This window comes from Apodemus sylvaticus, chromosome 9, assembly GCF_947179515.1.
Source record: "Apodemus sylvaticus chromosome 9, mApoSyl1.1, whole genome shotgun sequence".
Taxonomy (NCBI): domain Eukaryota; kingdom Metazoa; phylum Chordata; class Mammalia; order Rodentia; family Muridae; genus Apodemus; species Apodemus sylvaticus.
The window spans coordinates 17,420,653-17,564,831 of NC_067480.1; the positions used below are offsets into that span (position 1 = coordinate 17,420,653).

At 38.7% G+C, this 144,179-nt stretch overlaps 1 protein-coding gene and 2 non-coding genes across 3 annotated transcripts; 2 read left to right on the forward strand and 1 right to left on the reverse strand.

Moving 5' to 3' along the window:
• Positions 1-889: 889 nt before the first annotated feature.
• Slco4c1 (solute carrier organic anion transporter family member 4C1) lies at positions 890-51,830 on the forward strand. Its single transcript, XM_052193406.1, has 13 exons — positions 890-1,325; positions 5,287-5,550; positions 26,947-27,126; positions 27,364-27,460; positions 28,885-29,006; positions 30,764-30,882; positions 32,654-32,798; positions 33,169-33,364; positions 38,618-38,771; positions 40,111-40,301; positions 44,720-44,784; positions 46,310-46,447; positions 49,008-51,830. The coding sequence occupies exons 1-13, from the start codon at positions 983-985 to the stop codon at positions 49,166-49,168; spliced, it is 2,175 nt and encodes a 724-aa protein (XP_052049366.1). The 5' UTR covers positions 890-982; the 3' UTR covers positions 49,169-51,830.
• Positions 51,831-87,553: 35,723 nt separating this feature from the next.
• LOC127693115 (U7 small nuclear RNA) lies at positions 87,554-87,612 on the forward strand. The gene has a single exon (XR_007979592.1). It is a non-coding gene; the product is annotated as a U7 small nuclear RNA (small nuclear RNA).
• A 19,963-nt stretch (positions 87,613-107,575) lies between these two features.
• LOC127693161 (small nucleolar RNA SNORA17) lies at positions 107,576-107,707 on the reverse strand. The gene has a single exon (XR_007979629.1). It is a non-coding gene; the product is annotated as a small nucleolar RNA SNORA17 (small nucleolar RNA).
• Positions 107,708-144,179: the final 36,472 nt, after the last annotated feature.

Here is a 144,179-nt window from a genome sequence, read left to right on the forward strand (position 1 = left end):
ATTGGGATGTGAGCAGTACAATATTCCAGATATTTGCCAGCTTGTCCTGGTGAGTGTACTCCTCCAGAATCCCAACAGTGTTTACCATACAGGAAATAAATACATTCTGATGATCAGCGACATTGTAAATAAAGAGATTGGAATTATTGTCAATCATGCAACTGTATCGATGTTTCCAATCAGTTTCCTTTTGTTCCATAGACACACATTATTTACATAATGATCATCATGTTTCTCCGTAGGCTTGCGCTACACTGCCAGAGAATGCCACCGATGTGTTTCCAAAGTTTTGTCATTCCTTTAGTTTAAAGAAACTAAACCCAAAGGAAGGCTATGTTGCCTTGTGAACGGAGAGGATGAGGAAAGATCTGTTTCTAGGAAGGTTGGCAGGTGAATGTACTATTATGGTCTTCATGGAATTCAAAGTAGTATATACCTGTCAGAACCTGATTCTGGAGCAAAGGATTCTTGCTTCAAATCAGCAGCAAACGTGAAAGCAGCAGCAGGTCTTCCTGGAAGGTCTCCTGACGCAACTGTGTTTGCAGCTTTCATACACCTACCCAGGGGGAACGCTGGCCCACAGACTCCCACAGTCTCTGCCACTTCCCGGTCCCTGGGCTCAGAAAAAAAAAAACCGCTGCTGCACAGAGATCCCTGAAAGTGCTGCCCTTGCATAGAGATAGTGTCGCCCTGTTCTCTCACCTGAAGGAGGCCGGGTCGCACTCCCACATAGAGCATTGGGATTGACTCTTGGGGCGATCGGTGTGGCGCAGAGCAGCGTTGACACCTGGAGGTGCCAAGGACCCGGAGGTCCGGGAGTGTCCCAGTAGCTGCGGAGACCGCAAAATGCCAGATGGGGAGGGCCGGGGGCGGAGACTAGTCCTTCAGGGCGCTGTCACCTGCCCAGGGGCGGAGCCAAGAAAGAAACCAGCCTTTCGCCGATCTCACGCACACTCAGGAGTCTAGAGAACCTTTTTTGACTATGCAGGGCTCCAAAGGAATCGAGAACCCGGCTTTCGTCCCTTCCAGCCCAGATACCCCACGCCGTGCGTCTGCTTCGCCCTCCCAGGTAGAGGTCTCTGCTGTGGCCTCCAGGAGTCAGAATGGGGGTTCGCAGCCTCGGGAATCTGAGGAGCCCCAAAAGTCAATTGAGCCATCTCAGCCTTCTTCGAATCCCCCAGCTTCTGATGAGCCGCCGGGTTCACAGCTAAGCGAGCTTGAGGAGGGACCTTGCGGGTGGAGGGACTTCCACCCCCAGTGTCTCCAGCGCTGCAACACCCCGCAAGGCTTTCTGCTTCACTACTGTCTCTTAGCCCTAACACAAGGTAAAGTCCTGCGCCAGCTTCTAGGGGCTTCGGATGAGCTGATGGTTGGGTGGGGTCGAGCTTGCAGAGAGGAAGAGGCAGGTGAAGGGGCACCCCACCGACTGGCCCTGTCTTTGACTCCGCTCTAGGTAACCCCCAACCCCACTTCCCCATGCCTGGGTTTGGAACTTGAAGACGCTCTTGCCTGCGGGTGCTCACCACATTCTGCGTGGTCCATATTTTAGTCCTCCCCCCCCCCCACCATAACATTTTTACTAATTTTGTCTTCTGCCTCATTTTAGCAGAGTGGATTCCTCTGGGGAAGATTGTGAGGATTTTACTTTGGGAAAAAACGATAAGTCATAGGGTTGTCTGGTCTGTTTTAAAACCGTACTACCTAACTGGGATCTAGGGAAGGGATTTGTTTATTTGTTTTTACAGAGGAGGGATTAAAAGCTTTGCAAATAGGAGTGGTCCGATTTTTTCCAGAAGGAGGAACAAGGATAGGTGTACTTAAATTATGTAGCATAGATTAAATGTAGGTAATCTTATTTTCTCGGTACTCGACAATGTGGAGACTGGTGCAGTCCTGTGAGGAAATGAAAGAAGGCTTCCAGCCGTGCAGCGTGAACCTTAATCAGCTCTTCAGTCTCCAGAGTTATCGAGTGTCTGTTTGTTCTAGGAGCCCGTTTCAATTCCTTTGGGACTAACAGATTAAGCCTAGGTTTATCCCCCCTGGAGTTTGCAATCTAAACGGAGTTTCCTTGAGGGTGGTGAAGGGAAGGAGGTGATTTTTGAAAAGGAAGCAGAAAGGAAAAAGTTGAAGTTGCTGGGTTGCTTTCAACTCAAAGGATCTAATAAAGGGGAAGTTCTTCTAAGGAGACAACCTTGAAGAGGGATGGGCAGAAGGCGGGGCAGTTTGAAGGACACATTGAAAGTTAAGGTGAATTTGGAATGCAGACATTTTTGGTACTAGTCGAGCCATAATCCCAAACCTTTTTGTAATAATCAAGGATAGGTCAAAAGAATGAAACCCAAGAGATAGTGGAGGGTTACTGGAAACTTTTTTCTGCTAAATTAATAGAAAACTAAACTGAAGTCTCTTGTCTCCTCTTCTTATTTTAGTCTGTTGCCCCTACTTTAAGACACCCAGTACTTCTTTTTTTTTTTCTTCACCCTCTGGGTGCTAAGCAAATATTTGTTGACCCTAAGTAGACCTTGGCTCCTTTCCTGAAGATTTTTGCTGTAGTTGGTTTCCTTTCCTTAATCCCAACATAGTTTTGTTCTGGTTATGCCTTGGTTGTAATTAATCCCAAACTAGTGATAGTAGAGGATAGTTGCAAAAGCAGTATAGAATTAAAAAGTAAAATATATCTTGTGTCTTACCTTGAATTTCACTGTGCAATTTTACTCCAAGAGATTTTATATTCAACACAAACTATTGTTTTAAGTTATTATCAAATGGAATTGGTACTCTCAGTGGGGAAAAGGTGTCTGCTTTTAGGTTAAAGCATCATTTACTCTAGTTTAAGAAAAATGATCTGAGAATATTCCAATATACTACGTTAGGTCCAAGTTGAGGCTTCAGTAGCTAATGTGTAGTGTGGATCTTACTACCCTTGGGAACTTGTGTTCTGCTATGTTAATAGATGTTTGATTAAGAAGAAAACTCACTTAAGGAATGAGTTTAACAGTTATTTCTCTAAGGCAATTGGTGTTTCTGTACTTCCCAGGAAGTTTTCTATCCTCAAACATTACAAAGGAGACATGTGGTCTGCATTCTTCCTCAGCTAATTCAAATGCAGTGCTATTGGAATGTGTGTGACATAGAATTGGAGATTCATAGGGTTAAATGCTATCTTCTTATAGATTTCTGCAGAATAAAGGTTTACTGTAAAAGTAGTTATATCTAGTGACTAGTTATTATTTATTTTTTAAATTTTTACTGGATTGATTGATGATTGATTGATTTTTCTGTTTAGTCTGGCTCTCCTGGAACTCCTTCTATAGGTCAGACTGGCCTCTAACTCAACAGAGATCTGCCTGCCTGCCTCTGTCTCCCCAGCCCTGGGATTAAAGGCCTGTGCCATCAGGCCTAACGTGACTAATTTTTAATTGGGGTTGTTAGGTATATTGGAAGGTTGAAGTTTGGGTGGGAAACTTTTCTTGTTATCAGAAAACTGTGTTGTTTGTAGGGGCTTTGTACTTTTCATTTTACAATCTCCAAATTGCTCATTGGGTTATAGTCTTTAAAAGGAGCAACAAACAAACACAATTTTAGGACCTTGAAAGGTATGATGTGAGCTGGGCGTTGGTGGTGCACTCCTTTAATCCCAACCCTTGGGAGGCAGAGGCATGCGAATTTCTGAGTTCAAGGTCAGTCAGGGCTATGAGAAACCCTGTCTTGGAAAAAACAAAACAACAAAAAAGAAAGGTATGATATGAATTTTGTCGAAATATATTTTAAGTCACAGTCTTGATAAAGCCACAGTATAGACTTTAAATATTATAAGAAATTTACATTCAGCCCAATAAATGATTAACTTAATATTAATACTTAGTAGCTCATAAGCACAATCAAGGAAAGCTTTTCACTGCTTTGGGCTTTTCACTTATTTTCACGTGTCTGCTCCTGTGGATTTAACCTACATGTGGACAGGACATCTGGATATCAGTCAACACTGGACATGCACTTAGCCTTCTTTATCTCATAATCCTTTCTTTCTCTTATTAGAGGCTGGTAGCCTGTGCATAGCCTTTTCCCCCATATTTTACTTTGAATATGATTTAGAACATTGGTAGTCAAAATGATGCTTAGTTTTTGTTTATTTTTAATCCTGAACCTTTGACATGATCCATTTGAAAAGGCCCTGGTGTGCCCACCGCTAATCCCAACACCGGAGTAGCCTAGCCTGTAGGATCATCATGGATTCTAGGTGAGCCAAGGGACTTCAAAGTACCACATCTCAGAGTGGGTGAAGGAAGCTTTAGTGTTTGTGAAAGCATTAGAAGAAATACACTTGAGAGCTCAACTTCCTCTTCTTGAACTTAGTTCAGGGTGAGTTGAAGTTACCTGTAAGTAGGGCAGGGACTAAGGAGGCGATTGAACCTGGCAGTAATGTCCATTTGTGTGATTCTAGTATTTGCTGTAGTCTTTCCTGAGAGGTTTGTGGAGGGGAGTGTCCTGAATGAACTTAAGAACTCTCTAGCAAACTGGTTTCATGGGACTTTACCAGTCTGGCTTTTATTGGTAATTTAGAGAAAAGTGAAATTACACAGATAGCTATGAGTTACTATTCAGTAAGCACTGCGTTTGCTGAACACCTGAAGATGTGCCATTTTACAGGCGAAATGACTTTGGAGGCAGCGTGGTTGGACTGCCTAACCTGCGTACTAGATAGACTTCTGAAGCTGAGCCTGACAAATACAGAGGCTGAAGCTCAGGGTCAACCATCGGGTCTCCAATGGAGCACAGGGTCTCCATTGGAGGAGTTAGAGAAAGGACTGAAGGAGCAGAAGGGGTTTGTAAGTCCATAGTAAGAACAACAATATCGACCATCCAGACCCCCTCTCCCCCCCCCTGAGCTCCCAAGGACTAAACTGCCAACCAAAGAGTACAACACATGGCTCTAGTTGCATATGTAGCAGAGGACAGCCTTGTGGGGTGTCAGTGGGAGGAGAGGCCCTTGGTCCTGTGAAGGCTCGATGCCTCAGTGAAGGGGAATGCCAGGTTGGGGGGTAGGGGTGGGAGTGCATAGATGTGTGGGGAAACATACTCATCAAAGCAGGGGGAGGGGGATGGAATAGGGGGTTCCCCGAGGGGGAAATGGGGTGAGGGGAGCGGGAAAGGGGATAACATGTGATATGTAAATAACGAAAATATCCCAAACAAAGCAGAAGAAACAAGGACGCAAAGCCCAGTGTTCTTCCTTGCTAATGGGATGTGTATTAAAGCTCTAACAAGGCTTGTGCTCCTTTTCAGGTATTGTGGTGAATGGCCTCATAAACATTAGCATTTCCACCATCGAGAAGCGCTATGAAATGAAAAGCTCACTGACAGGCCTGATATCATCGAGCTACGATATCTCCTTTTGCGTGTTGTCTCTGTTTGTGTCGTTCTTTGGTGAGAGAGGACACAAACCTCGCTGGCTCGCCTTCGCATCCTTCATGATAGGACTGGGAGCACTGGTGTTCTCCTTACCACACTTCTTCAGTGGAAGATATGAACTGGGATCCATTTTCGAAGGTAAAGCTTCTGTCCTGCTTCTGTTTGCATTGATCCCCAAGATTACAAAGAAACAGGTTTGTTGACACGCATACAGTAAGGTCGGGTCTAAAGTCTCTCCCGCTGCTTTGTGTGACTTGTGTAAGGTTGGCTAGCGGAGAGAGGCTGTATGCTATTTGCTACCTCAGTGGCTCTCCTGGTCTCTGCTTCTCTTATCCCATATTGTGCACGGCCCCCTTTCAAAGAAAGGAACTCATGCTATTGGCAGGTGTTGCGTTTCCTGAGATTCTGAAACTTGCAGGTTTTCCTTTGTACTCTTCTTATTTGCTGTGATTGCAGCTCTGTGTGCTGGGCTTGCACATTCCTGGCTTAAGACAAAGACAGGTGAGTGGGCCTGTCAGGGCATCTTCTCTCAGGACTGAAGTCCAGTTTTGCTTTTGGCTCTAGTTTGAGCTGACAGCTTCAGAGGGACCTGCAGACTGTTACCTCCAGTAAACAGGGCCCATTGTTCAAAGCCTTGGGAGGAAATTGAGTGAGTCTTTTGACTAAACAATCATTTCTAAATGGTAAAACAGTTACACTAGAGCTAGAGGAACCTGCTTATGAATTGTGGAAGTTCACCTGAACTATCTTATGTCCTTTCTGGGATTGGCAATAACAAATATTGAGAAGCCTTTGGGGATTAGGCAACTGAGAAAAGGCCTGGAGAGAGAAAGGAGAAATTGAGATATTGCAGTACAGGGATTTGTTTCTTAATTTTTGAAAAATTAGTTTCATGTTCATTGGTGTTTTGCTGCATGTTTGTATTTTGGATCCACTGGAACTGGAGATACAGATGCTTGTGAGATGACCTGTTGGCGCTAAGCATTAAAGTCTGGTCCTCTGGGAGAGTGGCCATTCCTCTTAACCACCTAGCCATATCACCAGCCTTGGCATTTCTTTTAAGGTTAATATTTTAATTTTTTCTGTGTCATAAACATAATAGGCAAGTGGATTCAGTGGTTTTCAGCATTTGCTGCTCTTATTGAAAACCTGTGTTTGGTTCCCAGAATCCACAAAGTATGTTATAATCATGCATAACTCCAATTTCAATGGATCTGATGACCTCTTCCAGTTTCCCTGGGCACAGGGCATGCATGCCATACACATACACACATATAGACAAAATATGCATACATATAATGCATATATAAACATTTAAAAATATTAGCATGTTAATGATTTCCAAGACTGACTTCCCAATTGCATGATACTAAGGAATAAGATGTCATTCCCAATAAAAAGGTTTGTGTTATGCACTTGGTTTTAAGAGTGTACTTATTACACAAGAATATTTCTCCAGGCAGTGGTGGCACATGCCTTTAATCCCAGTGCTTGGGAGGCAGAGGCAGGCAATTTTCTGAGTTCGAGGTCAGCCTGGTCTACAGAGTAAGTTCCAGGACAGCCAGGGCTATATGGAGAAACCCTGTCTTAAAAAAAAAAAAAAGAACATTTCATCTAGAACATTTCATCTAGACATAAAAATGGGAAACACAAGTATATAGAAAAAGAGATTTTTACATACAAAAATTGTAAAACAGGAGAAGACACTGTCAGTGGACTGAGTTCTTAGTCGGATTCTTTATCTGACATTGGGCAATGTTGCATAAGAAGGACTGCCTAATTTCACAGGGGGTAGTTTTAGGAACAAGGCACACATTGCAGCATAGACTGAGCTTTTACACCTTGAAATCTAAACAGTACAGAACATTCAAGCCAACTTGCCTCTGCAGAACACATCCTACTGACTCTGTGATAGGTTAAATGTATTTATTTGTGTTTGCAGTGTTCGGGGCCTTACTTCTGCAGTTATCCAGGTTCCTGTCTTTGTTGTGCTCTTAGCATGTGTGTGTGAATGTATGTTTTAATTTTTTATAATGGAATTATAATATTTTCCCCTTCTGTTACCTCCTTTCAGAACTTCCCACATGCACCTCTTTGTTCTCTTCTACGCTCATGGCATGTTAAAAATGTATATATAAATATACGTACATATCCCTAAATATAACCTCAGTCTATATAATGTTGCTTATACACGTTTTCAGAGCTGGTTACTAGATATAAGATTATTGGTACGCTCATCTCTGGAAAAGATTATTTTCGTTTTGTTTTGGTTTGTTTGGTTGTTGTTGTTATTGTTGTTGTTTGAGATGGGGTTTCTCTGAGTAGCCCTGGCTGTTTTAAAAATGCTTCTGTGCACCGGGAAGGATAACTCTCTTGAACTTAAAGAAACTTTGTTGGCCACCCTCAGATTTTTATCAGGTAAAATAAGCACCTTTTCTACAAAACCTTGACCTCTATCCCGTAGTCTTCAGAGTCTATCTCTCGTAGTACACATCCTAAGTTACACTCAATGTGAACTCTTGATATCCCAAAGGGGAATAGCTACTAATTAAGGTGTTTCTGGGGCCTGGAAAGACAAGGCTCACAGCTGAACCTGAGATATTACTGAAGTGAGAACGGACTCTTTTAGTAAATGTTGTGTAGTATGTAAGCTTGCCCAAAATTCTTATTGCTCTTGTCGATATTTTTCAACATTTTAGTAGATTACACTAAGTAGTCCACTGAAATAGGCAAATTTAACTTGCCTAATGTGGCTGTGTCATGTCTATAATAATACATATTATTGATGTGGAGAACAAAACACTGGGCATGGTGCCACTTGTACCTAATACCAGGATCTGAGAAAACAATGGTAAAACATTTTATTTAATTTGTTATTTGATTAAGGATGCATAATTAGCAAGTAAGCAAGATAACTGGAGGTTAAAAGTTGATTTACAAGTGGGTTTCAGGGAAGGCAACTGTGGTGATAGCTAGAAGGAACAATCTTAAGAGAGATTTTTCAAGTTAGAGACAAACTTGAGGGCCTGGTAGGTTTCAGGAATTGTCTGTTGTGGCCAACACAGTCACACCAAGAGAGAAAGGTGCTGTGAAAGCTCCGCACATGGGGAGCTGGAGGTCAATCGAGCTGATCCCTTTCTATTTCCTTAGGTCATCTGGGACAATGTCCTAGAATATGTAAGACTTAGTAGAACAGAGTCAGAAGTGGGAATCAAGACTTTGGTTTTTACCTTCAGTATGGAGGGTTTGTTATACCCAATGTTCAATACACACACACACACACACAAACACACACACACACATGCACCACACATACATATTAGGGTAAGTGTACAAGTCAGTGCTAGAAGTATAAAGTATAAACACTGTACCAGAAAGGCTTCCTAATTCTAAGTTTCAGTGATACCACATTGATTTTTGCAGAGCGTTTTGTTAATTTCTCTTCAACCTATAAGCCTTATAATATATATGTATATAACAATATACATATATATGTATTTGCATATTATATTAGCTAATAGTTACCTGTTATTTTGAATGTTATGGGTGTTTTTCCTCAAAAAGAAAAATGGTGGTACGCACAGAGCAGAGGCAGAGACAGAGAGCTTACACCTAATACGCATAGAATTCAGGACTGAAGTTGCATTACCCATCCGTAGAAGCCCTGCACTTAAACACAGAATGAATGTTGCATTCAAAACCCTTTCTTTGTTACTATCTACAACTTTACATCAAATGATGCAGTGGCATTAGAGTGACTTCATAATAATTACTAAAACAAATCCTATAGTTAATGTTTGGGTTTGTTTATTTGTTCTAAGACTTTATATTTATTATTCATAATTTATTAGATATTGGGTGATTTGAGGGCCCTTTTTTATTCTAAATTTAAACAATTTTTTTTCTTTCCAGACATTATCACGTGACTCAGCCTAGCCTTGAACAGTGTATAACCAAGGATGACCTTGGAATTCTGATTCACTTCCTTTTGCCCCCGGGAGTTATGGGATATAGGCCTATGCCACCATCTGGGAGAGACTCTGGGTTGGTTTTGAGAATAAGAGCTTCTTGCATGACTAGCTAGCACTCTACCAACTGGGCTCAATCCTCATCCCTTCTGCCTTAATTCAAGAAGGCAAGTTCCATTAAAAAATAAAAATAAAATCATAACTTCTCTGCTCAAGTAAGTTAATTCACTTTCACAAATATGGAGACATGGGACAAATATCTGAATTATTTCTCTAACTGTGAGAAATATAGAGAAAGAAAAAGAACTGGAGATTTAAGTGGTGAAGAAAAATAAATGTCTTGAAAGCACCAGTAAGTAAATTAGAAGCCTGAGCCCACAGCATGTTCATAAGTAAGAAAATATCTAAGTCAGGGCAGGGCACTGGGATGGAACTAACTACCGATCTAATGCTCCGACAGCTGGAGTTCAGTTCCCAGCAGAGCATAAACTGGGCATGGTGCCACACCTGTAATCTGAGCTCTGGGACATAGAGCTAGCAGATCAGAAGTTCAAGGTCGTCTTCTGGCTCCTGAGCAATTCTTGAAGCATCCTGGAATACTTGATGCTGTTTCTTAACAACAACAACAACAACAACAACAACACCCACCAAAAACCCTTAACGTAAAAGAACTTAGGAAGCACAAATCTCATTTTATCAACTGAAACTAGCCCTGTAGTTTCTTTTGAAATGAATTCAGGGAACCGAAAGGCTTGCATGCTTTGTTTTCCCGAGTTTTTTTTTTTTCTTTTCCACTTGAGGGAAATCACTTTGGATGAGTTAATCTCTAGGAGGAGATTAAAGTAAGGTAATATAGTTAGTAAGTAGAGAAAAACCCAATATGAAATAGGAGTAGCATGTAAAATGTCTATAGGTGTGAGAAATGGCACCAGAGGGGGTGAGGGCCAGCAGAAGTAGAAAGGGGGAATCTGGATTAGCACTGTTCCTATTGTCTTGTAAAAACCAAAGTAGGCTGAAGACAAAGGATATATTTCTTTTCATCTGGAGATTTTATAGAGACATAAAGATCGGAGGTAATTAGCTTTGCAAGGAGATGATGGAATTTATCACAGGGAAGTTTTGGCTGTTGTTACTTGATACAAAAAGGAGAAGGTTTTAAAGGTAAGAGAAATAATTATTTCTACAGGTTAAATTTTGAACTTATTGAGCCTAAATGGAAAAATGTCATAAAACCTTTCCAAGTAAGTCCATATTTGACAGTGCTTAAAACTTATCTTTTCATTTTTGGCTTTGACTGTTTTGATGTTGGATTCTGTGACAGGTCAAACCTAGGCTGGCTTTGAACTATTGCTGAGGATGCCTTAAATGTTAGTTCTTGCACCTTCTTGTACTACCGCTGGGCACCACCACTCACAGCAGGACACTTGTTTTTGATGTAGACCTGACTATCTGGAGCACTTTTGTATACCAAGTTGGCATGACACTCAACAGAGATCCCTCTGCCTCTTGACTCTTGAGTGCTGGAACTGAAGGTGTGCACAACTGTGCCTGGTCTTATGGTGTTTCTGAAACTAAACTGTAATATTAACCAGTCATTAATCAAACTATGATTTGATATATAACACATCTTTACTATATAATATTTTGGTTCTATTCAAGGTCATCTATATTCCTATTGCATGAGTACTATTTTAATGTTGCTGATCAAAATAACTTCTGTACTGAAGGTAACTGTCAGTGAGGAAAATAAAATTCAATTTATAGACAACTAGGTTTTACAGGTTTAAAATCAGTAGGTTATACAGAATCAACTCATCTGAGCACATAGGGTCTTAGAACAACTGAACTGGCAACCAGAAAGCTTGCATGGGACAGACCTGGGCACTCTGCACATATGTAAAAGTTCTTCAGTTAGGTCTTCATGTGTGACTCCTAATAATAGAAGCAGGGTCTTTCTCTGACTGCATTGCCTGCCTTTGGATCTCCTAACTGGTTTTCTCTTCTAGCCTCAGTAGAAGAAGATGAGCTTAGTCCAACTCTAAGCTGAATTGCCAAGACTAGTTGATATTCAAGGGAGGCCTCCCCTCTTCTGAGGAGAAGGGGAGATGAGGTGGATGGTGGGCTGAAAGTGGAGGTGAGGGGGAGAGACTGGAAAGAAAGGAGGAATGGCAAGCAGTGATTGGGATGTAAAGTAAATAACTTAAGTAAAAAAAAAAAAAAAGTAGATTAGATAGAAAGACCTTTGTACAAAGGTTGTTGGTTGTCGCAAGTAACTCTAAACTATTGCTTTAAGAAAGTGAGTATAATGAGAGTTAATTTCTAGTTTCTTTTTTTTATTAGATATTTTCTTTATTTACATTTCAAATGCTATCACCTTTCCTGGATTTTCCTACAAAAACCCCCTATCCAATCCCCTCCCCCTACTCCCTATCCCACCCACCCCTGCCTCCCTGTCCTGGCATTCCCCTACACTGGAAAATCGAACCTTCACAGGACCAAGGACCTCTCCTCTCATTGATGCCCAAAAAAGCCATCCTCTGCTACATATGCGGCTGGAGCCATGGGTCCCTCCATGTATACTCTTTGGTGGTTGTTGTTCCTCCTATGGGGCTAAATTTCTAGTTTCTATCTTATTTTTATCTTACATTTGGGTGGCGTTTTCTTGCTTGTTCACTTGAAATATGGAATATTTGTTCATCTATATTAAAGAAGGCATGACAACAATCCTAAGATATTTTAACTGTCAATTCTGTACAGGTGCTGTAATTTTGTTTGACCATGAGGATTCTTTCTTTGATACTTCTTCTTCTTCTTTTTTTTTTTTTAAATGGAACTAATCTTTATTTAGGCTTCTTCCTAATGTAATGTAACAAATCCTTTTAGTTTAAATGTAATATATGCAATAAAAGGACTGGGGCATGCTCAGGGCTAGTAAATGCCTGAGAAGAAACTATGGTTTGGGGTATCAGAAGTTGTCTTAGTTACATTTCTATTGTTGTAACAAAATGTCACAAACAAGGTAATGTAAAGAAGAGGAGGTTTCTTTGGGGTTTCCGTTTCAGAGGGTTTGCCTATAGTAGGAGCATGGCAGGAGTAGGCAGGCAGGCGCTGGGTGGTGGTGAGCTTGCATCTGCTCCACCAGCATGAGGCAGAGAGGAAGACATTGGGTTAGCCTAGGCCTTTGAAATCTCAAAATCCAGTTCAGAGACACACCTCATGTAACCAGGCCACACCTCCAAATTCTTACCAGATAGTTCCATCTAAATTTTCAAATATGAACCATTGGTGGCTATTCTCCTTGAAACCACCACAGGTGATTCAGTCTTCCCATAACATTTTAAATAGTAATCATTATCCTGGGGGATTGTTTTTATTTAATGTGTCCTGAATTATTGCCTAGTTCTGGTCTACCATAGAAGGACATGCCTTCTTAAGGTCTCTATAAGAAGTATCCATGACCTGAGTATTTGACCTGTCAGTGGTTGTTTGTTTAGTGAGAATTTTTCTATCTCACAAAGTACTGATGCCATACCCACATACTTAGACCTATGAGAGCATCAAGTCATTCTTTCAACATGTGCTTACTAATATAGTAACCTAGTATAGGGCATAAGTGAGATCGACAAAGACAAGTGTGCCAATGGTGTTCTTTGGTCAATGAGTTCAGAGTGACTCATTGGGATTTTCAGATCATACTTGTGTGTGTGTGTGTAATGAATTAGAATTTTCTTTAGTAATTTGAGCTAAACTTCTTGTCCATGAATGGTTTTATTAGTAATGCTTCATATCTGATATTTTCCAGTGTGACAGAGGAAGCTAAAAAGAGAAGCATGTTTAGAAAGCCGTGGAACTGCTTTGAAAGTATTATTGATGTGTCATAGATACTTAATAAAATACTGCTTTCACTGGCGTGCTTGGGAGGGATGCTGAAGTACAGGATTCTTTTTAAGGGATGTCTAATGTGATTTTCAAGTGAGGTATAGCATAGTTGTGTGTAAGTAGATAAAATGCTTGTGAGGTAAAGATTAAGTAATTTTCTTTTTCTTCTTTAAGCTTCCTCAAAGATTGGTAAAAAATGTGGTTTGTGGCGAGGAAAAAAAAAAGAGGAAATTCTATTTTCGTAGTCATGTTCCTTAAAAGTGCACACATTGGTCAGTGTCAGGCTTAATGAGCTCTTTTATTTTTAATAGTATTGCCCATTAGATGCAATTGCATGCATGAGAGTCAAGGAGAAATTCTGTTTGTGCACTGTGAGACAGCTCTGTGATCCCATGTAGATTCCTTCAACTGGAAATTGTCATAAGTACTTCAGAGTTAAGGCTGTGCCTAGTGTGAGGTTCAGCCTTCCTTGAATAGTAGCATAGAATGATGACGAAGTCTGTGGTGATTTAAATGGCTGCCGGCTTTCTGTTTGTCACTGGAGATGGTGTTACAACACTACAGGAGTAAAAACTTTCCCATAGATTGTGTTTGCATTTCATTAGAGGCACCCTTGGTCTTGATGTCTTGCCAAAATGTGGCCAAATGTTTTGAAACTTCCACATTTAAAGCCTATGAGAAGAATTGCTAGTGTAGCTCAGATAATTGGATCTTCCTATCACACAATTAAACAAGGCCGTTTTAGTAGACACCTTTCCCTGATTTTGGATATCTTCATTCTCTAAATTCCAACATAGTAATGGGATGTTCTAAGACTTTCAGGAAAAGATAGACTAGTAAGAATAGCATGGAGAAGGAAGTACATCTTAGGATAGCCTCACCTAGGCCACCCACTATTAATTTAAGATTGTTGCATGTTTTAAAATATATGTGTGCATGCAAGCAACCCCGGCCTGGTATTGTCCTTGTTCCTGCTCCTGTACTCACATCCAGTATTCACTCACACTCATCCATCTGTCTACTACATTCATACACATATCCACAATACATATTTAAAATAGAGCTTAATAAAACAACTGGCTGAACCTACACATATAAATATGTCTGTGATATATATATATATATATACATATATATATATATATATGTATATATATATATATATGGTATCTTTGCTGTTAATAGAGATGGAGCTATAGAATCTATGTCTTGTATTACTTAATTTCATACATAATGTTTTTAATCAACCCTCCTTTGCTATGTTCTTCCTAATATATTTTATGATTCTGGTTCAAAAGGTTCTAGTTATTGCTTGTTTATGGCATGGCTGAATAAAACTCCACTATGGACCTGTGAGATTGTTCGGCAGGTAAAGGTCCTTGCCCTCAAGAGTGATGATCTGAACTCCATCCTTTTAACCCTCATGATCAACAGAAAGAACTGACTCACAGGTTGTTCTCTGACTTCTTTTTATGTACTGTGCCATATCTGTACCCCCCACATATATGCAAATGCAAATAAGTAACAAAAGATATAATAAAAATCTCTACTGAGCCTGTAAACCACAGTTTCTTTATCCATTCATCTGTTGACATACATTTGTGCAGATTTGATAATGTAGCTCTTACAAGCAAGACTGCAATATCAATGGATGGTTACATATATCACTGTGGTGCTTTGGTCTAGAATTGCAACTTATTGTAGAGCTGCTTTTAGTTTTATAAGGAACTCCATGTGGACTTTAGGATGACATTCATATCAGCAGTATGAAGTACAGGGTTACCTGTATCTTCCATTTTACTACTTATTTTGTTATTTCTTATCTTGATAGTTAAACATTGTATATGAGGAAAGATGGATTCTCAATGAATCTTTAGTTTGCATTTTCTTGGTGAATAATGTTGCTTTGAAACATTTAATGTGTTTTTTTGTCTTTTGAGCAGCAGTTGTTTCATTAGCTCACTTATTGACTTAGTTGCTAGAGTTTTGTATTTATTTTTTGAGAGCATTACATAATCTAGAAACTCATCATCTGTTAGATATGAAGCTGACAAGGATTTTCTCTCATTCTGAAGACTGTTTCCTGGCAGTGTTAATCATGTCCTCTGCCGTGCAGAAGATATTTTTTATTTTCTACATTTTTCAGGTGTCAATTCTTAGAGTCCTTTTCAAACAGCTCATGTCTATTTCTATACATAAAGGTATTTTCCTTGTTTTTTTCTGGTAATTTCAAAGTTGGAGTTTTCTCCATCCATCACTTGTACAGACCAAGAGGTGAAGGACCAGTTTCATTCCTTTGTGTGTGTTTACCCAATTTTGCCAGTGCATTTTGTTGAATAGTATTATTATATATTGTATGTTTTTGGCAGTTTGGTTGAAAATCAAGTGGCTATTTCTGTATGGGTTTATTTCCAGGTTCTGTGTTGCATTAATGTGTTTATTTTTGTGCCAGAACTTTGTTTCTTCCATTTTGGATGGTTGTCTCAAAACTTAAAATCAATAACTGTGATACCTCTGACCTTGAAATTTTTCTCAATTTGACTTTGAGGATCCAGAGTGTTTGGTGCTTCTATATAAATTTTGGAATTTGGTTTTCCTGTTTATTTTGAGGAGAAATAGATTGCATCTGGAGATTGGTTTTGGTAATGTAGACAGTTCCACAGTGTTAATTCTATCTATCTGTGACCATGGGAGGTATTTCTATCTTCTAGTGTACTCTTGAGCTTCCCTTTTTAATATTTAAAGTTTTCATTGTTGAGGTTTCTTATCTCCCTGGTTAGGTTCATACTATTTTTTGTTTGTTTGTTTGTTTGGTTTTTTTGGATTTGGTTTTTTTTTGAGACAGGGTTTCTCTGTATAGCCACTGCTGTCCTGGAACTCACTCTGTAAAACAGGCTAACCTCAGAAATCTGCCTGCCTCTGCCTCCCAGAGTGCTGGGATTACAGGTGTGCGCCACCACAGCCCAGCAGGTTTATGCTATTATACATACATTTTAATCTATTGTGAATCGGGGAGACGGCATTTCAGTTAAGAAAATACCTCTATTAGATAGACTTGTAAGCAAGTCTGTAGGGCCATTTTCTTGCTTAATGACTGATGTGGGAAGGCCTAGTCTATGGTATGTGGTGCTACTCCTCAGCAAGTGAGCCTGGGTGCCTCAAAGAAGCATATAGACAAGCAAGAGAGTGAAAAAGTCTTCCTCATGGCCTCTGCTTCAGTTCTTCCTTCTAGAGTCTTGCCTTTAGTTCCTACGCAGAACTGTTACTCTCTAAACTGTAAAGTGAAATGATTCATTTTTCTCCCTTACGGTGTTTTTTGCTGTGCTTTCTTTATCATAACCATAGAGAGCAAACTGGGGCAATCTCTAAAATAGCTTTCAATCAGTGTCTTATAGCTTCAGCATGAAAAAGATATATAAATTTTGTTGGATTCACATGGAATTTTTTTTTTTTGTCTTTTGATGCGACTATTTCACTGGCATTGTACTTTAAATTTCAATGTCTGTGTATATTTCTAAAAATAAAAGCATAATAAACTTTATATTTTATCTTGTACTTTGTAAGGTTACTGACATCATTTAGCACTGATTGAACTTGTCTAGATTCTTTGGTTTCTATGTAGGTGGTTGTGTTTTCTGTAAATACTGCCTGTATCTTTTTAAATATTCTTTTTGTCATTAATTTTCTTTTTCTGCTTGGCTTGAACTTCCTGTTTTATTTGAATAGAAGTTGCAGTTGGGATAGTGGTTCATATGTATATTGTCATCCAAAACAGGGAGTCAGGAGAATTGCCTCAAGTTTGAGGCTAATAGGAATTATATACTGAGTAGTAATTACCTAAGGCAATGTAGCAAGACCCTATTTAAATAAGTGATAAAAATTAATATTCTTATCTTAGGGGAATGTTTTTTTCAATCTTCTACCAATTCTGAATGTTTTTTGTAGTTGTTCGCCAAGGCTGGGATAGTTCCACATGATTCTTTGCTTGAGAACTCTTACTAAATGGTGATTATTGAATTTTGTGAAATATTACTTTGTTAAAGCCTTGATGTAGTTAGTAGATTACACTTTTTAAAATTCTCAAATACTGAGTCAACCTCACACACAGGACAAATTTTACGTGGTAATTACATGTAACTTCTGAGTTCTACTTAGTAATATGTGGTCAGGAAATTGTTCTATTCAAATGAGAAGGTATTTTTCCTTATTTTCCATCTGATTGGTTTACCTTAAGAGGACCATTGGGTTCATAAAACAAATTTGAAAGTGCTGTTACAATTTTTGGAAGAAGGTGTTTGGTGTAGGTGGAGTTCATACAGTGTCTCAATCTCTAGGCTTGGCAGGTCCCAAATTCAATGCCATCCACCTGCTTTCTGATTTCTAATTTAAACATTTTAGTGTATGCTTTGGAATGCTCTAAGCCAGACAATTTGATTATTCTGATTCTCAGCTTGACAATTTTTTGAATTTTTTTGGGGGGGGGGCAACTCTTCCCAAATAATTTCTCTAGTAGATACAGGGATATTCAAATACCAATCATCTTGTACTTTTCAGACTCGTGATATATTTCACCAATCATTTATGTTTAAACATAAACTCTTTAATTCTCTAAACTACAGTCTTTAGGATCTGTTGTGAAATCCTTTTATATGAGGTATTGAAAATTGTTCTGTCTCTCTCTCTCTCTCTCTCTCTCTCTCTCTCTTCTCTCTCTCTCTGTGTGTGTGTGTGTGTGTCTGTGTCTGTATGTCTATGTAACTGTGCATGTGAAGGTCTCTATTTAACCTTGACTAGCCTGGAGCTTTCTGTGTATATCAGGGTGGACTCAGAATTGTAGAGACTATCTTGCAAGCTCTGCTCTCAACTCTTCGCTATTTAAACTTGTTCTTGATTTAGCTTTTGGCTTTTGCAAGGCTTGGACAGGTCTGATGAGGGTGTAAGTTGTACTCTATTATCAGATAATAAACTGATAGGGATCCTGAAGTCCAGGATCCCTGTTGGCCTCTACTCTTTACCAAGGAAAGAGGCTCCTTGTCAAGTGGATGCTACAGACCTCTCTAGAACATTACTGATCCCATGCTCTCTGAGAGAAAGGAATGGCTATACAGTCACAAAAGTGGAGGGTGGTGGTTTGGTTGGACAATGCAGAGAGTCCTGACTTTCCTAAGTAGGCTTCCTCTTTTCCTCCCATAGAATAAACAAAGGAGGACTTGGGTGCTACTTTTCTGGATAAAGATAGAAATCTCAACCACCAATGTGGCACCAATCAACCCAGAGGTGGGACTCCTGACTTCTTATTAGAGGCCAGTGTCCTAGCTCCCTTTGTCCTCTGAGTTTTAGCCCTAAATGTTGGAAAAGAGAAGCAAAAATAAAACCCACAGATCACTATCATGTGATTTCTTGAATAATCAACATCATTAGCCATCAGTAACTCATCCTCAGAGTCTTCTTATAATTGCTTTTATTGATTAAACAGAATGATGACTATGGTATTAGAGGGGAAATGGTGAAGGCATGAGTGTACCACCTTTACTGAGAAATCCTCTCTCTGTCTGCTTTATCATTGCATCCCTAGTGTTTTGTATCACATCGGTGAAATGTAACTCCTTGAATTGATGCTGATGAGTAACAGACCTGTACAACCTACCATCTGGCTATACATTATTGCTTATATATATTAGCATCAGCTCTCAGATCATTGTGGCTTCATGGGTCAATCCAATTTTGTATTTACTCTTCATGGTTTTCATTAGTAAATGCCAGCTAATCCCTAGCCATTTTTATGTGACGATTGTGGCTGGTGAGTAATGTTTTATATTTACATTCTGTAAATTGACGAGTAAAATAAGTGACCAGTCACTTTCAAGTCTTCGAAGCAGTTGTTCAGAAGTGACTTAGCTCACCTCCCCCTTTTTATTGTGTAAAACAACTGACATGCTAAATGCTAAATATCCTCATCCTAATGTCAATGGGGAAATGAAATTTAGTCATTTTCCTAGGGGAAAAACAAATTACTTTTGGAAAACAATACAGCCAACCACATAAGGAAATACTAAGGCTGAATTATGTAATATTTTATTTATATCGTTTTTCAAAATCAACACACAGCAAGATTGAACCTAGACTGGTATTTGCTGAAGTTGACTTTGCTCCACAGAGATTAATCTTACGTCTGTGCATTCTGTTTCTTTTAATCTTTTAATAATAAATAGCAAAACAAAGTTTCTTTTCATACATACAGGAACACATACAGGCACTGCCCAGACAAAGAGACACAGTGTTTCAACAGCCGTCTCGTAGTATAAGAGGTGTCAGCCAATGTTGTCTATAAACGTCAAGGTAATAAATAGTTCCAGCCTTAGTTCTATTCAGTCAGTTACACTTGCTTAACATTGCTGTTGCCCCCAAAAGCAGACCTAGCAACACATTAAAGAAATGGGCGTGTTGTGTTTCCATCAACTCTTAGAAAAGCAGCTCAGTGGATGGGATAGGGTAATTGTTTGCATTCTCTGGCCTCTGTGGCTGCTGGTGTTTGGACTTTGGCAGGACTGAATTCCCGATGGAGAGAAGCTCCGGATTGTGCCCTTTGCTAAAGACTAACCTTGCCTTTGCTAGAAGGTGAGATAACTGGGCCCTAGAAGAGACTGTTCTTGTTTATTGCTACATTTGCCAAGTATTGGGATAGTTCATAATTACGGTTTTTGTCTCTGATCATTTTGACATTCTCACCTTTTTTCCATTTCTATCCATTCTTAGCACACTATTATAATATGCAGGTCATCCAAATTTATGAATCATAAGGCTTTTATTCTGTATTATTTCTATTATTTCTAGAACAGTCTTTCAGCCAAGTCATAATGGCTGTTTCTCATGGGTTAAAGTATATGTGACCTTACAAAGTCTAATTAATAGAACTAACACAAGGCCATTGCTATTAAGTCTCACTTCGGCACATATTTTTAGAGTAAATTTTGCTGTTTCAAAAATAAATTCAAAGAAGACCTAATGAATGCTCATTGCTCTAAATGCTCCCTGACTGCCCACTCTGATCTCAGATTCAACATAATGTCAACCTTCAGAAGTGAAGTGGGCCCACTTTCCCAAGTTGGTTTCAAGGGATACACTGAGTAACTAAGTAGAAAAAATTATAATTGTCCTGAAAAAGACAAATCTGAATCTTTACCTAACACAAATTCTTAACATTTTTATCAAGTTAAAACCCTATAGGGATTCATCGGCCCAGAGTCATTATCAATGGTGAAGGCAGACTAAGATTGTAGAATATGTGTAGTTTCCCAAATCCATGCTAGAGAGTTATGATACCAGTTCTTTTAGAAACTGCTAACAAGAGAATAGAAATATTAAGGATTTTTACATTTGGACTATATATCCTCTGGAGAATGAATAACTCAACAACAACATCAATAGTTTGAAGGACTTAGGAATTATTACTAAAATATTATTACACGTTGATACGTATTTGTCCAGTACAAACTGACTCAGGCCAAAGTAATTGAAAACAAGTGTCAATTATTTGCAAACACTAGCAGGTGATGGTACTTATTATAGTTCCAACTCCAGATTTGGTATCTTTTCTGGAACTCCTCGGTGCACTCGTATACATGAGATACAGTTCTTTGTTATTTACAAAGACAGGGTAGATTTGCTGTTCTGTAGGGGAATACACACCCACATTTATGTATACAGAAGCTGAATCCTAGAAATTTAACTGCTTTAGTAGACTTGGAGTTTGTAGTATATATATATATATATATATATATATATATATATATATATATATATACCATTACAACGTACTTAAAACAAAGTCTTTTGTTCCTAAAGACTTTTACTATATTTTATTATTTATTTATTTTGAGTGTGTGGTGGTGTGGGCATATGTGTGCGCATGACATTGCAAGCATGTGGAGGTCAGAGAACAGCTTGCTGGAGTCATTTCTCTCCTACTTCATTGCTCTTGTTCTTAAACTCAGCGCATCTTTAGGGAGCAGCCCATGAACATCATACTATCTCAGTATTGTGTAAATTCTCACGATCTTTGCCATAACCTTCTGTTGTAGACAATAAGCTATACATGCAAATATCTTTGATTACAGCTACCAGAGAATGGAAAGATGCTTCGGCCATCCATTTCGAGAGTAGGGTTGATGACATGTCCTAGCATAAGGCAATGCATAGGAGATCCCTCCACAGAGAACAATTATTTGTTATCTGATAACAATAGTTCCAAAGTGGTGATTATGTCATAGTGGAGAATGTCACACTGGCTTTCAATATTGATGGTATTAAACTAGATGGATATGATTCATTGAAAGTACCTAGTGAAGTATATGCATGTCAGAAGATAAAGGACAAACTACAAGTCTCCTAAAGCAGTTAAGTTTCTAGGATTCAGCTTCTGGGACTTTGTCATAGTATCCATTTTGTCCTTACAGACTATGCAATAACCACAACACTTAGCATGGCTTAGAGTTCAGAAACACCCTCTAAAGCATTAGGCATCTATTAGACTTTGTGTATAGCTCCCAGGTTTCAGTGGGAAGAAAAATAAGTCTTTACCAGATGCTGGCTGTGTTTGTTGCAGAGTGGGTGGAAATGGGCAACTTCTAGCAGGTTTTCCTAGGGAAATGAGGGAAAGTAATTTTGTTTGTCTTCATGGAATAGCAACCATTTGTTTCCTGTTTGCATTGCTGGTTGCCCTTGCCTATACTACCGTGTCTTGTAATTAAAATAAAAAGAATGTTTGTATGTAGTTACCTACATTCACACTTCATAATTTGGGGTGGAAATTCAAGGCATTTTTTTCATAAAGATTCAATCAAGAAAACATTTTTTTCCAATGCTAAAACTTGAACCATTGGCCTTGAAGGTGTTAAGCAAGCGTTCAATCATATAATATTCCTAGTCCTGTTGCTGATTGTTGAATAATAACAACAACCCTTGGCCTAGCCATTGGGGAAAAAAGGTGAATAGAGAAGATTAGGCAAGGGATCTAGGCAGTTGACTAGAAAGTAAGGAGACTTCCTACATAAACATGGGGACCATGTTCAAATCCCATCACTCCCATAAAAAGCAAGATGTGGTCATGCATTTGCTTTTAACCCTAGTGCCATGAGAGTTTGAAACAGGACAATGGCTAGGACTTGCTGACTGCCACTGTAGTTCCAGGTGCAAAGAGAAATCCTGAGAACAGTTTCTAGGAAATAAGGCAGAGAGCAATGTGATGTCTTCCTCGGTTCTTCTCATGCATCCCTGCTCTACATGCTCCCCAAGTGTGTATACACTACACGCACATGGTCACACGCAAAATGGGTATAAAAGGAAAACAAGTCTGTATTGTGCCCATAATGGATATAAACCAATACATGCAAAAAGTAAAATGTTAGATAATTCTGTGTAGAATCTTATGCAAAGAATTAAATGTATCTATAGACCAGCTCAATTGAAATACTTAAAATATTTTGGACTATTTCCTTTACTTATACCTGGGTCACACTTTTAACTTGTATTTTACCAAAGTGTGTCCTTTGATGCATTGAATATTAGTGAAGACAAAAAGAATAATTTGGATACATGAAGATCATATAGTGCGAACCTTTGTCGTACTATATTATTAACTCGCTGGTTACATCATTCTAAGAGTGGAGGCACAAAATACCCAACAACCTTTACCCACCTTTGTGTTCTGAAATTGTTTGATTCTTGTGACATGCAGTGTACAGGTATGCTTTGTAGCATTGCAATTATCCAAACACATGTGCATATATAGGAGTCAACCAGTACTGTGGTTTAGTGATACACCTATCCCAAACACCTACTTACAAAGAAGTTAAATCTACACATTTACATTCCTGCTGATAAATTTGAGTGTTTTTTTCTTTCATGTGTGTGAGTACACTTTAGCTGTCTACAGATGCACCAGAAGAGGGCATCAGATCCTGTTACAGATGGTTGTGAGTAACCATGTGATATTGAACTCAGGACCCCTGGAAAGGCAGTCAGTGCTCTTAGCCACTGAGACATCTCTCCAGTCGGGAGTGTCAGTTCCTTAAATTGTGTCTTTAGGTTTTTCGACTCATTGTTTCGGGTCACCATTTCTGGTCGTGTACATTTCCAGTACCTGTTTTCTTTTTTTTCCTTTTGTGATCCATTTCCTTGGGATTGAAATAAATATATATATCTTTCTTTAGACGCAGTGGCATCTCCCCCCCCCCTTTTAAAATTCCATTCCTGGACCAGATTAGGGTCAGGTTCTCAGAGGAAACAGCAGCCAGTTCGACATCGTAGACAGGTGGGCTGTGCGGGCAATGGTTCTCAGATTTTAGTTCGTTATAAAGGCAGACAAACATTTGGGATTCCTTGTGTAAGCTCTTCTTACTTGAGCTCTGTATTGTAGAAATTCTGCAGAACAGAAAGGTTCTGCGCGCACCCTGCACCTGGTTCCTATCCTGTTTCAGGCAGGGCCTGTAACTTGGATGTGGGCAGATGGGTGGCTCCTGAGTGCCAAGCAAAGGAACATTGTTCCCACATCTTTTCTAGGGCGCGATCACCAGCTACCCTTAGTGAAAAGGGCCTTTGGTTCTAGTCAGGTGCTGGGAGGGACCCACATGCCTAAGATCAGAGATTCTGTAGTTTTGTCTATCGCATTTTTAAAGGAGTGTTTGAAATACTTGAAATACTGGTAATAGGATAAGCAAAATGGGATTACAAGAGAGGAATGTGGGAGTGGGCTAGAAGATACTCTCTGATTTGGGAAGGTCAGATGTAAAGAAATTCAGCAGTGTGTCTCCGTCTTACCAGCTCTAGTTGGGAGGTGGGAAGTTGAGACAGCAGAAGAAAACACATTCACACAAATTCACACACTGCTAAGTTCAAACAAAAAAAAGGGAGGGCGGAAACGGGGCAGCTTTTGTTTAAACTTACTTACCTTGAAGTACCCGCTAAGGTAATTAAGGAGTCTTGGTTTCTTTTGAGAACTATCTTTTACAGTCTGTTCTCCAGCTGAGAGCTTTTCTCTCCAGCATTCTCACCGGAAGCTGGGCCTGAACATGCTGTCCCATTCACGCTGGGGAGCATCTTTTCTACTCTTGCTTTAGCGTGAACACGGGAGAAAGCAGAACCTAGCCTTCCTTCAGGGTGTTAGGGCAATTGCCTGGACTGAATGCATCTGAGTAGAGGTAGGGCCCTGGGGAGCTTATGGGGTTTTGTGGCAATGGTTGGGCTGAGCACTTGTGCAGAGTCTCTTGTGTCAATATCAACACTAAGTAACTGGATGTCCCATACTAACAGGCAGGACTGACCACTCATGGCTGGTCCATTACAGAAAAGTCTGATTCTTATTTCACCTACACTGCTTTTCTGAATTCATGAACGATATCATGACTCCCTCTTGTGGTTATTCTTGAATTGCATTCCATTTTCAGTTTAATTTTACTTAACTGTTTAATGCAGTGTCCTACAAATCAATGGAATGTAGTGTGATAGTTAAATGCATGTGTATAATATGTAATGACCATAATTAGCATTTAGCATCTGCCTTTCATACTTGAGTTACTTGCGGAAAATGGGTCCCATTTGCTGCTTCTCAGTCTTGTTGATAAAAAGCATTTGAAAATGGAGGCAGGTGGAAACTTGAAGAGCACTTATGGGAATAGGAGAGAAAAGCAACTAGGAAGTAACCTGTAAATTCCAGAGGCTTCCTGGAGGAGGAAGAGAGAAAAGACAGAGAGAGCCTAGGGTCTGGTAGAGGTCAGGGCTGTTTTAGCAATCAAAGTTTGTGTGGCGCTGATTGGTAGGGGTTGGTAAGGTGAATGAGAACCCCCAGGTGGCAAGTCTGGTAAGCGTCAGATTTTGACTCCTATCTGAAGAGGGGCACGTGAAACACATTGCTTCCTCGGTGAGAACTTGGAAAAAGGAATGGTCAGTCTGAGCAGTGGGGTCTGTAAGTAACTGCACAGACTCAGAGGCTTGGGGGTCTATACTTGTTGCCCTTCGTAAGGGGATGGTTGCCTGTCCCGTCTTTTTAATTTAGCTACACATGTATGACCTTTCCCCAAAGACGGTCTCTGGCCAAGTGATTGATGGGCTCAGGTAGATTAGCTCTTGCAGGAGGGGATGACTGTAGTCTTTATAAGCTTGTAATATTTGGGTCAGTTTGCAATGTCATCTTTGAACCCAGAATATGAGATATAATTTAGGAACTTAGGGCTCTCTCTCTCTCTCTCTCTCTCTCTCTCTCTCTCTCTCTCTCTGTCTCTGTCTCTCCTGGAATTATGGAACAGAGTAGATTACAGATATTTCAAGAAAAATTAAAAATAAAACTGTAGATCATGTGTCATAATGCATACCTTTAATCCCAGCCCTCATGAGGCCAGCATGGTCTACAGACTGAGTTCCAGGATAGACAAGGCTCTGCTGCACTGAGAAACCTGTCTCAAAAAACTAAAATGTAAACAAATCCAAAACTAAACTGTGTAAAATAACTGTGGGTTACAGAAGGAAAAGGCTTTCCATCAATGAGTGAATAAAGCCTTCCTACCTGCTGGTTTATAAGGTGCTTGGAATTTTTTTCCTTAGAAGGCTCATTCTATTTTAAATATATCAAAATTGGTTTATACCAGAAGAACATTTTGAGAATATAATGTGTAAATTAGATCATCTTTGGTTGATTAACTTGTGTTCTTTCTTTACTGCCTCTATGCAATTGGCTACACACCTATTTATTTTTCCCCTCTCTCTGCAAAAGTGATGGTTTATGTCCGTTCACTTACAAACCCATTAGGTTTTTACAATGGTCTTTCATGGTGGAAATCTTGCATCATAGTTTCCTCTAATGGTTGGCTCTATGTCCTTGAAATGATAAACCTATCTCCATTTACTTTGGAATATGTCTATATTTTCTTATGTGTTGATCATGCATTTGCTTGTTTGCTTTTATATGACTTTCCTATCTGTAGCTTGCTGTTCCGCCATTTGCATCTTTTGAAAAAGTATTTCTATTGTCCGTGCATGGGTGCCTGCCTGTATGTCTGTGCACTGCATAGTGCCTGCTGCCTGTGGAGATCAGAAGAAGCTCTTGTGAGCTTCCATGTGGTTGCTGTAAGTTGGACTTAGGTTCTCTGCATGACAAACAAGTGCTGGTTTACTGCTGTGCTGACTCCGGTTCTCATGGGTCTTAGGGTTTGACATTTTTCTCATTTATCCATATTTCTCAAGTACATTTTTTTGTCCTTGTAAGTCCTCCAGTCGTAAGTTCCCTTTCCCCCGTTCTGTTTCTAGTAGTTTGTTCTTTTATTTCTAGTTTGCTCTTTCTTTTACAACATTTCCATGAGCTCATAAATCTACATATTGACCTCTTAACTCAGAAGATAAATACATTTTGTGGCTCCTCATTGTGTTAAATTGGTTACCAACAAAACTTTTAGATCCTAACCTTAAGCAATATTTTTTATACTCTAAATTTTGGCATGATAGTAACTCCTAAATTATTTCAAGTATCTTAAATGCTTATTTTGTAGTTTTTATATACACCTTAAAGTGATTTAACTGCAATCAGAATGAAGTAATTGGAAAAAGGTATCTTAGGTTAATGTGATTTGTAAATAAATACTTATGTTAGCTAATCTCTAAATTCTCATTCCCCCCCCCCCCCCACACACACACAAAGATACCTGCTTAACGAGGAATAGCACCAGATGTGCATCTTCAACCTCTAAGCTTTCTAACTACTTCTATGTCTTTGTCCTCGGACAATTGTTGCTGGGGACTGGAGGAACTCCGCTCTACACTCTGGGAACAGCCTTTATTGATGACTCTGTGCCCACACACAAGTCTTCTCTATATATAGGTGAGTGAACTCTTGGTATTATTTTTGTAAAGAGTTGATGAACAGCTTACCTGATAGGGTTTCTCTTCCTATTGCTGAGAGAAAAAGACAAACAATACCAAGTTAATTGTAATGCTGCAGGCACTTCATTTAGATAAAGATGATTGTACTGTGTAGACTTATTTTTCTTCCCTGTTGCTACAATGTTGAGCAAAGCTGTTTATATGACTATTCTTAATGCCTTTGATCTTTCCTTAGGTATTGGATATTCTATGTCAATCCTAGGCCCTGCCATTGGGTATGTGTTGGGCGGACAGCTGTTGACAGTGTACATTGATGTTGCTATGGGACAAAGGCAAGGCACTATATGTTTTTCTTTTAATATTTTTATTCTATTGTAATAAAGTGAACCTTACTTCTCATTCAGAATGCCATGAAGGATTTCAGGAAGTGTAAATCAGTGTGCCCATAACGATACCCATTGTGTCTGCATTGCTTCCAAGCTCTTTTATCATGATAATGTATTTATTCATAAATAGGAATGTCCAATAGAATCACTACTGATTTATAAAAATGCTCTATATATCCTTTGTGTCATTCAAGAATAATAATTTAACAAATTAACTTCTCAGTAGATTTAGTTGCAGATATATATTATCTTATAAGTATCAGAATGGGAATTGATATATATTATACATATATAATCTAAATATATAGTCTATATATTTTATCTATATATAGATATATACATATCTACATATGTATATATCTACAAATATCTATACATATTGATAGATATAGATTATTTATAGATTATAGGGATAGATTATAGAGGTATAGATAGCTCTGATAATATAAAAACAAGTTAAAATTTAGGTTGCTTTTATAAGGAAGTCAAGATAATGATACTAAATATTATTTATCCAATATTTATATTTTATATCTCACATTTTGTGTTACCTTATGTATTATCCTGCTCAGTTCTGCAGATAATTATATTCAACAGGGCAGTCCATGGGAAAGGAGTTATCTTTTAAAATCATGCACTTTAACAGCAGAAAGATATATCTGAGGGAAACACTTATTGATATTAAATTATTAGAGTATCATAAAATTTAAAAAATAATAATTTAAAGAAGTACTCTTTAAGTATATGGCACTTTTAGCATAGATTAGTGATTTGCCGTGAGGTGTATTTAGTCTGCTACAATAAATGAAAAAAAGAAAACTAAACAATATGTTGAAATTCCCTTATGTTTTTAAGTATTTGTCATATTTATATTTACTGTTAAAAATTTTAAACCATGATTCTGCATTTTCTGCTTTAAAAAGATTTGTATATTTTTATTCTCTGTGTACAAACGTTTTGCCTGCATACATGGCTGTGTACCATCTGCATGCCTAGTGCCAGCAGTGACCAAAAGAGGGCATCAGATCTTGGGAACTAGAGCTACAGCCGGTTGTGAGCCACCATATTGGTACTGAGAATCAATCCCTGGTCCTTTGCAAGAACAGCAAATGTACTTCACCACTGAGTTATCTGTCTATTCTCCCATGGTTGCCATTTTATGATGCTTTCTGGACCATTATTCTTAAATCTTGTTATACTTGTGTGTCTGCATGCTATTTGACTCATTGTGATGGCTTCCTTAAAATTTTTGATACAGTCAGAGCCTACCCCTTTGCACCTGAATTACAAGACATGTGATTGTAATGACTTAGCTCTAATTAATATTGAATGAGTTGTAACTCTTTCTCCCTCCCACCCCATACTTATAGTTCTGATCTGACTGAGGATGACCCCCGGTGGTTGGGCGCTTGGTGGATTGGATTCCTTTTAGCTTGGCTCTTTGCATGGTCTTTGATAATGCCTTTCTCCTGTTTTCCAAAGCATTTACCAGGTAAATCCATCTCCTTTAACTTTAGAGAGCTTTACTGTATGTCTAGGTCAGTTGTTTTCAAGATGATTAATAAGAGTTCTAGAATCACCCTATTCCTGTTAGAGATGTTCATGCATGCTAGTGCAAAGTTTTGAAATCTAACTTCTTAGAAAAAGGTAAATTAATATTCATAATTTGCACATATAGTTAGTAATATGGACTATCCTTTACTAAAACCATCCTTGTGTTTTATTATAATTCTTGCCTTATGTATGTGCAAGACATAATCATGAACTATTACTACATATGCAATTTGACAGTAAATTTCAAGGAACAAACTGTATGAAATCATTCAAGCTAATTAATATTCACTGTACTACTTCTTACTCTTTCAATTATGCTGAAGTAATTCTGCCACATTAATTTGTAAATTGCTTTTCAATATTAGACAGTCTGAATAAGTCTCAGTAGAAATGAATTTTCATTTCTTATGAGATCTTGCTTCTAAAGCATTTTTCTCAAATTTGAATGCATTTAGTTCTTTTCATTGCCATTTGCAACAAAGATTTTGGAAGTGGATGGAAATATATGGAGGTGGACTGAGGTGTGTGAGACAGGTAGATGTGGATGAGGTAGAATCTGACAGAAGAACAGTTGACACAGGAGCCAAATGAACTCAATGGTGTCTTTCCATCCTAGGCTGTCCCATTATTTAGCCACATGAGGATGTTTCTCTCAGACCTATTTACAGAGTTGTGGTTTAAAACAAAGGGCCATGATGACAGACAGCAAATATTACTTCCTCTTCCAAGCACCTGCTTATTTATTGTTTTAGTGAACAATGAAGAACAGCCACACATGTGTTTTAATCTATAAAGACTGCCAACAAAAACCCCACAAAAACTTCCAAATAAACAAAGATTGTTAGGATACTTCAGATGAAAAATAATACATGTTTGGAATGAAACTGTGTCATTAAATTAAAATTCATTGACTACACATTAATGTTTAGACAGATAGGAATTTGACTTATTAGTGGGCATTTTTTTTCTTTTTAATTTTTAAACAAGGTTTTATCCCAGGCTAATTCTGGCCACAGATTCATGCCAGTCCTTTTGGCATATCCTGCCCAGTGCTAAGATTATCATAGCTGAGTATCCTTCATGCATGTTACTGAATACTAGCCCTTACACAGCTTGATTACAGGCATAGATACTGAGCTGTTTCCAGTGCAATCACATTAGGGTCTCGAGTTATATAGACTCAAGTTTGGGCTTACTCATCGCTGACCCACAGGACAGTTTGCTGAAACAGCACTGACCTCTCTGGCAAGGTTTTATTCAAAATGGAAGCAAGTGAGGAAGGACCTACCCTGGCAAGCACCAAATTGAAAGACTATTATAAGCTGGTGGGTGCTCTGAAGCAAGACTGTATACAACACCAAACAGTCTGAAAGTGCATATGAATTAATCAGACTAATCTGATTAAATGTTGTAAGGAAGTAGATAGGCAATAACTCTGGCCAAGGACAAGCCATGGGGTCCTTCCTGGTAGTTTTCAGGCCTTATTCTTTTGGTTGGTTGTTTTGCTTTGTTTTGTTTGTGGTGGAGGCTGGCCCAAGGTGGAGTAGGTTTTGGCCTCTCAATTTACAGGAAAAAACCACAACCTGAATTCTAGTGGGATTTACATACTCATAGAATGTATATCAATTAAAGAGTAAGCATGTTTAAAAACTGATTAAATAGTAAAACAAGCACGTTTACTCCCCCTCCCCTTAGGGACAGCAAAAATTCAAGCTGGCAAAATTTCCCAGACTCATCAAAATAATAGTACTTCTTTCCAACATACGGATGAAAATTTTGGAAAAAGTATTAAAGATTTTCCCACTGCTGTAAAGGTAAAATGGAAGTCTCTCTCTCTCTTTCTCTCTCTCTCTCTCTCTCTCTCTCTCTCTCTCTCTCTCTCTCTCTCTCTCTCTCCATCCCTCCATCCCTCCCTTCTTTTCCCTCTCTTTGTGTGTGTGTGTGTGTGTGTGTAAGTTTTAACCAGTGTCTCAAAGAAACACAGTACTTACACATGTGTATTTATTACATACACATATAAGTAAATAGTATGCACACTGGTATCATTTTATAACTTATTTTCTTATCTATTACTATTGAAGCTTTAATATGTAACTTTTCTGATTGAATTTCCTTGCCTTTTGAGCTCCACAATAGAATAATTGAAAGAGGATAATTTATTTAATTGACAGTGTAAATGTTCAGTGGCTCGTCATTAACATGTCTGTTATTCCATGCTAATTCTCCTGTGTCATCTATTGATCAGTTGTCACTAAATTCGACCTTCTTTTTTTTGTTGTTGTTGTTGTTTTTAAAGATTTATTTATTTATTATATGTGAGTACACTGTAGCTGTCTTCTGACAGTCCAGAAGAAGGCATCAGATCTCATTACGGATGGTTGTGAGCCACCATGTGGTTGCTGGGATTGAACTCAGGACCTTCAGAAGAGTAGTTGGTGCTCTTAACCACTGAGCCATCTCTCCAGCCCCCAAATTCAACCTTCTTTAAATCTCCTCTCTTTAGGGTCTTCTCTTCTTAGTCTCAGTAGTTTTGGGTTATTATTTCCTCTTTTTGTTGAAAGTTGAGAGGTCCTGTGTTAGTACTCCTCCCTTGGGTGGGTGTGTGAATGGTTTCATCAAACCTTAGCAGGCTCAGCACTATACAACCAATGCTCTCATCTCTCCTTGAGGTCTGGAAATTTGGTGTGTTAGGCTTATACACTAATATTATGAAAAAATTGTCAGTATAGATACCTATGTAAGGTTCCTTAACTTTGTATAAAAGGTGCTGTGATGGTTTGTATATGTATGGCCAAGGGAGTAGTACTATTTGGAGGTGTGGTCTTGTTGGAGTAGGTGTGTCACTGTGGGCATGTGCTTTAGGACCCTACTCCTAGCTGCTTGGAAGTCAGTATTCATTCTACTAGCAGCCTTCAGATGAATATGAGAGTTCAGATGAATATGAACTCTCAACCCTGCCTGCACCATGCCTGCCTGGATGCTGAAATGCTCCTACCTTGATAATAATGGACTGAACCTCTGAACCTGTAAACTAGCCCCAATTAAATGTTAAGACTTGCCTTGGTCATGGTGTCTATTGTTCACAGCAGTAAAATCCTAACTAAGACTTAATTTAATTATGAAACAATACTCCATGATCAGTTTCAGACTCCCCATTTAGTAGATTCAGGAATTTAAATATATTTTAAATTATCTTATAAGAGTTGGATTTATAGTATAGACATCTATAATAATCCATGAAAAATGGAGAATTTCCGAATGGGCTTTTACTTCCTCTGCTGGGCTTTTAGGGGCAATAAAGGCATAAAGACCCAAGGAGTAAGTCATTTGTCAAATCTCCAGGTGCTCCACATATGAATGATATCCTATCTCTCTCTCTTTCTCCCCCCCTCTCTCCCTCTCTCTCTCTCTCTCTCTCTCTCTCTCTCTCTCTCTCTCTCTGTGTGTGTGTGTGTGTGTGTGTATTCATTAACCATAATTATATTTTCCTGCCAGAGGGAACACTTTCGGTTTAATGTTTGTATTTCAATGCCTCACTTTGCACTGTAATCACAGGAATTCACTTGAACTATATTTTTTCCTTAGAATTTGATGAGGAATACAGTCTTTATATGTTTAGTTCTATCAACTACATCTGAAGCATTAATTACTACTGGATTTGCCACGTTTTTACCTAAATTTATAGAAAATCAATTTGGATTGACGTCCAGCTTTGCAGCTACGCTCGGAGGTAACCCCCACCCCCCCTTTTTTTCAAACTACTTAGTACACTGTTTCTTTATAAGCATGTTGTTTTTATTAGGAGAGTACATCATTTTGGATAGCCCACACTTTAAAACTTTTTGAGAGAAGTTTCTGATTCTCTGAAATCAGTGTTCTGAATCACGATAGACCAAACTGGATTAAGCATATATTAATTAACACTTACGTGGATTAGCCTTCCACTGTATCAGTGGCATTTTTGTGCATGTGTTTTTATGTCAGGTAAATGCTTTTATCTGCGGAGGCTGTGGTGGTGATGCTGGTTTTGATGTTTGCCAGCTGCCAGTATGAGTTTCTGAGCATAATTGTGTGTTTTTCATTATCTTACTTCTCATTAGGGGCCGTTTTAATTCCTGGAGCTGCTCTTGGTCAAATCTTAGGTGGTGTTCTTGTTTCAAAATTCAAAATGAAGTGTAAAAATACAATGAAGTTTGCATTGTGTACATCTGGAATAGCACTTGTGCTGAGTTTTGTATTTATTTATGCAAAATGTGAAAATGAGCCATTTGCTGGTGTGTCTGAATCATATAATGGGTAAATATATTTCATTGCTTTTTATATTCCTGTCAGAGATTATGTGTGCATTTGCGAGTATTTCCTTTCTCAATATACATAATTAGGAATTGCCATTTAAAAATATTTAAACACCCTTTGCTTCTTTGCTTCAGTATAACACTGTGGGACTTTGCCTTGTTTTTTGTTTGTTTTAACTTGAATATTTAGTGCTTTCTTGAAAGCTGTGGGTGTTCAGCAAGTAAGCAGATGAAGGGCAATGTGTTTGGCTCAGAGATTCAAAGAGAAATAGAACATTACAGAGTTTCTCTTGTAAGGATTCATATATGGTAGAGTTTGAATGTATTCCCCAAAAGCCTATCCGTTGGAAACAATCCTCAGTCTATGTGCAAATGGTACTTGGAGTAAAGGACTTTAGGAAATGATTAGGAGGCCCCAGATTTAAGGTTAATGTTTTTCTAAGAAGCATCTCAGCTAGCTTGTCTTCTTTAACCCATCCTTTGATAACCTCCTCTATCACCAGAGGTCAAGAAGGTCCTCATTCCTTTTGGTTGGACCTCCCTCCCTCTGGTACTCTTGCCTGTCTCAAGCAAACCTTTCGTCTTTTTAAGTTGTTTACCTTGGACATTTTGTTATAGCTACAACAAAGAACAGACTATGGCAACATCCTAGAGAGAATTTAACATTCTACTTCCCTACTGACTTAAACATTTAAGAATAGAAGTTATTCTTGATGATTAAATTCTCTTATTTGGGTTGAAACTATACCAGGAATGCATTCGAATAAACCTAGTCCTGCACCATATGGATTGTTCTATTTATTTTGAAATTTATGCTTATTTTAGAGAAACAAATACCTTCTTATTCTATCCTACAGACAAGTTTCTTTCTCTAATCAGTTTTCTTGGTCAGGATTGTTTTGCTATGAAGTCCTACACCAGCAGTGGTGGTAGATCAGGCAGGTGAGAGGTCGCAGCAGTGACTTTCACTGTATTTCCTTTCACTGTGTATGCATGTGGCTTTTGAGGGAGGTGTCACTCCAGGGATGAGATTCCACAGGTTTGTGTAATACTGCATTCACATGGCATTAAATTTGTGTAGGAAAGTTTGCCAATAACAATAATATTGATTTGTAGCTATATTCACGTGTCTATCATTTGTGTTACTATGATGCCAAGTGTTCTAAATCAGTGTTTGGTTAAGCTCCATTACATTTAGTCCAAACATCTTCATGCTTCCTTTTACAGAGACAAGAAACTCTAAAACAGACATTGGAAAACAAAACACCAAGTGAATAATGGGTTATATAACTAGAGCTCTAGAAAGTTTTGTAGTGGTCACTGAAGGAGGTCTTTTTAACTTTTTTTTTGTTTTTGTTTTTTGGATTTGGTTATTTCAACACAGGGTTTCTCTGTATAGCCCTGTCTGTCCTAGAACTCACTCTGTAGACCAAGCTGGCCTCGAACTCAGAAATCTGCCTGCCTCTGCCTCCCAGAGTGCTGGGATTACATGCATGCACCACGACTGCCCAGCAGTCTTTTCAATTTTATTTGACTGTTAGTAGGAAAGGCTTATGACCTAAAAGCAACTGGAGTTTAAAGGTTTTAAGGAGCTGAGAAGAAGGAAAGGGGGAAAGCCTGCACCAGCATGGGAAAGGAGCAAATGAGGCCCTGGGGGCGGTGGGGTGGGGGGTGGGGGTATATGGGAGGGAGAGGACACACTCTACTGAGGATATACATGATATCATAAATACAGGCCACTTTTATCCACCAGTTTGAGGGGAATTTGAATTATACTACTGGCACTAGGGAAAAGCAAAGTCTCAAAATGTGGAAAATATACAGAACAAGCTGGGTGTGGTGGCGCACACGCTTCATCCAGCACTAGGGAGGCCGAGACAGGTGAATCTGTGAGTGTTTGAGGCCAGCCTGGTACACTTAGCAAGTCCCAAGACAGTCAGGATTACATAATGAGGCCCTATGTTGGAAGAAAAGAAAAAGAAAAGAAAGAATAAAGAAAGTAAGGAAGGAAGTAAAATATACTTCACAAATATTTACGAGTTTTCTACTAAGAATTTCCTTTTCATCACTTGGCAAATTTTTACAAAATACAGAGAAATTGACTGATGATGGGCCATATGTTTTTTTCCCATTATTCCTGCTGGGTTTTGCATAATGCCATCTTACACTTCGAATATTTTCAATATGTGCTTGGAAGTAATATGACAATTAAGTATTGAAAATTTTAAATTAAAACAATAGTTTTCATTTTCTCTCTCTCTTTCTCTCTCTCTCTCTCTTTAGTACTAGCTTGAGTTGCAAGGACTGATTTTTCTCTGGTCTCCTTTCTGCTGACCACTGTAAGCCTCTTGTGGGCAGGGACTAGAATTCTTTCATAGTAAAACCATGCTTGACAAAGGCACATGGTAGCATTTTCTAGGGCATAGCTGTACAAGGAGGTACTCCACTCAGAAGGACAGGTTGCTTACCGTCTTTTGAAGTTACTAATTTGTTTGTGTGTATGTGGGAGGAAATCAAGACAGAGTGTGGGAATTGGTTATCTCCTAATATATAGACTCAGGTTGTCCTGCATGGGGACCTCCGTACCCCGCTGCAACCTTTCTAGTATATTGAAATCTAGTTTTTGATTTGCATTTCCTTTTACCTCCTGCTGACTAGTTTTCTACCTTCTACCTTGATCCACCTCCTTCACAAACTTCTTTGTCTACCTCTTAAGTACCATTATTTTCCAGTTTGATATATTATTTTCAAATGCTTTGATGTGTCCACTAGTTTACATATTTTACCTTCCAAGGAAGTACTGATTTACAGTTGCAAGAATGATGTGTTCTCTCTTACCTCTGGTTTCCTTTTCCAACTATGTTTATGATAGCATATCTAAAATTCACTATGCAATCATGAAGTAAGCTACTTCCCAAGACTCCACTTATCACCTACTCTCAGGTATATCCAACCTCAATGCAGCTAATGACAGCCACAGAGACAGTCCATCATAAAAATGTAAACTTAGCTAAAACAGTATGAGATTGTGTGTATGTTATCTAGATTTTGCAATGCATGTCATAGTATCAGATAGTAGGATATGTTTATACTCTGTGTGGCAGATCTTATTACTATCATGATTTCTGTTAAATCTGGATGCAAATGGATATTAAGATTTCTAACCACTGATCAGTTGTCCACTAACTTGAGACTCTTAATATGTATAAAGCCATAGTGGATACCTCTTTCTCAGAATTGCGTTCTCCTCTGCTAGATAGCAGGAGTGTGTTTGAATTCCTTGAAATAGTGCTTCACCATCTATCAATCAACAAATATTACTGATTCTATGTTCAAAACGGTTTTTCTCCAATCTTCCTCATAATTAGGTTGTATTTCAGTTTCTCTTTATATTCTGCTCACTGGTTAGGACTGGTCTCCTTCCCTCAAGCTCATACTCCATGCAACTTTAGAGGAGAAATACTTGCTGAGCAAGTGTGAGAATTCATGGGTATGTTGAGTGAGCACAGTGGCCCACATATAATTCCATTGGAAGATGGAGACTCTGGATCCCTAGAGAGAGCTGGCCAGCTAGACGGGCCTGTATCAGAGATCTCTAGGGTTAGTGAAAGATCCTGTCTCAATTAAAAAAGTAATCAACACAGGTACTTGATTTGTCACATGTACACATGTGCACCTATAGAGATACAAATGTGTATACAGACATTCATAAATACCAAGTGCATAAGACAACATTTTTGATGGGCTTTTGGCAATATCATTGTTGTATGTAACCTATATTTGAATAATAAAAAGCAGTCATTAATTTCAACAAGGCCCTTGGGACAACTGTTAATCTGGACCCTGATTTCTTATAAGAATATACTTTTTCATTTTCTGTTTCAAATAGAATTTCCATTTTTCTTGTTCCATGGTTCCTTTTCTAATTACCCACTGTCTGGATAGATTTTGCTTATCTTTAAGACTCAGGACGTAGCTTCTCAGGTTTCCTTTCCTCAAACTTTCCCTCATGATAGTTGTCCTGCCTTGGAGTTTGTGAAATGCATCTGTCGATATCAGTAGACCATAGTCAGCAGAAAGGCTACAATGAACCTACCTCTATCTCTGGACTTAAGTTGTTGAAGTGTCATGCTATTCTATCTACATAACTTCATGCTCACTTTAGTCAACAAAGGCATACTTGTCACCTGCTTCAGATACATTGCAAAATGGGTGACTAGGGGAGGCAATGGGAATCATCTTTCTTTTTTTGTTTTGTTTTTGTTTTTTAAAGATTTTAGTTATTTATTATATATAAGTACACTGTAGCTGTCTTCAGACACACCAGAAGAGGGCATCAGATTTCATTACATATGGTCATGAGCCATGATGTGGTTGCTGGGATTTGAACTCAGGACCTCTGGAAGAGTAGTCAGTGCTCTTAATCTCTGAGCCATCTCTCTAGCTTTGGGGATCATCTTTCATTAAAGAAAGCCTTTATATTGCAACCTCTATGAAAACTTTTTATATTAAGACTTCAATACCCTGATATTAGAACTCACAGACAGGAAGAGAGAGCATACTCAAAATATTACCAAGTCTGAAATTAGGAAATTTACTTTTTGAAAAGTAAGAGATTTATAATGGCATTAATGGATTAAACAACATGATTTTATTCACCTTTCTTATTTAAAACATGTTGTCTGCCTTGTGAAGATGTTCGGAAATGTCTAAGCATATTTTCATTGCCATCATTAAAGAAAAAGCTGCTTGCAGCGGTTGTAACAGTAGGAGATACTGCTAACCATCTGATGGATAATCTGTAGAACCAAGAGCGGTTTGTTGCCAGAAAGCCGCCATATTTACTGAGACATTCACTCCAGGTTTTCCTTTTCCTTTTGTGAAAGCTATTAATACTTTTATTTGTCAACTTCCCCCTTAAAGGCTTACTCTAACCAAGTGTGCTCCCCAAAGCCTTGCTCATTCATTCTTTCAACAATGTGTCTGACACAGGTGATAATTAGGCTTTGTATTCAGTAATGGAAGCATGAAACTGGATAAGATAGCACCTTGCCTCAAAGATTTCAGTCTGTGGATAGAGGTAGGCTAGTTGTATACTAGGTCTCATGGAAAAGCAGACATTATGTTTTATGCATTTAGTACTTATGTGTTGTGTGGCTGACTAAAGTGATGCAATGGACAAGATACAACTGCTTCTGAATTGTTCTTAGGAGTTATGTTGCAGAAAATCTCACTTTATCTCTCTTATTTACAGAACAGGAGAAATGGGGAATTTGACTGCACCTTGTAATGCCAATTGCAACTGTTTGCGGTCCTATTATTACCCGCTCTGTGGAAGTGATGGAATCCAGTATTTTTCTCCCTGCTTTGCGGGTTGTTTAAACTCAGTTTCCAATAGGAAACCCAAGGTAGCCATGTTTCCTCTTTACCCCAATGAAATAATTTGAACCGTGTCTTGTGATTGTTGTCTTGACTCTCCTCGTGGGCTACTCTTGTCTTTTTCCGCTGCTTGCTTTCCTTTTCCAGTTACCCAGCCCTGGTCTCTTCAGACCCATTCCTTCATGTCTCAGGCAATTCTTGCTGAACTCAGCACGGCAATTATAGTACCATTTTATATTGTTTTGTTTTTTCTCCATTATAAGATGCATTAGCCGGGCAGTGGTGGCGCACACCTTTAATCCCAGCACTTGGGAGGCAGAAGCAGGCAGATTTCTGAGTTTGAGGCCAGCCTGACCTACAGAGTGAGTTCCAGGACAGACAGGGCTACCCAGAGAAACCCTGTCTCGAACCCCCTCCTCCCCTAAAAAATTATAAGATGCATTATGAGAGCATGGTTACTAATCAGGAATATAATGAAACTGACAAATTATGTTCAAATTCCACAAGTCCTGAATATACTGTAAAGCATACAAATGATTAATTCAGCCTCAAATATAAATGTCCTATTTGACTTCCCATCTCACAATGATTTTGTTGATGTTTTAAGTGTGTGAAAAGTTTATATTAAACATTGAGATATGCAATGCCTTTAGGATGTGATAACGTTTCTAAATAACTGATCATCTTTCTATTCAGATAAAACAACATAGTCTTTCTTGGTTGTAACCAATGTTATGATACTATACACATACATCTGTGCCTACATATAAGCATATGCGGAATAACCACTGTGCTATTTATATTAACTCCTTTTCCATTATTATAAACATGCTATAAAAAGGACAACTTGCCTTCTATAAGATAGATCTAAAGTTCAGAAAATTGTCTTTAAAATGTTATGGTTAAAAGCAGCATTTTCTTAAATATGTGCGTACAAGGTAATTTTACCATGGCACTTATCAAAATTATAGTGTTTGTTCTTTCAAACTAGCACACATAATGAGATTGTCAGCATGGATGCCTGTGTGCCCCCCTGTAATAGAAAAGAGTTAGAAGGAAGACATTATCTGGGCAATTATGGTCTACTGAAAGTAATGTATGCAGAGCAAGAGAAAGTGTGTGATCTTTTTATACTCTTGTCAAGTGGTTTTATGTAATGAGCCGATAATAGGCTATAAGTTGGAGTAACAGCCACAAAGTCAAATACAGGTATTTCACGTATGTGGTTTGTTACAATGTGCTTCATTCCTTACGAGGGTTAATGACTATGAGCACTCTTGGCTGTCTACGGACTAGGACACGACAAGGCGATACAAAAGTATTTTCAAAGTATACAATAACTTTGACATTTTTGCATTTAAATTCCAGGTATATTATAATTGTTCCTGTATAGAGAGGAAAGCAGAGATCACATCCATTGCAGAGAGTGCCAATTTGGAAACTAGAGCTGGGAAATGTAAAACTCGGTGTTCAAACTTGCCCATATTCCTTGGCATTTTCTTCATCACAGTTATCTTCACCTTTATGGCCGGAACTCCGATAACTGTGTCCATTCTAAGGTAAGGCCTGCACTCGAGAACTTGCATTTCCTAGAAAAGTGTGCTGTGAACCTAGAGGTTCACGTAGGCTTTTACTGATTTGAGCCATACCTGCCTGGTGCATCTTGAACCCTCAGACTCCATAGAAGCCCAGCTGCCTGTGCTTTAAGGAAACTAATGTAGGAACTGTCTCACTGTTTGCCCACGTGGCAAGTGCTTGGCATTGGTCCCTTTGTGGGTTTCACACGGTCAGTGTGAGCTGGAAATTTGAGAAGTGGTGTGTAAGTCTCCTGGCATTATCCCAATGTGTTTGCTAAATTGAAGAGTGGGCATTGGCAGATCAACTCCTTACAGAAAGTTAAGAAGCTTGTTGTCATCTCCTAATGTGGAGAGGTTTTGCTTATTGTTTTGTTTTTCCATTGAGTGCTGCTCTACAAGAGTCTCTACCTTCCATCTGAAGGTTTTCTGCCTGTTTTTGACCAAATACTAGGTTTTTTCTTTCTTAGTTGTAACTGCCTGCAGTTACATTGAACGGGTTACCTGAAAGGGAAGCTGGGCATGTATGGGAAGGCAGTAAAAAGAGACAGAGACCAAGATAACACCTGCTATTCAAGGTTTCAAAGTTTAATGAAGAACTCCCAATATATAGGCAAGGGAAAAGGCTGGAAGCTTCTCAGCAGAATCAGTTCAGTTGCTCCACAGGTGGCTGGCTAATGTTTCTCTGGAAACTTCAGGTCCTTGAAGAAAAATAGGCTTCACCTTGGTCTGAGCACTCCACCCTAGGTGGAGGGGATTATGGCTAACACAGGAGTTCCTGCTCAAAGGCTGGGAAAGGAACTTCACATTGGTCTATGTCAAGTTCCTGCCAGGTGGCATGGCACCTCAATAAGGCTCTCTACACTTAGTCCATTGATAATTTTAGTATTCGCCCACTATCGTTCATATTTTTATTTAATAAGTGGAAAGTATATGGTTTGTAAATGATATTAAATGTTAAGGTTGCTCTACCTGGGAATTAGAGGTGTTTAGCAAAGAGAAACATAATTTAATTCATACAACTGACTTTTTAACTCCCTAGTTGTTTGTGCTTGTAGTTTTTTGCTGTTTTTTAGTTTTATTAACATTTATAGAATGGAGCCCTGGATGGCCTTGAACCTGAATTTACTCTGCTTCTGTTGTAGGCTCGCTCCTAAGTGTTGGGATAGCAGGCTTGTGTGCCTCGGCCTGGCTTATGTACTTGCTTAGAAAGACGAGTCACTTTTTTTTTGTATCTCACATGACTTTTCTGAGTGGTGATGTCAGACATTATTGTCATTGACCAACCATTAAAGAAAAGACTATGACCGCTATTGACTCCAGCACCTGTTTTCTATCTCCTCACTTTATATGCCTATCCTGTCTGTGTGATTTCAGTCTCAATGTCAGATGTGATAGTATTTGACACTTATTTAATGGTGATACAAAAACAAATTTTTTTTAAATTTTAAACAGGAATACAGTGTTACATGCCTGAAATCCCTACCAAAAAAGTAGGGCTTTCGGTACAAATGCTAGCTCAATTTAATTGCCTTCCAGCTGCATTGCAATGACTAGTCAACTAAACTTATATGTGTTACTATTAAATATATTGAAATACGCACAAAATATGACATTATTACCACAGAATAATCCATCATCTCTCAGGTCACCTTTAATATGTGTGCATACGTGGAAAGAATGAGTAACATCCACAAATTTCAATAGTTAATGCAGGGGTCTCACATAGACCGGACTGGTCTTGAACTTGCTACTTAGCAAGTTATCAGTTGAGACTGTACTTCCTTTATGTATAATACACCCACTCCACTATGCATTCCATCACTAGAATTTAACTTGCATAATCAAGACTTTGCAACCTTTGCAAGAATTGAACCGTCCATTTGCCTTTAGCCTCCTGTAGTCATGCCTTTTCTCTCTACACCTCAAAAACACCTTAAATTCTTATATATTTGTGTGCATTTCTATGTGTGCACATAGACCATGGTATGTGGGTGGAAGTCATATGACATATTTCAGGACTACCTTTGTCCTTGGCTCCAGTTGTTCTGGAAATTGAACTTGGGTCACCCCTCTTGGCAGCAGGCTCTGTTACCCACTGAGCTTTCCTATCAGCCTGCCCTCTGTCCTTTACTTACTAATAAAGCTGATGCCTCAGGGCCCACTTATGAGTCCAAGCATGCAACTGACATGTAGAATTTGATTCAGTCTGTTTTATCTCAGCACAATGTAGTGCAAATTCATTCATGCTCTACAAAGGGCGAGACTTCCCTTTCCTAGTGCAGTATAATATCATATGCTACATTTTATTTTGTCCATCTGATGATTGACTTGATCGATAGTTTAACTCTTCTTTATAAGAGAACAAAAAGGGCAGCAGTCTCTTTGACATTCTGCCGAGTCACATTTTACTAATGATTTTAACTTCTCTGAGAAACTGCTGCTTGTCTGTCTGTATCAGCTCGCCTTTCTTCTAGTGGTTTACACTGGCTTGCTTTTCCTTGTCTCCCCAAGAACACTTTGTTTCACTTTATCATAAGAAATGAACTAAGTAGGGCATTGGTGGCACACGCCTGTAATCCCAGCACTCTGGGAGGCAGAGGCAGGCAGATTACTGAGTTTGAGGCCAGCCTGGTCTACAGAGTGAGTTCCAGGACATCCAGGGCTACACAGAGAAAACCTGTCTCGAAAAAAATCCCCCCCCCCCCAAAAAAAAGAGAAATGAACTAATAAGAGCAAGAAGACTTCAAGGCTTCAAGGCTTCAAGGCTTCAAGGCTTCAAGGCTTCTCGTGTGCTCTTGACTGGCGTTTCATGTTCATGACTACCGGCTTTGATATTGTTTCCCACACTTTCCAGCCATTGCTATGTCCTCTTTGGAGAACTGCCTATTCAGATCTTTGGTCTAGATTTGGAAGTCTTTTCTCATTATTATGTTACTTGTGTTTATGATTTCATCCAAATGAAGTGCTTCTGAGATGCCTCATTCAGCAGTGCTTTCTTGTACTCTGCCTCTTAACTTTGCTACCATTGCTGGGCAGAAGCATTGTGGGAAGGTCCTAATTGCCTCTATTTGCTTTGTTAGCTTATGTTTCTGGTACGATAACCAGAAATGTCACTGCTAAAATGAATATCAAGAACTTTATGTTTTTGTTTTTACAATGATAAGACACGGGGTTAGTATTTATGCGTAGTTTTTAGTTAATTTGAATGTGATTTGTATACAGTTTGAGATAAGGGTACAATTTCATTGTTTTGCATGTAAATATGAAGTATACAATTTTCCAAACATAATTTATTAAATGGGATCTTCTTACCCCTACTTATGTGTTCTTGACATCCTTGTCAAACATAGGTTGCATTTACATATATGTGTACTCTGTTCTGTTGATCTCTATGTACATTTTTATGATGTTAGACTCAGACTGTTTTTATTATTATAGCTTTGTTATTTTACTTTGAAATCTGGTAATATTATGCCTCTAACTTTTTTCTTATTGAACAAAATTGGTATAGCTATTCTAGGTCTTTTCCATATGAATTTTCTATTTTTATGAGGTTTCATTAGCATTTTGATGGAGATTTTATTTTAATTGCCTTGCATAGTATGGGCATGTTGACAACATTATTTTGATTCATGAACATTAAGATGTGTCTCTGTATGTATGTCATCTTCCAACATCAGTTTTACATTATTCTAATATCCAAGAGTTTTATTCCATTTCTTTAATCTTTAATCTTAATCTTTAATTACTTTTTGATGCTATTGTAAGCATGATTTTTTCTTAGTTTCCTTTATGAATATTTCATGAGTAGAAATGTAACTGATTGATAATATTTTGATATCTTCAAATTTATTACCTTTATTGATTCATGAGAATAGTTTTGTTTGTGGAGGGTTTTTTGTAGGTAGCATAAACATCTAAAAACAGAGACTGTTTCTTTTTTCCAATTTGTTTGTCTTTTCTATGTTTTTAATACCTAAGTCCTCAAGACAGAATACAGAGGGCATTGTTTCCTATTCCTAATCTCATAGTATCGACTATGTTATGCTATGACAAAATCTTGTCTTTTGTCACTTTTATTTCACTGAGGTTCATTACCCCATGCCTAAATTATTTATGGGTTTTATTAAAGATAAATATTGTAGTTGAATGCTTTCCCCCCTTTTTCTTTTTTGAAATTCACAGAAGCTAGTAACTTTTTGCTGACATATGTAATGCTTTACCACTGATAATATTTTTCTTTTGCAATCCCAGGAAAACTTACTTGTAAAGTTTTGAAAATATTTTAATTTGCACATTTGCTTGAGTAGAAATGCTAAACTGATGTCAATGTGGAAGTGGGGCTAGAATTAAAGTATAGCCTGATGTCTTTTTCTCACTTGTTTTTAATATGTTTGCAGGTGTGTCAATCAAAGTCAGCGGTCTCTAGCATTGGGAGTGCAGTTCATGCTTCTTCGATTGTTAGGTGTGTTGTTTAAAAACATTAGTATGTGCTGTTTTGGTTCATTCGTGTTACTTGCATGTTCTATATATGTTCCATATATGTTGCACACCAAGTAGATGATGACGAATAAAGGCATAATTGTCATTGGTAAAAAGCTTTCTAACATCCATGATATAGCACTGCCTACATGGATAATAATACAGGAACTTACTTCTCACCTGTCTGACTTATTTGTTGTTACCAATGCCACTACAGATATAACATCAGGGAATACCTGATTTATTTGAAATATAAATTGTGAATCTCAGTATATAGCTTCTCGCCACCTCTTATTTAATAACAGAGAATACCCAGTATGATTTTTTAAAAATACTTTCAGTCTTCATTTGTTTGAATTCACTAATGTGGGCCATATAAAGGTAGGGAGGATTACTTACATGTGGAAGTTATGTAATTCCTGGTATATCTATGTCTTTGTGTAAAAAATAATTTTATACATCTGTATGTAGACATAGTCATGCATACATGCATTCATATTACACTATACACACATGCCCATGTTAGTGTGTGCATGTGTGTGTGTGTGTGTGTGTGTGTGTGTGGGCACAAAATGTACAGACAATGCATATAGTAGGTTCTGTATCATAGCCAATGTCAAGATGTAGCCATTTGTTACCTTATGAAAGTAGTAAACTAAAATATTTATTAACCTAACATTTTTTAAAGATTTATCTATTTATTTTATGTATATGAGTATACTGTAACTGTCTCTTTACACACCAGATCCTATTACAGATGGTTGTGAGCTACCATGTAGGTGCTGGGAATTGAACTCAGGACCTCTGGAAGAGCAGTCAGTGCTCTTAACCACTGAGCCATCTCTCCAGCCACTAAACTAACATTTTTAAAAGCTAGGGGAACGGGTTTTGACAGGTAGTTTTACTACAAACCATGTATTTGTAGATATAACTGCATTTGTCTTAATGATTTTTGTAGATCATCAAACAGTACATGGTATCTTAGTACTCTTTATAGATTTTGTATCAATTAAAATAACATATTTTTCTAAACTCCTGACATCATAACACAAGAGTAAAGTTCTCTCCATTTTTTTTAAACCTTTATATAGTGTATGTTGGTCTGTGTGTCTGGGAGTGTACGTGTGCCACATATGGAGAACAGAGGACAATTTCCAAGAGTAGGGTCTCTCTACTACATGGTTTCCTGGATCTGATTCACATTACTGGACCTGAAAGCATATGTCCTTACCTGCTGAGCCATTTTACAGGCCCTAGTACTAAAGTATTTTTAGAAATTGATTAGTAATATATAATTAATTACATATAATTATTTAAAACATTTTCACTAAGGTCTTTCATATCCCGTTTGACAGATATGAATTTGCTAATGTATGTTGATAAAGTCTATTTGTATTATATAAATGTGTGTGTGTGTGTTTTGAAACCTATATGATAAGCTTCACTAGTTTTATTTTACTAGTTGACTAGTTTCTTTACTAGTTTCATTTTGCCTTTACTTCCTCTAGGCACAATACCTGGACCAATTATATTTGGCGCCATAATAGACAGCACATGTGTTCTGTGGGATGTCAATGAATGTGGGATACAAGGAGCATGTTGGATTTATGAGAACATCAGGATGGCACACATGCTGGTAGCTATAAGTGAGTCGGCATCTCATTAATGACTTATGGTCTAGTTGTGGTGCAGTATTCAGGTCGCCCCGCAGGGTCATCCAGAAGGTTTGAACTAAAAGAATCTACCCAAAATGATGTCAGAGGCTGCAGTGGTCTCTGCAGCTTTCAGTCTCATTTGGTAGAGGAAGAATAAGATTTCCATTTTCTGTATACCTTGCCATGTGCTTTTTTTTTTTTAAATTAAAAATTTCTCTCAAATTTTTCGAAAGTGTATGAAAAAAAGATAAAAGAGAATTTGAAAAGCTGGAATAATTTTCATCTAAGTGTTTGGGCTCTGGAAACTATTTAAGTTGTAGTGGGGGAATGTCATGCACCTGCAAGAAGTGTTTCACAGTTCAGAGGTTTTGTCATGATATAATTAATTTCATTGATGCTAGTCTATACATTCTTGGTTAAGGGATAAATTAAAGATAAGATTAAGGAAGAATAGTATATAGGTAAGTATGTTACAATTTGTCAGTTAAACATTTCATATCAGTGTATGACATTACAATGTTTGAATATAGAGAACCCTTAGTGAGACATACTAGTTCACTGCTGTTATCCCAGAACATGGGAAACTAAGCCCAGACAGGTATGAGCTTGAGTCTAAGCTAGGCTGTATAGTGAATTTAAGGCCAGATTGGACTAAGAATGATTCTCTCTCTCTCTCTCCCTCCCACAAACACACACACACATGCACACACACACAATATATATATATATATATATATATATATATATATATATATATATATATATATATATATGTACATATAGAGAGAAATACAAAATGCATAAATGTCATTTGATTTTCATTGCTATTATTTTAACAGTACATTCAAGGTACATTTTTTTACTCTTTATATAAATCAGTGTGCTATATGAATTCATGATTATAGAAACATAGTATCTACTGAATAAATAATAAATATGTAGACTCACAAGGAGAGCAAATATGAACTGATCTAGATAGAATCAATCTTATTATTTTTACCTATTGCCTAATTTATTTTATTCAACTTGTTTATAATGTTTCCTTGAAGAGGGTTGAAGACTCTACTTAACTGGGTGTAAGGGCAAATATTTAGATTGTTGTTAGGCTTCACGCCTACACAGAGAACTACAGGCAACTAAAGAATGTTAAGAGCGGAGAATATTCCCCAGGGAACAGCCATCAGCTGGTTGCCCAAAATCAAGTGGTCAGCTGTGAAAGACATGCATACAAAAACATTATACAGCCCAGGCAGTTTGTATTTAAGAATATTTATTCCTATACACATATACATGTACTAACAATTAATAAAAAAGCCATGGATTTGAAAGAGAACATGAAAAGGGGTGTGTGGGAGGATTTGGGGGGAATAAAAAGAAAGAAATACTGTAATTGCATTGTAATCTGAAAAATGTTAAAAGAGATGTGTAACTTTAAAACACAAATCTTTCAAACACAAATCAACAGCAAGCACTGAGACTGTTGTCCAGGTGAACTTCAGATGAATTAAGTAAGAATAGGTTCAGGAGAATTCCTGCTAATTCCTGCCATTCAGATGTTCTTAATAAAGTTGGATGACAAACATACAGGACGTTAGCCATTGAAATATGACATCGTGGGACCAGTTTCATTGCTGACACTTGCAAAGCAGAATACTATGATGGAAATCAATTTATCTTTATGTAGTTGGGTTAAGAAGAATTGCTTGAAATCAAATCAAAACTTACCCGGTAGATCTGAACAGATCATGTTTTTAGCTGATATGGCAGGGTACATTAGGCTAATGTAATGATTTATTTATACCCAATCCTTTGCCTAAGAACTTTGGTCCCTGTTTATTTTTCACATTGTTTTTTTTTTTTTTTTTTTTTTTTTTTTTTTTTTTTTTTTTTGGACGTGAAATTTCTTTATTTTATGTAATTTAAAAGATGGTAAGCTATTTTATTTCATTAGTGACTCTGGAATTTATTTACAAGTATATGTATGTATTTACATGCTTAGAAATATGATACAAAGCCTGAGTGTAGTGTTTGCATGTTATAATTGCAGCTCCCAAGAAGCTGAGATCACTTAATCTGGGCAACATAACAAAATAGTGTCTCAAAAAGAAAAACAAAAATGGGCAAAGAAGTATCAGTTAAGAATTATTGACTCCTAAATAACACACAGCAGTAATATTTTAGTTATCCTCGGGAATAGAATAATTGCTGCTGTTGTTGTTGTTGTTGTTATTATTATTAATTATTATTATTATTATTAATTTGAGTTAGGGTCTTGCTCTGTTTTGGGCTGCCTAGAAATTCCTTTTAATGCCCTGATTGGCCTCACATGAAGTTCCTGCTTCTGCCACTTTAATGCTCTGATTCACAGGTGTGTGCTATCATACTCAGCCTCTCTTGTGGTATAACATTTGAAAAAATAAAATTACTATTCCTTATACTCATTACTTTAAAAGAAGAAATTTTTTATTTGTAAAGAACTACTGGAAACTATTTTTATTGATCGGTAACGGACCAAATCATGATGTTTTTGTTTTGTTTTGTATCTATTTAGGTGTGACTTGTAAAGTTATCACCATATTCTTCAATGGACTTGCAATAGTTCTCTATAAACCACCGCCCCCAGGAACAGAAGTTTCATTTCAAAGTCAGAATGTAGTTGTGTCTACTATTTCAGTAGAAGAAGATCTCCACAAAGCAGAAAATGAAGGATGAAAAAGAAGAGGAGTTTGCATTGGAAAATTGGCTCCTGCCTGTAAGAACATACTGTGCCAAGGCACCATTGCCTAGTCTGTGTAGACCATGGCTTAAAAGCTGTGATCCAGAACAGAGGTGATTGTTGTTATGTACAGATCCCTATTCTTGTTAAAGCAAAAAACAAACTCAAAATATAACAGGTCCATGCCTTTAAAGTTCACCGGAAGCCTCAAACCACACAGATCCTTATTTATTTCCATTGTCTATGAATCACCAACGGGTAACAAGGATAATGGCCAACAACACACAGTTTAAAGTTTATGCTTTAAACACAGGTATGCACACACACACATTAAAACACCAGGCTTTATTTCTTTTCTCTTTTGTAAGATAGGGCCTCTCATACCCCAACAGCCCAGGAACTTGGATGGCTATAGATGACCTGTGATGCCCGATTCTCCTGGAGTTACATCTCGTGTGCTGAGGTTGCAAGTCTGTGTTACCCCCCATTGGCTCACACTGTCATATTTTTATTCTTTCTATAACTAGTTCCACATTAATTTTCATTGTTGATTGTTTGAGCTTATTTGGGACATTTACAGCACAAGAATTTAGGTTAATGAAATTTCTGTGATGATTTTGGGGGACTAGTTGTTTAAAACTCATGGAATTAAAGACAACTTTACAGTGTAGGTTTTATATTATATCTCCTCTCTAGCATATATTTTCACAGTAGTAAATTACTGAACTGATAGAATGTAGGGTAATTATCCTTTTTTGTTCCACTACCCTACAGCCTCAGAAATATCAGCATCAACTACACATTTTCAATTTAGAATAAGAATTCCAGTAGTCAATTTATTAATGTTTACTTTTAACACTAAAACTTATGACTGGGATAGTATTGTTCAATTACATATTTTCAGAGAAAAGAACCAGCTTCAATAAGGAAAAGTGCCAAATAAACATGACAAGATGTCATAATGTCCTGTTGACAGATGTTTATGTATCAAATACCTTAAATTTTATTTTACAAACTAATCACCTAGCCCATTAATTATAGTAATGTAAACAGAGTTTCACTTAATAGCTATCATGTATTTTTATTTAGTGAAAGTTTAAATTCAACGATGCCTTTACTGGAAGTTCAAGTATTTCACATACCATACATCACAGTAACTAAATTCCATCTGTGCAGGTTCCTGACAAATTTATTTAAATAAATACTGAAGGCGTTGGCCATCAAACATCAACAAAAGTAATTTACTATTGTGAAAACTATTTCTAATTAATAAAAGTATTACATGGCTAAGGATGTCTCTGAGTGCAAATTCTAAATTTGACACTCTGTCCTGAAAAGATCTTTTCAAAACTAAGGTGATTATATTTGTGCTGTTTTTACAAATCAAATCTCCTATTTTCATTATTTTTTCCAAACAGACAGCCCACACTCATACTCCTATGTTCATTCTTTATAAGCTTCACAAATCATGTTCTCCATCAGGGCAAACAAGCCCAGGAAAAAGACCTGGAAGAAAATTAGAATTAGAGACACTAGAATTCACAGAATTTACATTGCTGTGTCTGGTGGTAATCCATACATAGTCCAAGTCTTCAGCACTTGGGAGCTCTTGTAAGCTGAAATTCAAGGAGGGATGAGTTAGGGGTTAGACTCAAAAGCCCTTTCTATATTCAATGAGAGAGGTTGTCTCAGGAAACCGAGGGCTAGGCCTACTTGTCTCAGGAATGTACATACCAAAATTCAATTTGAAAAAATACAGCCAACATTCAGGTATTTGGGAAGCCAAGGCATCCATCAAGCAAAGGGAGAATACAAGAAAGACAGGGAAATCCACACGATACCTCAGATGAGAGTATTCCTCCCCACCTTCTGGGCACATTTAAAATAGTGCCTCCATTGTGGCCAGGAGTAATGGGAGTCAAAGATAGTCTACAATCATATGGATACATTGCATCCCATGGAACAGGATGAGGTAATGCAATCCTGGGAAGCTTAGTGATAGAAACCTGAAATGAGCACAAGAAAGAAACACGACGTCTGCACAGGCAGAAGAGTATATGGTCCCTTAGGTCAGAAGAAACAAACAAACAAACAAAGAAATTCCAGACATATTGTCTGGTGAATAGGTCAGTAGAGAACTGGTATCCATAAAGATGGGTGCTCACCAAATGAACATTGTCTCTAGTTTACTCAGTTTCGACGTATTCCTTTCACACTTTTTGTTTTAAACAAACTTGCAAAAGAAAATTGCTAAAGGGAACAAATACATTTGGCACTTGGAGATACATATTTAGAAAAGATACCTCCATTTGGAATAAAGTGAACACACTACTGTAATCTTCATTATCTCTATTTGTAAATTCATGCAGATTATATGTGTTGGTATGCTGCTTTTAGAATATATTTTCATGATATGTATTTGCCATAGCTTATAATTATTTTAAAATAACTTTCAGGTGTACCTGCTGTAATTTTGTACATAATTGAATATATCTTAAAGTTTGTTATATTTTGATTTTCTTAACTGCAGAAAATAAAAATATAAAACCCTTTCTTAACCATGGAAAAATTGTATACATTTGACTTTGCTATGTAAATTGAAAGAAATATAAATAAAATGTAGACCTATTTTCTATGTTGCAAACAACCCTGTAAATAATTGACACATACAATTTTTATTAAATCAGAATATTTATTTTACACTGTTTTATTACTTTTTAATTTTATGCATCTGGGTCTTTTGCCTGTTTGTGTGTCTGCTCCACATGCATGCAGTACCTGTAGAGGCCAGAAGATGCTGAATCCCCCTTGAACTAGTTCCGAAGATGGTTGTGATCTGCTATGTGAGTGGGTTCTTGGCATTGAATCCTGGTCCTCTAGAGGATCAAGCAGAGAGTGATCTTAACCACTGAGCCATTTCTCTAGCCTCACATGGTATCTTCAGCTTATTATGAGATTGTACTCTAGCATGGTAGAGATGACATGGCAGGCAGCGGGCACATGACACTTCAGGTCACATGACATGCATGCCAGGAAGCAGAAAGAAATGAATGCTTATGCTTCAGTATGTTTTCTCCATTTTATTCAGTCCAGAACCACAGTCTATGAAATGGTCCCACACACATCTACCGTACAGCCTCCCATATCAATTACCCTGATCTGGAACAATCCTCATATTTGACATGAGAAGATATTTTGTTCTCTTGGTGATTCTAAATCCCATCAGGTTGACATTCAAGGTAATTTTTTTTATACTTACAAAGGTAAATTTTTTTATAATGCCTGATATCTTAGAAAAATGACTTTAAAAAAAAGACGTTTGATTTGTAGTTTTGAAGGTTTAGTCCATGGTCATTTGACTGTTGTTGCTGAGCTCTGGTGAGCTATAACATAATGTCCAGACAGCAGAGAGAGGAGCAGATGGGATTCCAGTGTGCCCGTCAAGGACATGCCCAGAGTGACTGACTTCCTCTAGTTTCTTAGTTCCAACCACATCCTAGTAATGATGCCAGCTGGCAACCAACCCTTTAAATGCATTCTGAATCTAAATGGTAAGGTGAGCCTGATAGACTTTGAGAGGTGGCGTGTCCTTATTTATGTATCCAAGTACATTCTATGAATGAGAAAGGAAAATCCATGTGCTTTTAAACTTGATGAATGCAATCCAGTGGCTTTGCATCTTAGTAGGCATATACAATTCCATAAAAATGGTATTCACTATTATACTAGGAATATGATTTTATAGTTTACTTGGGTGAGTCACATAAGAATAACAAGTTTTAATGCAGACATTCACTGATGTAAAATAATTGCTACTTACAAAGGTAATTTTTTTTTGAAATGTATTTATTGCTAAGCCTGAAAGTTGTGAGGAGAAAGAGCAAATCTATGGTTTGTCAATTAAAACAAGATTTATTAAATACTAGACAGTATGATAGACACTGGCCGAGTCCAGAAGATGGCACTGGGTTAGGTTTGTCAGGTGCTCTTTAAGGCAAAACCTACAAGGCTATGTATTTCCTACCTTCAACCAATCAGAGGAAAGAAAGGATATATTGTGATTTGTTATATTACATGGACAGCAGGCCTCAACATTTGAGGAAGATGTCTGTTTTGGGGCAAAGGGAACATACAGATTAACTTAAGCTCTCTTAATTATTTCACCTTGGGAATAAATCGTATTAGACACTCGTAGTCTTTACACCCTCTAGATCCTATCCATAGTTGAATGCTTATTTGTTTTGGATCTTTAGTCCTTTCCAATCATGAACAAAGAAAGTTTTTCTTTCTTTCCTTTTTTTGCCATGTCATCTTACCCATTGCCAACAATAGATTTCAAATTTTATTACTTTTGAAACAAATGTTAATAGGATCAGTTTTGTTGGCTGGTTTTAGTTGGAAGTTTAGCAAGAGGTTCGGATAAAGATGTTGACTTGGAATTTAATCATCTGAAGGCTTGCTGGAGATCAGACAACCTCTTGCAAAATGGTATTCATTTGCTCTTGAGGAAGAAAAACTTCATTCCTTAGTGCGTGAAAGAGTGTAATGGCTATAAAGAGCTTCAAAGAGAAACCACACTAAAGCCATGGTGTTTTTATGAAATGAATTTGAAAGTGGTCGTACAGACAAACTGGTCATGCTAATTGTACCTTCAAAGGACCTTTACCACAGGCTAAAGTCCATATTCTGTTTACTAAAGTAGTTGAGGGAGGAAAGTTGAGGGAGTTCTTCCTAAGTGGGAGGAAACCTCACAGGTATGTGCACAGACCAAGGCAGGCTCACTGAAGTAAGTAATCTTGACAATTGGCTCAATAAAGGACTTTATTGTTTGGGAAAGGGTAAGCCAATTATTTTCTAAAGTATTTCCCAATTTTGGCTTCTCAAATACATCCTATAATTTATAAGGATATTATATAATTTTGGAAACAATAACGTAAAATGGTGTCATGTTCTTCCAGGAGTATCAATCATATAAGCAAACATGTCTGTATGTGACGGTACATGTATAAGTTGGTTAAGATGCCTGCTTGGGTATTATTTGCATGTTTGTTATTAAGAAATACCTCTTAGTACTCAGAGATGATGCAACTATCTTATCTCCTAATGAACATTCACCTACTTATTTTGGCATCCATTTTTAATTCTTGCCTGCATTTAGATTTTCATCATCATTCGTGTTTTAATTTCTATTGCCTCTTGATTATATGTTAACAAGGATTTTGTACTACAAAAGAGCCTGTAATTGTATATTGGGATTTATTAATTTTTCCATTGTTTCATAGATGTGGGCAATCTCAGGTTAGTATCTGTGTTTTGTTTTGCTTCCTAATATTCATATAATTTGAGCATTTCCTGAGTCCTACAGAATCTTTCTGGCTCCTTTTGAACTTTCTAAAATGTTTCCTATTTTTGAAGTGTGGCATTTAAGAATTAAAACTTTCATCAAATCCTGCCTCAATCTATTGAAGCACATGGGTGTTTGAATAAGAATACTTCCAATGAGAGTGTCGTGGTCTTTATTGTGCTCTTCCTCTGGCTAACCTGTAGATCCTTTCTCTGTGAGAAACCTGGCTCTCATTCTTATCACATTTTTTCTATATTTAAGTATTAATTTTTCTATCATTGATATAACATTGAAATTCTACAATCCACTTATATCTTACAGGTGTGTGGTTGAGAAGTCCAGTAAGAAATAAGATATATGCTTTCTGCTCTCTTGCTGGCTACCATTATAACAAACAGAAAAGCAAGCTAAGATCTTTTGCTTGTATATTTTGCTTTCTAATTCTGTGTGTGTGTGTGTATGTGTGTTCTGTGTTTTGTTATTTATTTATTTTTTTAACTGAGAAAAAGAGAGAGGGTAGAATTGGGTAGGTAGAGAAGTGAGGAGGATCTGGGAAAAGTTGAGGAAAGGAAATGGAGTGAATAAAATCTATCTATGAAAATTCAATTAGAATAAAGGGTAGATATGACAAGCAATCCAATACATTGTTTCCAAAGTATACAAAAAAGAAAAGGAAAAGAAAGCTAAAACCAATTCCTTTCAGGACTAACTTTATTAGGATAGAAAAAAATCTTGGCCATAAGTGGTTGTACAGTTGAGACTTGAGGTGGGAGAGCCTTAGCAGGGACTCATCACCTCAGCGACAACAGCATGGAGCCCTAGAGGGAGAGGATCCTCTTTAGGAGACATGATTAAAGAAAAGGGATAAGAAAGATAGCCAGAAGGACAACACAAGAAGAAATTAAAAGAGACAGAGAAACACACACACATACACACACACACACACACACAGAGAGAGAGAGAGAGAGAGAGAGAGAGAGAGAGAGAGAGAGAGAGAGAATCTACAAAGAAATCACTTGATTAAAGGTAAAATCTGACTTTAGTATGTTTTACGCCTTGAGCAAAATTCCATACCATGTGCCTTAATGTGATACAGCCTGACTTAGTGGGGGTTACTAGGGCTGAGAGAAAACACAACACTATGGTCACAGCAATCGGGGGAGAAATTTTGTTTTCAGCTTATGATTCCATATCATAGTTTATCATCTAAGGAAGTCAGGGCAGGAACTTAGGCAGGGCAGGAACCTGGAGGTAAGAGTTGAAGCAGAGGCCATGAAGGAGTGCTGCTCACTGGCTAGCTCAGTCAGCTTTCTTATAGAAACCAGGAACACCGGCCCAGGGATGGCTCCACCCACCATGGGCTGGGATCTGCCCTGTCAATCATTCACTAAAAAAGTGCCTCGTTACAAAATATGTGATCATAGTGTAAAAACCCTGAGATTATGGTTTCTAAGAATATATATCTCTTTCTAGTTGTGTGTCTCAGCCCTTAGCACACACTTTTAATCTCAAATAATTAAGGTAAAGTTAGATTTTAGAAGGAAGCCTCCATGTTTAAAAGTGATGATTAATTGAATGGCAGACAAAGTGACCAGTCAGAGAAAGATTTGACAAAATCGCCTGTGCTCAACTCTTACTGGAAGAGAAGTTTCTTAGGAGAGCAGTGCAGAGAGGCAGGGGAGAGGAAGGAAGCAGTTTGACCTACAGAGTTTTGCAGGAAAGGGTTGAAAGGAGAACAAGCTAGGAATAGGTAAAGACAGAACGAGCTAGCGAATGCAAAAATTAGAGAATGCCACGATTAGTTTGAGGTCAAGCAGAGCAATTTAGCAGAAGCAGAGAGAAGGGGCAGGGGGGCAGATTTCGTCAGTCAGCTTGGATCCAGAGCAGCTGAGTTGAATCAGCCAGCCAGAAGTTGGAAAGAACTAGGAGAGGTGAGCTTACTCAGCAGCCAGTCTCATAGGCTGAAAACATTCTAGGCCTAGATAACATTGAACAGAGGCTAGAAGCTTCCAGGACTAGGTCTAGGTTAGCCGATGGGGGGGGGGGGGGGCAGTAAACCTCAGAGATGACACCTATATAGGGAGAATAAAAGATGCATTTACAATACCCTATAGAAAATTTATGGAGACATTTTTCTCAATTTTTGGCTCTCTTTCCTCTCAGATAGCTTTAGTTTGTGTCACAATGACATATAACTATTTAGCATATAGCCCACTGTTGCAAAGAACTAGATAGTGCCATACTTTTGTAGCTACATAGAGAAAGTCTAAGACACCCCCCACCCCATCCCTTGACCACTTGCACAGAGATCAGTGTGCTCTAATGTCCAGAACACAGTCTGCCCATTCTTTGTAGGGAATAGCCTTGTCTTAGTCAGGGTCTCTAATCCTGTACAAACATCACGACTAAGAAACAAGTTGGGGAGGAAAGGGTTTACACTTCCAAGTTGCTATTCATCACCAAGGGAAGTCAGGACTGTAACTCAGGCAGGTCAGGAAGCATGAGCTGATGCAGAGGCCATGGAGGGACATTTCTTTCTTTCTTTCTTTCTTTCTTTCTTTCTTTCTTTCTTTCTTTCTTTCTTTCTTTCTTTCTTTCTTTCTTCCTTTTTTTTTTCATTGTTTTTTTTTATTCGATATATTTTTTATTTACATTTCAAATGATTTCCCCTTTTCTGGCCCCCCACTCCCTGAAAGTCACATAAGCCCCTTTCCCTCCCCCTGTTCTCCCACCCACCCCTTCCCACTTCCCTGTTCTGGTTTTTGCCCTATACTGCTACACTGAGTCTTTCCAGAACCAGGTGCCACTCCTCCATTCTTCTTGTACCTCATTTGATGTGTGGATTATGTTTTGGGCATTACAGTTTTCCAGGCTAATATCCACTTGTTAGTGAGTGCATACCATGATTGATCTTTTGAGACTGGGTTACCTCACTTAGTATGATGTTCTTCAGCTCCATCCATTTGCCTAAGAATTTCATGAATTCATTGTTTCTAATGGCTGAATAGTACTCCATTGTGTATATATACCATATTTTTTGCATCCATTCTTCTGTTGAGGGATACCTGGGATCTTTCCAGCTTCTGGCTATTATAAATAGGGCTGCTATGAACATAGTGGAGCATATAACCTTATTACATGCTGGGGAATCCTCTGGGTATATGCCCAGGAGTGGTATAGCAGGATCTTCCGGAAGTAAGGTGCCCAGTTTTCTGAGGGACTGCCAGACTGATTTCCAGAGTGGTTGTACCACCAGCAGTGGAGGAGTGTTCCTCTTTCTCCACATGGAGGGACGTTTCTTATTGGCCTGCTTCCCCTGGCTTGCTCAACCTACTCTCTTATACAACCCAAGACCACCAGTCCAGGGATGGTACCACCCACAAGGGGCCCTCCCCCCTTGATCACTAATTGAGAAAATGCCCCACAGCTGGATCTCATGGAGCCACTTCCCCAACTGAAGCTCCTTTCTCTGTGATAACTCCAGCCCGTGCCAAGTTGACACACAAAACCAGCCAGTATAGGCCTATAGGTGGTAAGGGCTGATTTCTAAAAGAAAAAGACTGTTAAGGGATCTTTACTGTAAGGGCTATTATTCAAAGGTAGTATTCTTGTGTCCTGGAGACTATCTATACTTTTTGACTCATGCACCTCCCTCTAGTTCAAAACCAAGAGAATACCTGCTTAGTCCTGCCTCTGCTTCCTTATTGCTGAGATTACAGGTCTAGGAATTCACGCCCAATGATCCCCCTCAGTACTCAATATTTGATTATCCCCTTGTAACTGCTCTGGAAGTAATGAAAATGATGTTCCTGTCCTTGGTAATTAGACTAATTAAAAATGGACTCTAAAAGATTGGAATTTCTCCATGTATCCCCTTCTGGGAAGAGGAAGAGGAAAAAGGCTGAGGCTTCTAGGGCAGTCAATGGCCTCCTTATCTTCAGGAAAGATTTAGAACTGGTCACAGACCTTGCAGACTGGGGCTCAGGCAGTGGTGACAGGCTGTGTAGGACTGCACCTTCATTATTGATGTTTAAGTAAATTTAACTCTCTATTTCTCTACTTAAACAGAAAGCAACCTCAAGTTTACATGTGGGAGATTGGAGGTGATTTGTCCTGTTTTCTCTCGTTTTCAATCTAGCAACATAAAATAAATCTTCTTTTCCCACTTTCCACAATTACTTGTTTAATCAGTTGACTTATTGACCATGAGCGGGCAAACCTGCTTAGTAACAGACTGTTAGGGCTCAGGCTGTGAGCCCATTAACTCTAGCAATAGCTATTGTCTTCTCTAAGAGCATCTTTACGAGCTTGGCAGGCTGACATTTTCGGTTTTTTAAGGACTCTTGCAATTTGACAAACCTATACACTCCAGGATGGACTCTGTATTGTAATGTCCATGTATTGCATTTACCGACTCTCCTAAACACCCTATCTTTGGATGTTTCACAAAACAGTCCAGAGGATAAAAATTTTGTGGAATTCTGTCTACTATACTTAATAGGTAGGCAAGTTCACATCAGCGTTACAATCACATACTCTACAGAAATCTAATTTACTGAACCAAACATTCGAGATGGTACGATAACCTCATCAATCCCTCTCTTGACATGTAGTTATGTCACAAAACTCGCCAAAATGGAAGAGAGGAAATGCGTCAATGCCAGAAATAAAACAAAGTTGAACAATAGGTTAGATGCATTTTCGCTCTCTCTCTCTCTCTCTCTCTCTCTCTCTCTCTCTCTCTCTCTCTCAACTTTCCGTAGGGAAAATGTAACCTCTGTGTGATTACACTTGGCGTGCTACCATTCTTTTGGCCATCGTAGTCCTGTACGAGTGGGCAGAGAGTGAACAGCAGCAGTTTGGGTGAGGGAACTCTGACTTGATTTGGAGTAAATAAGTCACAACCAGAGACCGTGGGCTTTGTCCCAGTTACTCAGTGACCAATCTTAATGTTAGCTTGAGTTTGTAATACTGGTGGAAACAAGATACCAGCAGCCTAGCTGGAAATTTAACAGGGAAATGTGGACTCCACCAAGGGAGGAAATCAATTCAAGGTCCTCTACAATCTATTTGTGTTAACAAAATATCTACATCAACAGGAATTGCAGAAAATCATTACCCACTTAAACTTTGGAAAGGAATCAATAGAAATTGTTATACAGGAAGCCCTAACGCCCAAAGACTTCAACACAGCTCATATAAATGTGCTCAAGTAACTAAAAACATACCAGTTTTCAGAATTAGATGAAGGTATATATTCACAATGTTTTGTAAAAATTCGCTGATGAAGAAACACCGTTTGAGTTACAGAATTTAAAAGTGAACCAAGGAATTTTGGTATTAAGAAACGTAAGGAGAGTAGGGAAGAAAATTAAATAAGAAACAAGCCACTCAAATGACTCCAAGGGTACATTCTGGAAACACCTATGTTGCTGAAATGTCCAGGGTAAGAAATCAGAGCAACTTTTAGGCCAGAGTAATTAAAGGACAGAAGGGAGGAAGAGGAATGAACTTTCCTGGTTTTGATTCCTGGTTGGTTATTGCTAGCAGTAGTTAAGGAATTTGATCAGAGATTATCAGCTGCGGAATGAATAAGCACCACTCACAGCTTGGCCATTATCAAAGGTGATAGGGTTGGGGAGAAGAATCTAGAAAAACAAGTTAAGATTCCGGAATTGTCATTGTTTAATCAAACCAAGTGGGCACTAGACATAACATGGTTGGGGAGGGCAGGAGGAGCAAGTACCACTACAATGAGTGATGTATAAAAGTGTGATAGAAAGGTCGGAAAGGATAGGGCTGGAGAGATGGCTCAGCGGTTAAGAGCACTGACTGCTCTTCCGAAGGTCCTGAGTTCAAATCCCAGTGACTATATGGTGACTCACAACTATCTATAACAAGATCTGACTCTTCTGGTGGAGTGTTTGAAGACAGCTACAGTGTACTTTCATATAATGAATAAATATATCCTTTAAAAAGCTCAGAAAGGTAGACGAGCAGTTTTATGTGTGCAGTGAAGACAGGCAGAGCTGGAGATGCTCAACGGTGGAATTTGTCTTTGCCCAGTGGGGCTACGTGCTGCAGCCTGGAGCTTGCACAGAGACAGACTCAGCCCCCAGACGTGCCTATCAGTGAGCCAACTGAACTGACCTCTTCTCCCCATACCGAAATGCAGTTTCTTCCAGAAATTCTACAAAAGGTCCCACACTAGCAGCTTATTCCGGCACCCAAGGCACCCTCTCCTGCTTGCTGCTCGGGTACGCTGTTTTTATTTCAAAGTCCCACTTATGAACCTGTAATAAATTCCTTTCCGAAAGCTCACTCTTCAGATTCATGAGATAAGAAATCATTGGCGCACAATGTAAGTTGTATGTGACCATGGACTTCTTGGCGTCTCAACTCTCAATTTAAGGCAATCAGATGACAGAAAGCATCCATTGCATGTAAAAACCCTCTTTTCTACCCTTGTTTTAGAGGAGATCATTTTACCTCATGGTTGGATAATCGATGAATACATGAAGCAGTTGGTCACATTGGCAACCAAGTAATAGAATATGAGATGAATGCTGGTACCAAGTTCACCATCTTTTTGCTTTTTGTTTTCCTTTTGTTTGTTTTGTTTTGTTTTTATTTATTTTGTTTTGTTTTTGTTTTTGTTTCTTTAATCTAGCCTGGCCCCGGCTTAACAGGACACTGTTATCCACATTCAGGGTACGTCTTCCATGAAACCTCTCCATGAACTACCTCAGGGACACACTCAAAGGCATGACCCCAGAATGATAACCAGTCTAGTGCAGGCAACAATGTAAATGTGACAGCAAACAAAGAAGAATCTAAAACTGTATTTCCTATTTATTTTCACATATATATTGATAATTTTCTATACACAAGACAGTTTCAACCAATGCACTCATACCACATGGAAAATTTAAATTGTATTTTAAGTATAAAGCAAGTCAGAACAAGGATGTGTTTAAAGCACCAAGATAGAAATTAAAGCATAAAGCTTTATATTTTGTGATTACATAAGGGTGTTTAAACATAAGACCAAAATCCCAGTGACTTCATAAATGTGTATATGCGTGTGTATGTATACACATATACGTATCTCTTAAAGATCTCTTAAGATTTTCATATATATATGAAAGATTTATATATCTTTATGTATTTATAAATATATATAAGATTTATATATATACACAACATTAATATAGAAAGTATAAAAGAAAAAAATATCAAGCTTTCCTCCAGCCCCAGCTCCAGGAATGACGACTCTGAGACTAATTGATTATTACTAAAAGCCTAAGTCATGATCTTCGGCTCATTCCCGACTAGCTTGTAATTTATTTAACACATTCAAACTATTCTGTCTTCCACGTGGTTAGTTTCCTCTCCTCAGTTTCACGCGCTCGGTTCAGTCGGGCGAATCTCCTCTTTATGCTATGCTGAGCTCAGCCACCTGCCGGTTTATGTCATTTCCCCCCAGATCTTGGCTTTATTGTAGTTTCCCCATGTGGCTGGCTACCTCTGCTCAGCGCCCTACTTCTGACCTCCTCTTTGCTCCCCAGGCGAATCTTCACACCGCTGCTCACGATTTCCCAGAATCCTCTCTGTCCTTGCCCGTGTTCCACCTCCTATTTCCTGCCTTAGCTCATGGATCGCGGGCTTCTGCATTCACAGGTGATGCTTGTAAGAGCTCTGTCTACAAAGAAGTGTGTCCTCCTTTCTAAGCCAGGCTCTCAGGAGAAGTGGCCAGTGCTGTGTGATACGGTGCTGAACCTGCTAAGTGTGGCTCACGATAGTTACAAATGTGGACCAACACAAACCGTATTTGTTTTAAAGTTCTTTTTTTTTTTTTTTTAAATTTGTGTGTGTGTGTGTGTGTAAAACATTATTTTTTATTTCTAAGTTTTAAATTTAAGAAAATAAAAACACATTCTGGAAAGGAAAGGAGGAGAAAATATTGGTGCAATTTTCTGAAGTCTGTGGCTTTAACGGGGGCTTCATTTTAAAATGTAGACACCTTCCGGGTGAGACAGAGGGATGGGAAAAGAGGCCCCAGGAAGCAGGAAAGTAAAAAGAAGAAAAGGGGTCTTTGTTAAATGTCACCAGTCCTTTTATCGAAGTAGCAAAATCATTACAAGCTGCCACTTGGTAAATTCCTTTTGCTTTTTTTCATGCCTTTAATGATCTACTTCAATTATGGTATGAATATTAGACTACAGGATATTTCATGGAGAGCTATGCGAATGTGGGGAGGCTGAACATATGGAATCATATGTTGATGACACGAGAAATTCTAATATGGAGGCGGGCTAGATTCGGTGTGATCATGCTGTGGATGTTAAAGATGGCCACCAGTGCATTCGTCACATGCTGAGCATCTCTGTTTAGTCATGTTTTCATGATATATGCAGTCTTTCTATTCTTCTTCAGCTATTGCATATCTACAAAATATTAGGAATTATGATACATGTATTGATTTTTATAAGCCAATGACAGGAAAATTATATTGTCAGGGACCAAAGTTAGAACTTGTTGAGTCTAGGCCACAAATCCGGGCTTTTTTCAATAGTATAAACTAAGGGTAATTTTTTTTAGATTAAAATAAAAACAATTTTAAATATATGATTTTACAGCTCAGAATTATATTTTAGTAGGCAACTTCGAGGCACGAAACATGAAAAAGAGCAAAAACAAACAAACCAACAAACAAAAAACAAAAAATGGGACTAGGACTAGAGAGATGGCTCAGAGGTTAATAGCACTGACTGACTGACTGTTCTTGCAAGGGTCCTGAGTTCAATTCCCAGTAACTACATGGTGGCTCACAGCCATCTATAATAAGATCTCATGCCCTCTTCTGGTGTGTCTGAAGACAGATACAATGTATTCGTATAAATAAATAAATCTTTAAAAAAAAAAAAAAAGCAAAAAAAACCAAAAAAACAAAAGTTAAGATGTTTTACAAGATTGCAATCTTTTATCTGACCACCAGGTGGCGGAATTGTTCTTTCTGTGGTAACAGGTCTCCCTATCTAATTTTAGTAGGCTTATTTTCTCCTTGCAAATAATTGGAAACATTGGCAGTTCAAAAAGAAGACAGTAATTTGAAAAAGTATTTCATAAATTCAGTTTTATTATTTTGTCGTCTTTTCTGTTAAGAATAGAATGGCATTTTTCGTTTTAACTTTACAGGTTTTTGTCTAGAGGATTCCCCCAACAGTGGATACTAGTCTTTTTTAATTAATTAATTAATTAATTAATTAATTAATTAATATTTAATCTTTTATTGACTAATTATATGTTCACTTTACATCACCATCAGAGCTGCCTCTCCCACCTCTCCTCCCCTCCAGCCTTCCCCTTTTCTCCCCAGGAACCAGCTGGCTTATCAAGCCTCATCAAGTCTAGGAACTTCCTTTTCCACTAAGGCCAAACAAGGCAGCCAAGATAGGGGAAAGGGATCCAAAGGCAGACAGTGTAGTCAGAAACAGCCCCTGCTGCCGCTTTAGGAGTCCCACATAAAGACCCAGCTACACAACCACAACATATGTGCAGACGAACTGGCTCATACTATTGATGTCCTATCAATGGTAGTTCAGTCTCCTTGAGCTTCCATTGGCCCAAGGCTCTCTTTCTATTTTCTTGTGGTGTCCTTGACCCTCCTGACTCCCTCAATCCTCCCCCCCTCTTCTATAGGACTCCCCAAGCTCCGCCTAATATTTGGGTCTCTGCATTATCATTCATCAGTTGCTGGGTAAAGGCCCTCAGATGACATTTTATGCTAGGGTCTTGTCTGCCAGTCTAGAAGTATCTCATTAATAGTGTTAAGGGTGGCTTCCCAGTCATTGGATGGGACTCAGGCTGGGCTAGTCATTGGTTGCCCCTTCCCTTAAATTCTGCTCCATCTTCAATCCCTGAACATCCTGTAGGGGATAAGATTTTGTGGCTGGGTTTGAGTGTTAATCTCTCCATTGTAAGTCTTCTCTAGTTACTCTAGCCTGCTTCTGTCATCAGAATATCCTAGCTACACCCTTTAAGAAATCTGGAAGAATTTAAGATAGCCTAAAAAGGGGAAAGGTATATACGCTTGCTTCCCTCAGACTATTGAGACAATAGACCCCAAGGATTCAGAATTTCCCAAAGAGTCTTATGCTTGGAAGAAAGGGAAAAAGGAAAGACTGAAACAGGTTACCAGCCAGAGCAAGAACTTGTTACCAAAAAGAGACGACATGGCATCCAGACAACTGAGTAGAACACTTTGCAGGTCATCCCAGACCCAAGAGAGTAGAGTGCAGTTTGTGGGACCACATTTTGACCACCATTGTACAGTTAAACATTCCTTTTGCCTTGTTTAAATCTGACCTCATGACAGTATCTAAAAGACAAACTTGAGGGTCATTTCATTGTTTTGTTTGTTTCTTTGTGTAACACTGGTTGCTAATATTCTGTATATGTTAATTAATGCTGGAAATTAGCATGGTGACAGCTATTCCTTATCCAATTAGTTCCCCACACAGAGTCTTTTTAATATTTCGAAGCTTAGGCACTAGCTGGGGAGACCCTCAACCAGCTCACCTGAGTTAACCTGACCACCTAGCCCCATACAGCCATTCGGCTAGCTATACCTGCCAGGCCTGTGCTCATGTCCATCTCTTTCCATGTCTTTTGGCAAAAGGGCATTCCTTTTTCTTTTTTCCAGAGTTCCTTTCGCCCTCCTAGGAAGTCCCACCTTCCTCTCTCTTCTGCCCAATCACAGACTTTAGCCTTTTATTGACTAACTTGGGGAGCAAGGTTTACACAACAAAAGCTGGTGTACATAAAAATCTGATTATCTTGGGGCAACCAGTTTTAGAGTATAGATTTTTGAAGTTGTATATATAGTAGCACCAGACCAACCCCAACACCTTTGCTCAGTGTGGCATTGCAGAAATAAAAATGACTTTCTCTGTTTTTCACTACTGGTCTGTCTCTTCAGTTAGCCATGGATGGATGGGCCTAGCTTGTTAGTGATACCAGGACCCAGGCTTGTATATATGAACCCAGGAACAGCACTGTAGACATATTGAGATACAGAATACACATCGCCTCTCATCAGCCATTACTCATGAAGAGAACTAATACACAGTGTTCTAACTGTTATCAGAACATACATGGGAGAAGATTGATAGCTGTGCTGATGACATGAAGAGGGATGGTCTATCGTGATGCTACACAGCAGTGCTTATCACAAATGACCTGCACAGCCCTGCTCTCCAGCTACCTTAGGTGGAGCTATGGTCACTTCCCGGAAACATGAATCCATCTTCTCCCTACCTCTTGGCTAAAAGAGTTCAAGGTTCTAATTTCACTAGACGACTCTTCTGCTTGTCCTCACGCTTTCCACAGGATCACATGCAGAAACTGTCTGCCTCTCTCTTCCAGTCATCATCTCCCTTGGATAAAATTGTAGTCATTAGCTCGGTTGGCCAGTGCTGAGCTCCTCGTCGGCCCCTGTGGCTACCCTGCTAGTCTACATTTTTGACTTTCTCTATTTGGATCAGTGTCAGGACCAAGCTGACCCAGTTTCCCAACTTTGGATTCTAGCTCCCTAACAATGCAGTATTTAATTTATTTGTGTGGGGGAGGGGTTATAAGAGGACAACATGTAGGAGTTGATTCTTTCCCTCCGCCCTCTGGTATCTGGGGACCAAACGCAGGTCTTCAGGCGTGGTGGAAAGTGTCTTGACCTACTGGATCCATCTTAACAATGTATTCTGAATCCATCCAAAATCACTGGATAAACAATAGACTTTATAAATCAGCATCAAATATAACATCTAATGGCTGTAATTTAAAGAAACATAATAGATTAATTTGTTTTTTCAGTTTTTTTTTACTATGTTACAGTAGAACAAATTGAGTTTCATGTCTAAAGCATAGTGAACTTTCTCTATCAGCTTACATTTATTATCAAGGAACAATTTAAGAAAAAAAAGAATGACAGGACATTCATTTTAATCTCTTTCACTAAAACAAATATAACACATTCTAATGCCTGAATGGTTGAGTGAAGTTTTTATAGTTATAGAATGAATGAAAGTCATAAATTTTAAAATATACTGGTGGGTGCATAAAAGTAAGCGGGCTACAGGAAAGTGAGGGAACCTATGCTATAAGTTGCAAATGGAATCTGATAATATTAGCATTTGGGTTGGTGGAGGCTAGTGTCTATTAAGTTGATGAATTTCAAAGAGGCTTACCTGCTAGTCCCGGGGATGTCAGGTCAGAACAGAGATAGACGATGAAGAATTTGTTAGAGGAATAAAGTTCTGGAAAGACTCAGTGAAACAGTATTCAGCAAAACCAGAACAGGGAAGTGGGAAGGGGTGGGAGGGAGGACAGGGAAAGAGAAGGGGGCTTACAGGACTTTCGGGGAGTGGGGGGGATAGAAAAGGGGAAATCATTTGAAATGTAAATAAATTATATCGAATAAAAAAATTAAAAAAAAAAGATAGCACAAGGTAAGTTGGACCTAGATTTGCACATTTTAAACTCTCCCCAAACGTCCTAATAGAACTATCTTCACTAGGTGGTTGTTGCACCGGCTTTTAATTCCAGTACTCAGGCCAGTCTGGTCTACAGATGGAGTTCGCAAGGAGCTAGGGATACACAGAGAAATCATGTTTTGGAAAACAAAAATATCAAAACAGGAAACAAAACAGGATTTGTCTTCGTCTTCTTTTATGTTGCCATGGTATAACACCATAACAAGGACAATATCTACAAGGAAGGTCTTATTTGGGCTTAAGGTTCTAGGTGGGGCTGTAGACCATGAAGGAGAGGAAGCCTGCTAAGGTCGAGCTAAGGCTAGAAGCCCTGAAGAACCTGAAGGGACCGTAGGAGCTTTGCAGGATCCTGGCACCAGGCCTCTGTCACCTAGCCATAGTCCCCCCTCCCCCCCCAAGAGAGATGTGTGGTCATCACTCATGTAGGGGCAGCACCCCCAAGCCTCTGCACATGTAGATGAAGCATCCTTAACATCTCAGACCAAACCAACAGGAAGCACCTACTGTCAGACCCCAACCCACCACAAACCCCAACCCACCACAAAATTGTATGTAAGATCCTATCCAGAGGGAATCAAGGTGTGTGAGAATTACTCTGTTCTTGTCCTAAGAGTGTCTGTCATTAGAGCTGTCACACCGCCAGAGAAGAGAATTGATCTCCAGAAACTCCCCTACAACTCCTCACTGGCTAGCCAGCCCATCACCATCTCAGCCCCGCTGGGCTCAGTGCAGCCAGAGCCACATCTAGGAACAGCAGCAGCTACTGGGTAGGTGGCTCCAGCTGCTTGCAGCAGTAAGTGGCTGCAGGAACTCCCCCCCCCTCCACTTGTCACCTTTGCTTGAACCCTCCCACTGGACCAGGCCAGACATCTCTGCAGACAGCCTCTGGTACACAGGCCAACAGTTCCAGAGACATATAGTCCACTACCACCACTTGGGGGAAAGCATGGCAGCAGCAGGCAGGCACGGACGGAGGCAGGAGCAGCAAGGTGAGAGGTCACATCCTAAGCTGCAGTTAGGAAGCACAAAGTGAAATGGGGTTGGGCACAAAGCTTTTGACACCTCAAAGCTCCCTGCCAGTGATATCCTTCGTCCAACCATCAAGGCCATCCCCCTAAATGTGCCAGAACAGATCTCCTAACTGGGAGCTAAGTATTCAGACTTTTAAGCTGATGGGGACATTCTCATTCAAAGCATAATAGAATCTTTGACACTGGATGGATCTTTCTAATTCTTACTTGGCACAACATTTCTTTTCAAACAGTATTTACTTCATGAATATATGGTAATTCAATCATATAAAAACTAATCACTTGGTGATCTAAACTGAAAATAGAAGTGTTTATTTTCTTGAATTCTTATTCTCCAGCTGCACCACACCCTGCTGATACCCAGAGCCAGTCTTGAGAAAAGCTATGAAGCAAAACTGATGGTTTTCAATATGCTTTATAATTTTATCAGTCAGAGGATTACCAGAGCAGAAAACTATCAAAACTAAATGGGAAATGAAAACTGTATGCCAAGCCATTGCAATTGGGGAGGGAGGACAGAACATAGCCTGAACTCAGCTCAGATGAAAGAAAGGTGTGGCCGTTTGCAGAAAGAAGGTTTACATTGCGAAACATTTGTTTTGGCCTGATTTCAACAAATGGAAAAGTAATTCCTTATGTTCTCACGACAGAAGATAACTTTACAAGTTGCAGTGAGAGTTACTGAAGGTTTGCCACTGATGTCTCGTGGGGACTACCAACAGGGATGAGTACCTCCTTGATAGTTTCGCAGATGGATAACACTGGAGACTTGAAGAAGGGCATCTCTTCCTAGTCTACACTGAATCTACAGTTTTAAAGAGCAGAGTGTCAATGTGCAATGGCAAAATCTCTGAAGCAAGAAACAAAGCAGAGAGACTAGCGAGAAGGACCAGAAAGAAGCTCTTCTCCCTACCGCCCGCCGTGCTGATGGAAATATCAAATCCCCTATGGTGTAGGGACACACAAGTTCTTTAACTTGGATTAATTCATCTCCAAGTTTCTCTATGCAGGCTTTATTCAGTATAACCTGTGATCACTTGGTATTTGAGTTTGGATTCAGGGCCTCAGTGATATAAGAGCCCTTCTTAAATTTTAGTCTGGCTTATTGTATTATATTTTTAATTAAACAGTCCATCTGCCAATGGATTTGTGGCTTTAATCAGGCAAACCAAACAGAGCAATTAGTTACTAGTGGTTGAAAAAAAAATAAGCCACGGTGTTCTCAACAGACACTGATCCTGTTTTTACACTTTTAAATTCTGATACTCAGAATGGTAGTCATAAAGACCCGCTGTGAAAGGAGAAGACAGCGATAACAAGGCTCAAACACACTGAAGCTAATTACCTGCAGTAAATGGTTTGAATGTGGGCCAATACGAGATCAGGGAGTAAGCATTTAAAGCCACTATAATAGAAGACATGAAATGAGACAAAAGAAATGAGGGATGGAAATGTAATGCATGGAAGAAAATCATATGGGAGATTAAGAAAATTACTTTGCTATTGTGTTTTACTTCAGCACAGTGAATGACCTTCACTGACAATGGTTCATGAATTAAGCCAGAATGGCACACAGGTTAACTCCGTTTTGTTTCCCCCTGTTTCTTCCCTTATCTTTTTCCCTTTATGACTTGGATAATTAGCTACATTGCAGATACACAATCCATATACATGAAAACCCCAATGAACGGAGATGAAGCAGACTGTGATTATCTAGCTGAAGGCAGGAGTTTTCCAGCGACATATCTTCGTTGTCAGTCACCTCACAGCTAGACGTATGTATTAATATCTATTTAATGCTATTAATAGCTATTTAATTCATGACTACTCATGAATGCATGAGTTTTCAGAGTGGTCTCTTATGTTTCAGAGAATTGCCTCACATGCTATGTTCCTTTGTTGGATGGATGTTTCTATGTGGGTAGAAGGTCTTCCTTTGTAATTAAGCCAATGGCTACACCTATAAGGATCAATAATAAGCTTCTTAATTTCATGATAAGGCAGCACTGGACACAGGCAGTCATATAGGAAAGTGAAAAGTAATTTGGCACTGCTCTGAGTCTGTGTTTCTTTTTCTTAGAAAAAGATTCTTATCTTAGATTCATCCACATTCTCAGTTGACTCGGAGAAGCTGAGAGGGAACACTTGCCTTTCTATTCATGAAGTTATGAAGAAGTGAGGCACAACCTTAACGAGTTAGCTGTAACCCTGCACAGTAGACCATTGCTGCAGAGATTGGGCTCTGGCTCATGAGTTTAGTGATCAGCTCACCTAGACATACAAAAAGGATTGATATTTCTCTCTATTAATTAAATTAGTGAAAAATAAAGATATATTTACACCCCAGAGTTTAATAATTATTTTAGATGACACCACACACAGATTCGATTGATGTTAGATGTTCCCATACGTTTTTATTTGATGCATTGTGTATTGCTGAGCTATTTTACTGTACTTACTTAAATTCAAATGTAGGCACATTCCTTTTGTTTTTAAATGATCACAGCTCTTAATCTCTGCTCACGGTGGGTCATCTGCAGCTTCCCAAACTTTGGAATCATACTTGAGAAACCCATACTCTTTTCCTGTTTGATTTTCAGAACTCATTGCTATTTTTTTATTAATTGTTTTAACTTATTTATGAGATGGATTTTCCAGAGCGCTTAGAGCACTAACTACATAAGCTCAGCCTCTCACCCCCATCAGGCTAATTAAACAAAGTAATAACAGTGAAAACCAGAAAAACGTGATTCAACGTGGCCATGTTGGCAACAGGAACGAAGAAGCCCTGCAGCCACACCCTAAGTCTATCTTTACTGCCCTTGACATGAAGTTCACGGTTAAGTAGAGGGCCAGAGCTATCTATACCTCTTTCTCATTTTTTTTCTTAATAACTCCATCTTTGCTCTGCTCACTTTTTAATCCATATTTCTGTGTTCATGGCATTAGACAACCAATTTGGAATTCACTGGCTCATGGCAGTTTTGGTGCCTGTTGATGATCTGTTGCCATAACTTCCTGAGTTAAAGTCACCAATATCCAAGTAAGATTCTGTTGATCTTAAAAGAAAATCACTGTCAATAGAATGAAACTTATGGAGATGAGAACCATGTAGTCTCTTGGGGTTCGTTACCTCAATAGTCTAATACACAAAGGAGGAACACAGATATTTTTTCCTTAGGAATATCTTCGTTTCTTCTGGGATGGGTCTAACAGTGCCTTGCTGTGCAGCCCACACTAGCTTTTGGTGTTTGATGTAGGCCTCATTAGCTTTCTGTTTGCCATGTAGCTCAGACTGGTTGTAATCTTCTCACCTCAGCCTCTTGCCTGTTGGAATTACAGGTGTGTTCACCAAAGACAGTTCAAAAAATTGCTTTAAAACGAAAAGTAAGAGATTGTTTTGATTTGGGGTTAGCTTACAGTTTGAGAAGTTTAGTTTTTTATAGTCATGGACTAGTAGACTAATCCTGGTAGGAAGCATGGCAGTACACAGGCAGTGATGGCGGTGGAGGGGTAGTTGAGAGTTCTATATCTGATCCACAGGTAAGAGGAAGAGAGAGACATGGGGCCTGGCTTGAACATTTGAAAACCTTAAGCCTACCCCAAGTGACACACTTCCTCCAACAAGGTTATGCCTAATCATTGGCAAGTAGCCCCACTCTCTAATGACTAAATATTTAAATATATGAGCCAATGGAGGCCGCTCCTATTCAAATCATAGCATCATTGTACTTGTTCTTATGAAAAGCCTAAATTGGTCAGGGGCATGTTGGTCATAGTACCTCCAGTTGTAAAGATAAGAGTACATTTTGTGGAGCAGAGACTAAAGGAAAGTCCATACAGAGACTGTCCCACCTGGGGATCTATCCCATCTACAGACCCCAAACCCAGACACTATTGCGGATACCAAGAAGTGCTTGCTGACAGGAGCCTGATATAGCTGTCTCCTGAGAGGCTCTGCCAGTACCTGACAAATAAAGAGGCAGATGATGCTCTCAGCCAACCATTGGACTGAGCATGGAGTCCTCAATGGAGGAGTTAAAGAAAGGGCCCAAGGAGCTGAGGGGATTTGCAACCACAAATGAAGAACAACAATATCAACCAACCAGACCCCCCAGAGCTCCCAGAGACTAAACCACCAACCAAAGAGTACACATGGAGTATCCCATGGCTCCAGCTGCATATGTAGCAGAGAATGACCTTGTTGGGCATCAATGGGAGGAGAAGACGTTGGTCCTATGAAGGCTAAATGCCCCAGCGTAGGGGAATGCCAGGGTGGAGAGGCAGGAGTCGGTGAGTAGGTGGGTGGGTGGGAGACCACCTTCATAGAAGCAGGGAGAGGGGGATGCGATAGGGCTTTTCTGGAGGGGAAACCAGGAAAGGTGATCACATTTAAAATGTAAATAAATAAAATATCCAATAAAAGAAAAAAATTTAAAAAAAAAGAGTGTTCATTTTCCTGTGGATTTTCCTACTTTACTGACATGGATGAGCACTCTGGTTTAGGAAGAAAACTTCTCACTGTTTATGTGATGCTGCTTCCTTGGGAAGTAGTTATTATGCTGAGATCACAAAGGCAGTGGGCTCAATCTGCTTGGCTTCATAAAAGGCTAGGGATTCTTCCTGCTGCACATTGTCTTTAGGGGGCTGGGCTTTGATGCACATCACAATCTGGTTTCAGTGTTTAATAATAAAATGGTTTTTACTCTCTTCTCCCTTTGTAGAGAGTTTATTATTTAAGTTTATTTTATGTGAGTACTCTGTGACTGTCTTCAGACACACAAGAAGAGGGCATCAAATCCCATTTCAAATGGTTGTGAGTCACCATGTGTTTGCTGGGAATTGAACTAAGGACTTCTAGCAGAGCAGTCAGTGCTCTTAACCTCTGAGCCATCTCTCCAGACCCTTCTAGAGAGCTTTTGCTTGCTTGTTTGTTTTTTGTTTTTTGTTGGAAGGAGACTGGTTTTAAGAAAAATTTCCCAACCCATGCTTTTATGTTTACATTGAGGAAAAGGCGTTCTGGGTTAAAACAAACAAACAAACAATCAAACAGAAAAACGTGCCAATACAAGCAGGCCATAAAAGTATCACTTCAAAGGTTTACAGACAAAGAAACATAATTATATTTCATGGCTTTGTAACTTGATGATATAAATCATAAGGGGATGGAGATTAAGAAAAAAATTATGATGTGTGGGTGAGTATAGAGCAAATATTATAAGAGAATCATTTGCACTCACACAAATGAGTGTATATTGAATACATAATAGCTAGAACAGAAAAATAAAGATGTTATAAAGAGGCAATCATTAGTGCTAGAAACTATAATAGGAAATGGCTAATAGATGTGAGTGTGTGACTTCTGTTGCACAGATGGCGAGTGAGGATTAATATTAGAAGGACATGTGGGCATTGGCTGAAAAGTTTTGTCTTTATAACGATGCTTACATCAAAATCCTTGGATGTTTTATTTAGATAAATGATAAAGTCTAAAATTTCTAGATTCATAGAGGGAAACTGGAAATTTTAGGATAAAACCTTTGACTCACAAAGGAAGGGTTTTCGGATTTTCAGTGGGACGTTTTGAACACACTTTGAAACTTTGCGAACACGATGCTCCATCCTTTGCTCCTTTTTCATTCTACTTCTCCCAGGAACTCTGGGAAAGGATGCCCAGAAATTGACAGATCTCTATTGAAGCATGCATTTTTAAAGATGTAGGCCGAAGTGTCCATTTGTGAGATTTGTGACTTTCTGGATGTGTAATAGATACTGACACCACGTCTGCACTCTGCGTGGCGCTAAAATAATCAGCTCTGAAGGGACAGGTTCAGTCAGGTAGCAGCTTTTGCCAACTTGTCTTTTCCTTTATTTCTTTCTTGAGCACACACATTCAATGCCTTCTAGCACTAATACAAATGTTTTGAAGCTGAGTTGACTATGGATCAATTACATGTTGCAATTTAGCTTGGGTGCACACATATACACCACTTCCAGATGCATCTGTTTTCTCAGACTGCTGAGTTTGAGTGCCCTTCCTTAACTGCAGTAACAGAAATATGTAGGATCACTCTAATTCATTTTTAATTTTGAACTTTATCCATCTCTCATGTATTGAATTCTGAACACATTTCTTCCCCTCCTCTCTTCTCATCCTTTCCATTCCTCCTCTGTTTCCCTTCAGAAAAGGCAGGCCTCCTAGAGATGCCGACCACATATGGCATCTCAGGTTGCATAAGACTAGATGCCTCATTTCCTGTTAAGGCTGGATACTGGATGGGGGCACCAAATAGGAGAAAAAAGGGTCCCAAGAACAGATCAAAAGGTCAGAAACAGCCCCCAACTTCATCCAGCAAACACCAAGCTACAAAATCACAGCATATATGAAGAGGGTTAGATCAGACCTATTCAGGCTCCTTGATTGTCAGTTTGGTGTTTGTGAGCCCCTAGAAGACCAGGTTAATATATTATGTGGGTTATATTTTGCAGTTCCAACCATTTGCCTAAGAAGTTCATGAATTCATTGTTTTTAATTGCTGAGTAGTATTCCATTGTGTAAATATACCACATTTTCTGTATCCATTCCTCCATTGAGGAATATCTGGGTTCTTTCCAGCTTCTGGTATTACAAATAAGGATGCTATGAACATAGTGGAGCATGTGTCCTTATTGCATACCGGGGAATCCTCTGGGTATATGCCCAGGAGTGGTATAGTAGGGTCCTCCGAAAGTGTCATGCCCAGTTTTCTGAGGAACCGCCAGACTGATTTCCAGAGTGGTTGTACCAACTTGCATTCCCACCAGCAGTGGAGGAGTGTTCCTCTTTCTCTACATCCTCAGAAACACCTGCTGTCTCCTGAGTTTTTAATCTTAGACATTCTGACTGGTATGAAGTAAAATCTCAGGGTTGTTTTGATTTGCATTTCCCTAATCACTAATGATGCTGAATAATTCTTAAGGTGCTTCTCAGCCATTTGAAGTTCTTCAGGTGAAAATTCTTTGTTTAGCTTGTACCCCATTTTTAATAGGGTTATTTGGCTCTCTGGAGTCTAACTTCTTGAGTTCTTTGTATATATTGGATATTAGCCCTCTGTCAGATGTAAGGTTGGTGAAGATCCTTTTCCAATTTATTGGTTGTCATTTTGTCCTTTTGACAGTGTCCTTTGCCTTACAGAAACTTTGTAATTTATGAGGGCCCATTTGTCAATTCTTGATCTTAGAGCATAAGCTATTGGTGTTCTGTTCAGGAAATTCTCCCCTGTGCCCATGTCCTCAAGGGTCTTCCCCAGTTTCTTTTCTATTAGTTTCAGTGTGTCTGGTTTTATGTGGAGGTCTTTGATCCACTTGGAGTTGAGCTTAGTACAAGGAGATAAGAATGGATTAATTCGCATTATTCTGCATGCTGACCTCCAGTTGAACCAGCAGCATTTGTTGAAAAGGGTATATTTTTTCCACTGGATGGTTTTAGCTCCTTTGTCAAAGATCAAATGACCATAGGTGTGTGGGTTCATTTCTGGGTCTTCAATCCTATTCCATTGATCTACCTGCCTGTCACTGTACCAATACCATGCAGATTGTTTGTTTTAACACTATTGCTCTGTAGTATTGCTTGAGGTCTGGGATACTGATTCCCTCTGAAGTTCTTTTGCTGTTGAGAATAGTTTTAGCTATCCTGGGTTTTTTGTTATTCCAGATGAATTTGAGGATTGCTCTTCTTACTCTAAAAAGAACTGAGTTGGGATTTTGATGGGGATTGCAATGCTTGGAACTGGCAAATATCATCCTAAGTGAGGTAACCTGATCACAAAAGAACACACATGGAATGCAGTCACTCATAAGTGGATATTAGCCCACAAGCTCTGAATACCCAAGATACAATTCACATATCAAATGATTCCCAAGAAGAAGGAAAGGTCCCTGGTCTTGGAAAGGCTGGATCCAGCATAGTAGGGGAGTACCAGGACAGAGAAGAAGGGGGGGAGGTGCAGGGGGGTGATTGGAGAAGGGGCAGAGGGACGGGGGCATATGGGACTTATGGGGAGGGGGAAACCGGGAAAGGGAAAATCATTTGGAATATAAACAAAGAATATAGAAAATATAAATAAATAAATAAATAAATAAATAAATAAATAAAATATATATTCCGTGGGCTTTCTTGTGTTGTCCTTGACTGCTATCTCCTACAGTCTTTCCTCTCCGTCTTCCTTGGGATTCCCCAAACTCCTTACTCTTAGATGCAAAATTCAAACAGAAGTTTGGATGAAAACTAAATAGTGGAATTTTTTGTCATGAAAAGACTCAGGAGTTCTCAATATCAGAACAAGAACAATAACAAGACAAAGTCTACAGTGAGTTGCATGAGAGAAATTTTAGCTCTGTGTATGACTGAAGAATTATTTGCTTAATTTGATTTCCCAATCAAAACTATTTCTCCATTGCTAAGTAACCTTAAGCTAAAAATGACTGAAAAAATGAGAATTGATCTACTCAAATCATCATGAGATCATCAGTTGATTTTCTGTTTGGATAGCAGAAGCTTTGACATTAAACCAGTAGAGGGAGAGGAGTTTATTAACATCCTTAGGTTCTAAGGTGAGAGGTAACAAACTCCAATATGCAAGACTCAGAGTCCTTCGCCCATTTGTCCTATGACAAATGGCTTCCTTCTACTGACTCATCTTTTGAGTCTCAGGGTTTTTGATGGCAGAGATCTGAGGATGGCACTGATGAGGGAGAACATCCTCAATCCCTGTAGAGATGTCATCCTGCTGCAGAGGTGTCATTTCAGATTATAGCTGAATTAGGAAAAATGGATATGTGTATATATGTGTATGTATATGTGTTTATGCATATGTATATGTGTCTATGTCTATGTGTGTATATGTATATGCATATGTATAATATATATATGCATATACACTAACTCTCTCTATATATCAATGAATACAATAATAAAAACAACCTTCAAAAAACACCTTGTCATTTAATGTTTTTAAGTTTTACTCTCCATGCATTCATTTTATATACACTATAACAATGTAAGATTTACTGTCTCTGAAAGTTCCATGTATGCACAAAATATTGTCAATTATTTTTCTGTTGCTATACATGAGGGCTGCAGAATAAATTCACCTTTTGGAAACAAAACTTTAGACCCTTTCAGCATCTTCCCAATTTTTCCTTTTACCAGTGCCTTGTAAATACCAATGTTCCTTTTGTTTCTGAGTCTACTTCTGTTTAAAATTTCACACATGACAGTGGTCATGTATTTGCCTTTCTCTGGCTCATTGCTTAGCACATAATACTATGGAATCCTCCATATTGTTGAAAAATATCAGAATTTATTTCCTTTTTAAGAACAAAGAAGATGCCAGTGTGTGCATTTATATGTGGTCATGTGCATGTAAATCTATCTGTTAATGGATATAACCCCATGTCTTGGCTGCCATGGTTAGTGTTAGTAGGGGTGAGTGTGAGATCGTTCCTCCTTGCTACCTTCTGTAGATGCCAGAGTAATTCCTCTTTAGAGACTTTAATGCAGGTAAGCCTGGATTCTTGGTTTTGCTAGGAAAACCATTTCAGGATGAGATAGAATGAAAGGAGACTGAGTTTCTGCACTAAAAATTTCATATACACTGTGTGTGTATGCATGGATGTTATAAAAATATTAACAATATCTAAATGTGTAGGTCAGAGGACAGTTCACAGGAGTCAACTTTCTCCTTCTGCCATACAAATCTTGGACACCCAAGTCAGGTTATGTGGTTGGAGGGCAAGAGCATTTAACCACTGAGCCACCCAACTTAGTAAAGACCTTTGACACAGTTCTTAAGTCCAGTGGCTAATACAAGGAGAAGTTTCCTAGGAAAGAACAAAATTTACTTACTCGTGCGTATGGGGTTCTCAAGGAAGAATTGTGCATATTGTCCTTGCAATTGTTTTATTTGATCCCTGGATTCTTATGCCAAATTGTTTGAAGAGTAATTTGTGATATTTTAAAAATTAAACATACAGAGATAAATTAAAAGCCGAACTATCAGATAATATTATATTATCTGATATAATAAAAACAAATATGAATGAATAAAAATAAAATAAAAACAAATCTGATGGAGAAAAAAGGGAAAACTGAAAGATTAAACAAAGGTTAAAATTCAGTAAAATGCCCAGGCTGCTGTGCTTTTTTTGTTATCATACATAAGTTCCCCTTTTAAAAGAAACCACGTGGTGGTATTATGAGGCATGGTGTTTACATTTAGAGAGGAGATCAACTGTTATTGTAGTAAAATCCAAGGCCCTATAGTCAGGTCAACAAGCTTGGTATGTATTTCACATCGTCATATGAGATTATTGGAAACTATTTTGACTTTATCAGTGGTGCTGAAGTTTCCTAACTCCCTCTTCAGAAGGGTGAATTAGTTTCTAAGGGGATGGATCTTGTTCCCACCTCCTATCTCCTTAACTTTCTATCCTGCCTCAAATAATATTGCAGTGAACTGACACACACACACACACACACACACACACACACACACACACACACACACATTCCTGGCATAGTGAGATTATTAGATCATATAGTAACATATATATATTTAACTTTTAAAGAATCCCCATATTATTTTCTACCATGATTGTAACAATTCACATTTCTATCAGTTTTGTGCATTGGTGTGATCAAAGAGTCCTTCCTCCCTTTAGTATTGTGGCCAGCATCCATTATCTTTTTTTCTGGCAGTGATCATTCTAAATGATGTGAAATCAGATATTTTTGTGGTTTGGATGGGCATTTCCAGGTGACTGGTTACTGATCATCTTTTCACAAACATCTTGGACATTTTTTTTATATTATTTAGAAAATTATGCATTTTAATAAGCTTTGTCTTTTTTAAAATCATGTTATTCTTCTGTTATTGAATTGTGTTTATTCTATTTTTTTGGTTTTTTTTTGGATTTGATTTTTGAGGCAGGGTTTCTCTGTGTAGCCCTGGTTATCCTGGAACTCACTCTGTAGACCAGGCTGGCCTTGAAGTCAGAAATTCGCCTGCCTCTGCCTCCCAGAGTGCTGGGATTACAGGTGTGCGCCACCACCATCTGGCTTGTGTTTATTCTTGATGTATGTTTTTATGTGAGAGCTTGTATGATGATAGCTGTTTCTTTTACAATCAGAGCGAAATTACCAGAAAAATATGGACTTATGTGATAAAACGTGGCTTCAATTATTTAAATGTATCTATTAGCTTGTTTTAGAAATACGACTCTACTGTTTCTGTATAGCATAGTTACATGTAACCATGGGATTTATTTTTCCATTTTCCATAATACTCTGATTTAAAAAGTGAGGCAGAACCTCTGTCCTCTGAATGAGGCTTTTCTTTCTTTTAAAAAATTCTTTCTTTTTTACAATTAATTAATTAATTACATCTCAAATATTTCCCCCCTCACAGAGTTCTTTCCTTAATCCTCCCTCCCCTTTGCCTCTGAGAGGCCACCTCCACTCTGGTATTCTCAAGAACCCCTTATCAAGTCTCTGCAGGATTAGGTGCATCCTTTCCCACTGAGGCCAGATATGGCAGGCTTCTGCTACATATGAGGAGGAGGGCTTGGACCAGCCTGCATATGCTTATTGTTTGGTGTTTAGTCTCTGGAGGCTCCCAGGCATCCAGGTTAGTTGATACTTTTGGTCTACCTGTAGGGTTGCAATCTCTTTGAGGGCCTTCAATCCTTTTCCTATCTTTTCCACAGGGTTCCCTGACCTCTGTCCAATGCTTGTCTGTGGGTATCTTTATCTGTCTCAGTCGGCTGCTGCATCAACCCTCTTAGATGACTCCTATGCTAGACTCTCTCTGTAAGCACATCATACCATCTTTAATAGTATGAGGGATTGGTACCTACCCATAGGCTGGCTCTCAAAATGAACCAGTCACTGGTCAACTGGTCAACCATTCCTTCTGTCTTTGCTCCATCTTTGTTCCCACATTTTCTATTTTAAGACAGGATCAATTTTTTATGGAAATATTATGAACTATATCAGGGACTTTGCAAAAGTTTGGTTGTGGACAGAGTAATTAGGCTTCTGGAAAAGTTATCATATCATTGACTAAGAATTCATGAAATTCTTAGGCAAATGGATGGAGCTAGAGAACATCATACTAAGTGAGGTAACCCAGACTCAAAAGGTGAATCATGGTATGCACTCACTAATAAGTGGTTATTAACCTAGAAAACTGGAATACCCAAAACATAATCCACACATCAAATGAGATACAAGAAGAAAGCAGGAGTGGTCCCTGGTTCTGGAAAGACTCAGTGAAACAGTATTTGGCAAAACCAGAACGGGGAACTGGGAAGGGGTGGGAGGGAGGACAGGGGAAGAGAAGGGGGTTTACGGGACTTTCGGGGAGTGGGGGGGGGCTAGAAAAGGGGAAATCATTTGAAATGTAAATAAATTATATCAAATAAAAAAAAATCAAAAAAAAAAAAAAAAAGAATTTTCAAAACTAAGAATCAAAGACATTTCTAGCTCAAAAGTTCTTCAATATTTACAAGCTTTGTAGAAGTTTCCCCCATCAGTGGTACGTTGCAGGAGTCAGCTGGGAATATGGAACTTCGTTACTAAACTTTACTTGTAGCATTTTAGAAACTGACACATCACTTCAGTGAGCGCTTGAGAAAAGTTGCTTTTAGAATTACATGGATTGGCTTTCGGGTTTCTTTCATACACTTCTGTGGTACAAAGTCAGCATGAGGTAACATCAGGACATCTTATTTTAAATCCAGAGCAAGGCTACTTATCTTAGGGTTTCTATTACTGTGATAAAACACCATGCCCGAGGGAAACATGAGAAGGAAAGGATTTATTTCAACTTACAGTTCCCTATCACTGTCAATCACTGAGTGAAGTCCGGGCTGGAACTTGGAGGCAGAGATGAGAGCAGAATTCATGCAGGACAAGTGTCTTACTTGCCTTCTCTCTCCCCTAGCTTGCTTAGTGGACTTTGCAGTAGAACTCAGGACTATCTGCATGTGGTGACACAGATCACAGTGGGATCAGCATTCCCTATCAATTATTAAGGAATAAAATGGCACACAAGCTTCTCCACAGGACAATCTGGACGGCTGTCTTTTCAACCAATGTTCCTTCTTCACTAATGACTCCAGCTTTTGGCAAGTTGGCAAGGATCTAGCCAGAACATTACCACAGTGGAAAAAGTTTCTTCACACAAATCACATTTTTTGACTGTCCATTTCTAGTGTTCTCAGCTTTCATTTTATCATTAAATTTTACAGGTGGAAAAAGTAAAGAAAGGGAGTGGATTCCTATGTTTATAAATAAGCTATTATATAAATCATTTTCTCTTTTTGAAGACATTTGCATTTTTCAGTTTTCTCATTTCTTATGAAGTTATCAACCTTAACCTCTGAATTATTATTAGGTATAAATGAAGGAAATTGCCTTGGGAGGGTTTTTTACATCTTAGCTCTAAGGAGGTTGTAGACTAATTAGGTTGGGTGTTGATTTGTCTAATACCTTTACTTCATGACATACTATTTTTGAGTAGTGTAAAGTACCTTATGTAAAATCATATAGAAGTGTATTTTTGGTAAAGCCAGCTCTTCCTATCTTCCTGTAATTTATCTCATCTATCTCTTAATGCCTTGAGTATGTGGGATAAAACAGAGTCTCTATTATCCCCAATTAACATACCGTAGTATGTTAATTAACAATTCAGCGATCTTACTTATAGATATTTGTGTGGGGTCTCAGTAATGATTCTCTTGGGAAAAGTTGCTGTTACCGGAGGGGTTTTCTTTGGCAACAGCTCTTTGTCAGTGGCTTCTAGGGGTGGAATGAAGTGTTTGCAAACTTGTGGTGCTATTTGGACCAAGCTTGTGGAATCAAGTGACTATGCTATGGAGTGACTGGTTCTGTCTCTTCCACTAGTGTTGACCTCAACAGGATCAACAGCTGTTAGAGACCGTGCTAAAACTCACTATTCCATACTTGGTTTCTGCCTCTTGTTACCTATTGTACAGTTCCTACACACAGCATTCTTTTATAGCCAAGCTACTTTTGCTTCTTATATTTGACAGAATTTTACTTACAAGACTATAAGAATGTGTTGAATCCCTTCCACAGTTTCTATAGTGGGAGAAGAGAAATAAAATGTCACCAGAAAAAATCCAAACCTGGAAGTAATTTTAGACTTAACTCAGAACAGAAGACAGTGGAAGACAGTTTACAAGATAACAGAATTTTTAAAAGTTTAATTTTTTTGTTGAAAGAGTGTACTTGGAATTGTAACAATGGTAGTATACAACCTTTGAGGGAATAGCACCGTTTATTAATGTGTAAGCTTCTGATGTTGCAATAAAACAATCTGAGATGGAAAGTGTGTGACTTGACTAACTTGATATTTTAATGTTTATGTTGTGGTGGAGTACCATGTCAAAGGGCAGCGTGTATTTAAGATGAAAACTTCCATGCAATGAGGAATTTCACATTTTAAGTGATTTCATTTACAATATAGCATTGTAAAGAGGACAGAATACCTCTTGTATACTATCTTGTATAGCATTCAGGAAGGCAAGCTCCTGAGCTGTGCCAAGGAAGATGCGATGGTGCAGAAAGACTGCAACATTCATCCAATTTACACACAATCAACATGTTTAGTAAGTACCTTTACCAGAATAGTAATTTTATTCTGTATATTTAAACAGTAAATGAACAATGCATTTATTTTATTAATCTAATAATATTAATGTTTATATATTTTGGGGGATACCATTCATGTTAAATATTATACTCAGTGTACTATCTCACATCATGAAAACATTCAACAAACCACGTTTCTTTTCATTGACAACAGTAGTTCAAATCATTTCTCTTTACATGTTCACACCTTCACACCCACCAATTTCACACCTTCCAATTCACCTCTGCCTGAGCCTCAGAAGCCAGTCCAGGTGGTAAGAGGCACTGAACTCCCTTCCTCAGACCTTGATGAGATTTTCTATTGCTGAGGTGAATTCCTCTGAAGCCTGGCCTCCAGCCATGCTGTAGAAATTGATGCAGGAAAGAGTTTTGAAATGCAAGGACTGCTCTCTGCTCCTCTCAGGCAAATGTGTGGCAGAAAAGTGATGTACTAGTTATCTGGTTCTCCTTACAAACTTTATTACCTCCTATCATCGTAAATAATGTGTGTCAACTTAAACTAATTTGCTTCTTATATACTTTGCCATAATTTCCTAAAACCAGAGAGTGAGGCACCAAGAGCCTTGAAAGAAGCGAATGATGCAGTACAAACTAGCATTTCAGGAGGCCTGGAAGATGGTTTCTTTGGTAAAGAGCTTGCCACAGAAGGGCAATGACTGGACTTCAGAGCTCCAGAATTCACATAAAAAGGTGGTGACTTGGATATAATCTCAGAGAATGGGGGAAGTCCCCAAATCCCAGGATCAAGCTGTCTTGTCAGAGTAGCCCAAAGCATGAACTCCTGGTTCAGAGACAAAGCTTCTGCAGTGTATAGGGTGATCAGAGAGATCAGAGAAGACTTCCATGTCTTCCTAGGCCTTCACACATGACCACATCTGCACACATGACCACATCTGCACATGCACCCCTGCCTGGCAATGCATACTTGTCTCCACACACACAGAAAACAAACCAACAAGCAAACTCCATAATTCATGTAACAAAACAGTATCTCTAACATTGGGTAAAACCACAACATTGTTTGCCTTAAAGTCATCTCAATATTATTTCACCTTACAAAATTGTGTATATTCATTCTGCATATAACAAAACAGGTATATACAGTTTACAGTAAATAAGTTGCTTTGTCTTGCACCACTCAGAACATATGAAAATCTTTTGTGAAATAATCGGGTAATTCCTTTTTTCGGTATGAAGATGCCTTAAAAATATTATGAGCTGTTTGGTAAATCCAGATTTTACTCTTTAGAGATTAACAGAGCAGTAAGGCCGTGAAAGGGTAATCAGTCCTTACACCATGCAGACAATGACTGAGCAGAATTTGGCCTTTTTATTTATTTATTTATTTATTTATTTATTTATTTATTTATTTATTTGCTTATGTAGCCGGTTATGGACACAGTCTTTAGGATAGTTAACATGTGTCAGGGACAATGACTGAGCAGAATTTGGCCTTTTTATTTATTTATTTATTTATTTATTTATTTATTTATTTATTTATTTATTTATTTGCTTATGTAGCCGGTTATGGACACAGTCTTTAGGATAGTTAACAGTATGTGTCAGGGCTTGGTGCCTAGTTGGATAACCAAACAGGATTCTATCAATAACATTGAAGGCAGTATTAATTTAGGATTAGGATTTTCCCTCAGTAGAACGTGGATGAAGCCAACCGTCTCTACTATGGGATTCTTTCAGTTTTCCCAAGGCCTTGAGAACAATGACTGAAGTTTCTCAAAGATGCAAAAATTAATCCTTCTCTTGGCTACATAGGAATGGCTGGATTTTCTATTTGTTGCTCCTAAAGGGTTCTGAGTCCCAGGCCATCACAATCCTAGGCTCCAGTCCCCTTACATGAATCTTTCTCAGCTTGTGGACTGCTGGTCTGCCTATTTTTCTGAAGTGCCCCATTATAGCACTGCTTGCTTTTATTCCTATTTATTTATTTATTCACTTTACATCTCAGCATTTGCCCTGTAGGCTTCTCCCAGGCTTCTCCCCCCAACTGCTCTCCCTCCAAAATCCCTTAAACTACCAGAATACATTTGTTAAGGTAGTTTTTAAATCAGTTTTTAAAAATGACATTTGCAAACACAATATGTGCTCAAACCAGAAGGCATGGAACATGAATGGGACACAGGCAGGTCACATGGCACAAGGATTAGGAAGCACAAAATGCAAGCAGGAAGTGGGGATGGATCTGTAAAAGCCCAAGTCCTACCCCAGTGACATCGCACCTAAGGCTCCTCACGTAAAACATCCCTCAAAGTTCCCAAACAACCCCACCAGCAGAGACCTAGTGTTGAAAGACAGAAACCTGTTCAAACCACCAGTCAGCCTTCCAAAAGGCCTCTCTCTTCCAGCGTTTGTAACCATGAAGACTGATGCTTATTTCTTGGAGAAGAGTTGGAATCATACCTAAAAAGAAATGTCGGTAAATCTCCCCGCACCCCGTTTTCCCCCCTTCTTCCCTCCCTCCAGCCTCTTTCCAGCCTCTTTTAGGAGTTGTTTGTTTTCCTGTGTACTTTCCTTCTGCTCCCAAACTGAGATGTCATTTAAGCTGGAAATTCCTGTGATCCTTTCCAGTCACATTTTCCCCTAAGTCATCTAAATAAATGACCAAGACTGTCATTTGTGTTATGAACCTGTCCCTTTTCACTTAAATTTGTACCTCTCTGTGAAACACAAATACTCAGCAGGCAGCAAAGTTATTTCTCACTCCTGGTAGGGGCATGTTTCTCTTCCCGTGTGTATCTTTTGAGCCAGAATGCCTGTCTGTGAAGTACTCACAAAGGGTTCTTAAACAAAGGATTATTTTCTATGACTTTTTTAAAAAATAAAGCTCTATTATATTTAAAACTAATTGATGATACATGAGGTATATAGCACCATCCTTAAAACAAACAAGCAAGTTAGCAAACAATCATAAAACCTCACACCATCCAAAAGCTCTCACTCCTCTGCCTTTAAAACATCTAGTTTCTTACACAGAGAAACAATCGCTATGCCCTGTAAGTTCAGAAGCATTTTGTGTGTGCTTGTCAGCTGTGAGTAATCATAAATATTTACTATACATTTAATCTTCTGGATACCATAGAGCTCTGAAATTAGAATATGTTTAAGTGGTGATAATGATTTTGCTTGCTGTTCTTATAGTTGTTGGTTATGCTTTACTTTTTTAAGATTTATATTTATTGAATGTGTGTGTGTGCAATATTGAATGTATAAGTGGTGTGTGGTATGTGTCTGTGTGTGTGTGCAGACACAGGCGCATGATATGTATGTGTGTGCACATATCCCACAGCACATACACAGAAGTCAGAAGACAACTTAGAGTTTGTTCTTTTCTCCCACGACCATGCTGGTCCCAGGATATCAAGTCCCAGAATTGTTCCCAAGAGGTCAAGTCTTGGCGGTAAGCATGTTTAACGTGCTGAAATATCTCTATAGCTGTTTTGCTTCATTTTTGGTGATATGATTTGATGTGGAAAAGTCTGGTTTCTTTAAGAATTCAGTTGTGTCACATGATGATTTTCTGGAAGCCTTCTGGTGATATTTTGCTGAAAGCAGACACTTGACAGGACACAGGATGTTTAGAAAGAATATAAATGGAACTCCTCAAACAGTGAGAGGATCCTCTTATATGGCTACATACTGAATAGCACTTCACTGTTCATCGCTGGTCTTCATTCACTTCACAGAGAGAAACCCACCAAAGAACTTCTTGTGGTGTTCGGTCTGATTCTGACCTCTTCCATGGACTCCTGCCAATTCAGCAGTGCCTTGATGTTTCTGCTGGATCATACAGCTGCTACTGATGCTCTTGTTTGGTGTTTACTATTAAATTGGACTGCTGGTATCCTGACAACAAAGAGTAGTGTTGCCCCCAAAACTATATCTAAAGAGGTCCAAAACACCCTTTTCCTATTAACCCTCTGTTTTCCCTACCTCTGGTCAGTAGATTAGAAGGGAGGGTGAAGCATTTAAGAACCCTAAATAGAGTAGGTTTTGAAAAACTCTAAGCCTACTTTTCTAACTGAAAAGTAGTAGAGTAAGAATCAAATTTGAAAGACAATCTTTCTTCATTGAAAACATTTTATTGATACATTTTGGATTTGTAAAAGTCAGTATTAACATTTGTAGGCTATCTTGAAGGAATAGCCCAGGGACAATTGTTCAGAAGGGCTGGGGAGATGGCTTAGCTGGGGAGATGGCCTTGTTTAGGTCTGATAACCAGAATTTGATCCTTATATACCCCAAGGTGGCAGTAGGGGAGCCAATCTCAGAGTTACCCTCTGACCTCTACATATAGACTGTATACCAGAGGGCAGAACACATGTATGGGGACAGACACATACACAGAGACAGACAGACAGACAAACAGACAGGCATGTGCGCTTTCACACACACACACACACACACACACACACACACACACACACCTCCATAACTGCACACTTCTGTTTCATGTTTCGGAAAATCACCTGTCTAAAATATATGTTTAATGACAAGGTTGAAGGCCGAGCTGACATATTTGCTGTACAAAGGTGAGGACTGGAGTCCAGAACCTCAGGATTCATGTCAAATAAAGAAAAATCTCAGATGGGTCTGGTAGCCTGCTTGGAATCCTAGCTCTCGAGGCTGGGACAGACTATCCTGAAAGCAAGCTGGCCAGGCAGGCTAACTTCAGAAACAGCAAGCCCCAGGTTCAACCAGAGCCACTGACTACCAACTCGGGGTGAAGTTAGCCCTTCAAGAGTTTTTCTAACAGGATTTCTGATTTGGTCAGAAATCCCAAGAATTACTTAGAGAGCCAAGGCCGCTCTTTTAGAATTTTCCTGTCTGGCTTTCTGATTTTGATCGGCAAACCATCCAGATAGCACTTAGAATTTTTTTACTTGCAGAGAGAGCTGTCTCAACCACAAGAGTTTTTAGACTAGCAAGCAAGAGGTGTCTAGAGCAGAACACACACACACACACACACACACACACACACACACACAGAGAGAGAGAGAGAGAGAGAGAGAGAGAGAGATATTGAGAGAGAGAGGGAGAAAGAGATTGAGAGAGAGAGAGAAACAGAGAAAGAAAGAGAGAGAGAGAGAGAGAGAGAGAGAGAGAGAGAGAGAGAGAGAGAACCTAGGAACCTAGGCCACCAGCTCAGACCTACAATTTGACTTTGAGTCATACTTTTTGCCACTCCTAGACACCCCTTCTTAGAACCCCTCTCCAAGTGAAGGCTGGTTCCTGACAACACAGGATGTATCCCCCAATTGTCAATTTAAACTTTGATCTATAACTCTGCTGCTTTTTCAGTTAAGGTAGGTCACTGCTGAGACTCTCATGTCAGAATCCTCATTCATCTCAGGTCATCTATGAATTAACCAGGCAGTCTGTTTCTGAAGTTTAGCTCTAAGTCCATAGACTAGCTATTAACGTTTAATCTTATACAGTAGACACATTCATCATGTTCGAATGGCCGTGGCTAGGATCCCTATGAGGAAGCTGAGTTTCAAAATTACCTGAGTCACAAATCTAGCCTAGAATTAAGAGCAGTGTGTGGGGTGGGGTGGGGTGGAATGGGGGTGGGTACCAAGTTCAGATTGGAAGGTTCACGATGGTGCATCATGTAGACAGTGGACACAAGCTAGGAGATTATGTTAAAGTCTGATTTCAGTTCTTAGAAGGTCTGGACGGACCAAACTCCAGGTTAGCCTGGGCTACATCAGGAGTGTTGGAGCAGCAAGAGTTACACATCACAGAGCTGCCTGGAACAAAGAAAGTAGTTGCAAAATGGAGGAGTGAGAAACTGGGGGCGTTTGTAGAAGCATCTTTCCCCTTAGGCATTGCCTCTTTTTGTATTTGCTTGACATTCTCAAGATCTTATAAAAACTTTAATATTTAAAATATTTTCTCATTATTAAGGTGATTTTGATACTAGCAAATAGTCTAAGACGAAGGTGGAGATCCCATGACGATATGTTTAAAAGATCATTTTTCGGGGATTGGAAAGATTTTCACTTTGTGAAAAGGTAGGCATTTGAACCGTGAGACTAAATATTCATAAGCTGCTTGCGGAGGGTTCAGAGCACTCTTGATTTCCTTTGTGTATGATGAATAGAAGAATTAAGATAATTTAGCAACAGCTGTCTAATCGAGATAGACGTTGAACAGTAAAAGGAGCATGACGCTCATTGTTATGAGGAAGAAATAGAATATAAATGGGGATCAAGATGGAGTAACAGCTCCATATTCAGACTAAAGAGATGAACTTGCAGGTCGGAGCTGCAGCAAGCTCGGGGGGGGGGGGGGGGGAGGAGGGAGAGCACTTCACATCACAGCGTTCCTGCTATGAAAATGCAGTTATTTCTTAAGGGCAAAATCGACAAGAAGGTTCATTGCAAAACTGGCCCATCAATGAATTTTCAGCATCTGCCCCATGCCCAGCAATAGATTATCAACACAACATAATATAAATTCAATACTATGTTTGTAGACTTTCTGTCTTATATCAATTTGAACATTCTTCTTTTCTTTCGTTTTTTTATTTCTTACTATTCTTTCTTTTAAGCTTTTGATTGTGTATTATGGTTTCTAAAGTTGTGTTTTTATGGGTTTTGCATATGTACTCTTTCTTTCAGTTATGCTTTACTGCTTTCTAAAGAGAGAGGGTAGGTGGAGTTGGGTAGGCGGCTAGGTGGTTTAGAGGGTAAGATCCAGGAGTAGTTGGGAGGATAGGAAACTATGATCAGAATATATCCTATGAGAACATTGTGTTCATAATAAAAAATATAAAGTAAAAAGTTACATTTCATATTCCCAAACTTAGTTATTTTGAATTTAGCATGATGTCTTATGACTTTCTGTGGAAATACCTGATAAAGTCATTGATTTTTATAGCTGACTTTAGTAATGAATAATTAAATTTTTATTGATTTATAATCTCAAATAATTTATGAATTATGCCAATAAATAACGTTACAAGGTAATTGTCATATGAAATCTGTAATTCCATGGCTTCCCGGGTACTGCATGTCAGTAACAGGCCTTTACCGAAAGCAGAACACCAGCACCTTCTTTTCTGCCCATTATTGTCTCAGTAGATGTAGATGTATGAACTCACATTATTTTACCAATTCTTTGATCTCGTATCATCTTTTTATTTTGGTAAATGGTAATTAAAAAGGAGAAAGAAATATGAGATTGTAGTGAATCTAACTGAAGAAAGCCCATGGAAAAAATGAATGTTATGCCAGTGTTCTGTATTCATAAACCAATTGTGATTTTTTTTCATATCAATTGCAGTGTCAGATAAAATGAATAATTTTTTTTTGTTGTCTGCACTTTGAGCTCAACTGATTGTTCTAAAATTAAGCTACATGCTTTCAGGTGAAAACACATGACTAACAATGAAAACTGTGAAGTTTGGGTGAACTTTGCAATTACATTGATACATAAGGAAGATTAGAACACAAAAGTCTGCTTCACCATCCTGACTCTTCTTGTAAAGTAGGTGACATGCATCTATATTATTCTCCACATTTATGAAGCAATGATACATTTTAGAGAGGTAAAATTTCAAGCCAAAGAAATGACCTTTGTAGCTTCAAGATCAGCTGATGAATGCTTCTTCTGTAGGTAAGAAAGATTGAGTTCATCTTTGGGGTGAAGCAGTGTTTTCTGGACATTACAGGACCACTGAATTCATGAGTTCACAGCAGCTGGTGGTTGTCTGCATAAGATGCATACAAGACCAGACTAACCAACATTCTAGCATGTAGCAGGTGGCCCTACCTGTAACTGAGGAGCTAAGGGCAATTGCTTCTTGAAAAACTTAGAGTTTTCTCTAAGGGTGTGGCCACTGGGAGGTTTATTATGCTCCAGTTAACTCTATAACCATGGGTTTATGGTTACTGGATATATATATTTTTTTATGTTTTAAATGGAGCATGTGGATGGGAGTTGATAGGGAGGTAGAATATGTTTGTGAGGAGTTTGGGGAATAATGAAAGTAAATACTTTCAAAACATATTGTGTGAAATTCTCAAAGAATTAATAAAAGTATTTTTATGAAAGCCTTGGTCTTCATTAGCCTGTTATATTCCTCCCCAAGAACAAGAGGATGAGGAAGCAGGAGATGAAAATTGCTGGTCAATCTGCAGTTACCCTGGAAACATCTGCATTATTTTTCCTTTGCAGTAGAAGCCATTTCCATGTTGGTCTTTTGCTGTTAAAACCATGAATAGATTTTGTTTACTACTTTTGAGACCCACCAAAGGCAACAAACACTACCACTGTGTTAGGCCTAGGAGTGTAGGATTCACAGAATTATATTTCAGAACAGTGAGTGCTCGATACTTAGTAGATCTGAAAAGAATGTGGATTTCTAACTTAAGCTCATATCTTCCTCCCCAAGGTCTAGAGCAAAGACCACCATAGTATAAACTTTGTCCAATCATATTTGCTCATGATGAAGTCCCGCACCAGCCAAACCTCTTCTGTGTGAATGAACTGATGCTTCACACTTCAGCTGATCGCCAGTCTACAAACTAGTGTTAATCTCCTCCAGCAGACATCAGACAGGGCAGAGTCACTTGGATTCTTCCTTGGAAGGCAAGGAAGAGGTCTATGCACATTGACAGAAATTTGCACGTCTGCATCTCAATGTTTCACTCAAACTGGCATTTTGTCAATTTGTAATACAAAATGATTCAAGACCTGGTGTTCTCACTTTCCAGATTTTGTTCCTTTGACAAAGTGTGTACGTGCCAGGGAAGAGGTCAGTTAAGATGGAAGTTAATATTTCACCTTTCCAGAATGGGGCGTCTTTATAGATTGTTCTCTATTTTCCTAAACCAGAGATCCCTGCAATGATATTTGGCAGTATAAGAGTCATCTAAACTGAAGCTTTTTAGAGGAGTCATATTCGAGATACATGGAATTCCCACTTTTATTGAAATGATTTCTTTTAAGCATCACTTCTATTTCAAGAGCAGGTCAGTTTTATAAATGTTTTTAACAGTCCTTTGACCTGTGTCAGGTATGTGCCTTAACTATCAAACTGTAGACTGCTATATGGAGTGAATGATCGAGGATGAATCAGGTAAGCGGGTGTCAGTGTGAACAAGCCTGGTAAGGTTCTCGAAGGTACAGTTTTAACTATTTCTCTATTAACAGGGAGTACTAATTATAGAAAGTAAAAGTATTTTCCTCCAACAAAGGTATGGATGTGTTTTGGGATTTTATAAGTGATACTTTTTTTTTTATCTAGGCTAGCCCCCAAATGAATGAGACAGAGACTACAAGATTTATTTAATCAAATGTTATGGCCCAATAGCTGGGTGGTATTAATCTGTTTTACTCCTCTAAACTAATCTGGATACCTCTCAGCCAAAATCTCTAAGATACTTGCATTTTAGTATTGATCTGTCTCTCTCTGCTTGAGGTATGTTCCCATGGTATCCCCCTGACCCTCTTCCAAGGAAGGAACAAAGTGGGAACAAAAAAACCTTTGAATAAAGGTAATAGAGTCAGAAAGACTGACTGTCCTAACTTAGCTTGAGATTTTTTTGCAATCTCAGCCCTATGCATGTCCATGGCACTGAGAAAAGAAAGTAACAGAGCAATAACTAAGGAATTGAACCACCATGAAGCTGAAGAGGCTCAGATTCTATAGTGTATGTGGTTGTTTGCCTCTGCATGACATGTATTTCTTTCCAAAACCATGTTCTCATGAGAGAAGTCTACTGATTAATAAGGTCTTACTATGCTTGTATGTGTCCAGGCTAACTTTAAAATGTTTTCTTGGTTATGGTTTTATGTGTGTGTGTGTGTGTGTGTATAAAGCAGAAAATATGTAGGCATAATGTGCATTATGTGAAGATTATCCTTGTATTATTCAAATGCTGACTTCTCTGTTCCCATATCTGGTGCAATCCAGACATGGTCATTCTAATGCTTATTCTAACTATCTCCCGCCTCAATGCCTCAATGTTGTGTTTTATGTAAACATTGCTCCTCATTTATTCTCCGATTTGTCAATAAAACCTGATTAGAGCCAATGGTTCAGCAGAGGAGAAGATAGGGCTAGGGCTGGACTTCTGAACCCAGACAGGGGAGAGAGAGAGAGAGAGAGAGAGAGAGAGAGAGAGAGAGAGAGAGAGAGAGAGAGAGAGAGAGAGAGAGAAGACAAGAGAAGAGAAGAAGGAGGAGGAGGAGAGGGGAGAGGGGGAGGGGAGGAAGAAGAAGAAGATGAAGAAGACGAAGAAGAAGAAGAAGAAGAAGAAGAAGAAGAAGAAGAAGAAGAAGAAGAAGAAGAAGAAGAAGAAGAACAAGAAGAACAAGAAGAACAAGAAGAACAAGAACAAGAACAAGAACAAGAACAAGAAGAACAAGAAGAAGAAGAACAAGAAAGAAGAGGAACAAGAAAGAAGAGGAAGAAGAGGAAGAAGGAGAAGGGGAGGAGAGGAGGGAGGAAAGAAAGAGAAAGAAAGAAGAAAAGAAGGAAAAAAAGAAGGAAAGAAGGAAGGAAAATAATGATTCCTAGTGATATTTTGCTATACTTGTAGATAGAAGTGTAATATAATCATATGAGAGACTCCATCTAGCAACTGATGAAAACAAGATGCAGAGAACCACAGCTAAACATTAGGTGAATCCTATGAAAGAGGGATAGGGAAGTATTGTAGTAATCAGGGAGTTCAAGGACACCACAAGAAAACTCAAAGACTTGACTAACCAGTGCTCATAGGGGCTCACAGAGACTGGACGAACAACCAGTGAACCTTCATGGTTCTGATGTAGGCCCTTTACATATATGTTAAGTTTATGTAGCTTGCTTGTCTTTTGTGACTCCTACAAGAATGAGTCAGGGATACCTCTGACATTTTGACCTGCTTTTAGGGCTATTATCCTCCTACTGAGTTGCATCATTCAGCCTTACTATGAGGGTGTCTAATCTTAATGCAACTTGATACGCTGTGTTTATTGATATCCTTAAGAGGACTTCCTTTTTTGAAGAGAAATGGAGGATGAGTTGTTTGGGGTGGGGCAGCAGAGTAGAGGTGAGGGAGAGGGACTCAGGGGAAAGGAGGGAAGGGACACTATAGTTGGAGTTGTGGAATTTAAGGCAACAAAGTGTGTTTGGAATAAGTATTTGTCCCTGGGAAGATTTCTGTGCAGCCTCTGATTCAGCCAGGCAGGGAAGTATGCTTAACTTGATCGGAAGCTACCTGGATGGTATATCTGCAAAGCTACTATGCTATTATGAACATATGTTCTGTGAGTGTTGAATTAGAGAAAATAGTAAAGGTGCCAAAGCAGACTTTGACATCACAGTCCTTTTTCGGAGCATGTGCAATGCTTGATAGCAAGACAATTCCAGCTTTCAACTTAGCTTCGTCCTCTATGCTTAATTTAGAATGTGACATTTCCTACCAAGCCACCACAAACCCACGTTATATGGTTGTTTCCTTCCTGCATGGTATCCCATAACTTCTTAGAGCATCGGAGCCTGGAGAGCCTCCGCCAGGCAGGCTGGATGACATCATGTAGCAGGAGAAGCTTCAGTGCCTCTCAGACCCTTTTAGCTTCCCGTTCCATCAGTTGCAGCCACAAGATGTCAGTGTGACGACTTGAATAAAACCACAGGTTAGAAAGCTTTGGTTCTTACCGTTTTAAACAAGTACAAGCCACATTAAACTAATAGTTTTCCTGAACTGCGAACTGCATCCCACAGACATTAATATGTTTGTGCTGTGGTTGAGGAGATGGGTGACCTCCAGTTAGAGTGATTCAGGCTGAACAAAATATAACCACACATCTAGTCTTGTCTCCTTTCTAAAGCGTTCCATCCAGTGTAATGGTTCTGAGCAGTCATTAGAAAGTTTTAGGTGTCATTGACTGGCATTGGAGAACAATGACAGACCATTTGATTTTATTTTTTCCAATGTAAAATGCAGAGAGCAAAATTTCACCAAGAAATTCTCTTTCATAGGGCAGGAAATCCTATATATTTACTGCTGGGTCACTTAATTCCTACCAAGCTCATTGTTTGACTCAGTGGGTGAACGTATGATTCGCTTTGCATTATGGAAAATTTATAACTTAGCTACTTGAATCTGTGTTGTGGAATATAGAATGGTTCATTACAAAGATAGCTTTTCTATATTTGAAATTTGCAGCTATGTGCTTGCTTTTATTAAATGTAGATATACTTCCTCCTTATGACACAGAATTAGGTGTTTGTACATGCATATACATGTGCATACATATAGTATTTACTGAACACAAGAGTTGCAATGGTTACGGGAAATTTTCTTTCAAAACACAGTTAGGGCTTAGACTTCAGATAATGTACTACTATTATAATATTGCTTTTGCTGTGCTCATAGCTAGTGCTACACTGGTACTTACAGCAGAAAGGAATTATCTTTTCTATGTCTTAGGGCCACAGGTAATTGTTCCCTTGCCCAATTTTCTGTTTTAGAAATGCAATGATAAACATATTAATGATTACTTCATATTGGCTTAAACTTTAAAGTTTGTGTTCCACAAGAATGAACATGCAATTCTCTCAATAATAGATGACAGATTGCTAATATAGACATAATAATATATATATGCATGTATATGCTATATGTAAATTATGATTATCTGAGTTATACCTCTAGTATTTATACTGAATATAATCCTTGAAGATAGCTAATATTTTGTTTCCTTCAGTTTCCATCTTTATAACTCTTTGATAAACCTTGTCATTCTCTCTTCACTTTTGTTAAGAATCTTAAACATTTCCCCTATAATATAAAATGTTACTACTAGTATTTTCAGTGTTAAAGATGCACTTTAATGCTATGCTCACTTCTCTTTATTCCTTAATGTAGGTTTTCTGTGATTTTTTTGAAGATATCCATAGACTGCTCTGAAATCATTAAGAACGTACTATATGATGTTTTCACGACACTTTCTTTTTTTTTTAATATTTTTATTTTCTATATTCTTTGTTTACATTCCAAATGATTTCCCCTTTCCCGGATCCCCCCTCCCCAAGTGTCACATAAACCTTCTTTTCTCCATCCCTTCTCCAGTCACCTCCCTCCTTTTTTTCTGTCCTTCTATTCCCTTCCAATGCTAGATCAATCCTTTCCAGGATCAGGACCCTCTCTATAAATGGGAGTCATTTGTTATGCAAATTGTGCCTTGGGTATTCAGGGCTTCTGGGTAAATTAATATCCACTTATCAGAGATTGCATTCCATGTGTATTCTTTTGTGATTGGGTTACCTCACTTAGAATGATATTTTCCAGATCAAACCATTTGCCTAAAAATTTTGTGAATTCATTGTTTCTAATTGCTGAGTAGTATTCCATTGTGTAAATATACCACATTTTCTGTATCCATTCCTCCTTTGAGGGGCATCTGGGTTCTTTCCAGCTTCTGGCTATTATAAATAAGGCTGCTATGAACATAATGGAGCATGTGTCTTTATTGCGTGCCGGGGAGTCCTTTGGGTATATTCCCAGGAGAGATATAGCAGGGTCCTCTGGAAGTCTCATGTCCAGTTTTCTGAGGAACCTCCAGACTGATTTCCACAGTGGTTGTACCATCTTGCAGCCCCACCAGGAGTGTTCCTCTTTCTCCATATCCTCGCCAGCACCTGCTGTCTCCTCAGTTTTTGACCTTAGCCATTCTGACTGGTATAAGGTAAAATCTCAGGGTTGTTTTGATCTGCATTTCCCTAATGACTAATGATGATGAGCACTTCTTAAGGGGCCTCTCGGCCATCCGAATTTCTTCAGGTGAAAATTCTTTGTTTAGATCTGTACCCCATTTTTTAATGGGGTTATTTGGTTCCCTGGGGTCTAACTTCTTGAGTTCTTTGTATATATTGGATATTAGCCCTCTATCAGATGTGGGGTTGGTGAATATCCTTTCCCAATTTGATGGTTGCCATTTTGTCCTTTTAACAGTGCCTTTGCCTTACAGATTCTTTGTAATTTTATGAGGTCCCATTTGTCAATTCTTGATCTTAAAGCATAAGCTATTGGTGATCTGTTCAGGAACTTTCCCCCTGTGCCCATGTCCTCAAGGGTCTTCCCCAGTTTCTTTTCTATTAGTTTCACTGTGTCTGGTTTTACAAGGAGGTCCTTGATCCACTTGGAGTGAAGTTTAGTACATGGAGATAAGAATGGATCAGTTCACAGACTTCTACATGCTGACCTCCAATTGAACCAGCACCATTTGTTGAAAAGGCTATCTTTTTTCCACTGGATGTTTTTGACTCCTTTGTCGAAGATCAAGTGACCATAGGTGTGTGGATTCATTTCTGGATTTTCAATTCTATTCCATTGGTCCACTTGTCTGTCACTGTGCCAATACCATGCAGTTTTTAACACTATTGCTCTGTAGTATTGCTTGAAGTCAGGGATACTGATTCCCCCAGAATTTCTTTTGTTGTTGAGAATAGTTTGAGCCATCCTGGGTTTCTTGTTATTCCAGATGAATTTGAGAATTGCTTTTTGTAACTCTGTGAAGAACTGTGTTGGGATTTTGATGGGGATTGCATTGAATCTGTATATTGCTTTTGGCAAGATGGCCATTTTAACTATATTAATCCTGCCAATCCACGAGCATGGCAGATTTTTCCATTTTCTGAGGTCTTCTTCGATTTCCTTCTTCAGAGACCTGAAGTTCTTGTCATACAGATCTTTCACTTGTTTGGTTAGAGTCACACCAAGATACTTTATATTGTTTGTGGCTATTTTGAAGGGTGTCATTTCCCTAACTTCTTTCTCAGCCTGCTTATCCTTTGAGTATAGGAAGGCAACTGATTTGCTTGAGTTGATTTTATAACCATCCACTCTGCTGAAGTTGTTTATCAGCTGTAGGAGTTCTCTGGTGGAGGTTTTCGGGTCACTTAAGTAGACTATCATGTCATCTGCAAATAGTGATAATTTGACTTCTTCCTTTCCAATTTGTATCCCCTTGACCTCCTTATGTTGACTAATTGCTCCAGCTTGAACTTCAAGTACTATATTGAAAAGATATGGAGAGAGAGGACAGCCTTGGCTAGTCCCTGATTTTAGTGGGATTGCTTCAAGTTTCTCTCCATTTAGTTTGATGTTGGCTACCCGTTTGCTGTATATTGCTTTAATGATGTTTAGGTATGGGCCTTGAATTCCTGTTCTTTCCAATACTTTTAGCATGAAAGGATGTTGGATTTTGTCAAATGCTTTCTCTGCATCTAATGAGATGATCATATGGTTTTTTTTCTTTGAGTTTGTTTATGTAGTGGATACTATTAATGGATTTCCTTATATTGAACCATCCCTGCATCCCTGGGATGAAGCCTACTTGATGATGGTGGATGATCGTTTTGATGTGCTCTTGGATTCAGTTGGCAAGAATTTTATTAAGTATTTTTGCATCAATATTCATAAGAGAAATTGGCCTGAAGTTCTCTTTCTTTGTTGGATCTTTGTGTGGTTTTGGTATCAGCATAATTGTGGCTTCATAGAACCAGTTGGGTAGAGTTCCTTCTGTTTCTATTTTGTGGAATAGTTTGAAGAGTACTGGTGTTAGGTCTTCTATGAAGGTCTGATAGAACTGTGCACTCAAGCCATCTGGTCCCATGCTTTTTTTGGTTGGGAGACTTTCTATGACCCTTTTTATTTCTTCAGGTGTTATGGGACTGTTTAGTTGATCTATTTGATCCTGATTTAGTTTTGGTGTCGTATATCTGTCTAGGAAACTGTCCATTTCCTCCAGATTCTCCAGTTGTGTTGAGTATAGGCTTTTTAGTAGGATCTAATGATTTTTTGAATTTCCTCAGTTTCTGTTGTTATATCTCCCTTTTCATTTCTAAGTTTGTTAATCTGGATACTGTTTCTGTGTCCTTTGGTTAGTCTGGCTAAGGGTTTATCTATCTTATTGATTTTCTCAAAGAACCAGCTCCTGGTTTTGTTGATTCTTTGTATGGTTCTCTTTGTTTCTACTTGATTGATTTCGGCCCTGAGTTTGATGATTTCTTGTCTTCTATTCCTCCTGGGTGAAATAGCTTCTTTTTTTCCCCAGGGCTTTCAGGTGTATCATTAAACTGTTAGTGTATGCTCTCTCCATTTTCTTTTTGGAGGCACTCAGGGCTATGAGTTTTCCTCTTAGCACTGCTTTCATTGTGTCCCATAGATTTAGGTATGTTGGGTCTTCATTTTCATTAAGTTCTAAAAAGTCTTTAATTTCTTTCTTTATTTCTTCCTTGACCAAGGTATCATTGAGTAGAATATTGTTCAGTTTCTACGTGTATGTGGGTTTTCTGTTGTTTTTGTTGCTATAGAAGACCACTTTTACTCCATAGTGATCTGATAGGAGGCATGGGATTAGTTTGATCTTCTTATATTTGTTGAGGTCTGTCTTGTGACCAATTATATGGTTGATTTTGGAGAAAGTACCATGAGGTGCTGAGAAAAAGATATATTCTTTTGCTTTAGGATAGAATGTTCTATATATATCTGTTAAATCTAATTGGTCCAAAGCTTCAATTAGTTTAATTGTGTCCCTGTTTAGTTTCTGTTTTCCTGATCAGTGCATTGAGGAAAGTGCAGTGTTGAAGTCACCCACAATTATTGTGTTAGGTGCAATGTGTGCTTTGAACTTTAATAAAATGTCTTTTATGAATGAAGGTGCCCTTGCATTTGGGACATATATGTTCAGGATTGAGAGTTCTTCTTGTTGTATTTTTCCTTTGACCAGCAAAAAGTGTTCCTCAGAGTCTCTTTTGATGACTTTGGGTTGAAAGTCAATTTTATCTGATATTAAAATGGCTACTCCAGCTTGTTTCCTGAGACCATTTGCTTGTAAAATTGTCTTCACACCTTTACCCTAAGGTAGTGTTTGTCTTTGACCCTGAGGTGTGTTTCCTGTATGCAGCAAAATGTAGGGTCCTGTTTGCGTATCCAGTCGGTTAGTCTATGTCTTTTTATTGGGGCATTGAGTCCATTGATGTTAAGAGATATTAAAAAACAGTGATTGTTACTTCCTGTCATTTTTGACATTATTTTTTAAATTTGATTGGTTAACTTTTTTTGGGTTTGATGAAAGGTTACTATCTTGCTTTTTCCAGGGTGAAGTTTCCCTCCTTGTATTGCTGTTTTCCTCCTATTATCCTTTGTAGGGCTGGGTTTGTGGATAGATATTGGGTAAACTTGGTTTTGTCATGGAATATCTTAGTTTCTCCATCTATGGTGATTTAGAATTTTGCTGGATATAGTAGTTTTGGCTGGCATTTGTGTTCTCTTAGAGTCTGCATGAGATCTGCCCAGGATATTATAGCCTTCATAGTCTCAGGTGAAAAGTCTGCTGTGAATCTGATAGGTCTTCCTTTATATGTTACTTGGCCTTTTTCCTCTTACTGTCTTTAATATTCTTTCTTTGTTTAGTACATTTGGTGTTTTGATTATTATATGACGGGAAGTATTTCTGTTCTGGTCCAGTCTGTTTGGAATTCTGTAGGCTTCTTGTATATTCATGGGCATCTCTCTCTTTAGGTTAGGGAAGTTTTCTTCCATAATTTTATTGAAGATATTTGCTGGCCCTTTGAGTTGTAAATCTTCACTTTCATCTATGCCTATAATCCTTAGGTTTGGTCTTCTCATTGTGTCCTAGATTTCCTGGATATTTTGGGTTATAAGCTTTTTGCAGTTTGCATCTTCTTTAACTGTTGATTCCATGGTTTCTATGGTATCTTCAGCATCTGAGATTCTTTCTTCTATCTCTTGTATTCTGTTGTTGATATTTGCATCTATGTCCCCTGATTTCTTCCCAAGGCTTTCTATCTCCAAAGTTGTCTCCCTTTGAGTTTTCTTAGTTGTTTCTACTTCTGATTTTAGATCCTGGATGGTTTTGCTTAGCTCCTTCACTTGCTTGTTTGTGCTTTCCTGTAATTCTTTAAGAGATTTTTGTGTTTTCTCTTTCATGACCTCGGCCTGTTGACCAAAGTTCTCCTGTATTTCTTTAAGTGTTTTTTGTGTTTCCTCCTTATTGGCTTTTGTATTCTCCTGGATTTCTTTCAATGATTTTTGTGTTTCCCTTGCAAGGGCTTCTAACTTTTGATCCATTTTCTCTTGAATTTCTTTAAGTATGTCCTTCATGTGTTCCTGTACCAGCATCATGACCAGTGATTTTAAATCCAAGTCTTGTTTTACTGGTGTGATGGGGTATCCAGGACATGCTGGTAGAGGAGAATTGGGTTCAGATGTTGCCATATTGCCTTGATTTCTGTTAGTGACGTTCCTGCATTTGCCTTTTGCCATCTAGTTCTCACTGATGTTAGTTGGTCTTGTCAATGCTGGACTCACCAGTGCAAGCTGCCCCTTCCCAGGTGGCCTCTGGTGCACAGCTTACCTCCTGCACTGCCTGGAGACAGGGTGCTGTTGCGAAGGCTGTTCAGATCCTGAAGCAGACACCTGAAGGCTCCTGCCGGGGCCCTGCTGGATTCACCAGAGCACACTGACTTCTCCCAGCTGACCTCCGGGAAGCCCCTCTTGCCTCTTGCAGGACCTGGAGATGTGGTGTTGCTGCCCAGGCTGATCTGGATGGGAAGCCAGGCTGATCTGGATCTGGAAGCGGAGCAATCTGAGGACTCCCTCCAGAGGCCTCAGGACTGGAACCTAAGCTGTGTGCCACTGGAACAAGCTGTGTGCTCCCAGACTGCCTCTGGGTGCACACCAGGTCTCCTGCACTTCCTGGAGACCGAGTGCTGTGGCCCAGGCTGTTCAGATCCCAATGTAGACACCTGAAGGCTCCTGCTGGGGCTGCTGGATTCACCAGAGCACACTGACTTCTCCCAACCGGCCTCCTGGAAGCCCCTCTTGCCTCTTGCAGGACCTGGAGATGTCGTGTTGCCGCCCAGGCTGATCTGAATCCGGAAGCGGAGTGATCTGAGGGCTCCTGCCAGAGGCCTCCTTCAGGACACTTTCATTGTCTGGTGTTCCTTATGTCCAGGTCATTGTTTTATTTCTTGTCTCATAAGCTCTATGTTCAGTAACATATTATAGAAGCATGAAATACTAACCCCTCACCTTCTGTTTTCTCATTGTTACTCTGCTCACTTACTTTCTGTCTCCCTCATTCTGAATCTGAGGTAGGAAGCACACTGGGTGAGTGAGTGCTTAGTTATCTTATGATGGCCACAGCACTTGCAAAGTCTGATGTGATATTTTTTTCATAAACCAAACCTCCCAACTGGTAGTAGATCTAGCTGTTAGTCTCCAGGAAACAGAAGCTTGTTGTGCTCTTGTCAGTGGCCTGGACATAAACTGCTCCACCTGTGTCTGGGATCATTTGCTTTTTATGAATTTTTGAGGTCATTCTCTCAATCCTTCTTCTGTTTGAGAAATTATTCACTGGTTTGCCTTGTTCTCACAGAGATGTTAGCTGCTGCTTGCTTGCTTGCTTTCCAAGAAACTCTTCAATGGGCCCTCACAGGTGTGCTTTTTATGTTCTTCTTCAAATTATTTCATTTTGAAATGCTGTGTACACTCCCTACCTCTGAGCAAAACTTAGACTAATGTCTCCAAAGTTGGGTACAGGGATGATCATGCAACTTTGCAAGCACATCTTGGGGCAGATATGTTTGCCTCTGTTTCTCTGCTTTCTTCTGCATACAGAACCTCCATCCTATGACCACACTGAGACTGGGACTTTGCAGCTCCACTCTTTTTTAAGCTAGATGTTTGTGGGTTTATTCCTTCTCTGATTCATGTGCTGAGCTTTTCAACTCAAATGTAAAGGAATTGGGAGCTGGAGCCTTTGGGAAGTGTTCAGGTCATGAGTGTGTAGAGTCATTATAAATGGGAATAAATATGCAGTCCATGGGGCCCCCTCACTTCTTACTGTTGTGTAAAAACACAGAAAACAACCGTTTATGGCCCAAGAAATGGGATCATGAGGCAGCAAATCTACTCTTCACCTTGACCGTACACTCCTAGCTTTCAGAACCATGAGGAATAATGACAGTTTGTAAGGCTCTGTCCATGTATGGAAGGTTGGTTATGGCAGCCCAAGCAGAATTAAACACCTGACATTCCTGGAGAAGACCAGCTAGAGGATAAGTGTGAGCTGATTGGAGGATTGGAGTCATTGCTTATTGGCTATAATCACCTGTAATTTAGACTTTATAGTTTGAGTGACTTGAGACTCAAGTTTCACTGATTCTCAGACTTTCCTCCAAGATTTGCTAGATTTTATAGAAGATGTGTTTCTTCCTTTATAATACTTCTCTAATGAATATGACATTTATATGTATTTATTTATTTATTTTGTTTGATTTTTGTTGCAAAAGAGTCTCACTATGTATCTGGCTTTCCTAGATTTCACTAGGTAGACATGGCTGGCCTCAAAATCATAGAGATCCACCTAAGTCTGCCTCTCTAATGATGAAATCAAAGGCCTATGCCACTACACCAATCCAAAGTTAACAGATCTTTAAATAGTTGTATATAAATAATTTTAACCCATTGAAAGCTTTTGTCCTGTAGAGCATGTCCCCAGAATCCTGCACTTTGTCACTCTGAAGGACCAGCTCTTACAACAGGCAAGGATCAAGTACTATTTGAATGCTCTCCATGTATATATACTTAAAGGTGATATCATCTTATCATCATAAGCACACCTTGAGCTACACAGTTCACCATTGGCCTCATTTACTGATGATATCCCTGAGATTCTAGTCAGAAAACTTCTGCAATGTTACACATGACTGGATGATATTGATTCCTAAGTTTAAACAAAGAATTCTGAAACACTTGACTGTAGCTGCAATAGGTGGCCATGGGCTCTCCAACCACTCAGCCTTGGGTTGAATTGTCTCTGGCTTGCATAAGATGCCTGGGGCCAATGGCACAAAGGCCTTTTGTTTTCACGTACCTGTAGAAGTGGTGATAGCTTCTTTAGATCATGGTAGATGCTGGCCCAGGAGCAATGGGAAATGAATTCTGGCAAGTTTTGACCTAGGGGATGATGGTCTTACCAGTCATTATATTTGGATACTATAGTCATTTTTATTCTTATTATAATCTAATTTTTGAATTGTAATTTATGGAAAGGAATAAAATCTATCTCCTAAAGTATTATTCCAGCTAACTCTCTTGGAAAGTTGGGTTTGATACTTTGAGGGGAAAATTGGGGTGGGGTGTATATCTTTTAATATAATTAAGAGTATTTCTTTTGCTGAATTTAGACTCATTGGTTTTTTAAAATAGTTATAATTATAATTTCTTTTTCAAATGTAAATTTAAACTGAATGATAAAAGTATATGTCCTGACTATGTGTAACATGGTGTTTTGAAATTTAAATGCTCTGTAAAATGGCCAAGCACACACAATCCTTGCTACCATTTTAATATGGAGGTCCTTTTGTTACTAATATTTAATATATATCTTTTGTCATTAAAGCAATGGTCTCACCTTTCTTCACTAAGATCACTCATACAATGCCAGTGAAGAGCCCTTAAGATTTGCATCCTAATCCCCAGACTATAACCCACCTGGGAACTAGTAAAGAAAGACAAAGAGTTTGTATTCTGGGTTGGAACAAATTGCCATCTGCTTGCCAGTTTACACTTATTTTATTCATGTTTATGTATATTTCCCTATAGCTATGCACACATGAGTACATCATGCACATGGGCCAGAAGAAGGCATTGGGTTTGTTGGTATTGGCTTTGTGAGCCACCCCTTGTGAGTGCTGAGAATTGAACTCAGGTTTTCTGTAAAAGCATTATGAACCCTTAACTGTTGATTTGCCTTCTCCATCCTCTTCAACTAGGCAGTTTAAACAGCTGATTTGTTTTTTCTTAGCTTTGGAGAATTGCAGTCTAAAATCTGAATTACTGGAAAAAATTCCAGGGCTATGAGCCCTGTGTCATTAATAAAGGAACCTGTTCTTCACTTTTGATTATTTCTGATGGCTGTGGGATCCTCCTGTATCTATGTCTCATACCGTCTCCAAGATCACATTGCATTTCTTCTTCTATGTATATACTTCCTTTTTTTTTCTCTAAGGATGTAGACTGAATGATTGCACTCAAGGCACACATAATTCCTGAAAAGTGGTCCAAATGGAGATACTTAATCATACCTGCAAACACCACTTTTCTTACTATTATCATTTATAAACTCTGGAAATCAAGGAAATTTAACCCAATAAGATTGATGCCCTAATAGAAATGGTTGGCAGAGAGAAACACTGTAAGAAAGCCAGGCAGAAGAAGCCTTACTGCAAACCAAGCTTGCCAGAGCTTGAGTGGCTAGACTTCACTGCTGCAGAATAAATGTCTGGCACTGCTGCAAGCCTAGTGTGTGGTGCTCTGTATGACAAAACAAATCACCTGTTTGTCAGAGGTTTATTTTTTCTCTACACATTAACAGGTATAGCTATTCCATCCAACAACAGAAATATAACTACAGGGTACTGTTTCTAGTGGAATGAGTATTTGAACCATGTTCCCAGATAAACCCACAGAGTCAGCAAAGGTGGTGGTGGAGAGTTGGGGAATAACAGTATCAGAATATAGAGGAAAGTGAGAAAAAATGTCAGGTATGGCTTTCCAGAATCTATTTGAATCTCTTTCCTTCAGATAAGTAAAACTCTGGACTCTTGAAGGCTCTATGGACTTCACATACATTCAGAGATGTGTCTCAGTGGTGCTAAGTGATCTGAATAAATACAACTACAAACCTTCAAGAAAATCAAATTTCAGCTCATCAGAGACCACCTGCATTACCTATCTTAGTCAAAGGCAAACCCTTCAGGTCCAGTTTACAAACTTGGGACTGAAGGAAACAGCAGTGTTAGGCTCATGTTCTTGTCCCAAGGGAGAATTCTTTCCCCCTTAGAAGTATTCTCTTCCGGTTATGTCTCTGAGGTCACTTCCCTGAAAGAATGATCTGTATCTTTCACTAACAATTGATTTGATATTACTCACAGGGAAAGAACTTAAAACCATTGGCTTGTATTTGGGGACCAACGTTCCAATTTTACAACAAAATCTTAATACAAGTATAAGAAACAATTTGTTTCACTAAAAACAATTGCTTTTTTGGCTTATAAGTTTGTTTTTCCTCACCATGTTCTTAATGTGCCTGATCAACTGGGAATTCACACATGAAGATATGAGCCTGTGTTTCAGTAAAGATTGCACTGACAAGACCATGAATTTGTCTCCTTTTTGTAGAAGGTTATAACTGCTGGAGGCGGTTGGGAATGGACAGTGATAATAGTGATGAGAAATATTGAGTTTTCTCTTCACAGTTGATATATAACCAGGTACAATCATATAATCTTTGTATTAAAACTGTGCCAAGCCGCCAGTAACTGTAATTGATATTAAAGTGAGCCAAAACAAATGGTATGTGTGATCTGTTTTCTGTGGGACTCCACATCCATCCTGCATGGACAGCCTATACTTCTGAGAGCTGTGTGAAGGTAACTCATTCATAAAAGAACACACATAGCATGCACTCATTGATAAGTGGATATTAGCCCAGAAGCTTAGAATAGCTGAGATACACAATTCACAGACTATGTGAAGCTCAAGAAGAAGGGAGACCGAAGTGCAGATACTTTGGTTCTTCTTAGAAGGGTGAACCAAATACCCATGAGAGGAGATAGAGAGACAGAGTGTAGAACAGAGACTAAAGAAAGGCCATCCAGAGACTTCCCCACCTGGGAATCTATCCTATACACAGTTAGCAAACCCAGACACTATAGTAGATACCAACAAGTGCTTGCTGACAGGAGCCTGATACAGCTGTCTCCTGAGAGGCTTTGCCAGTGCTTGACAAACACAGAGTTGGATGCTCCCAGCCAACCATTTGATATCTGAGCACATTAATATCTGAGCACAAGGTTCCCTAGAGAAAGGACCAAAGGAGCTGAAGGGGTTTGTAGACCCATAGGAAGAACAACAATAAGAGCCAACCAGTACTCCCAGAGCTCCCAGGGACTAAACCATCAACCAAAGAGTACACATGAAGGGACCCATGGCTCCAGATGCATTTGTAGCAGATGGTCTTGTTGAACAGCAAAGGGAGAAGAGATCCTTGGTATTCTGAAAGCTTGGTGCCCCAGTGTAGGGGAATGCCAGAACAGGGAAGTGGGAGTGGTTGGGTTGGTGAGCAGGAGGAAGGGTCATGGGATAGGAGGTTTTCAAAGGGGAAACCAGAAAGGGCATAACATTTAAAATGCAAATAAAGAAAATATCTAAGCAAAAAAAATTAAAACAAAACAAAACAAAACAAAAAGAATATCACACATGTACTGCACCTCACTGTTTAACTATTGGGTAGTTCCTGTAATGTGATATTTCTTTGTGTATTAAATTTCTTAATTCCATAGAGCTTTGATGGGGGTTAGTGGTATTTATCTTCTGAAGCTGGGTTAAATGTTTATGGTTTCACACAGACACAAGAAGACAGACAGGCAGACACACACAAAGACAGACAGGTACACACATACATATACACACATAAACACAAACATGGGGAGAGAGAGAGAGAGAGAGAGAGAGAGAGAGAGAGAGAGAGAGAGACAGAGACAGAGACAAAGACAGAGATAGAAGTTGATTTTAAAGCTTTATTGGTTCCTTGTGAATTTCAAACCATTCACCCCAATCCTACCACTCTCCCCCTCCCCTCATGTTCCTCCCCTCACCCTTGCACCACTGCCTGACTAGTTATAGTTCCAGGGTTGCTTTTATTCAGGGAATGTGAGTTGCTTATCATTAAGCAGTTCATAGGTCAGAATAGAGAGTGTAGACATAGCCTCTCTATTGTAGACATAACCTACAGAAGCACATGTGACACAGCAGCCATCCCTACATAGCTTCTAGTGGCTTTGACGTTTTATGGGCTGATTTTTTTCTGTGTCCTACATCTCCAAGTTTGTAAAATCATTATTACCTCAGTTGTTCGCTAATGTGTACACTGTTTATTCCTGAGCTTAGAAATCATCACTTCATCATCATTTGTGATGCTCTATGAAAGCTTTGTTTCCTAATCTCAACAATTAGTCTCCATACTGTTGGCAATGACATTCTTTTCAAAGAATTATGCCTCTCCCATTGTCAAACTTTCAGGAAGAGGTTATATCTAGACGCCACACATATGATTAATGGACACAGGAGAAAAATGTAATTGGAGACCCCACTTTCCAGTGTGCACTCTGCACAGAAGTGTTCAGTAGCAGCAGAGGCAGTAGCAGCATCTTTGACGTTCACAGCATCTCCACCTCTGATTTGATACTGAATTGTGAACCCGGAATTCCCTACAAACTTTCTGATAAATTTTCTTCCTAATATGTTAGTGCATCTTTTTATGTTGATAAGAAATAAAAATCCAATGTATGATCCAGGGCATTAAGAGCGCCTAAGATATTAAATGCATGATTTCCATTGCTACTATGAAAGAAAATTCTATAGATTCTCAGGGTAATAAAGACAAAGGAGAAGCAGCGTGTCTCCTGCCTTCAATCCTAGTACTTGGGAGGTGGAGACAAAAAGAACACTGAGTTCAAGGTCATCATAGCCCTGTCACAGGTGTGTACTCATGTGATCCCAGTTCTAGTCAAATTGTTAATGAAGATTTTCTCTTGTTGCATCATTGATAAAGGAAGCTGTCAGGGAAGTCAAAGGTATAAATAAAGACAAAGGAGAAGCATTGGGGATCAAGACAGTGACTCACCCACTGCAGGTGAATCCTACATATAATTTGTACAAAGCAGATAGTGAGAGAGAGGACTCAACTTGAGAGGATTTTTTTGTTTTGTTTTGCTTTGCTTTTTCTTTTTCATTGGGATGTAAACGGCTTCTAATTTTTTTGTGCTTATTTTTGAGATTGCAATTTAATTGTCTGTCTTCCCTTTCCTCTCTCCACACTCTCATACAGACCCCCTCTGCTCACCTTCAAATTCACAGCCTTGTTTTTCATTCATTGTTATTGCACACACATGTGCATTTGAATATAAAAATATATTCATCAATGTAACCTGTTGAGTCCATAATGTGTGACATGTACATGTGTCTGCAGGACTGACCACTTGGCACTGGAGATCCCATTGGTGGGTTCTTCCCTTGTGAAGACCCCTTCTCCTGCTCCCAACTTTCCCCCATTGCTCTCTGTAAAAGGTTGGTCAAGGCACTGTGGCCTTATCTGGTTTGGAATGTTCATTGTTATCATCCTTGTTCAGGTCCTGTTTGTGAGAATTTATGGGTGTAGCTTCTGATGTTACTAGGAGATACAAGCTCACAACACAGTCTCTGATGCACCACCTCTTTTGAATCTTCCCTCCCTCTGAACTGTGGCAGCCTTTAGTGAGTTCACTGAGCAGCCTTTCGTGCAGAAATATCTTATGGATATATCTTTCGGGATTATGCTCCACAACTCAGTATTTTGACTGGTGTGGGTTTTGGTAGTGCCTGTCTGAAAGAGAAGTTTTCTTGATGTGGACTACATTTATAAAGTTAGACTTTGGAGGAGAACAGGGCAAGTCTGAGTATTATTCATAGCTAATATGATCTGATTCTTCATAAAAGAGAACTAGACAATAAATAGAGTTAAACTCATCACTTTGCTTCTGCGAGGCCAGATCAACTCCATCTTGGATTCAGGCTCCAATCTTAGACAACCTGACCTGAAGTTGAATTTGAGTTAACCAACAAACCTGCACCTAGCACCAGTTTTTGGCTGCTTCCCAAACAAGCCTGTGCCCAGCACCAGTTTCCAGGTTACTCTCTAACAAGCCTGCACCTGGTAATTCACTCCCTAACAACCATCAATCAGGAGGAAAGCAGCAGTTAAGTTTATGGTTTAGCTCCCAACACCAGCCAATTACTGTAAAGAGCAACACAATTTCGTAATAGCTTCCCAATCAGATGAGCGGCAGGCTAGAAACCTACTTTCTTGTTTGCTTGACTCTATAAATGTTTGCTTAAAAATGGCCATGGGGGCTTCACCCTCCGGTCCTGCTGCATCAGGGTCAGGGTTGGAGGTAACCCCAGGCTGGAGCTTGAATAAAAAAGACCTGAGTGCAATTGTGCCAGAATCAGCTCCTTGGTAGTTATTTGGGGTTCACAAATGCTTAAAGGGCACTGCACTTCCTTCTCTCCTGCTACTTTTATGGAGAACTCAGTTGGCTCAAACAAACAAGAACAGGCAAAGATGTTGTAAGTTATGTTCTATTCATGTTCCCATCCTAGAGCAAACAGATATACAGCAGAAAATTGGAGAGTTAATGAGAAGGAGAACATCCCCAAATGACCTGCTTGCTAAGCAGCATGAAACTTCCAGGCATTTAGGGGGTTGGATGTTTGCATTGTTTCTTCCTTTCAAAGCTATGCCTACCATAAATTACAATTTGACTCTTGCTATAAGAAATGCTGGCGGAAGACAGAATGCTTAGGAGAGTGCAGTTTCCTTTTGTTCTACCTGGAAGTGAGCTGAGCATCATTCATCTTTAAGGTAGCCTTGCTTGCAAGTAGGCAGCAGATTCCGTTAGCTCATTTGTTGAGACTGAGAGTACTTTATAATGGTACAATGTACATTTTCATCATACCTATCCCTATTTTCCTTCTTCCAGGCCATTTCCCCCCCTCACAGTCTTCTGATTCTACCTCTTCCTCTTCCTCTTCTCCCTCCTCTTCCTCCGCCTCTCCCCCCTCTTCCTTCTCCTTTCTCCAATAAGTCACTGAGTACATATGTGCATGGGTATAGTAGTCATCGACTAGTTCTTGGGCAACCTATGAGGGATTAGACCTCTGAAAATATTGATTTCCCTGGCTCCAGAATAGATCCTGGGCTAGGGGTGTTGCCTCTTGAAGCCCTTCTTGAATGTGCTCTGCATTACAATGTTGAGTGGCTTGCTTTTGTGTTAGGTTATGCGTGTGGACAACCACAGTTGCTCTGAGTTGAGTAGTATACCCTGTCAGTCTTGCAGGCCCTGCTTTAAAGTGTTGCTTGGTGCTGAAAATTTTCTGCTCCATTTGCAGTAATGTTCTCTGAGCTTTGAGTGGAATGGCTATTACATGGATGCATCATTCAGGGCTAAATAATCATTACCACGTATTCTTCATGCTTCAACCAGTTATCACTGTCGTAACTGCTATCCACTGTACAAAAAGACCTCTCTCATAATGAATTGTAGCTGAACTTGTCTATTACTAAATCTTTTAAAATCAGGTATAAATTTGTATTTGTATATCACTTTATGTTTTATAAATCATATTTTTTTATTTTTGAGATTATAATTGCCTCAGTTTTCCTTACCTTCATTGCTTTCAAATGCATTATTAAATATATATTTGCATATTTCATGTCTTAATAAAAGAATCTTTTCATTGTAAACACATTGAATGGGTATTTATGTATTTAACAACAAATGTAAAGGAATATGTAAATGCAAATAGGTTTATCTAGTTGAAAAACATCTCTTCTACTTAAGGTAAATTTGATCTTGTAGAACAATATGGATATGGAAAACAAAGTGTATGCACAGACATTGTTTTCTTTCGTTCTGGCATCTGTGTCTGTGTGTGATTTTTTTTTTTTTTTTTGGCATTTTTGCTTTCTGCTCTGTCTTCAGTTTGCAATAATAAAACACTTCCATATAAGGTCTGTAAAAATACACTGCTTTCTATTGCTTTTTCCTATATGAAGAGAAGGGGACAATAGTAGCTTTTGTCTGTGGCAATTTCAAATCTGTTATTCTGAATAGAACTGGAATTCAGGTTTTTAGTGGATAAGTGGCAAAGTAAAAGGTGTAAATATGACTGGCAGAGTAAGTTTACCTTTGTAGAGGAAAACACCACTAGGTATTTGAATGTTATACTGTCACAAACAAATCTTCATGTTGTGCTGAGCATTCTCAGGATTCTGAAATGAGAGGCTTAGATTATGGTGGCTTTACTACTAGTTTCAAGCCCCTTGCGTAGACCATTATTAACATGTCTTTATAAGAAGAAGGAGATGGAGCCTGATTAACTAACTATTCAGGTATTTGCCTCAGTGTTATTTTTAAGCACATCACATTCTTTTCAGTTCTTTACAATACAGGTGTTTTGAAGAAATATCACCTCTCTGCCTTTGATATATTGTATTTACAGGGCGGGGTCACAAACATTCATAAAAAGAATGACCATGTTTTCTAAAAATAGGAAGGTAGCTTGGTGGCTCATGCCTTTAAACCTAGCACTTGGGAGGGAGAGGCAGGTAGACCTCTGTGAGTTCCAGGCCAGCCTGGTACAGGACAGCCCAGGCCACATAGAGAAACACTGTCTTGAAAAACCAAAAACCAAAACAAACCAAAACAAACCCTGAAGTTACTATAGTTAGATGACAAGATGAAAAAGAGCTATTCTACTCTGTCACAATGACAAGAACTAAAAGCAAAGAATGACCGTGTGGCCTATTGGGTGTATGGGTGGGTCTTATGCTAATTTGTCACAAGCTAGAGTCACTTGGAAAGAAGGAACTGAGAAAATGCCTCCAATAGACTGGCCTGGGGAAGCCTGTTGTGCATTTTATTGGTTGATTCTTGACATGAGAGCATCGAGCACATGGCAGGTTATGCCACTTCAGGTCTGCTGCTCCTAGATGCTATAGGAAAGCAATTGAACCAGCCAGTAATCAGCGTTACTCTGGTTTCTCTGTATCAGTTCCTACTTCGTGTTCCTGCCTTGCCTGGGAAACAGGATAAAAACTGTAAGGTGTAACAAACCTTTCTCTCACTTACTCGTTTGTGGCCACTATATGTTATCACAGAACTAGAAAGCTTGCTAAGACCCTGGAACAAAGGAATCTAGAAGTGGGCTGTACCGTATGCTTTAGAGAGTATGAACAAAACAGGAAAGATTATGGAACCACAGTACAACTGTATCTAGCCTGTATCTTGGGAATGGCAAAGACTATTATCCCCAGTGTCCCCCAAAGATGCTGATACTCATGCTCCTATTCATACTGCAGAAAGAAATCACACAATGCCAGTAAGATAAATTTTGGACATCAAATTTCAGATTGTTTCAACAACTACTAATGAGTCTAGCAAAGATGTCAAGGAGAAATGAGGAAACAGATCTTTTACTTTTTCCTTGATCTATTTTAGGTTGTAAAAAATAGGCCAGGCTACCATGAAGGAGGAACATTTTGGATTGAGAGTAGATCAAAGCATTAGTTTAGAACTGATGAAGATTTTTAATACTGTCTATTTAGCTTTCTGAAAGTAGGGATTGATTGTCGAAGGTGGCTTGTAAATCATGATATGAATGATGAATGGCCAACAGGGTAGAAATGGTAATGGAGAAGGCTGTTTGAAGGCAGGATTTCTGGAAAAAACAAAGCTACCTCTGTGAGCAACCGAGGGCATTGCTGTAGAATTTTTATTGAGATTTCTATACTTTTTAATTTTACTTTGTGGCAGCGTCAAATAAAAAAGTTGAGAGCAGTGCTTTGTAAGGCTATAAGATACTTTTATATGAATCACCTAGTGTAAGATGAGTTAATGTCTTGGTTCATGATTCCACTGCATTCTTTCACTTGCCTTTCCAGCTTCTAGAACAGTTTCACCTGAGAGTGACTCCAGCAAGTCACAAGGATGAGTGCCTTATCTTCACTGATGGCCCAATCGGAATTAGAATCACTGAGGAGACACAACACTAGGATTATCTGTAGAAAGCACTGTTTCACAGGCTGGGGTCCATGACTAAATAAAACTAGAGAGGGACATTATCTGGGTGCAAGCATTTCTCCTCATGGAATAAACAAGCAGCCTCCTGTTCCTGGTCCTGCATCTGCTAGTATGATCCTGCTTTATCTGATGTTGGACAAACTGTCTACCAAACGAGTTCCATTTCCTCTAAGTTGGTTTTTGTCCATTATCTGTTTGCAGCAAAGTTAGCAGTAACTAATATAACAACATTCATCACAAATCCAAAGGTTAAAAGGTTTACATGAAATATGCACACAAGGCAGGTAATTGCAATCCATGCAATTGGGGGTTGTAAACCAGAAAAGAAGTAAGTTTAATTATTGATAAATGGAAAGGAGAGTATGTATACATTAATTAGGCAAGGCTGATTATTCAGTATTCACAGAGAAACATATAGAGGATAATAGGATCTGGTAAAAAGATTTTTCATCACAGTTGGGGAGAGGTGAGGGGGAAAGAAAATGACTGTTACAGGATACTTGAACCTGTTTCTAATTAGGATGTGGCTCAGCTCTTAGCACAAATCTTTAATCCCCCTGGCTGAAAAACAGACACACTTTCAGTAGACACCTATAATCCCAAACAAAGAAGGGAAAGTTAGTTTGTAGAAGGAAGCACCCGTTTTTTTTAAAGGGATGGCTAATTGAGTGGCAGATAAAGGGACTAATCAGAGAAAGATTTGACAGAATAGGACATGTGTGTTGTATTCCATAGCTGCCTGCAGCTACTCTGAACTGGGTTGCTGGAACAGAAGCTGAGAGATAGATGGGGAAGGGGCGAAAAGAAGACCAGGACGATATTTTACCGACCGAGGCCCCAACTTTAATGTCAGTCAGACCTTTTAACAGTTTGGGCAAGTCAGCAAGTCAGTGAAGTCAGTTGGCTGAGGTCCTTGGCTAGACTGCTCAGGCAGCTGGGTGGGTCACCTACTTAATTCAGGAATTCATAGACCTGGAGGAACAAAGAGCTTAACCTTCACTCTGAGCTTCTCCACCCTAGGAGAAAAGTTCCTGCTGTAACCTACTTCCCTATAGTCCTAACGTCATAAACCTGCCCAAAGACCTTGTCCTTGGCCAATGTCAAGTTCCTACCAAGTGGCATGACTCCCCAATATGGTTCTGTACAGACACGCACAACTCTCATACTAAGAGAGAGGAAAGGGATGCTATTTAAGGGGGAGACAGGTAGTAGAGGAGGAAGATTGTACAGTACAGTATGCCATAGAGCTCCTGGAGAGTACAGTTGAGAGGGAGAGTAGTGCAACACAGAGCAGGGAAGGAAGCAGTTTTATTGGAAGTTTTAAAGAGATAGATTGAGGAGAGAAGAAGTTAGACACTGGTAAAGATAGAACAAGCAAGAGAATGAGAAGGAGAAGATTAGAAAAAAACTGCTAGAGTCAGTTGCGGCCAAGCAGAACAATTCAGAGGTAGAGAGAAAAGCTAAGTTGAATAAGTCAGCTGGGAGAGGAGTTTGAGCCAGAACAGCTGAGTGGAATCAGCCCACTAGACTTGAATCAGCCTGCTAGTGTTCAGAAACAAGAACGGGTGAGCTTATTCAGCAGTAAATCTCAGAGGCTGAAAACATTCAGGCCTAGATTAAATTGTAGAGAGGCTAGACGCTTCCAGGACTAGGCCTATGTTAGCAGACAGTAAAACTCAGTAACAACAATTACTACAGGAGAATTAAAGGTACTGGCAACAAATGGTCAGCAGGAACCAAGGAATGAAAGTAGAAAAATAAAGGAGAAGGGCCATGTATCTTATATGTGTAACTTTATACCTGTGGTTCTCAGCCTTCCTTGAATACAGTTCCTTATGTTGTGGTGATTGTCAGCATACAGGTGATTCCACTGGCCTGCTCTGGGTGCCTAGCAGCTGCTTATGTCATGACCTTCTACAACTGTTGCTAGGTGTGCCAGGTATGTGCACAATAAAAGGGTCTGCAGCCAACCTAAATATGTCTGTCTCTGTGTCTCTGTCTCTCTCTCTCTGTGTCTTTCTCTCTTTGTGTGTGTGTCTGTCTCTGTCTGTCTGTCTGTCTGTCTCTCTCTTCTCAGTGTATTCTCTCTCTATTCCCTGTGCACATTTCCTCGCTGTCCCTGCAATATCCTCCTCATGTCTCTCTTGCTGCCTCTACCCTTTCCTCAGATCCTCACTCCTCCTCTTTCCCCAGTTACCCCCTTTTACACCGTATCTGTTGCATGGTGGAATTTCTCAGGGGTACACCTTGGTTCAGCATGCCAATAATACCACCTCCCTCCACTGTATTTCCTAACAGTGGCACCAACCATAAAATTATTTTTGTTGCTATTTCATAACTGTAATTTTGCTCCTGTTATCAATGATAATGTAAATATATGATATTTCTAGTGGTCCTAGGTGACCACTGTGGAAGAGGCATTGACTCTCAAAGGGTTTTTAAGCCACAGATTGAGAACCACTGCTTTTTAGAATTAAAAACTGAAATTCTCAATCCTGGGGCCTAGCAAAGTGGCAGAGAAGATGAACAAGGCATGACTCAGACACTAGAAGCCATTCAAATGCTGTCTTTTTATTTTATTAGCATGATTTATGCCATCTTATGTGAACTATTGCACAATCCAAGACAGTAAAAACGTTCCCTTTGTATTTTTTGAGTTTTAATAGTATTATAAATTAAAACACATTTTCTCATGTTTTTGATAAGTAGACAGGATGTTCATTTTTTCCTGATGATTCAAATTGGCCATTTTCCACAAAATCTGGTGAAATTCATAGTGAATATTTATGAATTTCCACAGTAGATCTCATCATGTAAAGTTCCACTCAAAGCATGGCCATAATTCTATTTTCAGGTGATGAATGGTTTTGGAAATATGAGCATATCTTTCTGTGCTGTGTCTGCATATCCCACTCACATCACTTTTTGTGATCTTCCTTCCTTGTCTTCTGAGAGTTCAGTCTTTCTCTTCCCCCGTAGGTTTCCTAATAGCGCCCTAAGTGGTTGGGGATAATGTTGGTCTGTGACCCAGTGTGGCGCTGATGGCACCAATTACTTTGTGTTCCAATGATGGTAATATCACTACATTGCTACTTGATTTTCATTAAGCCTTTAGATGATTTTAAAGATGTTTTGTTTTCTTTCTTAAAGGAGACATTATTTCCTTTAATGGTTGGTTTGGGAAATCTATAAGTGATATTCTTCCAAGCAAAGTAACAAAAACACCCAATTATCTTATGAGAACAATTCAAAATATATTGATAGTTGTGTATTAGCATATATAGGAAAACTATTTTATTAGAAATTGAATTCCCACATTATATTTTTCTCATTTTATGCTTGGGAACACTGATCTTTAATTACCCGTGATAGTGGACAGGTAATCAGTAATTTCCTTGAACAGTAATTCAGAGTTGATATATATATTTCTGTCATTTTTACAAGCTTCATGCAGTCTTAATTTTATATCTCATTATGCTCTGTGACACCCAGAGTAAAATGCTAGTGTATAAATCAATGGTGAAATTAGCTTAAACTGTATAATAAATTATATCACTATTAAGAGTCTTGAAAATCTTCATTAACCATACTTTGTAACTTCACTTATTGACTATAAAGAAAATTCAGTTTTTATACTTTTATATATGGGTATCTACATCCAGAAAACGTGTCTAATCATCTATGGAATTTATTTGTATTTTATGTATGTATATATGTATGTATATATACATATATACACACACATATATATACTTATATATATACACATATATATATTATATATATTCAGATGCATGCCTGTTTATGATATAGAATCCTGGAAAACATTTGTCACTCAGTGAAACACATATACAAGTTTAAAACATTAAGATTTATGACATTTTTAGGGGCACCTCACTAAAAGCTGAAGTAACAAGACAATTTACCAGATATTGTATTAATGCATATTGTTACAAAAAATAAAAGCTCTTCTAAAGAGTTTAAACTTTAAATCACTGTGGTCAAAAATCTTGAGAAACTACCTGTTGGTGAGTATTCAAGTACATTTTATAATAAAAGGCTATTTTTTTTTTCTAGTTTGAAAATTTCTTTTCTATTTTATTTTTTATTTTTTGGAAAAATTTCCAAGATACTTTTTTTTATTCAATATATTTTTTATTTACATTTCAATGATTTCCCCTTTTCTGGCTTCCTACTCCCCGAAAGTCCCATAAGCCCTCTTCCCTCCCCTTATTCCCCCATCCACCCCTTCCCACTTTCCTGTTCTGGTATTGTCCTATACTGCTAGACTGAGTCTTTCCATAACCAGGGGACACTTCTCTCTTCTTCTTGGACATTATTTGATGTGTGGATTATGTTTTGGGTATTCCAAATTTCTAGGCTAATATCCACTTATTAGTGAGTGCATACCGTGATTGATCTTTTGAGACTGGGTTACCTCACTTAGTATGATGTTCTCCAGCTCCATCCATTTGTCTAAGAATTTCATGAATTCATTGTTTCTAATGGCTGGATACAACTCCATTGTGTGTGTGTGTGTGTGTGTATATATATATATATATATATATATATATATATATATATATGTCATATTTTTTGTATCCATTCCTCTGTTGAGGGATACCTGGGTTCTTTCCAGCTTCTGGCTATGACAAATAGGGCTGCTATGAACATAGTGGAGCACATATTAAAAGGCTATTTCTAAAAGCTACATCAATAAGAAAATTACTCCTAACCCACTGTGTGCTCAGACTTAGGTTCTCTCCATGAGCACTGGTATTCATGGTACATTGGAAATATTAAGGTGATGAGATCAGGGTAAGTAAAAAAAAGAAATCTCTCTGTGTGGTTGTCTTAGTCAGGGTTTCTATTCCTGCACAAACATCATGACCAAGAAGCAAGCTGGGGAGGAAAGGGTTTATTCAGCTTACAGTTCTGCATTGCTGTTCATCACAAAAGGAAGTCAGGACTGGAACTCAAGCAGGTCAGGAAGCAGGAGCTGGTGCAGAAGGCATGGAGGGATGTTTCTTACTGGCTTGCTTCCCCTGCCTTGCTTAGCATGCTCTCTTATAGAATCCAAGACTACCAGCCCAGGGATGGCACCACCCACAAGGGTCCCTCCCCACCTTGATCACTTATTGAGAAAATGCCCCACAACTGGATCTCATGGAGGCGCTTCCCCAACTGAAGCTCCTTTCTCTGTGATAACTTCAACCTGTGTCAAGTTGACACACAAAACTAGCCAGTACAGTGGTGTTTTTTAAGAATAAGAGGGTTAGCTATTGCTGTTTAAATGTTTCTCTGCTATTGTGGGACATTTAGGGGCCCTGTTTATGGTTTAATAATGAAGACATGGAGATATCTGTATAAGGTTGTTGGCCTGATTGCTGTGGCAGTCTCTTAGCTAGCTCATATAACATTAGCCAAGTTCTCCGCTATTGTGTCTCTGTGGCTTTCAGTGTTCTACCTCTCTGCTTTATTCCTGATCTATCTTCTGTGTCTGTCTCTCTGCTGGTCCTTCTGCCTCAGCTCTAGCTGCCAGGTCTTTATTGTGCAAAAAGCCACACTCCTTATTCATCCAGTTGGCATTGGGGGTTATGTGACCTTCAACATATCAACAAACATTTATATATCCCACTAACACACAGAAAATAACAATTGTGAACATAGGGATTAACATATAAAATGTGTGAGGGTGGGTTATCCCAACACTTTGCAGGTACACTTTGTCTGCAGGAGATCCATTAAAAAGAAATCTATTTTAGAATAAAGACACATACACATTGAAAGGTAATAGGTGCAATGTATTCTGCCATTCTAAGACCTATGAGAAGAAAGTTGGAGTAGTTATATATAGTTGTACACACAAGACTTTAAGACAAGAAAGATATTAGTGATAGCAAAGGCATTGCAACGGGCAGTTCTTTATTAACCCAAATCAACCTTTAATGGTATAATTAAACAATAAACTATCAGGTTATATTATTGTTCTGAGGCAAATATTAATAGAACTGTATTCTATTAATACTTCCTTGACTTTCTGTCATCTATCTATCTATCTATCTATTATCTATCATCTATGTATGTATGCATGATATATGTATTATCTATGTATCTCTGTATCTATCATTTACCTATCATCTTTTTATTTATCTACCTATCATCTATCTATCCATCTATCTACCTACTTACCTATCATTTATCTTTTCATTATTATCATTGCTCTCTCCTGTGTGTATGTGTGTGTGTGTGTGTGTGTGTGTGTGTGTGTGAGAGAGAGAGAGAGAGAGAGAGAGAGAGAGAGAGAGGAGTCATTCAGGTGATGACTTGATTTCAGTACCGAAGGAGAGAACTAATTCCTGCAAGTTGTTCTCTGACCTCCACATGTGTATCATGGCATCAGTGTGTGGCCTGCCCCAAATAAAATATGAGGAAAATATGTTTCTCAGTTAAAAAGTGTTTTTTATAGTAAGATGCATGTTGATATAGAGTACATCAAAAGAAGTATATAAATGCATTTTGTATCTATATACATACATTATTAATCATGCATGCATACATGTATACATACATATATACACACACATACATACACACATACATACATCCTCTATGCTCTCTTACCATGTTCCCCGAGAGTGAACTGGAACAAATTCATAACCACCAGCAAATAACAATGGAAGGATCTTAATTTTCAAGCATCTATCACCACTAAAGGGACCTATAGTTCCATTAACAAATGCAGGATTTGATATTGAGAATGTACTAGATGTGGCTAGAGGCACAAAAGAAAGTGTTGAAGAAAAATAGAGACAGTGTTAAGTATTTTAAAATAGTTTTCATGAGGTTTCCAAGGTTCATAGCTGGAAAAGTTTGAGCCTTAAATTAGGGAACCATAGCAATAAATATGATCCACTGAATAAACCATGCATTTTTATATTGAAGCAAAATGAATATTTGATTAAGAATGGCATTTTAAGTCAGTATATTTGTCTTTATCTTTTAGCTCTTTGACTTCTTATAGCATTGTAATATGCCTGCACAGCCATAGCCTGAACAGAACACTCCAGGAATCCTGATTATAGCTGAGTTTGTTGTTCATTAATTAAATGAACATTGGAAGAAGAGAGACAGAGAGAGAGAGAGAGAGAGAGAGAGAGAAGAGAAGAGGAAAGGAGAGGAGAGGAGAGGAGAGGAGAGGAGAGGAGAGGAGAGGAGAGGAAGGAAGGAATAAAGAAGAGGAGGAAAAGGAGGAGGAGGGGAGGAAGAGGAGGAGGAGGAGGAGGAAGATGAAGAAGAGGAAGAAGAAGAAGAAGAAGAAGAAGAAGAAGAAGAAGAAGAAGAAGAAGAAGAAGAAGAAGAAGAAGAAGAAGAAGAAGAAGAAATGACCTAGTTAAAGAGTGATATTATCAAAGTGACTGAACAGATGTTCCCACTATTTTTTCTGGTATCACACATACGTACATGCATGTTTAGATCCTCCACCCTGACACACATATGCTTAAAGTTATACACACAGTCAAAGTACACATCAAAAACATATAAAACATTTTATTCTATAACTAAAACAGGACATCAGAAACTAGCAAAAGATTATAACTCCTGTAGAGTATAGGTTTTCTAGTTAGCTTCATAGAGAAGAGCAGGGAATAACTTTCTTCTGCTACCTTTAAGTTCTGGTTACATTAAGTCAGAACCAAGACTCCTCTGCAGGAGCATGGTAAGAGACAGGATCTATACAGTCCCCATTGCCACCATACATGCCTTTAGTATCCATGATTGGAGTCGCTGGCATTGTCATTTCTCCTGCAGTCCCCACACTAATCTACTGTCAGAGAAGTTATTCCTCTCTTAATTCTAAGAATTAAAACCATTCATAGAGTGCATACTATCTTTTAAACCCTGAATGCCCTAACCTGAGATTCAATTGCCATTGTATCTTGTCTACATAGCACTATGCTATCTCCAAGAAGAGCAGTTACTAGGCCCTACTTCATGCAGCTGAGATTCCTGAGTCTCTCTGTCTCAATGACAAGCTGAAGTAATGGTACTCTTCCTTTTCAGAACCAGATCCTTAAAGGATCATGCCCAGAGCATCCCAAGACAGCAGGTCATCCCTTGGAAATTTGATTTATTATTAATTTCATTTATTATTACTATTTTTAGAAGCTTGTTTTCATTCTAACTAAAAAGAGAAAGAAAGAGTGAGCATTTGTGGGATATGGGGGAAGATCTGGGAGGAATTGGGGAAGGGGAAAGTGTAAATAGAATATATTGGATGGAACAAATCTATTTTCAAGAAAAAGAGAGTTGTGCTTGCTATTTCATAGATGAGACAGAAAGAATTGCTAGGTGAAATAATCTAAGCACAAGGATAAAAATACCCTATCTCATTGGTGTGTAGAACTTGAATATGAAGCACAGAGATGAATAACATACCATGGTTAGGTGGCCAGGAACAAACAGACAGTAGGTTGGAAGACACACAGAGACAGATGTTCAGACATTTAAGCAGAATCAAGTGGATCTCTGTGAGATTGAGAATAGATGAGCCTATGTAATAAGTTTGGGGCCAGATTGGGCCCAAAAAGTGACCTTGGTGTGTGTGTATGTGTGTGTGTGTGTGTGTGTGTGAGAGAGAGAGAGAGAGAGAGAGAGAGAGAGAGAGAGAGAGAGAATAGGGGCAGTTAGTATAAACACTTGATTTTTTTTAGGGATGTTTTCATAAAGCTGGTTTGTTTTTAATTAACAAAAGAGGAATTTTATGCTAAGCACAGTGATTTATTTTCAGGTTATAACAATAAACATGTGTAGATTTAAAAAAGAAACTCTTTTAAGAACTGATTATTGAGCCTAAAGAGATCATAACTGGAGACCTTAATAATAGAAACTCCCATAAAATGTGTTTATATATATTCGTTGCCTTCACTTGAAACAGCAGGCTCAGCAAACACGATTTCTAGAGTGAGTGTTTTTTCCTAACAATCAGATAGAGCCCCATCTTTGTAGTTAATAACAGGACACATTCTTGTCTGGATAGTGTAAGTCAATTAGATTAATAGCACAAACCTGAGGAAAAAGAAATGGCTCATCAATGTTCTTGTGCATATCGAAAATGCTTCTTGTTCTCTGTGGTTTCAGATTTGCACACAATTAGAAAGCAGTTACTATCCTAGCTACTTTATTACTGCTGTGACTAAATACCATGACCATGGGAACATAGAAAATAAAGCATTTAATTTGAGTTTCACATTGGAATGTAGTACCCGAAGAAAAGAACTCTCAAGATCCCTGAATAAGTCATAGAGTCTTTATTTATGGCAGGCTGGACTGTCCAAGGAAGAAGTAACATGTAACGCCAAACTTGAATTTGTTTGAGTTATTAAAGGCAAAAACCGCAATTGTGACATGTCTACAGAAGGGCATCTCTGGACACCTGCAGCAAGCAAGCATTGTTTACAGAAGTGGAGAGACAGCAGTTAAGTGCTCAGGCAGTTATTACAACCTTGAGGTCAGGGAGACATTTTACAAAAAATTATGGCTGGTCCAGAGACCAGTTTACTCTAAGAATTTATAGTGAATTTATGGCTAGGCTAAGTGAGCAGGCACTAGCATTACCCAAGATACCCAAGATTGTTTTAGCATTTAAAGTACAGCCCACAAAAACAGGTCCAGAGGGTTAGAGTCCATAACCGTCAATGGCAGGGAACATGCCATCAGGCAAGCAGGCAGACATAACAATAGAGCAATGGCTGCGAACTTACACTTGATCTACAAATAAGAGGTAGAAAGAGAGCTAACTGGGAATAGCATGGGCTGTTGAAATTTCTAAACCCACCCATGTTACATTTTATAACATGTCTACCTCTCCCAATCCTCCCCAAATAGTTCCACCAACTAGAGACCAAGATTCAGACACCTGAGCCTATAGCACCTATTCTTTTTTCAAACCACAATATTCCAGGCCCTCATAAGCTAGGAGCCATATCATAATGCAAAATTCTTTTCATATAAATTTAAAAGTTCCCACAGATCTTCATTACCTCAACATTGTTTAAATCTCCAAAGCCTCTTCTCAGACTCAAGATATTCTCATAATTGTAATCCCCTGCAAAATCAAAATGCAAATTACATACATCCAATATTCAATGGAACAGAATATACATTACCATTCCAAATGTGAGAAAATTCTGGACCAAAGTACTATTAAAACCCAGCAGGATGAACTCCAAATCCTGTGGCTTTATGTTCAATGTTAAAGGGTTAGACTCATTGCATCCATCATTCAAGATTGACTGATTGCAGCGCATTTCTTTCTCTTGGAATCATTTCATTCCTCATCTGCAGCTCTTTTTTGCTAGGTAGCCTGTTATCGCATCTCCAACACCCGTGGATTTCCAATACAATCCAGTTTTCCCTTTTACAGCTTTGCACAATGGCCACCCAGGGCCTTTGTGCAGATATTACCATCCCACATGCCTGGCTTTAGTGGATTTCCTTAATCATGGATGAAGATCCCACAACCCATTTTCTTCTGTATCCAGATAGCTGATGCTGCCATGTTCTGCTGCCTACTTAGGATGTAACCTGGATACCTACTTGAATTACATTTGCATAAATTTGATTTACTGTTTCTCTATAGGAACACCATTCAAAGGCTTTTTCTTTTCACTAGTTGCACAATTAGCAGGGTGGGTTCTTGCTCTGAGGGTATCACTCTTTTTATTGTACTTAGCATTTAGCTTTCATTTGAACATGTAATATCCTGAACATAAAACATGGTTCCAATATTGCATTTCCTGATGTTATTTTTCCTCATCAGTTTGTACATTTTATGTTTGTTTTTACTTAACTGCTCTGAGGTATGGTTGAAGAAAAGGTTTGTTATAGATATGGGGGAGAAAAACAAGTAACGTCTGGAAGGGTTTAGACTAAATGTGGTCATCAGACTAAATCAGGCCATGAGAATGGAAGAATCTTAGAAGACAGAAAGAGCAGTGTCAGCGAGGCATCAAGAGTCAAACAGACTGTGCGTCCAAAATGGGTGAGTTATATAAGCATCGGGAACTGGGGGGAAGAGAAGCCCGGCTGCTGGACTGAAGAGGTTTAGGGTGGGAAGTGGGGGTGAGAAGTACAGGGAGGTACCATAGGCACCAAGTCAGACTTATCCCAGGTTTCTTTGAGACCTGAGAGATGTGTATACAAGTAATCACTAAGAACCACGAGGCTATCCTGAAATCACCCTTGCCAATGAAATTAGTTCAAATCTCTTCAACTTAGTCCCAAGCAAATTCTAAGAACACAGTTTGCAAAGTATCACAGAATTGCTTCTCTTTCAGGTGCTAATATTGTTTCCCTCTGAAACCTCTTCAGCCAGGCTTTCATAGTCAGTAGTCCTCACAGCTTGTCTTCCAAGCTCCTACTAGAACCACCAGTTAAGCACCTACATAGAGTATTCAACCACTTTGCTAGTCCAAAGGCACAAAGTCTTCCATAGTCCTCTAAAGCCAGAACGGTCCGGTTTGTTATGGCAATTGTCTAGTCCCTGGTACCAAATTCTGTCTTCGTTCCTTTTCTATGGCTATGACAAAACACCTCTTAAAGGCAACTTATAAAAGAGAGCATTTAATTTGGGGCTCACAGATTCTCTTAGTTTGGGTTTGATTGCTGTGAAGAGAAACAGTGACTAAGGGAACTCTTATGAAGGCAAACATTTAATTGGTGCTAGCTTGCAGTTTCATAGGTTCAGCTCATTATTATCATGGTGGGAAGCATGGCAGCAGGCAAGCAGACATTGTGTTGGAGCTGAGAATTCTATATCTTGATCCAAAGGCAGTCAGGAAAAGACTATCTTCTACAAGTAGCCAGAAGGACAGTCTCTTCCACTGGGTAGAGTATGAGCATACGAGCTACAGAGCCCATCACCACAGTGACACACTCCTCCCAACAAGGCCACACCTCCTAATAGTGCCATTCCTTGCATATTCAGACAACCACACAGTTTCAGAACGTTAGAGAGTTAGGTAGTGAAGCAGACATGCATGGGGATGAACCAGCAACTGCAAGCTTACACCTGCTCCACAAGAATGAGGTGGATAAATAGTTAACTGGGAACAGCATGATATTTTGCTTTTCCAAGTCACTCTTCAATGAAGTACCTCCTTCAACCATCCACACCTCCTAATTCTTCCTGAACCCTAACTTTAACTGGGAACCAAACATTCTAATATATGAGCCGTTCTCATCTATTACCATTCTCATTCAATGGGTGTCATTCTCATTCAAACCGCCACAGATGCTCAAGTTAGTTTAAAATGAAGATTGGATTTTATTATTTAACTATATATTATATATGAATTATATATAATTAATTTTGTTTTATTATTTTTTAATAACTTTTTCCCATATAATGTGCTTGGCACAAATCTAAATCAAATCAAAGTGCTCCTTTCCTTCACTCTGTGTGTGTGTGAGAGAGAGAGAAGGGGGGGGGAGAGAAAGACAGAGACAGAGAGACAGAAACAGAGAGACACAGAGAGAAACAGAGAGAAATGGAGATAGAGATAGACAAAGACAGAGAGAGACAGAGATGGAGAGAGGGAGGGGGGAGGGAGAGGAGAGACACCCGTGTACATGCATGTCACAGGGAGGGGGAAGAGAGAGGAGAGACACCCGTGTACATGCATGTCAGAGGGAGGGGGGAGCGAGAGGCGAGACACCCGTGTACATGCATGTCGGGCACCTTCCTTACCACTTTACAATTTGTTTTTGAGATTGTGTTTGTCACTAACTCTAGATTTTCTAATTCATCTAGGCTGCATGGAAAATGAGCTTCAGGGTCTGTCTCTTTGTCCCAGCTCCACCCCAGCTCTGAGTTTATGCAGTGACACATTTTTCTGAAAGTGTCTTTTGATCCAAAGAGACTGAACTTTCACTGTAGAGTCAGTAGTCTGCCTAGAGACTGTTTTCATCCTATGTATGTAACCGGCTATCCTACTGTGTACTCAGCTTTTTAAGAGAATAGTTAAGCAGCCTGACTGTATCTTGCCTTCCCACGTAATCAACTTTTAATAACAAAGCTAATTGCATCCTGTTAATCTTAAATAATGTACCATTCTGTGCTCCTGAATGCATGTATTGTGATAATTATTTATTGAAAACAGCTAACAGTATGGAAATGACTTTAAGCAAAAGAAATATGTGTCATAAATCTTGAGAATGGCATGTGGAAAAGATCAATAATATCTGTGCTGCTGGTTATTACTCAGGATCAGTTTGGGTCACTCAAATAACTTCTTCGTTATAAAACTGTTAAAGGTTTCTGTAAACAATATCTCATTTCTTTTCCATATCTTTTTTCTATACCACTGAATGAATATAAAGACCCTTGTTAGGGACAGACATAACTCAAAGACATTATTTAATAGTACTTATCTTTGCATATAATGTGCTTGACTCAAATCTAACCAAAGTTTTGTAATGTATCATGGTCATATCCATCCCCCATTTCTTTCTTCCAGTTCCTCTAGCCCCCCCTCTAACATTTCGGCCATCTCCCTCCAGCTCAAAATGTTTATAAAGCTAGACTATTAAGTTCATTTACTGCTTCCCAGATGTGCATGGCTATGAAGCATTCGACGAGACATGAACAACTGTCTCAGATAGGATTTTATTGCTGTGAAGAGACACCATGACCACAGCAACTCTTACAAAGGAAATCATGGAATTGGACTTGTCTTAAGGTTCAGAGGTTTAGTCTATTATCATCAAGGGAAGCATGGTGGCATGCAGGCAGACATGGTGCTAGAGAAGGTGCTGAGAGTCTTCAACTGGATCTGCAGACAGAAAAAACTGACTGAGACACACTTCCTTCAACAAGGCCAAAACTCTTTCTTATTGATAGTTCTGTAATTCAAATTAATATGACTTACAAACAAGTTTGTATTCTAATCTGATAAACAAAATTACAACTATTTTTAAATTAGAAAAGTCTCTACTTAAGTTTATGAGTTCTAGCAATAATCATGGCATTCCTTTTACGCCTTAATAGGACAACACTATAGAATAAACCATTCAGTGAAATTTTGAATCAAATTTAATGCCACAAAAGATTGTGACAATTAAATTTAATTTCCTGTGATTCAAGCTTCAAACTCTTATCACACAAAGACAGTATTCAGAGATCATGAAATTAAGACTGAAAATGGTTAAATAACCTAGAGAAGGACTTATGCTTGCTTCAGAAATGAATGATTAAAAGATAACAGACTCAGAGTCTGCTAAATAGAGCTAAGCTAAGAAACATCTATCTCTGAATACTGTCTTTATGTGAGCAGTCCTCACCTCTTGATAGTACCAATCCTTATGGGTCTATGGGGACCATTTTTATTCAGATAACCATAGCAGCTGTGTTCCACACCAAAGCAAAGTAACTTTCCTCTCTCCAGTGTCATACTCTGTCATCACTTCTCAGCAGGGGAAACCTCTTACTAGAAATTTTAACTCTCTGGATCTTGTGGAAATCTCTTTTTAGGTTACAACAGCTGTTGTGAGTTCCTGCACGTGCTGCATCACCTTCATAGCTCCTGTTTCCCATGCTTCCCATTGGGGTTTTCCATCTTCTGCCTCTCATATTCTTTTAGTCCTCATTTCCGTGATGTTTCCTGAGCATGGGGGGTAGGGGGGCTGATAACTTCTATTTATTGGTGGGCATTTACTCCCTTATTCTCAGCGTTTTGAATAGCCATGGGTGTCTGCAGTAACCACTGGCCTGTGCAACAACAGAGGATGACACTAAAGATGAGAGCATCCCCAGTCTGTGGATATGTACTGGCTGGTTCTGTGTGTCAACTTGACACAGGCTGGAGTTATCACAGAGAAAGGAGTTTCAGTTGAGGAAGTGCCTCCATGAGATCCAGCTGTGGGGCATTTTCTCAATGAGTGATCAAGGGGGGAGGGCCCCTTGTGGGTGGTACTACCTTTGGGCTGGTGCTCTTGGATTCTGTAAGAGAGCAAGCTGTGCAAGCCAGGGGAAGCAAGCCAGTAAGAAACATCCCTCCATGGCCTCTGCATCAGCTCCTGCTTCCTGACCTGCTTGAGTTCCAGTCCTGACTTCCTTAGTGATGAACTGCAACGTGGAAATGTAAGCTGAATAAACCCTTTCCTCCCCAACTTGTTTTCTGGTGATGATGTTTGTGCAGGAATAGAAACTCTGACTAAGATAGGATAAAAACACAAATATTTAGAAGATGGTTTGACAACATAATTATTTAGAAAACTAGCATCAAATCAAGACATTCTCTTTTATGGCATATGGCTTCCCTGTGGTAATAACTAAGTACCAGGACATATTTACTTTCATAGAGTAGACTTCAACTACAATCTAGAAAGCAATTGTTACTCGCATGAACCATGTAAGCTCTATTGCATATGTGGTTATGTCCTTGTTGAAAGGTCACTAATGTAGCATGCAATGTCCACTACTGTGTAAGAACACTGTATGACTTTTCTCTGCCAGTGCTATGGAAAGTAGTCATCAGGAAGAGAATGTCCTGATTTGTTCACAATTGATTTATCTATATCCTGCAGGTAAAGGGTGATATCTTCAGCAGTAGAGTCTTACCATGTAACTAGTTCAAAAACCAAGCACAATGGCCATAGCTTGCTTGTTTTGGTGCCTTTGAGCCTTTACAAGTGAACAATTCATGAGAAGGTAACCTATGCCTGACACTGAGATTTTCCTTTAATAAACCAATATCTTCTGGGAGAAGCATTGTTCACTGATATGGTGTGCATCTATTCAAATTCCTGTTTTGTTACTTTTTAAAATTATGTCCTAGGTAGTTTATGCTTGAGTGGGGTTTTATAATCATACATAATTTGTCTTAGTTAACCTATGCCTTACCTCTTATTTCTTTCTACCCCATGATCTCCATTCCTGTTTAAACTTTTACCTCATACTATTATTTTTCTCTCTATTCTTTTATATCATATGCATTTCTACTATCCCAAATGAATTTTCAACTGTGTCAGAAGATCACATGTTCCTATGTTGGTCACTCTTGCACAATTCACCTTGACTAACTTTTTCCCTGCTTCCTCATTTCCTAATCTTTTAATGCCACTACCTGATTGAACAATATTGTTTCTTGTATTCCACCATTTCTACTTTTAATCTCACTTATCATCTGCTACCTCTACTCCTTAAATAAATCCCCCACCCACTGGACTATGGCTAGTTTCATGGTTTCTACATGTGATCCTGAATAAATATTCCAAACAGAAGATTAGATATAGCATGCAATATTTTGGGGCTTGGGTGACCTCATTATGCATATTTTCCAAGTTCCTCCAATTTACTGAAAACTCCATCATCTCATTTTCTTTACATCTGAGTAATAGTCTCATCCACTTATGCATGCTATATCCATTAATCATTCATAAATTGATAGATATCTGGGTTGATTCCATCTCTTAAATATTGTAAATAGAATGACAGTGAACATACTTGGATATCTATGTAGCATGATATAATTTCTTTTGGGTATATGCCCAGTAGAATAGCTGAGTCACTTGGAAAATCTATTTGTATGCATTGCGGTAAACCTCTAGACTGGTTTCCTAAGTGGCTGCACTCCTATAATTATTATAGAGGAATTCCTTTTTCATCATATTTATGCTAGAATTGTTGTCATCCCCCCCACCCGTGATAAGCATTTTGATTGGAATGAGATGGAATTTTAAAGTATTTTTAATCTTCATTTCCTTAATAGCTAAGGATATTGGACACTTAAAAAAGTGTTTGCTGGCCACTCATATTTCTTGTGTAAACTTTCTTTCCAGATCTATAGACCCTTTAAATGAGTTGTTTTCTCTGTTTAAGTTTTTCGTTCTTTGTGTGTTTTCAACACTAATATTATGTCAAATACACTTGACCAGGATTTTCTCCCATTCTGTTGGCTGCTCCCTTGCTTTGTTGACAGTCTCCACTGTACAGAGCTTTTTAATTTTATGAAATATGGTTTCTCCATTGTTGGTCTTCCTGTGCTACTGAAGTCCAATTGACAATATCCTCCCAGGAAAACATAAGTGCAAGCATTTTTAGCATATCATGTCTTAAGTTGAGGTACTTGATTCATTTGCAGCTGCACTTTGAGCAGTTGTAGATGTCAAGATTTAGTTTCATTTTTCTATATGATGAAATTCATTTTTCCCAGCACCATTTATTGTTGTTGCTTTTTTCAAATGTATATGTTGACATCTTTTTCAAAAATTATGCTTGCTTCACTTTTTATTTGTGTGTTTGGGATTCAAGTTTAGGTCCTCACCATTGTGGGGGAGACATGTTACCCATGGGGTCATCTTTCTAGTCCCTGCTTTTGGATTACAATTCAACAGATGTTTACATATTTAAAAGACAATACGTGAATATTTTACAACCAAGTAAAATATCAAATACATATTATGAAGCTAGTTAACAACTAAATTTAAGACCAATGAATGCACAATAGAGATGATGCTCTTTCTAAGTCTAATTTTTACTGGACCACAACTGATCTTGATTTCTGTCTATGGTAAAGGTAAGTTTAAAAATTTAAGGATTTTTCTCTCTAAGATTAGTTTACATAGTATTTGAACTCAGAATTATATTCTTTTAGCATTCTGGGACTGGAGAGATAGCTCATTGTGCAAGAAACCATGTTCTAACAGAGGACCAAAGTTTATTTTTGGTTCCCATGTTGGGTAGTTTCCAACTGCCTGCAACTTGACCTCTGATGTCCTCTTATGGCTTAGTAGGTTATTCCCATACATGTTTTCATACATGCATAAACATAAAATAAATACAAATAACAATAATTATTTAAAGATGACATATTTTTATATTTTAAGATATAATCTCATAACATTATTTTTCCTTTCCATTTCCTTGATACCCCAAGCCTCTCATGTACTTGTCTTGCTTTCTTTCAAATTAATGACCTCTATTTTTTTGTTGATACATAACAGTTCATATGTATACTGTTACTTGTATCTATGTGTTTAAGAATGACCAACTAGACAACTAATTGGTAAGCTCTTCTCTTGGGAAGACTGTTTCTCCCACTCACAGTGTTCTTTAGTTATCTATAGTTCTTTGTCTAAGTTCGAAGCTTTGTGAATCCCCACTACCCTTTAGCATATCTATTGGTGTTGTCCATGTTGAGGTCATGTTTAGGAAGGCATGTTGGTAAAACTTTATGGCTGAAGGTTTTCACATTCCTAAAATAAACAACCTCACAACAACTTTCCCGATTCTCTGGTTCTTATAATCTTTCATCCTCATCTTTTTCAATGATCCCTTTTTCTTGTGTAACGTTTTGTATAGGTTTGGCCCAGAGAGTAGCACTTTAGTAGGTGTAGCTCTGTTGGAATAGGTATGTCACTATATTCTGCTAGCAGCTTTCAGGTAAAGATACAGAACTCTCAGTTTTGCCTGAATCATTCTTGCCTGGACAGTGCCATACTCCTGAGCCTTGATGATAATGGACTGAACTTGTAAGCCAGCCTCAATTAAATGTTGTCCTTTATAAGACTTGCATTGGTAATAATGTCTGTTCACAGCAGTAAAACCCTAAATATGACACCTTTGTTATAAGAGTTGTATCTGTGATGCATCCACAAAGACTAGGTTCCTCAAATCTGCATTTGGATCAGTTCTCATTTCCTACAATATCTTTCAAAAAGAGAAGCTTTCTAAAGCTATCCACAAATGGATTAATGTCTGGCTGAAGGTCCCACCCTCAAGTGTAACTGTCAGGAAGGGGACAATGGGAGGTCAGAGTTCCTTGTGGCACTCATGGACCAGAGAACCAGGGACAATATTGTATGCCTGAAAACTGCTAGCCAGGTTCTTTTCTAAAGATTGATTTGTTTTTATTTTACATGTATGATCTGTATGCATGTATGTGTGCTCCATGTGTGCAGTGACCAAAGAGACCGGAAGAAGGTCTTGGATCCTGTGAAACAAGAGTTATAGATAGTTGTGAACCACTACATGGGTGCTGGGGTCTGAAGTCCTCAGAAGAATATCAAGTATGTTTAATGGAGCATCTCTCCAGCCCCTGTCTGGCAAGTTTCAATCTCCTGTTCACATTATTAGTCCCTCTGAAGAGATTGGCAAGCAATGTGACCAATTAAGCTGTCTAGCCAACCCTTGTGTACTTAAAGGAAACTAAAGTTCAGGAGTTTTAGGTATTGAAACTTACTCTTGTATTGTGTGTGTGTGTGTGTGTGTGTGTGTGTGTGTGTGATGGTTAGTTGACTTTGAAACAATGACCTGTTCTTCCAGGTTATGAGCTAGATTAATTGAAGAATAAGAAGTTGTAAGGAAAATATTTTTAAGTCATTATCTGTGATAGTTTATCTTTCAAAAATATATTTCTCAACATTGTCTGCCACAGTAATGTGATTTTCCTTGACCTGTCCTGATTCTACATGGCTGTTTGCTCCTGGGAATAACTTCACCATTGTACTTACCAACAGACTACAGAGTTAGATGTTACCACTGTCAAATTACCAAATAAATCTGAGTTAGTGAAAAAAAAAAAGAGAGAAGTTTCTTTGATGAGGCTGAAGACTACATTCTCTGTAGGTATATGAAAAATTATTTATAATGTAGTTAAGAGATTATGCTAGTTTAGTAAGTGGTAGTTATGGGTTCGCTTTCAAAATTCATGACATCATTAGCCCTAGGGAGAGTTGGTTAGGTTTTCAATACCAGGAATTATTTTCTTGTTGAGCAGGTCTTAAGTCCAATTAGAAAAAATGTTGGTTGCCACTAAGGCATGCCTGCCACTACTGCACTGTTATACTTATTTTAATATGTGTATCTTTGTGGTTCATGGGTGTCATATATGAGTAGGACTCTTAGTTGTTTTTCTCCTTTGGAAGATTGTATAGTGCCTTCTTGTTCCAGGGAAGCTAGTTCTCACAGAAGCTATCAATTCAGATTCAACTCAGTGGCCCATCGGTTCTTTGTTCAAAGTGCATAGTGACTTCAGAACTCAGGACTTACTTTCTACCCAAGAGTAATTAAGTCTATAATCAAGTCTATTATGTTTGATGAGTGTTTTAAACAACCCTAACCAGTAACTCAAAAATGGGGAGTTTCCTATACCTGGTGTTGGTATTTTTGATAGATGACCTAATAATGGCTTTTGGTGGAACATTGTTAGTTCAGATGAAATTTAAACTATAAATGTAAATTGTATCCATTAACTTATGTATATACAAGTATATTTAGGTAGATAGTTAATAGTATGATTCCTTGTGGCTTTTTAAGATACCCTTACTGTTATTTTAGTTTCTTCTCTATTTCTGTATTTATGTCCCTCGGCCATGGATAATTAAAGCTCCATTCCATTTTTGAAAATTTAAAAGTGCCATAATAATGTACCACAAATTTTATAGGTCAGCACAGTGTAAATTTTATTTCTTATCTTTCTGAGAGTTGGTATTAAAATATGAGTTATATGGGGCTAAAATTATGACACCAGTAGCATTTCTCCCTGTGGACGTTTGAGGACAAGTGCTGTTTTTCTCTTTTCCATGTACTAGAGAGACTTGCATTCTGTGGCTTGTGTTCTCTTTTTCCATCTCTAGAAACTTCAATGCCTCACTTTTCTGACACAAATAGACTTCTCTAGTTATAAAGCTATTTGTAATTACATTGAGAATTCCTGGATGATCCATTTTAACTTTTCATAGTCTGTACCTACAACCACATTGACAAAGTGAATAGGTAAGGTAACGCGGTGTCCTTCTCCTAAGGTTGGATCTGGACATCCCCAGGAACTGTTATTCTTGTTTTCATGCAATGTGAAACAATTGTTATCATAAATCTGAAGAAAGGAATGAAGAGTGTAGCAGGATGATTTATAAAAGTCCAACCTGCCAACTCTCCTATCACATCATGGTGCATGCACCACCATGTCCAAGCTGTGTGACCCCAGCTCCCTGGAAGTCCTGCCGACCTAGCCATATCTCCAAAGTGGTACCACGAGTTCATCTAGCTAATCCACACATCCCACAGTCTTCCAGCTCTTACCTCAATTACCCGGTTGAAACATGACTCAATGCATATATAGTTAGCCAATTAGATTTAGTATATTATAAACACAATTACAAGATGCCAATACAGTAATCTTAGAGCCACTTGACAATAATAAAAAACCTTATCCCAGTATTTCTAACCTTTTTAAAAATTTAAGTAAGCAGTTTTTCCTTTTCCCCTCTTGTGACCTCCCTCATGTGAACCCTTGAGCCCTTTCCCAGTAACTCCTAGCTCTGCTCCCACTTTCCCTGTCCAATCAAAGACCTTCTCTGCACTGAAGTACTTGGATAGTGAAATGCCTGTAACAGAAGAATTAATTTTTTCTCATTAGAATCATTATTTCTGAGAAGAAAAAAAGTATAGTTCTGAGTTTTAATGACAGGTATCCTAATATTTATATTCTCAACTATTAGCTCCTATAAATTCATCTTTCAAGCAATGGCGAAGACTTTCAGCTAATAAGCAATTTGAATAATTAGTATAAGAATATATATATATATATACACACATATATATATATAGTCTTTTTTTTATTCGATGTATTCTTTATTTACATTTCAAATGATTTCCCATTTTCTGGGTCCCCACTCCCCACAAGTCCCATAAGCCCTCTTCCCTCACCCTGTTCCTCCAGCAACTCCTTCCCACTTCCCTGTTCTGGTATTCCCCTATACTGTTGCATTGGGTCTTTCCAGAACCAGGGACCACTCTTCTGTTCTTTTTGGACATCATTTAATATGTGGATTATTTCTTGGGTATTCCAAGTTTCTAGGTTATTATCCACTTATCTATATATAGTCTTTATTTAAGCTAAATTAAAGTAAAAGTCAAAGAAAGACAAATAAGAGATTGATTGCCCAGATTGCTGTCTGCAGAACTAGGGAGACTGAGCCCTGGTGGCGAAGGCATGGGTGAGCCAGTTCCAAGGGCAAGAGTAAAAGGAAACTGGTCCTATCACTCCTCTGCTGTAAGGTGGAATGAGCACAGAGTGATGCCCTCCTCCTTTCTCACCCCTTTCTACCTGTAGTACTCAGGAGAGCTGGCCCCATGTTCATGAAAGAAGAAGAGGTATCCCTGCCCTTCTTTGGCTGTAGAACTCTGTAGGGCAGGTCCTGTATTTTTTCTGGGTAAACAGTGAAGCTGGCGCTGATGACAAAGGCATGAATGAGCGAGTCCCAAGGGTGTGAGAGCAAGAGAGCTGGTGCACCCACTCATAATATGTAGCATTTGTGAAAGTGGGACCAGTGCTTCGACTGAACAGCACAGTGGATCTTACTCTGGAGGCATGGATGTGAGTGACTGACCTCAAGGCATGATAGCCAGAGAGCTGACACTGCCTTCTGCCTTAGGTGGCATTGGATGGCCTAGACTGAGCAGTGCTGGAGATCTTGCCCTGGTGGTGTGGGTGGGGAGAAGCTGATGGGCTGACCAGCTCAGGTACCACCCAGGCCCAGATTCAGGGTTCAGAGTTGGCCCACTCCAATACCTAACTCATCTGTGAACTGTTGAGGCATGTGAAAGGGTAGGTAGTGCTGATCTCAAGCTACAGGACCTCCGTGACAGAAGACAACAACAGGATAAATGAGGTAGAATCCTGCTGAGGACCCAATATTGATGGTGTCACAGAAGCTAGCCACCTCAAGCCAGACCATTGACTCATTGCAATGAACATTTTCAAGTGAAAATATGTGGACAGAAGGGTATACTGTGGAACACACGGAATATACTGTGACATATTGTAGCTTCCAGGACAAGACATTTTCCATGTTTTATTTTGTTTTGTTCATTGTTTGTTTCTTTGTCTGTGTGTTTTTATTTGGCAGGGGATGGAGTTTGCAAAGGCAGAGAATGGGTAAGAGGAGATGGGAAGATGAATGGGACTGAGGTTCATGATGTGAAACGCACAAAGAATGAATAAGGTGGTTTGTTTTGCTTCTAAAAGAGATGGAGAAGAGGCAACAAAATAAGAATTCCAACTAGAACTGTTTTCTCCATTTGACCAGAGACACCATGGAATGCTTAAAAGAGCAGAGTCAATTAATTGTCACTAAGACCTTAGACATCATGATAGATAGACAGCCAGAGGAGCACTGTGTGCACTTATATAGCTCTGCATACAATAATTCACAAAACAATTGGTCATTTATCTTTATTAAGTATGCACACTTCTTCCTGAGTCATGGAGTCTTCAGAGAAAGACTGGTGAAATTATCACATTATATACTCAGTAAGACTGGCAGTTTCTCCTGATAAACTGAGTCTTTCTTCAGGTAATAGATATGTCTAGCAACCAACATTAGTATAGAAAGTGGGAAGAATATATTTTTGGAGAAATTTATTTAAGGCTACTAATCATATGTCATTTATTTCATATAATGATGTAGATAGATTTGTCCCCTTATTGGATCATTATTTTATTTATATTTTTGTGGACATCAGATTTTATTAAACATCTTCAGGATATAGCCTTAACTCTCTAATCCACCTCTTATGATCATGCTATTCATGCAAAACTGAGTCCATTTGTATAAGATGCAAGAGACACCATCTCTCTATTATTTCAATATTACATTGCTTCTATATTTAGATCTCTGTCAATCATTCAAATTCTTGATTTTGGTCTACAGTATAATATTGTGAAGTTGGCATGAGTGGCACCTCTTAACTAGGTATTTTGACACTTTTCTGAAAATCTAAAGTTATTCATACATAAAATGAAGTAATTAAAATGGAGTGCTAATTATTATTATACTATTTTTATTGTTATATTTACATCGATTAAAGGTTTTATGTATAAGAATTCTTTAACATGCATACTCTGTAATTACCTTGCATATAATGAACCATAATTTATACTAGCCTTATGCTTGAATTTCTTTTATTTTAATTATTCTTTTGCATATTACATCCAAATTGCAATTTCCCCTCCAAGCACTCCTTTCAATCCCTCCCTGCAATGTAGTCCCTCCCCATACTGTCCTCTTCAAATTTTCTTCATTACTGGGATAGCCTGGAACTGAGAAGTGGTTGAACCATGCCTAAAACCCTGGATTTCCTCATCCTGAGAGCATCAGGATTTTGGCTGCTCCCTTGAAGTATTATAATGCCCCAGGATTATGGAGAAATGATTGCAGGAGCTTCAATCCCAGATACCTCAATCTTAAGGACAGCAGTAGTTGGCTACTGCCCTCCTCCTAATTCAGCACTGTGAAGCCTACCACCTCACCACCATCCTTAGTAGGAATTTATCACTTTGACAGCTATTAAGTTTCACTCTTTGTTAGACCATATAGGTTCCTACCTTTACAGACCCTTAGTTTGTAGATGGAATATCTTCCCATACCTGTGGCCTGGCCACATAGAAACCTTGCCTTCAGAGACCCTGGCCATTTCTTCAGGGGCATAAATACATATTTTCCCCCTTAAAAAACTGAACCAGGTCTCTGAACCTGTTTCTGTACATCACCTTTCACCATTTCCTCATCACCCACTGAGATCATGCACTGAAGTCACCTCTGGCCAACCGTACTTCCTTCCCCCCAGTTCAGATGTTTGCTCAATGGCTACCCCAAGAGAAACAGATTTGGGGTGGCACTCCCCCATTTGCTCTGGCATCAACAGTCTTGAGCAGATAGGCTTCTCTTGGTGAGAACACATCCCTGAGAATGGGGTAACTAATAACCTCCTAAGCGCAGAGTTATCACGGGGTTGTCACTGGGTCGGAAACATCCCATGTATACTACCTTTCTATATGACCTTACAAGATTCCTTTCCCTGGATACTGTTGCTCATGAGTATGCAAATGAATCATTGTCAATGTTCTTTCCCTAGGTAATAACATGACCACATGGGCCCAACTGGCCATTCTCCCTGGAGTATAAACTTCCCCTGCCCCCTCCTAATAAATGAGCTGTTTTCTGACACAGTGTCCCTGGAGTTCTTTCCTGATATATTCAGCACGGTTCAGGATTCTCAGGTTCCCCTTCAGGCCCTGCCATGCCTAGACTCATTTTCTCTTTAGGACTGGCCTAGTGCTTAATAGTCTCATCATCTCAGGGGAAAAAGCTTGACTTAAACATCCAGTACTTGAGAAAAGAGCAGGCCTCCTATATATATCAACCAAACATAGCATATCAAGTTGCAATAACATTACACACCTCCCGTCATATTAAGACTATATAGGCAATCCAGTAAGAGGACAATGGTCTGGAAAGCAGGCAAAAGTATCAGACACAGCCCCTGCTCCCTCTGTTAGGAGTCTCACTAAAAGATCAAGCTGTACAATTATAACATATATGCAGAGGTTAGACCTATGCAGGCTCCCTGATTGTTGATTCAATCTCAGTGAGTCCATATAGATCCAGGTTTGTTGACTCAGTGTTTTTTTTTATTATGGTGTTTTTGACCCCTCTGACTCCTACAATCTTTCCTGCCCTGCTTTATCAGGATTCCCAGAACTCTTCCTAATGTCTGGCTCTGGGTCTCTGCATGTTTCCATCAGATTCTGGTGCAGCCTCTCTGATGAAAATTGGGTTAGGCACCAATGTATGTGTATAGCAGAATATAATTAGGCATCATTTCATTGATTTTTTTTAAAAGAAAAAAGTAGTACAGAAAAGAAGTTACCACTCATCTAAGGAGCATACTTAACATTTCTTGATTCTTCTATCTTTACATAAGCTGTGGGATACTTTCACATTAAGCAAAAACAAAGACTGATAATGGTAAATGTAGAAAATGAAATCGAACTCCAATTTGTCTGAAGAAAATAAAACCATTTGTTACATTCATTCTTATCCAAAAATCCTTTAGCTGGCTCCCAAATTACTTCCTATCAAGGAATATGAGTGATTTAAGTGAGAAAATGAGATTCTGTGACCCTTAAGTCACTCAGTAGAGTCTGAGATTGTGAGAAGAGGGTTCAGAAAAGAAGACAGAAACTGACAGAAGACAATGGTGTGTGTGTGTGTGTGTCTGTGTGTGTCTGTGTGTGTGTGTGTAATGTGTGAGTGTCCAGTCTCCAGTACTGCATTTTATTTGCCTGTCATGCGCTCTGATTGTCACACACTTCTCTTCATCACTCAACTCTACCACATGAACATGGCACTTCCACGTGAATAGATGAAGGAGTTACATGCAAGTGTGCACTAGACCATGCTAATCTTATTCCAGGGCATTTTCTATCTAGCTAAGATGTATAACTAGGCAAATGCCTAAAATTGGAAACAGAAATTTGTATTTAACTATAAAATATTTGTTTAATAGAATGGGTTGTTAAATCATTTCTCTCTTTTCCATATTTTTAGACATATAGCTTTAATAATTACTAGTGGTGATATAATATTTGTATTTTGTAAAGTGTCATGCTCCTGAATTAAGAGCTATGTTTATCTGTGCTATATAATGTGCTTGGAAAAATCATTTTTTCATTCTTTTTCCCCAATAATCTGCTGTCTTCATTATTTCTTAATACAGACAGTCCCCAGCCTCCTATATGTGGGCCTTTTAGCATGAGGTATTAGAATATAAGTTGCCTTTTTATTGTGTCTCCCTAGAGCCTGTAGCAAAACTTTCAGTGCTCCTGTAGATAGTTATTAACTAGGACTAGTACTTAAATATTGTAAAATAATTATAAGTTACACTGGAACAAACTTAAAACTTTCTTTCAAAGGAAGGAGTACATATCAGTGTGCTGTGAGTGCATGCTCCTCTGGTTTTAGTCTCTCAAGTGCTAGGATTAAGACATGTGCCACCACACCCAACTCAGACTTTTCATTTTTAATTACTTTACATTTCATTATTATCTGTTTCCTTCCCATTATTCATGATTCGAAATAGAGTGAAGTGGTATGATGCATACCATTTTGTATTTTCTCATTTGTTGCAAGTCATTGTGAGTAGCTTTAAATTCATGGTGAGAATATTCATCCCATGGATACTGGGCAATACTATTTGTTATTCAATATTTCTAGCACAGAGTACAGATAGTGTTTAAAAAGCCAATGTCCTTTAAGAAGGAAAACTGTTTGCTTTATCAATGTGAAGGTTAGGAACAGATATTATATATTCCTACAATTTTTATTACTTCAGATTTAGAAAAAGGAATTGATGAGGAAATATTGTAAAGTCCTTCAAACACTGTTAGGGAATTTGAATGACCTATTCTACTCATCTAAGCTGGTTTCTCACAGGTATCCAGCTGGCACTTTTCCCTTGCTGGGGTGCCAGTGCAGGCTGCTGAGAAAGGACAGTAACGAATAGCGTTACACAGCCATGAACTTTGACAGATGCAAAAATGAAACACACAGCAAAATATTCCATGGAAGCCCAAGTGGTTTTAGAGTGACCAACTTGTTTTTGACTGGGTTTCAGGCCTGTTCCACAGGATCTATACATCTAGTACTATAAATTTGATCAAGAACCCATGGCTTGGAGGCTTATTGGCCCAGGTTTGAACCTCCTACTACCATTTGTCTGAATAAACTGAGTATCAAACAGCCCTCTGAAGACCTCTATGTTCACCTGCTTATTAGTGAAGTTTTCTATCCTCATCAGAGTAGCTTCCCTGTGCAGTGAATAGTGGCTAATACAGCAGCTCCTAACCAGTTAAAGAATGAGTGTCTCTGGAGTACTTATTCCTGTCTATACTGCATAGCTTCCACTTATGCTTAGTGGAAGTGCCCATCTCAGAGGAGGGTAGTAAAAGGTGAGAAAACACAGAGGTTGGTGATGACTAGGGCAAAACAAAGCAGGACTGATATTCTTGGGAATTCAGTTGTGATTGCACAAAACCTCAACAAAATCAAGGCCGTGAACGTTCAGCATAGAAAGAGGAGTACAGAAGCCCCTAACATCTATCTAAACTTCTAGTGAGTATTATTGGCATCTAAGGGAGGAAGAGTCAACTTTCTTTAGGGGTGTGGTCCCTAGTAGAACAACCATCCTCTACTCAATGGCTGCTCAGTCATGCACGCAGAGCAGTACAAATTTGACACATTAGGGCATAAGCAAATGGGCACAAACACACACATTCTCTCAAATACACATAAAGTTGGGAGGAGAGGTAAATAGGGGGTTGACTGGATCTGGGAGGAGTTCAGGGAGGAGTACGATTTAATGTGATAAAAATATATTGTATGTATGAATAAAATTCTCAAAGATAAATACAAATATTTTAGAAAGTAGTCAATAAAATAATTTTTACTGACATTCTCCTACATTCATAGATCAGTGCTTAGCTCAGTGGTCCCCAGGGGTGGATATTCCAGCACCTGATGGAAGCAGATGCAGGGACAAATAGCCTAACATGAGATGAAGCCATGCAAACTTCTCAGAAGAAAGGGAGGAAGGGTTGTCGGAGTCACAGAAGTCAGGGACACCACAAGAGCACAATCCATAGAATAAACTAAGTAGGCCTCGTAGGGGCCCACAGAGACTGAAGCGATAATAACTCACCTTCTTTGATTCTGAGCTAGGAGCTTCACATATAAGTTATGCTTGGTGCTCTTGTGGGACTCATAACAGTAGGTGTGGGAGTATTCATGACTCTTTTCTGCACTTGGAACCTTTTCAGTCTACTGAGTTACCACATCCAGCCTTCATATGAATGTTTGTGCCTAGTCTTATTGTAATATATTATGTTGTGTTTTGTTAATTTCCTTGGGAGGCCTGCTCTTTCTTTTCAGAAGGGCAAAGGACGAAGAGTGGATCTAGGGGAGAGGTCACATGAGGCAGACTTGGGATGAGTGGAGGTAGCAGAAACTGCAGTTGGGATGTAATGTATGCAAAGAATGAAAAGAAGAGGAAGAAAAAAAGAAAAAAAGAAAAATGGCTTCTCATAGACAAATCAGAATTAATTTTCTCCTGCTATAATGAATCTAATGAGATCTTCAAATTTCTACTGAGATTTTAGGGTTTATCATAAATTACTCTAAGCTGCTGTATTTCAGATGAAGTTATTCATTTTTGAAAAACCTCCAAAATATTTATTGTGTGATATTTTCTAGAGACATAATTATTTAACTACACTTGAATTCTTAGCTCCCTAATGAAATCCTCTTATTCTTAATACTTTCAGTTAAAATTAAATATGTGGGTATATGTATATCTTACTCCATGTGCAACCTTTTAAACCTCGGAATCATCACCCTGGTATTTTTCTGCCATCTCCACAACTTTGTTATGTGAAACAGATACAGAGCAAATTACTAAATTTAAACTATTTTCCCCTATAATTTCTATTTATAGTACTTTCCTTAAATATCCAGCTTCAAAATGAGCTACAGAGATAATAGATTAAGAAGTATGTACAGCACACAGGTAAGTGTACCTCTCCACCCTAGCCAATGAAGTTTCTATCACAGCAAACAGACTATTGCAAAAATCATCACCTGGTCAAATGACCAAGAAGTGCTGAGCCCCAACTAATACCTTTAAAAACCAACTTCTATATATCTAAGACACAGGAAACACTGTAGAAGAATGGTCAGAAAGACTGTAAGAACCAGAAGACCAGGCCATCTGCTGCAAGATAATGTCTCCATCTTCCAGTCTTCTATATATCACAACGGAATTTCATCTATGAAATCCTAACAACATGCTCTCCTAAACAAGATATGCAGAATTAATTGCCTATAGCCGTCAGGTAGGATCTAGGGCAGGATTTTGTGAGATTTCTTAAATCCACGTTAAACAACAGCACCCGATGTATAGGTAGAGAAATCTCTCAAGGCCCTGCCCTAGAGGAAGCCCTATAGTCATTAATGGCTTCTAAGAGAGGGAGAATCAGTCTTCTCCAGAGGCAACCCAGTCTTAAGTGGAAATCTCTCAAGACACATAACATATACAGAACCCTAAATACTTATTTTGTTAGACATACACATATGCACACACAGACATATAAACAATCAGATATATGTAACAATAATAGTTAAGAAGAGGAGGTAAAGAATTTGAGAGAGAGAGAGAGAGAGAGAGAGAGAGAGAGAGAGAGAGAGAGAGAGAGAGAGAGAAAGAGAGAGAGAGAGAGAGAGAGAGAGAGAGAGAGAGAAGAGAAGGTAGAGGAGAAAGGTTGAGGTTTAAAATGATATAAACACATTACTCATGTAGGAAATTGTAAAGAAAATAATTGTGAAAGAAAAGAAAATATTTCAAGTAACAAAGAAACAAAACTAAACAAAAAGTAGAGTTAAAACACTTGTACTGGGAAGCAATTTACAGAAGGTATTCTTCAATGTGAAGAGTTAGCACTGAATGTTAAATCGCTTTGCACAGGAATTATGTTAACACAATTTTAAAGCAATTTTCCATTAGGAAACCAATTTCCACTTAAGTGAGGAAATCAAGACCCAGCTTGATTGTTATAGAGAGAAGGATTAGCCTGTCAAATCAGATGGATCTGTGTGAATGTGGTGTTTTTGCTCAGCCAAATACTGAAATTATTGGAGTGCAAACGAACCCCACAATAACAAAGTTGTATTGTCAAAAAAGCATCAAAGAAGACTTGGCTGTTCTCTTTCCTCAAAATAGAGTTTGCAATGAT

Bases quoted from the DNA above. Each gene is read 5' to 3' on its own strand.
- Slco4c1 (XM_052193406.1), top strand. From the start codon at position 983: ATGCAGGGCTCCAAAGGAATCGAGAACCCGGCTTTCGTCCCTTCCAGC. The intron at 5,551-26,946 runs GTAAAGCTTCTG...ACACACACAAAG, and splicing joins ACTGGGATCCATTTTCGAAG to ATACCTGCTTAACGAGGAAT. The intron at 46,448-49,007 runs GTGAGTCGGCAT...GTATCTATTTAG, and splicing joins ACACATGCTGGTAGCTATAA to GTGTGACTTGTAAAGTTATC.